The sequence below is a fragment of the Neolamprologus brichardi genome, chromosome 3 (genome assembly GCF_056152115.1).
Source record: "Neolamprologus brichardi isolate AB-2024 chromosome 3, ASM5615211v1, whole genome shotgun sequence".
Taxonomy (NCBI): Eukaryota; Metazoa; Chordata; class Actinopteri; order Cichliformes; family Cichlidae; genus Neolamprologus; species Neolamprologus brichardi.
In genome coordinates, this window is record NC_142106.1 from 20,656,259 (window position 1) to 20,792,038 (window position 135,780).

The following is a 135,780-nucleotide window of genomic DNA, read 5'->3' on the forward strand; positions in this document are numbered from 1 at the left end:
TCACCAACCCCAGTCATCATACTCAGACTGATCCTTTTCAAGCACTAATAGGCGCTGAGGGGGGCGACAGTTTATTATGGACAAACAGACATTTGGTCTGATACCTGATTGTAAACAGACGCTGAGGTCATTTCATTGTAAAGTTTGTGTGTGTAAGAAAGAGCAGTGAGGCTTGTAGGAAGTTAGACAGAGATGAGTAGGTGGAGAAAAGGTTTGTTGTAATATTTCAGATGGAGATGTTGTCATGGTGACTGATGGAGCTACAAACAGAAATCTAATGTTTTCATTGTTGAGCTGGTTTATTGTGGCAGCCTAGAAACAGAGATGGTGACTCTGTGACGTCTGTGCAGCTGAAATGGTGTAGAGAGCCCAGTGATGTGAACATAGTTTCTGCTGTATGCTGTGAATGTGAACACATCTCTAATGTGGAAACAACATTTTACGACTGCGACAGACATTTTTCCTCCACAGGGGGCTGAACTGTTTGAAGGGATTTTCTTCATGGATTACATGTTTTTATACATTTTATCTCTGGAATGATGGATGAGTTTGTTTTATTAATGCAGTGATGTGTGAAATGTTTGATTTCTTCTGATGGTGTTGAAAGAAGATTAACTAATACCAAATAAAAGCAAACTTTTATCTGGTATTAAAGTTTGAAGGTGTGAATTAAAGAAATGAAAAGTTAGAAGTCTCATAATTAAACTGCTGCAGTAGAGATTTGTCTGTGCAGCTATGATGATCTGCTCCTGTGTGGTCTGACGTCTGAGTCTCACATTAGCGAGAATCTTCTGATGAATCTGTTTTTGTTGGGAGCAGGAAGGCTTGATGCAGAAAGGGAAAGGACTAGTTTATAAATGGAAATGCATTACAGAGCTGTGTGAGAGGAGGAAGTGGACGAGACCAGTATTAACACTGCTGGGATGCTTTAACGATTAATTTGTGATGCCTGTTCAAACTCATCCAATTGATGAAATAGAGAGTATTTTTTTCAAATGATGTTGTTATTAAAATGTATCATTTTACAATAATTTTACTTTTCTCACACAAAAATGAAATGGTCTTTTATCCATGTTTTTTTCTTTTCTTCCTCTTTTTCCTTACCTCAGGTAAACCCAGGGCCACACTGACTCCAGGATCAACTATCATACCAGTAGGGGGCAGTGTGATGCTGAACTGCTCTGTGGGGAGCTCTGCTGGCTGGAAATATGAGTGGTTCAGACGTGACCCAAACACTGAAGATCAAATGAGAACAGATGATCAACAAAACAGAGTAATCAGAGTATCTGAAAGAGGAATCTACCACTGCAGAGGAAGAAGAGGAAACCCAGTTTACTACACTGATAAAAGTGATGATGTCACCATTAAGATAACCTGTGAGTTCAGTCGTTTTAGTTTTGTTTGTCATGTTTGTTGTTGAGCTCCATTTTACAAACGTAACAATGGTCAGCACAGGAACAATTCAATGGTCTACAAAGTATGTTACTTTTTTTTGCGAGACCCAGAGCTGCACCTGAGGTAGCCTTATAGTTTGTCAGACACTTTGCGTAATGAATAGTTCAAAGGTCATTGTTGAGCTCTAGTCACATCACCCCAGTAAGATGATGAAATACACAAACATCACATGTGTCTATAAAAGCACTTTGGAAACTTTTAAATGTATAAAACAAATACTGACAAAACTACATCATCCCTATTTAAAAGTCTCGTGGAAATTTACTTCCAGCTGATAACATAAATAAAACACACACATATTTGATCTCAGTCACCATGGTCGTGCAGCCCCTCAGCTTCCTGGTACATGCAAGTAAGCTTAAACATAAGTGATTTCCTTCTCAAGTTCACAAATTTTTTTTAGAAAATCTGACCTCTAACTTTGACCTCGAGGTCACTGAGATTTGAACTTATCTGAGATTATTAGTAGATGATGAGTTCCCGAGTTATCGTAATCATAAATACAAGTGTCCAAGCTGCCAACTATACCCCATAAAGTCTGTGAAGGTTCTCAGTCATCCAGGTCATCGTAGTCAAAGGAGCTTGCAAAGAAAAGCGTCTGGACTTCTTTAAGTTACTTGAAGACGTTTCACCTCTCATCCGAGAGGCTTCTTCAGTTCTAAGGTCAAATGGTGGAGAGTCCCAGATATAACCCTAGTGGGAGTGTCCCCCCACAAAGGGACAAAAGGACCCCCTGATGATCCTCTAATCGCCTGAGCCAAGGTGTGGAACTGGGTGTGGGTCCCAATCAGCCAGAGTTTCGGGTGAGTTCATTGTGAAACCTGGCCCCACCTTATCATGCGAATTCCTGAGTTCAGATGGCCCAGGATGTGAGTGGGCGTTAAGGCGTCTGGGAGGGGATCTCAAAACTGGATTATAGATGGCAGAGAGTTGGTGTCGTAAACCACCGCCTCTGTTCAAAGATGGTCGCTCACAGTGGACATAGATGGCTTCTTTCACTCCTCTTTCAAACCATCTGTCCTCTCTGTCCAAAATGTGAACATTGGCATCCTCGAAAGAGTGTCCTTTATCCTTACGATGTAGATGGACAGCTGAGTCTTGTCCTGTGGAGGTGGCTCTTCTGTGTTGTGCCATGCGCTTGTGAAGTGGCTGTTTGGTCTCTCCAATGTAGAGGTCTGGGCATTCCTCGCTGCACTGTACGGCATACACCACATTGTTAAGTCTGTGTTTTGGCGTTTTGTCTTTCGGGTGAACCAGTTTTTGTCTGAGTGTGTTGCTGGGTCTGAAGTACACTGGGATGTCATGCTTGGAGAAAACCCTCCTGAGTTTCTCTGATACACCGGCTACATAGGGGATGATAATGTTGTTGCGTCTGTCCTTCTTATCCTCCCTCGCTGGTGTCTGATCTTCTTTTCTGTGCCTCTTTGCTGACTTTAAAAACGCCCATTTAGGATAGCCGCACGTTTTGAGTGCTTCCTTTACATGTGTGTGTTCCTTCTTTTTCCCTTCAGGCTTAGAGGGAACATGTTCCCTCTAAGCCTGAAAGACAAAACCCGAAAGACAAAACGCCAAAACACAGACTTAACAATGTGGTGTATGCCGTACAGTGCAGCGAGGAATGCCCAGACCTCTACATTGGAGAGACCAAACAGCCACTTCACAAGCGCATGGCACAACACAGAAGAGCCACCTCCACAGGACAAGACTCAGCTGTCCATCTGCATTTTAAGGATAAAGGACACTCTTTCGAGGATGCCAATGTTCACATTTTGGACAGAGAAGACAGATGGTTTGAAAGAGGAGTGAAAGAAGCCATCTATGTCCACTGTGAGCGACCATCTTTGAACAGAGGCGGTGGTTTACGACACCAACTCTCTGCCATCTATAATCCAGTTTTGAGTTCCCTCCCAGACGCCTTAACGCCCACTCACACCCTGGGCCATCTGACCTCAGGAATTCGCATGATAAGGTAGGGCCAGGTTTCACAATGAACTCACCCGAAACTCTGGCTGATTGGGACCCACACCCAGTTCCACACCTTGGCTCAGGCGATTAGAGGATCATCAGGGGGTCCTTTTGTCCCTCGGTGGGGGGGACACTCCCACCAGGTTTATATCTGGGACTCACCACCATTTGACCTTAGAACTGAAGAAGCTTCTCGGATGAGAGGTGAAACGTCTTCAAGTAACTTAAAGAAGTCCAGACGCTTTTCTTTGCAAGCTCCTTTGACTATACCCCATAAAGTGATGATGATGAATAAGATTGTGTGCTTTACTGTGAATATTGAGGGCTGTTGCCAGTTTGACAGTATTCAGTATGATGTTTATGTAATATTCAGAATATCTGCTCCTTATCAGCTGCAACACTACCGCAGATTTCACAGTGGCTGCATCACCATCGTTCTTGTGAACACTGACACTTTTTAATTTTAGCGTGTTCAGTGCCGTCTTTACTGAAAGTGTAAAAACACTGAGACAAAACGCTGTTTCAGTTTAGAGAGGCTCTATAAAGAGGAAGCTCGCTCTTCTTTGGACCCATTTTTCCACAAATGTTTGTAAAGGCTACGTGCTTGATTTTATACATCTGTGACACCTCAGAGATTAAGAAGGCTACTAGACATTTTATTAGGTACACCTTGCTGGTACTGGGTGGACCCCCATTAGCTTTCAGCACTGCCTCTATATAGTCGAAGTAATTGTATATTACACTGCACCAGCTGACATCTGTCCTGGTGAACCTGTTGGTTCCAAGTTACACAGAGAAAAATTTCTTTCGCTCGTCAAACTCATGTAAAATAACATGAGAGTGGAGGAGATGTGATCAGGAGTTCTGGTATTGTAAAAAGTGCCAGCTCTTGTGTGTGTTTCATGTGAAGCCTGTTGTACATTTAAATCTGTTTACATGTAATTAAATCTTCTTATTTATTCAGCAGTGCCCAGGACTGGAAACTCTTCATTTCCTGCTCTGTTGATCGTTGGACTCATCTGTGGACTTTTACTGATTCTTCTTCTGCTGTTGTGTCGCTTCAAACAGTCAAAGGGTGAAACCATTTCTCTCTGATATTACACTGAGCATAATCTAATTGTTCAGAACTACAGACGTACCCTGAACGCTGCATGTAACGTTACAGCACCAGAACAGTTTGCAATAAAAACATCTGATTGTGTTTTTCTGTTTTGTTTTTCAGATTCATGCTTTGCCAGGTTTGTTTAAATCTTCTCTCTCATTTTTTATCAAACCAGAATTACATCCTGTGTTTCTTATTAAATCCACTGTTTTACTACATTTTATGTTCCAGCACAAATCAAACCATAAACCAAACGATCAACCAGGATGAAGCTCGAGACAGCCAACATGCTTCTCCTCACCAAGGTCAGTGTTAACAGTGACAAGTTCTGCTTTAGACATTTCTGTTTGTAAGGTGATCAGATCCATGTATATGAGTTTTAATTGTTTTAGGTGATGCTTGTCTCTATGAATCAGTCAAAGACCACGATGACACAAAAAATGGTAAAGTATAAACAGCGGTTTATAAGTATGCAGTCTCTTTGATTATTCTCATGTATGTGTAAATGTTTGAACTCTATTTTAGTTGAATCTGGGGATGTCACATATTCTTTGATTGAGTTTAAAAACATCACTCAGAAAGGTGAGTATTTAATCTGCTACCAATATAAAATACACTAGTGTACATGCTGTTATTGGACAGTAGTATCCAAATGAAGGAAAAACTAGATTTTCATTCATGTTATTGCTCCAAGAAGAAAAAGCAAGAAACCAGCTGATCGCTGTAATGTGCTCTGTTCAACAAATAAACAAATAAATAGAGAAGAAAGTGGAAAAAGGTGGAACACATTTAAAAAGTTAAAATTCAGGGACTTCAATCAGTGTAATTAGCAAGCATAAAACATTGTGAGTCCATTTCAGCTGCTTTGGTGCAAACTGATGATATTATGAGACGTTACCATCAGGCTGCACAGGCAGACCAGGATGGCCCATCCTCATGTGCATGCTTTTGATCAAACTGTTAGAAATAGACTCTGCGAACACAGCATGAGGCCTCATGTCCTTTACTAGGACTTGTACTCACAGCACAGCAATGTGCAGCTCGACTGAACAACAGCAACAGGAAAGTCAGTCAGGGGGATAAAGAGAGAGCAATGACCTGTGAACACCACCTCAAAAATATTCTCTTTTTGGGGTTGTTGTTTCCTCTTCAGTGCACCTCTTGTCATTCTGAGTTGCACCAAAGCAGGTGAAATGGAGTCAGGTATCCCTGAAGTTTGAATGAAAATGTTTCATACTGTGATAGTCGAATGTTCCCTTAATTTAATTTGAACAATGAATCTTTTACAATAAAACAATAAACCAAAGAACAATTAATAATCAGTCCAATTCCTTCAGTATTTAAAACCTTTGCTGAAATGTTTTTTCTTTTCAGAGATTCCATTTTCCTTTTTCCAGAGTGTAATTTAATGTAATTACTTTTTTCCATAAAGGTTTTCATGTTCTTATAGGTGCTGCAGGTTATAAACCTTAACCTATAATCACGGGATTCATTTTAATCCTGTTCTCGACAGAGACAATACATTCAGTTTAGACCAATCATGTCAAAGATCTGTATTTTAAATGAGATTAGCCAGCATCATTCTTCCCGTGTTTCATGTGATTCTAATATCAGGGGTCATCTATCACTGAGGAGACCCATCTGAATGCTCACTGGCTGTTTTTGATGTAGGCACAATGTGAAAGAAGCAGATTTTTAATAATGACAACAACGGGCTGTCAAAAAAATTCATTTTCAATAGATGAGAACCTCCCTCAGTCAGTTCATGTGAAGAGTTAGGTTTTCAATGACAAAATGATTTCAGTATAAAGAAAATCAAAGTTACTCCAAAGTTAGTTTATCGTCTGTCTGTCCTCCTTTAGATGAGAGCCTGTTGTATGCAGAGGTCTCCCACAAGAGAGCTAAAGCCAAGAGAAACAAGGGTGAGTAAAGTAGTAAGGTACACATTTCTCTTTGCTGTCTGTTTTACACTTTTTACCCCTCGGTCTAAAAGGCTGATTTGAGCTATTGTCATCCTGCTGGCTGTGTGGACTTAGAATTAAGATGTTACTGACAATCATCTTTGACTAATAATGTCTTTATTTGCAGAAAAATCAGCCTCTGCAGTCATTTATTCTGAAGTCAAGTCACAACCAGCTCTTGGTAATTGCACAGAAATAACAGACTCACTATAATGATAATCGCTATAATGATGAACTCAACCAAGATAATATCTAATGCTGAGAAATGTTAGTCAGTGTAGAGAACATCCTTCAGTCATTTCATGTAGTTTAGGTGTTGAATGACAGAATGATATAAATATAAAGGAAATTAAAGACAGTCAACCTTTTCTGATCATCGTCTGTCCTCTTTAGATAACAGCCTGTTGTATGCAGAGGTCTCCCACAACAGAGCCAAAGTCAAGATACATAAAGGTAAGTAAAGTAATCTAAAAAATGGCAAATGTTTCATTTTTCTGTCTGTTTTATACTTTTATACACACCAAGAAAAAGTGTATAAATAGGAGAGCCTTTGAATTAAGATGTTACTGGCAGTCATCTCATCAAAAATTCTCTTTATTTGCAGGAAAATCAGCCCCTGCAGCAGCTGATGAAGCAGTTTATTCTGAAGTCAAATCAAAACCAGCTCTTAGTAATACAGAAATAAAATAGCTTACATACTGTGATTTGTTGTTGTAATGATTAACTCGATAAACGGAGTCCCAAATCACCTTTAAACACTGAATAATTCTGCATCGATTCTTCTAGATCATGTGTCTGCAAAACCAACTAAATGTAGCAAAAGCAAAATTTTATTTATTTGAATTTAACAGCACTGGAAGAAAGAAGAACAACGACAAAAGTAGATTTAAACTTTTTTATGAAAAGTTTTCTTTCATTGAAAAATAGGCAGCAGCAGCAAGTGATAGTGTGGTGTTAGGATCAGGATCTTTCCACTTTCACACAAGCATTTATTGAACTGCATATTGTAAACATACACGGCAGACCCAGTGGAATTTTGATCACTTGTATTAATACTTTGACGGTTGCTGGACACACACACACTGCAGCTCAACACAACAACCACAACAACACCGTTAACCAAAACTCTGAACTTTTAAGCCGGCGAGGCGTGATTGCAGACGCCGCGCAGGTGTGTACATCGCACCTGCAGCAGCATCGTAAACCACGCCCCACCACACATGTATTGTTACATCTATATTTACAGATCTTTCCTTTGTTTGTGCAAATCAGCATTTTTGTTCCTCTTGTTTTTTTTTAAATGGGTTTGTAAACATAATAACATTTTATATTTATTTATTTCATATTTGGTAAGCTGCCATCAAATTTTTTATTCTGTTATCTAATTTTGTGTGTCATTTAAACAATGTAACCTTTATTATATAAATGTTATACAGTATATTCTTCAGTCTTGTGTTTTGTGTTTGTTGATAAATTACATACGTACATAAATGCTGAGAGGAGTCCTTCAAGTGTTTATATAACTTTGAACATGTATGACACCCTTTCTACCACACAAATGGACAAACTTTGTTGAGGGAGAGGAGGAGGGGCGATAGTTTTCAACACAGAATACAGTGTTGAAAATTTCTGTTAGTATTTTAAATCTAATATTTCATGTCAGATTTTTTGTGACTTTGCAGTTTCATCTTAAGTCTTAAGACTTGCCTAGTGAAGTCAAAAACAGACGGCAATGAAAACATGAAAGAGATCTCTCTCCTTTTAATTTAACTCACCTTGGATCCTGTTGGAAACTGTAGCAGCTCAAATTCACATGTGTTTCCATGTCCTGTTAATGGTGGCAGGACCTTGTCAAGCTGTGTAACCAGCAGCTTTTTTTGTTGGCTTTTGCATTGTACTGACGTGAGCCTGGATCAGGAGCGTTCAACAATGCGGTCAACTAATCATGGCAGCACAGGAACAAGCTCTGAGTACAAGATCCATAGAGGCTGGGGTCTATCACACCAGGCAAGACCCCAGGTGCAGGCTGTGTAAAGATGCCCCTGAGATAATCCAGCACATAACAGCAGGGTGCAAGATGCTAGCAGGCAGGGCATACATGGAACGCCATAACCAAGTGGCCGGCATAGTGTACAAGGAACATCTGTGCCGAGTATAACCTGGAAGTCCCGAGGTCAAAATGGGAAATGCCCCCAAGGGTGGTGGAGAATGACTGAGCTAAGATCCTGTGGGACTTCCAGATACAGACAGACAAAATGGTGGTGGCTAACCAACCGGACATAGTGGTGGTAGACAAACAGGAGAAGACGGCCGTAGTGATCGATGTAGCGGTTCCGAATGACAGCAATATCAGGAAGAAGGAACACGAGAAGCTGGAGAAATACCAAGGGCTCAGAGAAGAGCTTGAGAAGATGTGGAGGATGAAGGTGACGGTGGTCCCAGTGGTAATCGGAGCACTAGGTGCAGTGACTCCCAAGCTAGCTAGTGGCTCCAGCAGATCCCGGAAACATCATCGGAGATCTCTGTCCAGAAGAGCGCAGTCCTAGGAACAGCTAAGATACTGCACAGGACCCTCAAGCTCCCAGGCCTCTGGTAGAGGACCCGAGCTTGAAGGATTGACCGCCCACAGGGGCGAGCTGGGATTTTTTTTTTATATATAAAACTGCTGCTTATGTCTTATTGCTTTGGGCAATGAGACAGGAAATGTCTGTCGTTTCACACCTCTAAACCCACTTACTGCGGCGTGTAAGGCAACAGTGGCAAGTTCAGAAAAAGGACGACTTCCTCTCACGCTCACTTCTGTTACTGTCTGAGTTGTCCGTTTCCTGTAAATCAATTTATGATGAAACCAGAACATCACAAGGGAAAGACAAGTTAAAAGATTTTACAGCGGTTTAATGGAATAATCTATATTAGTAAAGCTCAGTTTTATCAATTAAGATGAAAAAGTAATTTTTTTAGTTACAGATTTCATTGTTGTGTGAGAGAGTGCATGGATTAACTGATGTGAACATCTGCTTATGGTGAGTATGACACCGCTATTTGTCAACTGATAGTTGAAGCTATGAGGCTAAACTAGATGAAAATGCATTTATTTAATATTTGAAGCAATTTAATGATTTTGTGCAACAGCATTTAATGCATAAGAAGCAATTCAAGACTGGATGATTATCTATGGCAGGAGGAAAATACTAAAGGTATGTTCTCTTGCTTGCTAATGCTTTTAATCACTTTTCTGCAGCAGTTTGAACCCATCAGAATGATGTGTTTCCATGATGGAGCATCTGTGAGAGTAACTATTATTGGTGGCAAAGCTCCTAGCAAACACAACAAGCAGAGGAGGAGCAGACAAAGGAAACAAAATGACATGTAACCTGCTCATTTTGTCTCTTTCACTACTCAGCTCACATCTGTATGATGCAACTTGATTATTATTGCTTAGTTTCATAAAAATCTCCCTAATTTGTTTCTGCAGCACCAGACATGTCAAAGCATCCTGTAGACAGAGTTTGTTAGGGTGTGATAAAAGGAAGGAAGTGGAGAGAAGAAGAAGTTTTAAAGTCTTTGTTTTCTTCACAGTTCTCAGCGTCTCGTGTGCTTCTTCTTCTTCTTCCTCTTCACACAAAGTCGTAGAAGTTTTCAGACGTGTCACAGCTGGATGTGAGGATGGGACCCACTTTCCTCTGTGAGCTGGGCCTATTCTGTGAGTGCATCACTTCTTCCTTTGATTCATTGACTGATGAACATGTTTTAGTAAAATGACAGAGTTTCAGTCAATTGCAGCATTTCAGTTCATGTTTAGTTCTCAACATGGTTGTTGACGGGATTAGATTTCAGTGCACTGACGCTGGTTTAGTTTATCTAACAAAGGTTTGTTTCTTCATCAGTGATAATTTGATGAATTTTACATTGAATATATAATTTAAACCAATCATAGCAGCCACTGGTAACACCAGGTGTGTTTGATTGATGCCATGTTTGAGTGAGTCTTCAGTTTGATGATGTGTGAAGTTTCTTCCTTTATTGCAGTTCTCTGTACACTCCTCTGCAGCGGACACGCTCAAGGTGACTGAACAGTTTTCACTGTTCATTTATTTAGAAAATATTCATCTTAATGCATCAATCTTAAACACTTTCCATTTCTGTTTTTATTTCTCAATATATTTATAAGTTTATGAACATGTCAGAACAGATTCTTTTTTGTAAAGTACATTAAAGTGTTTTAGATCAATGATGTTGTGTTTGTGTTGGATTCTAGATGCTTTGCTAACTGTTGAACCCAGCTCGACCATGTTCATTGGAGAGACTGTTAGCTTCAAATGTGACATGAAGGAAGGAAAACGCACTGACTGGGAATACAAACTCAACAAGGATGGTCGAGCCTTTATCCCGTACAACACATACAAAAATTACAGAAAACAAATTAAGTCTACATCTGATTCTGGTAAATACCAGTGCTCTGGTCATATGAAGAAATCACATTATACAAAGAACAGTAATACTGTCTCCCTAACTGTGCTGGGTAAGTCCTCAGTGACCATGACCAATAAATATAATATACTTAATATAATAATTCAAATATTCATCTAAATTATAAAATAGAGTGTACACTTAATTAATGTGTTCATGGAAGGAGCTTTGAAAAACATCTTTAGCCAGGACCTGTGTTCTTATTACTTCATAATAGATCATATATATACATATTTTATTTTCCCCTAACAGCAGGTAAACCCAGGGCCACACTGACTCCAGGATCAACTATCATACCAGTAGGGGGCAGTGTGACACTGAACTGCTCTGTGGGGAGCTCTGCTGGCTGGAAATATGAGTGGTTCAGACGTGACCAAAACACTGAAGATCAAATGAGAACAGATGATCAACAAAACAGAGTAATCAGAGTATCTCAAGGAGGAATCTACCACTGCAGAGGAAGAAGAGGAAACCCAGTTTACTACACTGATAAAAGTGGTGATGTCACCATTGAGATAACCTGTGAGTTGAAAAGTTTTATTTGAAATGGGCAGTGGTGTGAACAAATGTTTGACCCTCCAGATTTCCTATTTTTTGTATGTTTGTCACACTTAAATGTTTCAGATCATAAATCGAGTTTAGTGTAATATTAGAAACAGATAACACAAGTAAACAGAAAATAAAGATTCTAATTGAAAGGTTTTATAGTTAAAGGAGGAAAAATCCAGACCTACCTGGCCTTGTGTGGAAAAAGCCCCCACCTTGTTAAATAATATTATTAACTGTGATCAACCACATTTTTTTTATTACAACGCTGAGTTTAGTTTCACTCCCATATCAAGGCCTTATATACTGCCTTGATATTACTGCCAGACCTGCTGAAGGTCGGTCTGTCAGGCCTCAGTTGCCTCAGTTGAGGTCAGTGTTCATGCCTCCACCCTAAGAGAGAGACTAGTCAGAAATGGCCTGCATGGCAGATTTCTAAGACAACAACAACAACAAAAAGAGGAAAATTAAGGCTCGTCTCAGTTTTGCCAAATTTTTTTTTTTTAAAAATCTTAATGATCCCCAAGACTTTTAGGAAAATACTTTGAGAAAATAGTTGAACTAATTGGAAGGTGTGTGTCCTATTACATTTGGTTTAAAGGTAACACAGCATTTCAGAAATGGAACACCAACAGTAAACTACGGTGGTGTTAGTGTGATGGTCCAGGTCTGTTTTGCTGCCCCAGGACCTGAAAAACTTGCTGTGGTAAATGGAGCCATGAATTCTGCTGTTTATAAAAACACCATGAAGGAGAATGTCCAGCCATGCGTTCATGACCTCAAGTTGGAGCACACTTGGGTTCTGCAGCAGGACAACGATCCAAATCACACCAGTAATCTCTGCATGTTTTTCCTTCCTACTGTTGCTCATAAGGGTTATATAGTTGTTGGGGTTTTCTCTGTTTACTTTGTATTATTGTAGAGTCTTCACCTTACAATATAAAGCACCTTGAGGCAAATGTTATTGTGATTTGGTGCTGTAAAAATAAAATAAAATTGAAAAAGCAAAATGAAGAGTTTGGAATGACTGAATCTAAATCCGGGGTCGTTGCTGTCAAGGACGCCCTAACCAGGTATTAGGTTTAGGTGGCGATCGCTTTTTCACACAAGGTTTGGATTTTTTTTATACTTAAAGATAAAGAAGTATATTTAGAAACTGCATTTTGTGTTTACTTTTGTTATCTATGTTTAATATTTAAATTTGTTTGATGATCTGAAACATTTAAGTTGAAAATACAAGACATAAGAAATCAGGAAGGGGAGGATACTTTTTACACTACTGTACATTCACTCGTCACTATCAACCAACTCAATACTAAAATATTTCTGTTGATTTTCTGTTTGTTTGTATCTCAACTGTAAATATGTGTAAACAATTTCCAATCAGGTTGTTGTTAAAGGACGACCCAGCTGGCCTCAGATATTCAGCGGTGAGACGATCAGTCTGACATGTGAGGTGCAGGAAGGAGGTGAAACCACTGAGTGGGAGTATAGATGGAGAGGACCCAACCAGACCACACAGTGGACTCACAATAATTACTGGATATTCAATGTTTCTGAGTCCAGCAGTGGAGACTACACGTGTAAGAGTCGACGCAGAGGTGACTCATATTCTTCAACAGAGTGGAGTGAAGCCTTCAACTTGTCAGCATCAAGTAAGTCATGTTTGTTGTTGAGCTACATTTTACAAACATAACAACGGTCAGCACAGGATGAAGTAAATGGTCTAGAAAGCAAATCATATTGGTTTTGTGAGACACAGAGATAGATTTTGTTAGGCCTGAGGCCTGTGAGGCCAACACTGACCTCCTTTTCAGCTGGTAAAGGGAGGTCAGTGTTGATCTGTTGATCCATTATGTTATGAGGGTCCAGGCAAACCACGATTCAGGGGGTCTAGCTGTACGCAGACTGAAGAAAGAACATCAGCCCTGTGTCCTGAAGGTCTGTCATTCACAGGAGGAGCCACAGGAGTTAAATGCAGTGTGTGTCAAGTGGGGATCAAGGGTGGAGACCCTGGCAGTAAGATCCCCAGCTCCCAGCTATCATTGCTATGGTGTTAAGGAGTATCCACTCTCTCATAGTCAAAGGCAAAGGACTTGGGCGTCCAACTGCCAGTTGCTGAAACTAGCAATTACCTCCCTTGTGTGGAAGGAGGCAGAGCTACTGCATGAGTTTGACAGATTGACAGAGCTACAGTTGGGCTCACCTCAATCTGGAGTCTCCTGGAGAAACTCTTGGGTTCCCTTTGGCAAGAGTTGCCAGACAGGGGTGGATATCCTAGTACCCTCGGCTTGCTGCATGTGTTTGTGGTTTTTTTTTACCAGTGAAAGAGAGGATTGCTTCCCACTGGGTTTGTCACGATATGTGGAGGCAGATTGTGTGGATTCTCTTAGGGTGAGGACCCAAATGTAGACCACAAAAGACAAAATTGGCAAGTTACTGAAAGTGTACTATTTATTAACTAATCACCAGTCAGTGGTAATTTGCATCAGGTAACAGGGGAGGATGCTAGATTAGGGTAACCATATTTTGATTTCCAAAAAAGAGGACACTTGGCTCAGTCATGAAGAAGTTGCTTAAAGAAACATATTTAACATATTTAAACTATGCCTTCTCTGTGCTTGCGGTTGTGAAATAAAATATGTCACACAGGCTTTTACAAGTCAACAAGTGCAAAGAAATAACTTAAAAGCCCCTGGAATTAAATAATGGTACAGAAATAATGCCTCCTCTGAATAAGAAAAATTACCAGTACTGGTTCAGTACCAGGGAAATTTCTTTTGCAGTTCATCTGAAAAGATTTACTTGCACTTTGGGATCTTTTAAACATCATTAAGCATGTTGCTGTGCGCTGTCTGTCCAGTCTGTGAGCACAGAACAAAGCAGTAGTTCGGGGATGACGTCACACACATGGGTCCACTGTCATAATGTAGGAAAACTCTGATATTTTTATCAATCTCGAAAATCCCCCCCCCCGGACAGAACATGAAAAGAGGACATGTCCGCAGAAAAGAGGATGGTTGGTCACCCTATGCTAGATAGGCCTGGCTAAACCTAAACATATAGTGAGAGTAGTGCTCTTGATGTTGCAGAGCTGTCTTGGTTGCCTGTTTAGTTGATCTATTTTTCTTTAGAAGTCAACTTTCATTGTTATTCAAACATCAAATCCACTTGAGGTGATTGAAGTTAACAGGTCATGTTTCTAATTTACAACAGCTGTGCCCAGTCCTGAAAGCTCTTCATTTCTTATTTTGATGATCATTGGAATAATTTCTGGAGTCATATTTATATTCTTGCTGCTTTTGTTCTATTGCTACAGAAAATCCAGAGGTGAGCATTTTTGTTCCTCTAATATAAGATATTTTACTCTTTAAATGTTTAAGTACACAGATTCAGCATACAGGCATGGGAAACTGTTCACAACAATGTATAAAAATCAACCATGCAAAAGCAAATGTCTTATTTCAATCTTTTTTTGTTTTGTTTTAAAGGTTGTACTGATGACCAGAGGGTCAGTCAGGTAGAAGATCAACAGCAAGTATACTCCTCTCTTCTTCATGGTTAGCACTCTCTCTGGTTCAAATATAGACTATATTCTGAAGCAATTTGCAAGACTGTACTTTAACATCTGCTGCGGTTTTAACACTGTTGAATTAAACGAAGCTACAACAATATCAACATTTAATATAAATGCTACTTACATGAATACTTATGCTTAAATTAGGCTCACAGAAATGAAAAGACTAATTTTCTTTGACCTGCAGGTGACCGTTGTGTCTATGAGTCCATCAGATGGTCTAAAAACACTGAAAATGGTACAGTATAAACTTTACTTTACACACAGTTTGTGGAAGCTGTGTGGTTATAAAAGAACTGTAATTACAACTATAATATTGTAATTATAGGTCACCAGAAGGTGACGATGCCTGTGATTCAGCTCTTATGAACAAGAGATGTGAATACACAAAATAAGAGAAATGAAATATACAAACAAACAAAAATAAACATTATTTATACAGTAATAGCAGAGTTTATCCATCAATCATTTAATTTTCTTCTACTTATCCAGGTCTGGGTCACGGTAGCAGCAGCCAAAGCAGAGAAGCCCACACCTCCCTCTCCCCACCCACCTCCTCCAGTTTATCTGCAGGAACGCTGAGGTGCTCGCAGGCCAGCCGAGAGACTTAATCTCTCAAGTGTATACTGGGTTTTCCCTGGGTTTCATCTTGGTCAACCCCAAAGGAACCAAATCAAGGGACTAGTTAACCCAACCCGGGATAGGCTTCCCAGGAGCCCACCCTGGAATCAAGTCTGGGAACGGAGCTCAAGGAAGCATCTGGTGACTGGGCACAGCCTGAAGAAGAGACATGGGCCTGTGGGGCCACCACCCGCATGAGACATGGGAGTGGGGTGTAATGTGGGGCATAATGTGTGTTGGGCGGTGATCTGATCCGTGGCCTTTGGGGCATAACAGTGTGTTTGTTTTCAAGTGTTTTCATTTGATCACCTTGAGGCAACTGGTGACAAAATGTAGTCTTATCCAGGATATTGGTCACGAAGCCAAATATATAAATTACTATAACTACTCTATGCTGCACTGAAGCCACATTTCAACTTAGATAAGCACTTAGCAAAGCACAAACTTTCTTAGCCATCAAGCTCACACGTTACTCTTACCAATGGGGCTAAGGATGGCTAAAAGTAGGTGGCAAGGAGGGAGTCCACAATAGAGGTTTGCTTAAATAAAATATTATTAAATAGAAATTAGATTTAATTATAAATTAAGCGTTAATACATTAAACACAAATTAAACATAAAAACCACTAATAGGTTAATGCCAGCTGGAGTGGAAGAGAGAGTGAATATTTTGGTCTGGAAGACACAGATGAGCTGATGATGCCAGCCAATCATCAGTAAGACCAGACAAGGACTTAACAATGGGAGTTGAACTGCATTAACCTGATGAACCAAACATGATAATTACTGAGTTTCATTATGACTTTTGATTGTTTTATAATCATCATTTTAAAGCTTTTAAAGCAGTAAAATGAATACTTATGTTTTAACTGGTTTTTGAACACGGTTTTAAATTTTCCAGCTTTGAGTTAAAATGATAGATTTACAGTATAGTAGACACTAAAAACTGCTGGGTTAAAAATAACCCAATTTGTAACCCAGTGCTGGGTCAAATTTGGACCCAGTCAACCTTGGCTTGTTTCAACTCAACAGGTTTGGTTTAATGGTTTGGTCCAGCACACTGGGCTAACTAACTACCCAAAAATTGGGTTAATTGATTAGTGTTTAAAGTTAAGATTACAAAAAATTATGTTTGTATGTTGGGTTTAACTCAAAGGGTTATATTACCATTTGAGTTAAAACTAAAGATTTGTTTTCCCTAAATTCAGCATATAAAAAAATGGGTTAAAGACAAGTAAAGGTAATGATAAAGACAAATATAACTACTTTTAATGCCATAGTATACATAAATTATATAAACAGTGGAATTCGTACGAAATATGTTAAACAATGAAAGTTTAATAGAAGCAAAAAATAATAATTATAGTGCAAAAGTATAATATATTACTACAAACCAGTCTTGGGTTAGAACTACCTGGCTCTGTTTTAGAACAAATTACATGTAAAAACTTCAATCATTAAACCAGGGGTGATTTGGGATTTTTTAAGAACTTAATATACAAACTCAACTCAACACTTCAGAAAAATGGCAACAGGGAAACTCTGTCTCGGATCATTTCATGCACCTTTATGAGCAACATTTTACTCTTCCATCATAGCTAATTGAGCTATTTTTCATTTTATTATATTTGATTCATGTCCCGTGTTTTATAGATGACAGTGTGAAGAATTTCCCAAACCTGGACAAATGATTTTGGGTAACTTACATCCAAAACAAAATATACTTTGAAGCAGCCATCAACAGCTCCCAAAAGAGATGGGTGTTCCACAGTTAAAGTAATAGTATCTAGAATACTATCTTTTAATGAAAATTCAAAATGGGAGAATTTGATTACACATTATTACACATGGACAAAATTAAATAATGAAATTTTATACACTACACTGTTTGCCCTGAGCTGCGTCTCACAGGAAGCTCACCCTGCACTCTACCAATCTAATGGTTCTGCTTTGGTTTATTTGCTGGAAGTTTCTGGAAGTTCAATGTCATTAACAGTTTTATCAGGTTCTGTTCAGCAGCCGCTCATTCAGTCAAAGTGGGTGGAGTTTCCTAACCTGTTGTTTTTCTTGGTGGTTTTGCACTGATTTTAGTTTCTGTTAGCAGCAAGTTCATGCTGATCTCAGTGTTGGAGCAAGCATTAAAGTGAGCAGAGAGGCTGAAAGAAAACTCTTCATCATGGGTGTAGAAAACTGTCACACAGAGAAAATGAGCAGAAGGAGCCACCTAGTGGACAAAAAGCATGTACACGAACTCGTTGGCCTTTTTCCCACAAGTGAACACTCTTCATTTTCACTTCATCTGCCTCATTTTACTACTGCTGAGTTCAAACTTGCTTTTAATTATTACATTAAATTACATATTAGTTATTTTAATTGGTTTTACCTCTTCAGAAACCTTTACTAAAAACACAGACAGACCTATGGGATTTAGGCTATTTTAAAAAGCAGAAATCAAACTTAAGAACCTGCTGATAGAAAAATGTTCAGAAATCAGAAGCATTCTACAAATCACTGTTCTGTTCGTCCAGGTTGCAGGACTCGACAATTTTCAGCTGATCTTTGCAGCTGTCCTATTCAGACAGCTGAACAGGATTTTGGCTGTTTTACTGCAAGTTTGTTTGACTAATAAATACATGGAAAAAGTGGGGATAACAGTCGTAAACCCAACAGAACTGCATACATCAAAGTTAATTATTATTTGATTATTTATCACAATTATTAATTATTAACAGATTTTAGTTCATATATCTCAAGATAGTTAAAAACTCTCCTCCTCTCAGAATACACCAAATACTCTAGATAAACAGATTTTAAAAAATCACAAAATTTTTCACAATAAATTAGAAAAAATATATCAATGTAAATCAATAGAATAAAACAAAAAAATATTGAACGCTTATCTGTATAAATATTTCTTCAGATTCTTTTTAAAATAGTCAGTGGAGTCAGGATTTAAAAGCAAAACCTAAATTTTACTGGCAATGAAGAGAAGCAGCATTTTGCACAGTCTAAAGTTACAAGTCTGCTACAATAAAAAAAAAATACAATCAAATGCAAAATCAAATCAGAAGATGTGATCATTCTGTGGGTTCATGATAGAAATGAAGGTAAATTAATGTAAATATTCCTTTATTAAATGAGAAAATCATGACACGTCATAACTCTCTTTGGTCTGATGGAAAAGATCTCAGAGCTGTTATTAGGACAGTTTTTAATGGGTCTAACAGGACAGAGATACTATGAAACAACATACTTATAAAATATAATTTGATGCTGCAATTAACTTACCTCAGAATATATATGGCATATAAACATCTACAGCAGCAACAAACACAAATGTAGCAGTAATACTTATCAATTTATCCAACATAACTGAGAAAATGCTGACAGCAGTTACTTGGGCTGTCTGCTATTATTTGAAAAAAAATATTCCACCTCCACTGGACGTCTCATTCAGATCCCGACCATAATCAAGTGAGCCATTTGTGAGCTGCGGTAGGTCCTTGGAAGAGAAGTATGCTTTTGGAGGAGTGTTTATCACCTCGTTCATCAGAGTATGCAGACACATCTCATGAATCGCCATTGCTGTAAAAGAAAAACAAAAAACTGTTCACTGGACTAAACAGAGAGGACAACTTTTATTATTTAACGAATTGATAAGTGCCTCTGTGTCGCGTGACTGACCAACAGGACACAACAACAGAGCAGATCAGGAGGAGGAGGAGCGGTGTGTGCAGACATGGCTGAGAAGAGACACAAACTAAAGTATCGATCCCGTCAAGTTAGTATGTCGGTATGGCATTAATGCTTGTATCGATCCAACCATATGTTGTTTCCAAATGTACTAAGCAGTTTGCAAACATAATTTTAATTGGCTACACTCTCATGTTACATTAAAAGACAAGTTCATTGGTTGTGTGTAGAGCATTCATACCTGTCACCATACAGACACTTCCAGGTCACTTCTCTCAGTTATAAACGTTCCTGAACAAAACTATCTGACTATTTGAACATGGCCCTCGAGGTGGGTTCATTAAAGATGAGGTAGCTGCAAGCAGATGCAGAATGACACTGTGGTTCCAGTAAAGTAATGATGCAGCATAAACTTAAAGGTGAGTCCTCTTCAGTAGTTAACTTAAACTGTCTCCAAAGGGGGGCGACATTTTACCACAAAGACTGCAGAAAGAGCGAACAGCGGGGTGTTTGTGAGTATTAAACTGCAGTCTGATGGGGCCAAACCTGGATGACTTTGTAAAGCTGAGAAAAAGAAAATCTGGTGATTAAACTGTTCTTATTCTTTTTTTCCTCCTTATTTGAAGAATTTATTCTTGCTCTGTTTCATTCATTGTTTAGTTTTGCTTTCACTTGTTGTTTACTTTCAGTTTGCGAGCTGATTGTCATGATGTAGATTCTGTTCATCTGATCGCTAATATCCAAACTGTTGTGACTATTGATGAGAGGCCATGAGTTATACACAGCAGTGTAAGCTGGTGAGATTCTCATCTTAGGGATGGCTGTTCCCTTTTTTGACATTCACGAAACTGGCTCAGTGTGGTGCTGGTTTCAATCACTATGCAGCTGCAGTGTTTATAAGGCTGAAGAAGTCACTTCAAGGAGGGAAAGTTTCTCACACTGAAAATGCTGCATCCAGATGAACACAGTCAACTTTGTTGAAAAAAAGATGAAATAAAAATATAAAAAAACATGACAGAGTGTATCTGAAATAGTACAGACATGGTGGACATTTAGTTTGTGTATTTCTGATGATCTTTGTGTTTTGTTTATAATCTATAAAATTCATTGAGAAGCAGATGAGTCGATGCTTCTGGAGATAAAGTGCTCATTGATTGAAGTTTAATTTCTGCTTCATTTTCACAGTTCATTCACTTTAATCACGCCTGCTGGTTGAAACTGACTTCCACCTGCGAACTCCTGAAAGAGTAGTGGATTTTATCATTCTGATTCAGTCACATCACAGCAATGAATTCAAGTCATTATGCTTTAATTTAAATTAATATAAAAAGTCAAGAAAGTACAAATAATACAAGAATCCAAAATGTAGTTTGGTTTCATCATAAATAAAACAGATACATTAAGGTGTTTAAATTACACAGAGAGGCAGAGTTTACACACAGTGTGTCTTTGTCTGCTCAGCTGTTTGCAGGTTTACCTCCATGTCAGTGTGGAGCTAAACTAGACAATAAAGTGCTGTGCACTCTTTTCTGTCAGGATAAAGTATAAGACAGTCTGTACACTGAAGTCCAGCCTGAGCTCTGAGGAAAAGCAGCAACAAGACAAACAGCTTAAAGTGCACAAAAATCTGGAGACTGATTCATGTAGGCTTCATTAAAGAAGTGAAACTGGCTGATAGACAGAAAGATACTTTGAACTACTGGAAACATCTGTGATTGCAATTAAACTCAAACATATGTTCTAACATGAGTCCTGTGTGGGTTTCTTTTTTCAGAGAAACAATAAAACAGCTTTTGTGGTTTAATGTTTCTGAAACAGTTTTAAAACATTTAACACAGAAAAGATGTCGATTGAGTGTATTTAACTAAACAGACTCTTAAAACGATCCAACCAGTTCACACTGAATGCATCTGGTGAACATGTCATCACAGTGTTGTCTTCAGTGCAGTAGTACTGCTCCTGCAGATGCTTCCTGTCAGATTCCTGTCCTGTAGACTTATCAATCAGACAGGTATCAAGGTGAACAGTGGCTTTAAACCTGGAAGAGAGGAGCACCAGGGACAGAGCCAAGGTAACGACAGAGAACGGGACACTTTCTCTCTCTCCTGGGACGATGAACGGGATGACGATGCGGTTTCGTCCTGGTGGACCATATTTTGTTGAGAGAGACTTAAATTTTTTCCATGTACCATCATCTTCCTGCAGAGGGCTCACAATGATGTTTGGGATCTTCCGTCCTCCAGCTTTCTTCAGTGAGTTCCAGTAGTTTGGCAGGTTCAGGGGTTGATAATTGTCAAGTGGAATTACACCGTGGAAAAACAACGGTAGTGAACGGTAAAAAACTCTGTGCTCTGGCCTCATTTTCCCTGTTGCAATGCCATAGGTTACATCACCAGTGGTGCCACAGTTCCAGGGAGAGTACAGGACCAGGTCAGTGATGGTGGGCAGAGGCAGCAAACAGCTGGCTGGGATCATGGAGTCTCTGATTGATCCATGTGCCACAAAGATTATGTCAACAGTGTCATCGTGGTTCTTCTTTTCTTCCTCATCAATTTTACTTTTCAGGAAATCAAACATGTCTGAGAGTTTTCTGAAGGTGCCAGACTCTGAATTTTCTCTCAGCCACTGCAGGACAGTTTCATCTTTGCAGTTTTCTGTTGCAAGGTTTATTAATCTTTTCCTTTCAGCAGAGCTCCTGGGACTTTCAGGGCGACATGCAGCAGCCAGCCTTTTCCTTTTATAAAACAAACAAACAAAAAAAATATCTTTTTTTTTAGCAAGTACAGAAAGCTGTGACTGGATCACTGTGATACTAAAGAGAGTGAGGTCATATATCAGCACAGGTATGCAGATCTGCTGTGATATTTTTAATCATAAAAGTTTTCTACCACCCTGTGACAGACAGCATGTCCAGCCTGTCACTATAGAGTTTGACTTTAGCTGAGTTTCACTTCTAATCACTACATTAAACTTCTGCAGTGAACCACAGATAAAAGACCTGCAGATGCTGTGAGGTTCATCTTAACTCTACATATTATTAACAGAAGATTTGCCATAATTATAACAAACTCTATGAGGAAGGATTTCATGTAAAAAATAAAATGGAGGCAGGTATGACCTCAGGTTTATCACTCAGCTCTCTTTCTGCTTTCTCTTTTTTGTTTGTTTGTTTCTTAACTGGATTCATGTTCATTTGATTTCTGTCACAGCTTCAAATCTCCAACACCCCATAATGTTCAAAAAGCCCCATTCAAAAAGTGGATTTAGACACAATTAATTTAAATAGTTTTATTCATTGTACAGTGACTGAAATATGAAAATCTTTATTATCTTCTAAATAAATTTGTTCGTGAGAGACTCACAGAATTTCTGCTTGCATTTCCAACGCCTCTAAAAAAGCCATGGCTCTCAGAGCCATGATGAGTTCGAGCTTCTCTTTGTCTTTGTCCATAATCAGCTCAGGAAAAACAAAACAGCTCCTCCTCCTGCAACCTGGAGAAGAACCAAAAGTCAAGTGTAGCTGTAGCACAGTGATATTATTCTGTTTTAAAGATCTTCTAAGTGAACAAAGACACGTCCACTCTTATTTACACTGTTTCTATTATTTTGTCCACCTGATTTTTGAGTTTAGCTGAAAGACAGAAAACCTCTGTGAACAATTGAATGTCACCAGCTTGTTAAACTGAAGCCTTCATAACGTCTGCTGATCAATAATCCAACTATGATATAAAGTATGTACAGAGTGGATCACACAGATCACCAGAGTCTCCGATGAAAGCAGCAACAACAATCACCACACATGAAAAAGTTTAACTTTCAGTCTGAATCAGACTGTTTGCCTTACCTGCTTTGGAGAGCACAAGTGAGTGTGTGAAGCAATCTGATTATGTGAAGTGTTCATCGATATTTATGTAGCCTGAATCAAGATCACAGGCAAATAAAAACAGTGAAAGTGAAAGCACAGACACCAGGGTAATCCCCGTTATTTACACAAAGAAAACGAAAGAAAAAAATCTTAATGTAAAATTCACTGCGTCATGTGGATTATTTATATTATCAATAGTTTTTGTTTTTAACAGCCATTCTCACTCTATGAAAGTAAGCAAATTAAGTTTCCAGCAGCAGCTCTGTGAGGCTCATTCATACCAACCTGTGAAGGCAGAGACACAAACACAACAGAGGTTGTTCATTTTCTAGGTTTTTGTTAGTTTAGCTCTTTGGGGTCTTGAAATCATGGTCCATGTTTCCACTTCTTCATAAAAGATAAGACACAGAATTCAATCTCCTCCTCGTGTCAGCTCTGTAAGCAGGAGTCTACCTCACAGTCACAACTACATTCAGGGAGATGTGAACATACAGGGCGTCATTTTAAAATTATAATAATTTACATCAACCACTGACACCAGATTAATACATAAGTCTGAAATAAATCAATTTTCACACAGTTTGTCTTTGTGAGGATTTACTTCACCTTTGGAAACAAATCGGACAACAACACAGAGCACAGCAGCAGTCTGCCTGGGTTTAGACCAAGAAGAATAACAAGAGTCATTTATGGACACAAGTTAAGTTGAACAAGTAGAACAATTGGAGACAGAATCTGACAATATGGACCTTTTTAATTCATTAAGGTCATCTTGACACAGAGATTTAAGTATCTTAAAACTGTCCATCACACACCTGACAGGAGACTTTAAACCTCTTATCAGCTGATTTTACAGCAGTGACAGTGTGTTTACACAACAACCATGAGTTCCTGTAAACCAGCTGACTTACTCTCAGCGGTTCAGCTTACGTGTAGCGCTCTCAGAAACTGTCATGTCTGTGGGTGTTGGCGAACTTTCCCTCTCGGAGCAGCGCCCCGCCTCTGGAAGTTTCCCATGGATCTCCCCTCCAGTGCTCTCCCTTGTGAAATAAACAAGACAAACCCTGCTGTTCATATCACACAATACCCACAAAAAGCTGGCGCTACATTACTAACTGTACTCTCCTCCACTTCACACATCCTGTCTTTTGCCGTTCTATTCAATATTTTGATTTTGGTCTTTATAACTTTCACTCTTTTTGTCCTTTATGCAGCTGCAGTGTTTATAAGGCTGAGGAAGTCACTTCAAGGAGGAAAATGTTTCACACTGAAAATGCTGCATCCAGATGAAGAGAGTCAACTTTGTTGGATAAAGAGGAAAATTAAAATATATATTTAAAAACAACATGACTGAGTGTATCTGTGAAGTATATAGACAAAATGGACATTCAGTTTGTCTATTTCTTATTACCTTTGTGTTTTGTATATAATCTCTAAATGTCACTGAGAAACAGATGAGTCGATCCTCTGGAGATAAAGTGCTCTTTGATTTAACTTAATTTAAGTTTAATTTCTGCTTCATTTTTGCAGTTCATTCATTTTCATAGTGCCTGCTGGTTGAAACTCACTTCCACCTGTGAGCTCCTGAAAGAGCAGTGGATGTTATCACATGTGACTCTGATTCAGTCACATCCCAGCAATGAATTAAAGTCATTATGTTTTAAACTACATTGATATAAAAAGTTGAGAAAGTAGAAATAATACAATAATCCAAAATGTAGTTTGATTTCATCATAAAAAAATAGATAAATTCAGGTGATATCTTTAAATTACACAGAGAGATTTACCTCCATGTCAGTGTGGAGCTAAACTAGACAATAAAGTGCTGTGTACTCTTTTCTGTCAGGATAAAGTATAAGACAGTCAGTACACTGAAGTCCAGCCTGAGCTCTGAGGAAAAGCAGCAACAACACAAACAGCTTAAAGTGCACAAAAATCTGGAGACTGATTCATGTAGGCTTCATTAAAGAAGTGAAACTGTCTGATAGACAGAAAAGACCATACGATGTGGATGACTGCATCTAATTAAAAACACTCTTAATACGATCCAACCAGTTCACACTGAATGCATCTGGTGAACATGTCATCACAGTGTTTTCTTCAGTGCAGTAGTACTGCTCCTGCAGATACTTCCTGTCAGATTTCTGTCCTGTAGACTTATCACTCAGACAGGCATGAAGGTGAACAGTGGCTTTAAACCTGGAAGAGAGGAGCACCAGGGACAGAGCCAAGGCGACGACAGAGAACGGGACACTTTCTCTCTCTTCCGGGACGATGAACGGGATGATGATGCGGTTTCTTCCTGGTGGACCATATTTTGTTGAGAGAGACTTAAATTCTTCCCACACACCATCATATGGTCACAGAGGGCTTTCTTCAGTGAGTTCCAGTAGTATGGCAGGTTCAGGGGTTGATGTGTATCAGGAGTAATTTTACTGTCTTTTTCTTTTCTATGGTAAAAAAAACTCTGTGCTGTGGCCTCATTTTTCCTGTTGCAATGCCATAGGTTACATCAGGTGTGGTGCCACAGTTCCAGGGAGAGTACAGGACCAGGTCAGTGATGGTGGGCAGAGGCAGCAAACACTTGGCTGGGATCATGGACTCTGTGATTGATCCATGTTTGGGGTATTGAAATCCTGGTTCATGTTTCCAATCTTCATAAAAGATAAGACACAGAATTTGATCTCCTCCTCTGTAAGTGTTACCACTATAAGCAGGAGTCTATCACATGGTCATAACTGCAAGGAGATGCAAGGAGATGTGAACATGCAGGGAGTCATTTTAAAATATAATAATTTATTTCAGTTCTCTGTTTAACAACAATGTTCCTCAAAGTCCCAGTGGAGATGATCTGAGGACCACACGATCTCTCAACTACACAAGGTTAGAGGCCTGTTTCCAGGACAATCAGGCACCACTGTGTCGATTGCAGAATAGACATCAGCCAAAGGATCCCACTTTACTGACACCAGATGGTTACATAAATCTGAAATAAATCCATTTTCACACAAACAGGTTTTCTTTGTGAGGATTTACTTTACCTTTACAAACAGGTCAAACAACATTACCGAGCACAGCAGCAGTCTGCCTGGTTTTAGAACAAGAGGAATAACAAGAATAATTTTTAGACACAAGTTATTTACCCACCATGGTCACAGAACACAGAACATCAAACTTGTACAGCAACATGTGGTATATGTGAACGATTACATGGAGACAGAATATGACATTATGGAACTTTTGAATTCATTAAGATCATCCTGACACAGAGAAGTAGAAGAATCTTAAATCCTCCATCACACACCTGGCAGGAGACTTACAGCAGTGACAGAGTGTTTACACAACAGCTGAGAGTTCCTGTAAACCAGATGATTTACTGTCAGCTGTTCAGCTCACACGTAGAGCTCTGAGACACAGTGTGCTGGTTCTGCTTCTTCTAATTTTCTAACCACTGTCTTGTGACATTTTGCAGTGATCTGTGGCTAAAAGAGTTCCTGCTGCAGAAACCTCGAAACCTAATAAAACCCCAAAGTGTTGATGAAGCAACTTAAACTTCACACACAGTAATACAGAACTTTTAATACTCTACTTTTCCTCTCACACACACTCACACTCTGCTGGTTTGTCTACATCATCTGTGTTTTATTCTGTGTTTAACCTCTTAAGATTTTTTTAATATTATAGTGTAACCAAACCACGGCAGACCTGACGACATGTACATGCTTTGCAGCAGACTTTACACACACACGGTTGCTGTACAAACACAGTCAGCTGCTGCTGCTCCACAGCTCACAGCCTGACACAAACCATCCACAATCACAACAGTTGGCGACGTGTGATTGCGCATGCCTCTCAGGTGTGTCGGCCTCCCCTGCAGCGGCACCGCAGACCACACCCCGCCACATTTTGTCTTCTGTTGTTCACTCAGTTGCTTTGCTGCCACTTATCCATGTTTTGATGGATTAGTTTGCTGCACTGTAATGGTTTAAAGTAAAGAATGATGTGTGACTGGTGCACAGTGGCTGTGGCTTAATGCTCAGAGGTAGCTTACAGCAAGTGAAGCAGAGATTAATACGATTTTTAGCTGATGATTCTTAGATCCATTCGCTGATTTTCACCTTCATACCAACTTTATACCATCTAGCATAAAGACAGTGTACTCTCAGTGCAGAGAGTGGAAGTATGTCTGGACAACTCATGAAACATCTCTTTACATCTTGTTGAATTCAGTTGTGTAGAGCAACTGAATTCAACAGGAGGTCAGCAGGTCACAGCCTGTACATGATGCAAAATCTGTGCAACTTCATCAGCTTTGTTAATCAAATAGTCAGATGGTTGTTGGGATGATATTTCTCCTCTCCTTTCATAAATGATGAATAAATATATTCACTGCTAAAGGAGGTAATAAATGAAGGACTGAAGTTCTTTTCCTAAATACCTAGAGCAAGCCTATTCAAATGGCGGCCTGCGGGCCAAATGCGGCCCAAAAGCAACCTGCGAGTGGCCCTGCCTGTGGTCCTGGCAGAAACACAGAGAAAACGCAAAAAATTAATTCATTAATTAATTTTTAAAAAATTAAAAAATTCCTACAGCGTAGTGTAGACTGTGAATGCAACACTCCTAGTAGCCTAGCAATATTTAACCCACAATGCACCGTGATGTAAACATATTAAACAATCATCAAAATATATGATGCGACAACAGCATGTCTTTCTCACTCCAAAAGCGCAAAATTGACAATGAAAACTGTCGGTTTAACCCTGTCTGGACTGACAAATACTTATTCATTTTACCGAGTTTAATAATCTTACGACCGGAGTTGTACTACCATGGTGAGGGTCCTGTACAGCCCAAGAGAGAGCTGCAGCAGCTTCCCTTCGTGTTTGCTTCTTGGCGAAGAAGAAAAGGCCTTTCACAGATTCTGAAACAGTGAAATACTGCATGCTGGCCGTGGTGGATGTGGTGAAAAGTGATGAAAAAATTAAAGTAAGTGTGACATCTGCTATTAAAAATGTACCCCTGTAGGACAGTTCAAATATTCGTAGAGTAGAAGTTCTGGCGTCAGAGGAGTTTGAAATGCTGTTAAATGACCTGAAGAAAACTGATGTAATGTCTATAGCAGGAGATCACAGACAGAACTGATAATGCACAGTTGTGCATATATGTCCGTTTTTTGGATGGGAAATTGCTCGGCTTACTACCGTTAGAGGGACACACAGCTGGCGAAATAATGTTTGAGAAGATTTAAGCTCTTTTTGAGGAAAATGGTCTGGATATGAAGCGTGTCTGTATACTTGTGACGGATGGGGCTCCATCCATGGCAGGAAAAGTGAGTGGTCAGCAAAATATTTATTTTAATTTGAAAGGGAATTATCAAAATGGTTTTTTGTTATTATTATTATTATTTCAAATGTGCAAAAATAGTTTAGTTATCGCTCCCTTTTTTTTTTAAATGGACCTTTTGGTGTGCATTTGTGAGAGGTCACCAGATTTACAGGGGAATAGGAATAAAAAAATTACTTGTTTTTCAATACAGTTGTGTGGGTTTGAAATTGATCGTGATCTGCTGCTTACTGGCTTCAAAAAAAAATATCTGGCCCAGATAAATTCCTCGGTTTGAAAATCTGGCCCAACTAACTTGGTAGTTGAATAGCCATGACCTAGAGCATTCGTACATGTCACCATACAGACGCTTCCAGGTTTAAATGGCCCTGGATTGTAATCAGTTGGGTTCATTAAAGATGAACTCTCTTCAGTTATTAACTTAAACTGTCTCTACGCGGGGGAGACATTTACCACAACAACCGCACGAAGACTATGAGAGTGAACACTCAGGCGTTCATGAGTACTGAACTGCAGTCTGACTTTGTAAAGTTGTAGAGACACTATGGTGACATGATTATACTGTTTTTATTCCCCTTTTCTCTGGAGAATGTGTTCCTGTTATGTTTCATTCACTGTTTAGTTTTGTTTCACTTGTTGTTTACTTTCACTTTCCTAGCTGATTGTTTACGTTGAGGTAAAGATTGTCGTGAAACTATGATAAGTTAGGAGTCACACTGGTCACAGTCACCACTAAAAGTACATACAAGTACCTGCACTAAATTGTGTTTCTGTAAAATACCAGCAGCTTTGATCTAGCAGTAGTATTTGAACCATCTGACATGAGTTGAAGATCACTGGATATAAATTAAAACTTTGTGATGAAATAAAAATAACAGCAAAATCATCAATCTGTCTATATATCTATATACACATCTATACACAAACACAAGTTTGTAACTGAGTTTTACGTTATGGTCTAAAGTGCATCAGTAAGTCCTGCAGACTACAGTTTCCCATAAATCATCTGATTTACATCACTGTTTATCTTTTTCTGATTTATTGTTATTGTAAACATTCATATACACCTGTGTGTTACAACCAGTCAGGACACAGGAACACAAGCATTTTCTGTATCTTTAAAGGTCTGAAAATATCTGAAATAGTACAGACATAATGGACATTCAGTTTGTCTATTTCTTATTACCTTTGTGCTTTGTATATAATCTCTAAATGTCACTGAGAAGCAGATGAGTCGATGCTTCTGGAGATAAAGTGCTCACTGATTAAAGTTTAATTTCTGCTTCATTTTTACCGTTCATTCATTTTCATAATGCCTGCTGGTTGAAAGTCACTTCCACCTGTGAGCTCCATAAAGAGCAGTTGATTATATTAAATGTGACTCTGATTCAGTTACATCCCAGCAATGAATTAAAGTCATTATGTTTTAAACTACATTGATATAAAAAGTCAAGAAAGTACAAATAATACAAGAATCCAAAATGTAGTTTGGTTTCATCATAAATAAAACAGATACATTAAGGTGTTTAAATTACACAGAGAGGCAGAGTTTACACACAGTGTGTCTTTGTCTGCTCAGCTGTTTGCAGGTTTACCTCCATGTCAGTGTGGAGCTAAACTAGATAATAAAGTGCTGTGTACTCTTTTCTGTCAGGATAAAGTATAAGACAGTCTGTACACTGAAGTCCAGCCTGAGCTCTGAGGAAAAGCAGCAACAACACAAACAGCTTAAAGTGCACAAAAATCTGGAGACTGATTCATGTAGGCTTCATTAAAGAAGTGAAACTGGCTGATAGACAGAAAGATACTTTGAACTACTGGAAACATCTGTGATTGTAATTAAACTCAAACATATGTTCTAACATGAGTCCTGTGTGGGTTTCTTTTTTCAGAGAAACAATAAAACAGTTTTTGTGGTTTAATGTTTCTGAAACAGTTTTAAAACATTTAACACAGAAAAGACCATAAGATGTGGATGACTGCATCTAATTAAACAGACTCTTAAAACGATCCCACCAGTTCACATTGAATGCATCTGGTGAACATGTCATCCCAGTGTTGTCTTCAGTGCAGTAGTACTGCTCCTGCAGATACTTCCTGTCAGATTTCTGTCCTGTAGACTTATCACTCAGACAGGCATCAAGGTGAACAGTGGCTTTAAACCTGGAAGAGAGCAGCACCAGGGACAGAGCCAAGGCAACGACAGAGAACGGGACACTTTCACTCTCTCCTGGGAGGATGAACGGGATGACGATGTGGTTTCTTCCTGGTGGACCATATTTTGTTGAGAGAGACTTAAATCTTTCCCACACGCCATCATCTTCCTGCAGAGGTCTAACACTGATATTTGGGATCATGCGTCCTCCAACTTTCTTCAGTGAGTTCCAGTAGTCTGGCAGGTTCGGGGGTTGCTGTTTGCCAACAACAGTTACACTATGGGAAAAAAACGGTAGTGGAAGATTACGGTAAAAAACTCTGTGCTCTGGCCTCATTTTTCCTGTTGCAATGCCATAGGTCACTTCAGGTGTGGTGGCACAGTTCCAGGGAGAGTACAGGACCAGGTCAGTGATGGTGGGCAGAGGCAGCAAACAGCTGGCTGGGATCATGGAGTCTCTGATTGCTCCATGTGCCACAAAGATTATGTCAACAGTGTCATTGTGGTTCTTCTTTTCTTCCTCATCAATTTTACTCTTCAGGAAATCAAACATGTCTGAGAGTTTTCTGAAGGTGCCAGACTCTGAATTTTCTCTCAGCCACTGCAGGACAGTTTCATCTTTGCAGTTTTCTATTGCAAGGTTTATTAATCTTTTCCTTTCAGCAGAGCTCCTGGGACTTTCAGGGCGACATGCAGCAGCCAGCCTTTTCCTTTTATAAAACAAACAAACAAAAAAAATATCTTTTTTTTTAGCAAGTACAGAAAGCTGTGACTGGATCACTGTGATACTAAAGAGAGTGAGGTCATATATCAGCACAGGTATGCAGATCTGTTCTGATATTTTTAATCATAAAAGTTTTCTACCACCCTGTGACAGACAGCATGTCCAGCCTGTCACTATAGAGTTTGACTTTAGCTGAGTTTCACTTCTAATCACTACATTAAACTTCTGCAGTGAACCACAGATAAAAGACCTGCAGAAGTCGTGAGGTTCATCTTAACTCTACATATTATTAACAGAAGATTTGCTATAATTATAACAAACTCTGTGAGGAAGGATTTCATGTAAAAAATAAAATGGAGGCAGGTATGACCTCAGGTTTATCACTCAGCTCTCTTTCTGCTTTCTCTTTTAAAACTGGATTCATGTTCATTTGATTTCTGTCACAGCTTCAAATCTCCAACACCCCATAATGTTCAAAAAGCCCCATTCAAAAAGTGGATTTAGACACAATTAATTTAAATAGTGACTGAAATATGAAAATCTTTATTATCTTCTAAATACATTTGTTCGTAAGAGACTCACAGAATTTCTGCTTGCATTTCCAACGCCTCTAAAAAAGCCATGGCTCTCAGAGCCATGATGAGTTCGAGTTCGTCTTTGTCCATATTTAGTCGATAATCAGCTCAGGAACACAAAGCAGCTCCTCTTGCAAACTGGAGAACAACCAAAGTCAAGTGTAGCTGTAGCACAGTGATATTATTCTGTTTTAAAGATCTTCAAAGTGAACAAAGACACACCCACTCAGATTTACACTGTTTCTATTATTTTGTCAACCTGCTTTTTATAGTTTAGCTGAATGACAGAAAACCTCTGTGAACAATTTGATGTCACCAGCTTGTTAAACTGAAGCCTTCATGAAGTCTGCTGATCAATAATCCAACTATGATATAAAGTATGTACAGAGTGGATCACACAGATCACCAATGAAAGCAGCAACAACAATCACCACACATGAAAAAGTTAAACTTTCAGTCTGAATCAGACTGTTTGCCTTACCTGCTTTGGAGAGCACAAGTGAGTGTGTGAAGGAATCTGATTATGTGAGGTGTTCATCGATCTTTATGTAGCCTGAATCAAGATCACAGGCAAATAAAAACAGTGAAAGTGAAAGCACAGACACCAGGGTAATCCCCGTTATTTACACAAAGAAAACGAAAGAAAAAAATCTTAAAGTAAAATTCACTGCATCATGTGGATTATTTATATTATCAATAGTTTTTGTTTTTAACAGCCATTCTCACTCTATAAAAGTAAGCAAATTAAGTTTCCAGCAGCAGCTCTGTGAGGCTCATTCATACCAACCTGTGAAGACAGAGACACAAACACAACAGAGGTTGTTCATTTTCTAGGTTTTTGTTAGTTTAACTCTTTGGGGTCTTGAAATCATGGTCCATGTTTCCACTTCTTCATAAAAGATAAGACACAGAATTCAATCTCCTCCTCGTGTCACCTCTGTAAACAGGAGTCTACCTCACAGTCACAACTACATTCAGGGAGATGTGAACATACAGGGCGTCATTTTAAAATTATAATAATTTACATCAACCACTGACATCAGATTAATACATAAGTCTGAAATAAATCTATTTTCACACAAACAGTTTGTCTTTGTGAGGATTTACTTTAGCTTTGGAAACAGATCTGACAACAACACAGAGCACAGCAGCAGTCTGCCTGGGTTTAGACCAAGAAGAATAACAAGAATCACTTATGGACACAAGTTAAGTTGAACAAATTGAACAATTGGAGACAGAATATGACAATATGGACCTTTTTAATTCATTAAGGTCATCTTGACACAGAGATTTAAGTATCTTAAAACTGTCCATCACACACCTGACAGGAGACTTTGAACCTCTTATCAGCTGATTTTACAGCAGTGACAGTGTGTTTACACAACAACCACGAGTTCCTGTAAACCAGCTGATTTACTCTCAGCAGTTCAGCTTACGTGTAGCGCTCTCAGAAACTGTCATATCTGTGGGTATTGGCGAACTTTCTCTCTCGGAGCAGCGGCCCGCCTCTGGAAGTTTCCCATGGATCTCCCCTCCAGTGCTCTCCCTTGTGAAATAAACAAGACAAACCCTGCTGTTCATATCACACAATACCCACAACAAGCTGGCGCTACATTACTAACTCTACTCTCCTCCACTTCACACATCCTGTCTTTTGCCGTTCTATTCAATATTTTAATTTTACTCTTTATAACTTTCACTCTTTTTGTCCTTTATGCAGCTGCAGTGTTTATAAGGCTGAGGAAGTCACTTCAAGGAGGAAAATGTTTCACACTGAAAATGCTGCATCCAGATGAACAGAGTCAACTTTGTTGGATAAAGAGGAAAATGAATATATATATTTAAAAAAAACATGACAGTATATCTGTAAAGGTACACACATAATGGACATTCAGTTTGTCTATTTCTTATTACCTTTGTGTTTTGTATATAATCTCTAAATGTCACTGAGAAACAGATGAGTCGATCATCTGGAGATAAAGTGCTCTTTGATTTAATTTAATTTAACACTCTTAATACGATCCCACCAGTTCACACTGAATGCATCTGGTGAACATGTCATCACAGTGTTGTCTTCAGTGCAGTAGTACTGCTCCTGCAGATGCTTCCTGTCAAATTCCTGTCCTGTAGACGCATCACTCAGACAGGCATGAAGGTGCACGGTGGCTTTAAACCTGGAAGAGAGCAGCACCAGGGAAGGAGCCAAGGCGACGACAGAGAACGAGACACTTTCTCTCTCTTCCGGGAGGATGAACAGGATGATGATGCGGTTTCTTCCTGGTGGACCATATTTTGTTGAGAGAGACTTAAATTCTTCCCACACACCATCATATGGTCACAGAGGGCTAACGATGGTGTTTGGGATCTTCCATCCTCCAGCTTTCTTCAGTGAGTTCCAGTAGTCTGGCACGTTCAGGGGTTGATGTGTATCAGGAGTAATTTTACTGTCTTTTTCTTTTCTATGGTAAAAAATTCTGTGCTGTGGCCTCATTTTCCCTGTTGCAATGCCATAGGTTACAGCACCAGTGGTGCCACAGTACCAGGGAGAGTACAGGACCAGGTCAGTGATGGTGGGCAGAGGCAGCAAACACTTGGCTGGGATCATGGACTCTGTGATTGATCCATGTTTGGGGTCTTGAAATCCTGGTCCATGTTTCCACTTCTTCATAAAAGATAAGACACAGAATTTGATCTCCTCTGTAAGTGTTACCACTATAAGCAGGAGTCTACCACACAGTCATAACTGCAAGGAGATGCAAGGCGATGTGAACATGCAGGGAGTCATTTTAAAATATAATAATTTATTTCAGTTCTCTGTTTAACAACAATGTTCCTCAAAGTCCCAGTGGAGATGATCTGAGGACCACACAATCTCTCAACTACACAAGGTTAGAGGCCTGTTTCCAGGACGATCAGGCACCACTGTGTCGATTGCAGAATAGACATCAGCCAAAGGATCCCACTTTACTGACACCCGATGGTTACATAAATCTGAAATAAATCCATTTTCACACAAACAGTCTTTGTCTTTGTGAGGATTTTCTTTACCTTTACAAACAGGTCAAACAACATTACCGAGCACAGCAGCAGTCTGCCTGGTTTTAGAACAAGAAGAATAACAAGAATAATTTTTAGACACAAGTTATTTACCCACCATGGTCACAGAACACAGAACATCAAACTTGTACAGCAACATGTGGTATATGTGAACGATTACATGGAGACAGAATATGACATTATGGAACTTTTGAATTCATTAAGATCATCCTGACACAGAGAAGTAGAAGAATCTTAAATCCTCCATCACACACCTGGCAGGAGACTTACAGCAGTGACAGAGTGTTTACACAACAGCTGAGAGTTCCTGTAAACCAGATGATTTGCTGTCAGCTGTTCAGCTCACACGTAGAGCTCTGAGACACAGTGTGCTGGTTGTGCTTCTTCTAATTTTCTAACCACTCTCTTGTGACATTTTGCAGTGATCTGTGGCTAAAAGAGTTCCTGCTGCAGAAACCTTGAAACCTAATAAAAACCAAAGTGTTGATGAAAGCAACTTAAACTTCACACACAGTCATACAGAACTTTTAATACTATACTTTTCCTCTCACACACACTCACACTCTGCTGGTTTGTCTACATCATCTGTGTTTTATTCTGTGTTTAACCTCTTAACATTTTTTTAATATTATAGTGTAATCGAACCACGGCAGACCTGACGACATGTACATGCTTTGCAGCAGACTTTACACACACACGGTTGCTGTACAAACACAGTCGGCTGCTGCCGCTCCACAGCTCACAGCCTGACACAAACCATCCACAATCACAACTGTTGGCGACGTGTGATTGCGGATGCCTCTCAGGTGTGTCGGCCTCCCCTGCAGCGGCACCGCAGACCACACCCCGCCACATTTTGTCTTCTGTTGTTCACTCAGTTGCTTTGCTGCCACTTATCCATGTTTTGATGGGTTAGTTTGCTGCACTGTAATGGTTTAAAGTAAAGAATGATGTGTGACTGGTGCACAGTGGCTGTGGCTTAATGCTCAGAGGTAGCTTACAGCAAGTCAAGCAGAGATTAATACGATTTTTAGCTGATGATTCTTAGATCCATTCGCTGATTTTCACCTTCATACCAACTTTATAAAGACAGTGTACTCTCAGTGCAGAGACTGGAAGTATGTCTGGACAACTCATGAAACATCTCTTTACATCTTGTTGAATTCAGTTGTGTAGAGCAACTGAATTCAACAGCAGGTCAGCAGGTCACAGCCTGTACATGATGCAAAATCTGTGCAACTTCATTAGCTTTGTTAATCAAATAGTCAGATGGTTGTTGGGATGATATTTCTCCTCTCCTTTCATAAATGATAAATAAATATATTCACTGCTAAAGGAGGTAATAAATGAAGGACTGAAGTTCTTTTCCTAAATACCTAGAGCATTCGTACATGTCACCATACAGACGCTTCCAGGTTTAAATGGCCCTGGATTGTAATCAGTTGGGTTCATTAAAGATGAACTCTCTTCAGTTATTAACTTAAACTGTCTCTACGTGGGGGAGACATTTACCACAAAGACCGCACGAAGACTATGAGAGTGAACACTCAGGCGTTCATGAGTACTGAATTGCAGTCTGACTTTGTAAAGTTGTAGAGACACTATGGTGACATGATTATACAGTTTTTATTCCCCTTTTCTCTGGAGAATGTGTTCCTGCTCTGTTTCATTCACTGTTTAGTTTTGTTTCACTTGTTGTTTACTTTCACTTTGCTAGCTGATTGTTTACGTTCAGGTAAAGATTGTCGTGAAACTATGATAAGTTAGGAGTCACACTGGTCACAGTTACCACTAAAAGTACATACAAGTACCTGCACTAAAGTGTGTTTCTGTAAAATACCAGCAGCTTTGATCTAGCAGTAGTATTTGAACCATCTGACATGAGTTGAAGATCACTGGATAGAAATAAAAACTTTGTGATAAAATAAAAATAACAGCAAAATCATCAATCTGTCTATATATCTATATACACATCTATACACAAACACAAGTTTGTAACTGAGTTTTACGCTATGGTCTAAAGTGCATCAGTAAGTCCTGCAGACTACAGTTTCCCATAAATCCCCTGATTTACATCACTGTTTATCTTTTTCTGATTTATTGTTATTGTAAACATTCATATACACCTGTGTGTTACAACCAGTCAGGACACAGGAACACAAACCATTTTCTTCCTCTCTTTCATCTTTGCTTTATTACTTTCATTCTATTCAACATTTTCATTTTACTCTTTATAACTTTCATTGTTTTTGTCCTTTGAAACAACTAAAGAGATGCATGCTCAATAATCCAGGTAAGCAAATTCCATAAAGTTGATTCTGTTCATTTGATCGTTAATATCCAAACTGTTATGACTATTGATGAGAGACCATGAGTTATAAACAGCAGTGTATGCTGATGGGATTCTCATCTTAGGGATGTCCACTCCCATTTTTCACATTTATAAAACTGGCTCAGTGTGGTGCTGGTTTCAATCACTATGCAGCTGCAGTGTTTATAAGGCTGAGGAAGTCACTTCAAGGAGGAAAATGTTTCACACTGAAAATGCTGCATCCAGATGAACAGAGTCAACTTTGTTGGATAAAGAGGAAAATGAATATATATATTTAAAAAAAACATGACAGTATATCTGTAAAGGTACACACATAATGGACATTCAGTTTGTCTATTTCTTATTACCTTTGTGTTTTGTTTATAATCTCTAAATGTCACTGAGAAACAGATGAGTCGATCCTCTGCAGATAAAGTGCTCTTTGATTTAATTTAATTTAAGTTTCCTTTCTGCTTCATTTTCGCAGTTCATTCATTTTCATAATGCCTGCTGGTTGAAACTCACTTCCACCTGTGACCTCCATAAAGAGCAGTCCCAGCAATGATTTAAAGTCATTATGGTTTAAACTACATTGATATAAGAAGTCAAGAAAGTACAAATCATAAATAAAACAGATACATTAAGGTGTTTAAATTACACAGAGAGGCAGAGTTTACACACAGTGTGTCTTTGTCTGCTTAGCTGTGTGCAGGTTTTCCTCCATGTCAGTGTGGAGCTAAACTAGACAATAAAGTGCTGTGTACTCTATTCTGTCAGGATAAAGTATAAGACAGTCTGTACACTGAAGTCCAGCCTGAGCTCTGAGGAAAAGCAGCAACAACACAAACAGCTTAAAGTGCACAAAAATCTGGAGACTGATTCATGTAGGCTTCATTAAAGAAGTGAAACTGGCTGAGAGACAGAAGGCTACTTTGAACTACTGGAAACATCTGTGATTGTAATTAAACTCAAACATATGTTCTAATAGTCCTGTGTGGGTTTCTTTTTTCAAACAAACAATGAAACTGTTTTTGTGATTTAATGTTTCTGAAACAGTTTTAAAACATTTAACACAGAAAAGACGATAAGATGTGGATGACTGCATCTAACTAAACAGACTCTTAAAACGATCCAATCAGTTCACACTGAATGCATCTGGTGAACATGTCATCCCAGTGTTGTCTTCAGTGCAGTAGTACTGCTCCTGCAGATACTTCCTGTCAGATTTCTGTCCTGTAGACTGATCACTCAGACAGGCATTAAAGTGAACGGTGGCTTTAAACCTGGAAGAGAGCAGCACCAGGGACAGAGCCAAGGCAACGACAGAGAACCGGACACTTTCACTCTCTTCCGGGAGGATGAACGGGATGACGATGTGGTTTCTTCCTGGTGGACCATATTTTGTTGAGAGAGACTTAAATCTTTCCCACACGCCATCATCTTCCTGCAGAGGTCTAACACTGATGTTTGGGATCTTCTGTCCTCCGGCTTTCTTCAGTGAGTTCCAGTAGTTTGGCAGATTCGGGGGTTGATTAGTACACGTTATTGGAAGTTTACGATAAAAAACTCTGTGCTGTGGCCTCATTTTCCCTGTTGCAATGCCATAGGTTACAGCACCAGTGGTGGCACAGTTCCAGGGAGAGTACAGGACCAGGTCAGTGATGGTGGGCAGAGGCAGCAAACAGCTGGCTGGGATCTTGGAGTCTCTGATTGCTCCATGTGCCACAAAGATTATATCAACAGTGTCATCGTGGTTCTTCTTTTCTTCCTCATCAATTTTACTCTTCAGGAAATCAAACATGTCTGAGAGTTTTCTGAAGGTGCCAGACTCTGAATTTTCTCTCAGCCACTGCAGGACAGTTTCATCTTTGCAGTTTTCTATTGCAAGGTTTATTAATCTTTTCCTTTCAGCAGAGCTCCTGGGACTTTCAGGGCGACATGCAGCAGCCAGCCTTTTCCTTTTATAAAACAAACAAACAAAAAAAATATCTTTTTTTTTAGCAAGTACAGAAAGCTGTGACTGGATCACTGTGATACTAAAGAGAGTGAGGTCATATATGAGCACAGGTATGCAGATCTGTTGTGATATTTTTAATCATAAAAGTTTTCTACCACCCTGTGACAGACAGCATGTCCAGCCTGTCACTATAGAGTTTGACTTTAGCTGAGTTTCACTTCTAATCACTACATTAAACTTCTGCAGTGAACCACAGATAAAAGACCTGCAGATGCTGTGAGGTTCATCTTAACTCTACATACAATTAACAGAAGATTTGCTATAATTATAACAAACTCCGTGAGGAAGGATTTCATGTAAAAAATAAAATGGAGGCAGGTATGACCTCAGGTTTATCACTCAGCTCTCTTTCTGTTTTCTCTTTTTTGTTTGTTTGTTTTTTAACTGGATTCATGTTCATTTGATTTCTGTCACAGCTTCAAATCTCCACCACCCCATAATGTTCAAAAAGTGGATTTACACACAATTAATTTAAATAGTAACTGAAATATGAAAATCTTTATTATCTTCTAAATACATTTGTTCGTAAGAGACTCACCGAATTTCTGCTTGCATTTCCAACGCCTCTAAAAAAGCCATGGCTCTCAGAGCCAGGATGAGTTCGAGTTCGTCTTTGTCCATATTCAGTTGATAATCAGCTCAGGAACACAAAACAGCTCTTCCTCCTGCAAACTGGAGAAGAACCAAAGTCAAGTGTAGCTGTAGCACAGTGATATTATTCTGTTTTAAAGATCTTCAAAGTGAACAAAGACACACCCACTCTTATTTACACTGTTTCTATTGTTTTGTCCACCTCAGTTTTACAGTTTAGCTGAATGACAGAAAACCTCTGTGAACAATTTGATGTCACCAACTTGTTAAACTGAAGCCTTCATGAAGTCTGCTGATCAATAATCCAACTATGATATAAAGTATGTACAGAGTGGATCACATAGATCACCAATGAAAGCAGCAACAACAATCCACACATGAAGACGTTAAACTTTCAGTCTGAATCAGACTGTTCATGATTATCTGAAGAATTAAAGGTGAAGTGCACTAAAATATTCAGTGTAACTATTTCTGAAGTAACTGAATGAAGCAGACTAGAAATCTGTCACTGAAGTAAAAATCTACTTTACCTTACCTGCTTTGGAGAGCACAGGTGAATGTGTGAAGAAAATATAAGTATGTGCTGTGTTCATCTACGAGCTTAATGGAGTCTGAATCATCGGTCATGGTCACAGGCAAATAAAAACATGGTAAAAGTGAAACAACAGATACCAGGGTAATCCCCGGGATTTACACAAAGAAAACGAAAGAAAAAAAACTTAAAGTAAAATTCACTGCTTAATGAGAGTTCTCAAAAATATTAATAGCTTTTGTTTTTAGCAGGCATTCTCACTCTATGAAAGCAAGTAAATAAAGTTTCCGATAATTTAACAGATAATAAAACCCAAGTGTTGATGAAAATAGCTTAAAGTGCACACACATTTATGCAGAACTTTAATTACTATACTTTTCCTCTCACACACAATCACACTCTGCTGGTTTGTCTACAACATATGTTTTGCTTTCACTTTGCATTCTTTGTTTAACCTTTATCATATTTATCTAATATTATTGTTTTGTCTTCCTTTGTACAATGACTTGCTTTGCTGCCAGTAGACTTATCCATGTTTGTGACTGTTGTTTTCTGAGATTTCTAAAGTGAAGTTTATTTATATAGATAAAAAGGGTTAAAAAAGCTTAAAACTGTTGGTAAGCAGTAAATAAAAAAGGGTTAAACACACAGTATTGCTCTCGAACCGCTCCTCTTATTGGAGTGGGGAATAACAACTACCCTCCCTCTTCTTCCTGCCCTTAAACACAGATTTTTAGCACAGGCACCATACTGAGGACAGGTGGATGAGAAAACATGGAAATGAGCTTTTTTGTAGTGGATCAAAAAGTAAACACCTTGCAGCTCAGTTTAACTGCAGAAAACCAAAGGTGAAAGAATAGAGGCAGAAAATAGGTTTTAGTTCATTAATATCACAAGTTTTGAGCTGAAAGTTCACCAAGAACCTCTTGTTCCTGATGTTTATTGGTCCTATACTATATCTCCGGTACGTGTCCCTACTGTATACAAGGTTCTAGTGTCTTTTACCAACCAATGAAATCAGTTGAAAATTGAGGACCTTCAACGTGCAAGAAAGTCTGGGGTGCAGTGAGGCTGGACTGACTTGCTGACAAGAGGCATGATGATGGTGAGTGTGATTTTTCTTCTGAGTAGTTGACTGTGAAGAATCTGTGGAAACTAACCACAGATCTGCAATCAGGACAGCAGGACCAGATGAAGAAAAAACCTGGAGCGCTCCAACTGATCCAGCAAATGGTTGCATCTGCTGGATTCATTATCTGGTTGCATTGTTGTGTCATGTAGCGGTCATGTGTGTTGAAATGAGGACCCAAATGCTCTGATGTCAAGAGGCATTACTACACCAGAAATATTCTCACCATTCACTGACAGAACCACGTGGACAATGTATTACCTGGAGTTACTGTCACAAATGCCATTTAAAACTTTACAGTGCAAAACAGAAGCCTTGCCTTAATCATCTGGGATGTGTGTCACACAAACATGTATTGTGGTCACAAGAAGCAGTTTACTGGATTTATTTTGGAACAACTGGAAACCTTGAGATTTAATACAAAAACAAAAAGGAACATCCAGATTGTTATATCTGGATGTTATATCTGGATATGACTGCTCTTGGCAAAGGCAGATGTTTGTGAAGGATGAATGGGAGAAAATAACACCTGAAATGCTTCATCGCGCTGTATCCTCAGTTCCAAAGTGAGGATACAGAGACTTTACAAACTTTACAAAGTGATAGAGACTTCATCTGCCCAATGTTATGGGGTGTACTGAAGTGCATGAATGAATGCATATTAACAACTGATATTAAGTTAACCAGATGAAGCATGAAATGTCTTACTCTTGTTTTCTTACTGTCAGCAATGACATACATTTAAGAATCATGCTGAAGAATCACCACCTATTGTTCTTTGTGTTTTCCAAACCATCCCAACTTTTTCTGCTTTGGGGTTGTATATGTAATCATAGTAAATGACACATACTTGACTACAGACCAGTTTTGATTGAAACATCTGGCACAACTTGGCCCATGTTTTAAGATTCTCTGCATTTATTTGTGTGAACAGATGGCTGAAAAAAAATTCAAATATTGACGTACGACAGATGTATATTAACAAATGAAATGACATTTTGGTTATCTTTTATGCATAACAGAAAACCTTAAAATAATGTGGTTCAAACCTCAAAACATCAGGAATGTAAAATGTTCAACAGATATGGTTCCCTCGTACAAACTGTTTCTCTTATCGATTTTTTGGTCTTCATCTTTTCAAGACTTTATTTTCAGTGCTGTGCAGGCTATCCTTCTTGTTCCTGAGCGTAGCCAGTGGTTTGCATCTGGTTGTAAACTCTTGAGAGGAGATATGTCTGTGAAGGTTCTCAGTCATCAAGGCCTCGTAGTCTAGGGAGTTTGGGAAGAAAAGCGTCTGGACTTCTTTAAGTTGCTTGAAGACGTTTCACCTCTCATTTGAGAAGCTTCTTCAGTTCTAAGGTCAAATGGTGGAGAGTCCCAGGCTAAGTCCTCACTAATGCGTTTTTGTTTGAAAACTGATCGTTTTCTCTCGGTTTTGGCCTCCCGTCCACACTGAGAGGATGTTTTTGCTGACATAAAATGCAGCGTTCACACTAGCCCGGATAGATTTGAATATGGCGTTTTCATTTGAAAATGCTCAGCGTCCACACTATCGTTTTCAGTCATTTTCACAGAGTTGTGCGCCCACATTGAAACGGCCAAAAGCGCTTACATTACAGTACTGTGCATGCGTGAAACACAAGAAGATTCGGCCTGCCTCATTTCTGTCTGCCACTTATTTACCTTTCGGCTCTTTGAAACGTTGCGGCAAAATGTCGAGGGAAAGCAATAGTTTTTTAAATGGACTAACAATGAGAAGGAGTTGTTGCTGCAAGTAACACAAAAGTACAAAGTAAAAGCGAGTGAGAGTTAAAGAATTTGAAGAAAAGCTATCTGGAGCATGTACAGACAGATATTATTTTTAATAGGGCTGTCAAACTGAGAGCAAACAAAACAACTGCTGTATAATGCCCTCTGCTATCTTAGTTTAATTGGTCACATGACTGCATCACATGACTAACATGCATCATCGTTTTAGGAAGTCTCGGTTTCCGCTGTCCACACTGCGACGCAAACGCACCGTCTTCAAATGTATGCGTTTTCGAGAGCTTATTTATTTGTTTATTTGTTGTTCCTTGGATATTTAAAAGTAGAATGGGAGGCAGAGCCTTCACCACCTCTTCTGTGGAATCAGCTCCTAGTTTGGATTTGGGACATGCTCTCTATTTCTAAGATTAGGCTTAAAACGTTTTCTTTTTGGTAAAGTATATAGTTAGTGTCGGATCAACTGACCCTGAATCCTTCCTTAGTTATGATGAAATAGGCCTAGATATCTGGGGGATTCCCACAATGTGGTGCATTAACTCACCACATTTAATTATTAGTTATTATTCATCTGTGGCTCTCTTCCACAGCATGTTTTTGTCCTGTTTTCCTCCCGTCACCTCCAACTGATCACGGCAGATTGCCGCCCCTCCATGAACCTGATCTTCCTGTTAAAAGGGAGTTTTTCACTCTTAAGAGTTTGTCTAATTGTTGTGGTTTCCCTATATTATTGTAGGATCTCCACCTTACGATATTAAACATGTCGTTATGATTTGGTGAAATATAAATCTTACTGAATTTAATGGATAGACAGATCAATACTTTATTGTTCCCACAAAGGAAATTGCTGTATTACAGACCATGATGAAGAATAAAAATAGTATTACTTTATCATCTACAAGAAACAAAGTGAGAAACAGCTTTAAAATAAAACATTGTATTAATATTCACCCAGAAACACCACATATCTGATATAACTGAATAAAATATTTACAGGAGTTACTCTGCTTGACATTTACTTTCAAATATATTTGCTTGCCGACCCTTAGACACTGCCCTGTAAACGTTTTATTTGAAGGGCTTGAGTGTTTTTGTTTTACAGCTGAAAACAGCGATAATCCTACTTTAATAATGGCATTATTTCAACATGAATTAAAAAACAGATTAAGGATAGATAACTAGTTATTTTAAACTTTCTTATCAGTCACACACTTCTGAATTGTGTGTCGTCAGCCTCTTTCATATCGCCTCTCCCTCAAAGACACCACAGCTGAGCTGCAGCAGACTCTGGACACTTGCAGTCCAAAGACAAAGGAAATCAAATATGGCAGTCAACAAAAATAATATTGGATGTTAACACACATCTTATAAGCTTTCAGTAAGTTGCCGGAATAAAAGAATCATACCCTATAATCATGTGTATATGCTTTGTATTTTTAAATACAGAGATAAAGTAACTAAGTGTATAAAGACCTTAACAAAGTCCTTTAGGAGGGATGGTTTTTATAACAAAGGTGACAGGCTCTGGTGTTCAAAGCACACAAAGAGAAGGACAGTAGGGAGATTTGAGCATTAAGGAGCAACTCGCATCACTGATGTTACGTTACTGTTAAAACAACACTGAAATGTGTTGACGATTCATTTGAATTAAAATGGGAGCGTTTTTCTGTACTGTACCTGAAAATATCTAAACTATAAGGAATACTGAAATGTGTTTAATTTTGGACTACTAACATGTTTTAATGAATAGCTGAAGCAGTTTTCCTTCTTGGTGCCTGCGGTGGAGGTGTGCTCCCTGGCCTGCTGCAGAGGAGGGGGTATGAGTTAGATCACACTGCTATATTCTTGGCTTTTTCAGTGACAGCGGAGCAGAAAGACGAGTGGGTGGCAGCAGCCTTGGAGTGACTATTTCCAGCGTGCAAAGCACCAAAACAACAGAATCGGCTGCCATAGACAAACTGAGCAAACTGACAGCGGTGTGTGTGCGTGGGGTCCTTTCTACTGTGCCTTTGCACTGATTTAAAATTCTGTTAGCAGGAAGTTTATGTTGAGCTCAGTGTGTTTGGTTTGAGTTCATATGTGAAAAAAACAATTACACACAACTGAACAAACATTAAAATGACCAGAGACCAAAAGAAAACTCACACACAGAAAATGAGCTGAAGGAGACACCTGGTGGACAAACACAGACATGACAGGAAGAAAGACTAAAGTGCAGAGTGGAGACAAACAGCTGGAAATACTTGTTGGAAAGGATTGTCATGCTTCAGAAAAACACACAGCACACACTCTAACAGTCCTTTATTTGCACTGAAGGAGACACGTGAAGAAACCAAATCACACAATAATGATGTGAACACATTTATAGTCAGTGTTCAAGATGATGGATAGAAATGAAAATCATTTTTATGCATTTTTATGTCTGTGTCTTACAGCAGATACACCATTTACATAAACTCACTGGCCTTTTTCTACTGAACACTCTTTACTGATGGATGATTCGTTGTAAAAAGTGGATCTACCAACATTTTATTTCTTTGTTATTGTGATTAAAATGTCAAACAAAAATATTTTCCACTTTTTGTGTGACAGAGGCAGGAATTTCTCTGTCCTGCATGTGGAGAAATCAGAATATTAACAGGTTTCAGGTTGTATTCAAACACATATTACTGTGTATCATGTGTCAGCAGGCATGTGTTAACAGGGACTATGAAACACATTACAAGATGGTCTCAAGCTAAAAATACTTTGCTTCATTTAAAAAAAATGTAGGCAAATATTTTCACAGATATGCATTAAAACAACAACAACATATTGAATCCTGATAGTTTCTCAGCAGCTTCATCATAATGTGTTTTTGATATCATACAATATGGGCAAATTCAAAATATCCATAAAACCAAAAGAATCTGCTGTAGTTTTTGATGCTGTACCAACATGTGTCTTCATACTGTTGATGATTTAGCCTTCAGTTTAGAAGCATTGATAACAGCTGACTGTAGGAATATAATTATTTATGTTACTGCCTCTTTTCCTCTTCCTTATTTAATGACATACAGCAGGAGAATGCATGGAGGACCTGTGATAAATACTGTATCAATAACAAGCATGAACCTGTTTACGCTGTCTCTTTGGAATATGAATAAAGTTATGAACGAGGGAGAAAAACCGTCACGTGACTGCAGGCCAACAAATCACAGCAGAGCAACAAAGTAAAAGGAGGCGTGTCCATGCGAGAATAGTCACGTGCACAGATATGGCTGCTGTTTGACGAAGCGGACTGAACTCCGGGAAGAGAGAAACTTAACTATCGATCCCATCACGTCAGTGTAGATCAGTCTGTATCGATGCTTGTATCGATCCGTCCAGCCTGAGTTGAAGCAGCGATGAGTTCAGCTCAGTATCTGAGAGAGAGAGTTCATCAAGGAGAGACTAACTGCTGTTTGTGCAGAAATCTTCTCAGAGGTTCAAAAAACCATCGTCCAGTATGAGGAGGAGTTCAACCGTCAGCACAGACTGCTGGATATCAGCCGGAAACCCGACAGAAACTCACACATCATAGGTATGGACATGTTTTTAACTCTGTGCTGTTCAAGCTCAGATTCTTCAGTGTGACTGACTTTACTAGAAGAAGTTAAACTGGGTATTTATCAGTGCTGTGGTTCAGTGTCCAGTGACGGACTATGTTGGACTGGTGCAGGTCCATGGTCACTGCTAGATTAGCTCCTGGTAGCAGCAGAGTAAGTGTAAGCCAATGTAGACAGCAGCATCTCTGAGCAGACCAGGGACGGATCTAAAGACATTTTCTTCGGGTGGCAAAATCAAAGCCTTTTTTTTTTCAAACACATATGCAGGTGGTACAATGATTAAAATGCAGTAAGTATACACGTTTTTCATATAAATATAGTCTATAACTTAATTATTGTCTGTAGCCCACATACTTAAACACTTTAGTTACATAAAACATGTGAGTTTTGATTCTATGTACTGTATAGTCTGTATAATAAATAAATATGTAGCCCAATAAGTATAAAATCCAGAAAGCTACACAACATGGGGTGGTTCATTTACACACACAAGTCAAACTTAAGTTTCACACTGTTTTCGTTAGAAAAAATTCAAATTGTTACATGATTAAATTTACACAAAATGTCATAAATCTGCACTGTCATGAACAAAAATGTAAACCTAATTTTTCATGATTTGTTGGGTTAACCCTCTGAGGTCCAAAATATAACTGGACATTTTTGACACCTTTTGATTTTACATTTGTATTTCACCTTCAGACTGTTTCATTTTATTCTTGTTTGGTATCATTCTTTTCAGCTCAACCTCGCATGTCTGAATTTAGTTGTTTTTTCATTGACATCATTCATTGATCTGAAATCACACAAAAAACAAAATCCCACTAGTATTTTTTTACTGTTAAAAAAAACAACACAGACATGTTGAGTAAATTATTTTTATAACTTGAATTGCAAATATAAATTGTACATTTTGAACACTTATGCACACATTTTGTAAACATGTCTAAATCTAAACTAGTTTATCTTTCCACAAAACCAGATTATAATAAATACTTAAACAAAGTGCTCTAATGTTTATTCTGCACTAAAATTTGGAGAAGCTTAAAGAAAAAAATGTTTTTTTTTAAAGAATACGCATTTTGTTGCATTTATTTATTTTTTTAAACTTTATTTTCTCCAACAGGATTCCACAGTTCATCAGGTGTCAGTGTTTTAGGTCCTGTTGATATTGTTAGACAGACCATCTAATATGATAGACCTTATCACATGACCTGGTGATGAAGCTCTACAGTGAACATGAAAAATATAACACCAAAGTGCAACATTGTTTCTGCAAAAATGACAAGATGCTAAAAGAATGTTAACAGAAAACTATTAATTTTATACATTTACAAATGAATATATCTCACTGCTCAGTGGTGCCTTTATTTTTAATGACAGTTGCACATTTGAACTCTTACACTTTAAACTATTTCAAAACTGGAAAACATTCATGCGTTTTTTGCATCATCACCTGTGAATTCCACCTCATTGCCTGAGAGTGCCTCTGTGACGCGCCTCAGCTGATGAAAACATCCTGCATTCATACACTTAATTTAACATGATCAATACCACACTGTGGCACCGGTCAGGCTACAATCTGAGCTCACTGTCTCTCCAGTTGATCACGATTTATTCAGGCTTAGATTCATGCTTTTGTAAAATAGTGTTGTGTGTGTTCTTGTATCATCACATTAGTTACCTTGTTCTGTTTTTTTTTCTTTGTTCCTCAAGACCTCCCACAAAATCATGACTGCGAGGAAGAGGAGGGTCTGGATGAGCAGCAGGTCTGTAACCAGGAGAGGAACTCCAGTCTGGACCAGGAGGACCCAGAGTCTCCACAGATTAAAGAGGAACAGGAGAAACTCTGCAGCAGTCAGGACGGAGAGCAGCTTGGACTGAAGCAGGAGTCTGAAGGCATTATCGTCTGGACTGATGAAGAGCAGCTCAGACAGATGGAGAGCATCTGGAAACCTGTGATAAAGTTACACAAAATAGGTATGTAAGACTCTGATGTCCTAATAAAAATGAAGATCACCCATGTAGGTGATGAGTAAAAATAACATTGTAAAAAAAAAAAAAAAGGTAAATGGCCTGCATTTGTATAGCGCTTTACTCAGTCGCTAAGGACTCCAAAGTGCTTTACACTACATTCAGTCATTCACCCATTCACACACACATTCACACATTGGTGATGGCAAGCTACATTGTAGCCACAGCTGCCCTGGGGCGCACTGACAGAGGTGAGGCTGCCGGACACTGGCGCCACCGGGCCCTCTGACCACCACCAGTAACATTGTAATAACATTGTAAAAATAACAGTGTTACTAAAAATAACATTGAGCAGAGTGCGACCAACTGTTCGGGTAACAAAAAAAAAAAAATCTCTGTAACTCTCCGTGTGGTCAACAACAGACACACATTATGCCCGTGTCGTGGACTAAACCAATCAGAGATAGTCAGGGGCGGGACCTCTCTGATTGGCCGTGGTCCAGTTGAAAGTGCAGGTGGAAGTGGGAGGTGAGTAGCTTGAATAAAGCCATATCGATTCTCAGATTAAAGCTCACAAACTATTTCAACAACCACCAAACAGCAAATGAGAGCAGGTACACGGATTCCACACAAAGACGTAAACACAGAGCGGACGCATCAGAATCAACTTTGTCTTTCTCGGCTTTCTTACCCGACGGCCCGTAGACCGACATGCTGTCGGAGCTCTGTGTTCACGTCTTTTTTGCGCTGATTCTGAGCTGCAGGTTTTGTCTCTCTCCAACCAAAATTCACAGAGCCAGCAGCAAAAGAAGCAGAAAACTACGCTTCACATTTGGTCAATGTCATCATGAATTCCCTTTGAGTTTTGCTGTTTTGCTTCCACCACGATAAAAATCACACTTCATGCACATCTCTATCTCTCTCTGTACTTCAAGAACAGTTTCCCGTCTCAAATGTGTTTTCTGCATTATTCATTTGCTTATTACCCACCAGTCTACCGTTGTTTACAGCGCTGTCGGCCGCTGTCTTTTTCTTTTCTTTTTTTCTTTTTTTTCAATTAAATTACCTCGGACAAGAAAGCCTAATTTCTGCTGTTTAATACTGAAGAAAAACTTTTTAAAACTATGCAAAATTACAGAATATTTTTAAGGTTATCTGCTACAAAACGCCAGGCCAGAAAAATCTCATTCATGTTTTTCTGTGTTTTATTCTCAGTTACTTTGACACAAAAGCATCTGCTGTGATGTTCACAATTCTGATGAAGTCTCACATGTATCAGTACTGATAAATGATCAGAATTATAATATTTCTGACTGTCTGAGGCTAAATTGAATCGAATCAGGACTTTGAGAACCTGAATCGAATGGATTATAGAAATCAGTGATGATACGCAGCCCTAGTGAGCAGCCTTGGCCTAACAGAAGTGGATGTAGCTGTGGGTAATAAAAAAAGATGAAAAGAACTATTGATAACTTTTTTTGTTAAGTTAAGGCCTGATCCGTCTGAAGTTCATAGCCAGCTCTGACACGGTGCATTCAATCTTTGAATGCTGAAAAAGCACAGTGTATCCAGAAAGCACATTATATGCTGCAATAAATGCCCAAGTGTCCCCTCTCCCCACTGCCTTTCAGCAACAGACAGCAGCAAACAGGTCGTCAAAGGAGGCCAAGATGATGATTAACTTTAACATTTTCTACAATATTGACAAAGCACTTTAAGCATAAGATTGTTAGTTAATAATTTAGAAATGAATATTGTCTGAATGGACTGCAACTTCCCCCCAAAAAAAGTGCACATGTAAAACTGCGTTGTTAAGTGATGCGGTTGAAACATTTTAGTCCGCCTAACTTTTGTGCCGGTGCAACGATGGCAAAAAGTTAGTCTAGAGCCCTGTCAGTAAATGTATTTTTATCATTTTGTTCATTTGTGCTTTCAGACCTCCAACAGCAGGATCTCTCTGAAAAGGACGGTGTTCTCACAGACCAGCAGGTCTGTAACCAGGAGAGGAACTCCAGTCTGGACCAGGAGGACCCACAGCCTCCACAGATTAAAGAGGAACAGGAGGAAGTGGGCAGCAGTCAGGAGGGAGAGCAGCTTGGATTGAAGCAGGAGACTGATACTTTCATGGTGACTCGATCTTATGAGGAAAGTGACCACAGTGAGCAGCTTCTTTCTCACAGCTCTCCTGAAGGAGAGAGCCGAGATCATGAAGAAAATGGGCACGTGGAATCAGGATCTACTAGAAATACAGAGCTGAAGAAGAGACGTCACAGAAAGAGAGGTCATAGACAGAGACTAGACAACACTGCTGTGTCAGAGAGTCAAAGTAAACCTGTCTCAAGGAAAAAGTCTCTAGAATGTGACATCTGTGGAAAAACCTTTCGGCATAAATTTGTGCTGACTATACATCTGAGAGTTCACACAGGCGAGAAACCGTACACTTGTAACACCTGTGGAAAAAGATTTTCTCACTCATCAGCATTAAAAAGACACAAGAGAATTCACACTGGTGAGAAGCCATATTCCTGTAGCACCTGTGGAAAAAAATTTATTCAGAAATCAATTTTGGACTGTCATGAAAGAAGTCACACAGGTGAGAAACCATATCCTTGTAGCATGTGTGGAAAAAGATTTTCTGACTTATCAGCAATTAAAAAACACAGGAGAATGCACACAGGTGACAAACCATATTTATGTGGGATCTGTGGAAAAAGATGTAGTCAGAAAGCAGCATTGGAATCTCATGTAAGAACTCACACAGGCGAGAAGCCGTATTCTTGTAGCACCTGTGGGAAAAGATTCACTCGAAAATCACTTTTGAACTGTCATACAAGAACTCACAAAGATGAGAAGCTGCATTCTCATAGCAACTGTGAGTCATAGCAGTGTGTTGGTGGTAATGCTTACACTGTCAGGTCACTGCAACAACTGATTGGAGAGATGATTCATATTCAAGACAGTATTTTCTGCTGTTTTAGGTCCTTTACAATTTAAAGCGTCTTGAGAGAACTGTCATTGTGATTTTGTGCTTTATAAGTAAAACTGAATAAAATTGGATTGTCTAGAGGAGTGAAGAACTCTCATCATTCTTTGTTCAGTTTATTACCTTATTCTTATAATTGCATATCCTATTAGAGTGATTAGAACATGCTGTAGGTATTACAGGTACTGCGCTGCAGTGGTTTGTAACATATCTATCTAATAGACTCCAATTTCTTCACGTAAATGGAGAGTCCTCTTCACATGCTGAGCTTAATTATGGAGTTCCACAGGGTTCAGTGTTAGGACCAATTCTGTTAACATTAAATATGCTTCCCTTATACATTTTTACTGCTATGCTGATGACACCCAGCTCTATCTATCCATGAAGCCAGATTACTCATGCCACAAGGCGACCGTGGCTCAGGGGGTTGGGAAGCGTATCTGTTCGATCGGTTCGATCCCCAGGCTCTCTGTCCTGGTTGTTTTGTCCTTGGGCAAGACACTTTACCTACGCCTACTGGTGTTGGCCAGAGGGGCCGATGGCGCGATATGGCAGCCTCGCTTCTGTCAGTCTGCCCCAGGGCAGCTGTGGCTACAACCGTAGCTGCCTCCACCAGTGTGTGAATGTGAGAGTGACTGAATAGTGGCATTGTAAAGCGCTTTGGGTGCCTTGAAAAGCGCTATATAAATCCAATCCATTATTATTATTATTATAACACACACCAATTATTTAAACTGCAGGAATGTCTTAAAGACATAAAGACCTGGACCTCTAATTTTCAGAGTGATGCTAAAAAACTAGTTCATGCATTTATTACTTCTAGGCTGGACTACTTTAATTCATTATTATTAGGAAGTTCTAAAACCTCCCTGAAAAGCCTTCATTAATCCAAAATGCTGCAGCAAGACAGAGCCTTCAGTTTTCAGGCCCCTCTTCTGTGGAACCAGCTTCCAGTTTGGATTCAGGAGACAAACACTATCTCTACTTTCAAGATTTTGCTTAAAACTTTCCTTTTGTTCTAAAGCATATAGTTAGGGCTGGACCAGGTGACCCTGAATCCTCCCTCAGTTATGCTGAAATAGGTGTAGGCTGCGGGGGGATTCTCATGATGCACTGAGTGTGTCTTCTTCAATCACCTTTCTCACTCACTATGTGTTAATAGACCCCTCTGCACTAAATCATACCCGTTATTAATCTCTGTCTCTCTTCCACAGCATGTCTTCTATCCTGTTTTCTTTCTCTCACCCCAACCGGTCGCAGCAGATGGCCGCCCCTCCTTGAGCCTGGTTCTGCTGGAGGTTTCTTCCTGTTAAAAGGGAGTTTTTCCTTCCCACTGTGACCAAAATGCTTGCTCATAGGGGGTCATTGATCTGCATGTATTATTGTAGGAATACATGCAGTATAAAGCGCCTTGAGGCAACTGTTGTGATTTGGCACTGTTTAAATGATAGGTTTGTAGCTTAAACCTATTCGCTGGAATGTTGAAGACAATATAATTACACAGCAAAGCAAGACACGAAGTAGGCAAAGTTCTTCATGTTTCTCGTGCACGGGAGAGAACCGGACAAACGCCGTTCCTTCGCTTGACCCCAGTTGCTCTCGTCCGCTCCCCCGTAACACTGCTCTTTTATTGAGGTTACATGAATATGTATAGGTTCATTAACATACGACGTATACATACACACAAAGAGTACCTTGCCTTTGTGTGTGTTTGTGTGTGTGTGTGTAATACAACTTTTACATTCACCCTCCATTTGGGCCAATTTAATCTTTGTAGGTTTAAATTTTTTTTTATAGAAACAGCAAAAGTTTCTACAGAACAAACGTCTTGTTCTTGCCAGACAAGAAAGTTGAAGCAGGTAGGGCCCTAACCCTATGTGGAAATAGCCTGGAGAGAGTTAAGATTTTCCTCTTTGAAAAAACACTTTGACTCTGGATTAATGTGGCATGAGCACATCTGGAATATACAGGGTGGGCCATTTATATGGATACACCGTAATAACATGGAGATGGTTGGTGATATTAAAGTCCTGTTTGTGGCAAATTAGTATATGTGAGGGGGCAAACTCCTCAAGATGGGTGGTGACCATGGTGGCCATTTAGAAGTCGGACATCTTGGATACAACTTTTGTTTTTTCAATAGGAAGAGGGCCATGTGACACATCAAAGTTATTGGTAATGTCACAAGAAAAACAATGGTGTGCTTGGTTTCAACGTAACTTTATTTTTTCATGAGTTATTTACAAGTTTCTCTTTGTTCACAGCCATTGACATGTGGAAGAGGTTAACACGTGAGGAGCGGATCGAAATTGTGTTGATATCTGGTGAAAGCAGTAACCGGGTCATTGCAGCAGATTTCTATGTAAGACACCCTACGAGACCACCCATCTCCCATGCTAAAGGTAGCAAACTGCTTGCTAAGTTTCGTGAAACTGGTTCAGTGTTGGATTTGCCAAAATGTGGACGCAAGAAAACTGTCACTAATGAAGAAACATCAGTGGCTGTCCTAGCTTCATTCAGCAGGAGCCCACAGCGTAGCACTCGCCGCATGTCACTGGAGAGTGGCATTAGTCAAACATCACTTCGGCGGATATTAGCTACTCACAAATGGCACCCTTACAAACTTCAGCTACTGCAGCATCTCAACGAGGATGACCCAGATCGGCGCACAGAATTTGCAGAATTGGCAAAACAAAAATTGGAACAGGACCCTCAGTTCACGCAGAAGATTTTGTTCAGTGATGAGGCAAACTTTTATGTGAATGGTGAAACAAACAAAACCACCGCTATTGGTCTGGCACTAACCCACATTGGATGGATCCCTCCAAGACTGTTGGAACAACAAAAGTGATGGTTTGGTGTGGTATATGGGGTACAACGATAGTGGGTCCATTCTTCATCAATGGAAACCTCAAGGCCACTCGATATTTGAAATTGCTACATGATGATGTGTTTCCCTCTTTATGCACTGAAGCTAGCACGTTCCCTGAGTTTTTCCAGCAAGGTGGTGCACCACCACATTATGGGTGCCAGGTCCAAGCATTCCTAGATGAACAGTTTCCTGGAAAGTGGATTGGTCATAGTTGGCCAGCTGAATCACCCCCAAGGTCTCCCGATCTGACCTCCTTAGACTTTTATCTTATAGCTGTTATCTCTGCACAGTGGATGAACATAAAGGCCATGAAACAGTCCCAGCTGCAGCAGAAAGGACTGAGAAGCAGAAGGAGCTCGAGGTGAGACGACTAAACATCCAGCAGAGAATCCAGGAGCGAGAGAAAGATGTGAAGCTGCTTCAACAGGAGGTGGAGGCCATCAATGACTCTGCTGATAAAGCAGTGGAGGACAGTGAGACGATGTTCACTGAGCTGATCCGTCTCCTCCAGAAAAGAAGCTCTGATGTGAAGCAGCAGGTCAGATCCCAGCAGGAAACTGAAGTGAGTCGAGTCAAAGAGCTTCAGGAGAAGCTGGAGCAGGAGATCGCTGAGCTGAAGAGGAAAGACGGCGAGCTGGAGCAGCTCTCACACACAGAGGATCACAACCAGTTTCTACACAACTACCCCTCACTGTCAGCACTCAGTGAGTCTACACACTCATCCAGCATCAATATTCGTCCTCTGAGGTACTTTGAGGATGTGACAGCAGCTGTGTCAGAGACCAGAGATAAACTACAGGACATTCTGAGAGAGGAATGGACAAACATCTCACTGACAGTCACTGAAGTGGATGTTTTACTGTTACCACCAGAGCCAAAGACCAGAGCTGGATTCTTAAAATATTCACATGAAATCACACTGGATCCAAACACAGCAAACACACATGTGTTATTATCTGAGGGGAACAGAAAAGTAACATTTATGAAACAAAAAGAATCTTATTCTGATCATCCAGACATATTCACCTTTTATGATCAGGTAGAGTGGAGAGGAGCGGTAGAGGAATAGAAGTAGCAGTCTCATACAAGAATATCAAAAGAGCAGGGAGTATAAATGAATGTGTATTTGGATACAATGACAATGACTTTGTGAAAACAACAGTTATACATTCTATCACAACAAAGTCCAAACTGTCCTCTCAGGTCCTCGGTCCTCCAGAGTAGGAGTGTACCTGGATCACAGAGCAGGTATTCTGTCTTTCTACAGCGTCTCTGAAACCATGACTCTCCTCCACAGAGTCCAGACCACATTCACTCAGCCGCTCTATGCTGGACTTTGGCTTTATTACTCTGCTGGAGCTACTGCAGAGTTGATTAAAGTCAAATAGAGAAGACAGGTTCTTGTGGAAGATTGTTGGTTTTCTTGATCACATATGAACCTAAACGGAACATCTTAGAGGTCTGAACTTTTGAAAAGTATCAAGAATTTGAGTCATCATCATTTTTTATAATACAATTGATATCAAAAACAGGAAAAATACTGAGGAAGTGTGGTGAATAGGGAAAAGATAAAAACATGTTAAAACAATACTGTCATTATTGCACTTGGTAAAAAAGAAAAAATTCAAAATGTACTAATTCATCGTGAAAAGATAAAAAGTTCTGTATTCAAATAATCTCTACTATAAAAATCTAAAATACAATTCAAAAAGTAAATAAGGTTTTAATAAGCTAATAAAAAGTTTTCAAGTTTGGAACACTTTCAAACAAATCCACACACATTTCACAGATCTGAAGGGGAAATGATCAAGACACGTATTTTTAAATGTACCTGAACATGGTCATTTTTCAGTCTGAGATAAATCATTTTTGTATGTGTATCAAAAACCTCAAAAAGAGATAATCAACATTTCTGCATTCATCATGTTTTCCCACTGTCACAGAAGAGGACATCTGGTGGGGTTGAGGTGGAAACATCTGGTGACACAAATCTGAAGGCTAGATCAACCAATTTAACCACTTTTTGCCTCTGACGTTTATGATCTTCAAAGTAAACGCAATGTTTTTGAGGTCTAATCTTTAAAAATGTCACAAGAATTTGAATCCTTGAGCTGTTACAAATTTTTAAATGTCTACTGCAAATGAGTCATGACGGATGTGCTGCAATGAAGCTTAATAATAACATTCTTTTTGAAAACTGCAACCATGAATATATATATATATATATATTTGTTTGTTCTTTCATTAACAATAACAAACAATAACACCAAACCCAGAGTACCCTACTGCCGATGTCACTGTAGAGGTAGATTCTGTAGAATAGCTCAACCCCAAAAAAATGTTTTTGAAAAAAAAAAATTGCATATGACAAATGTATTCATTTTTACTTAACTTTCTGTTATTCACCTTACCTAAGCATAAGCAGGTTACTAAGGTCTACGATTAACCTACCTAAAAGTAGGTGACATTCAAATCCACAAAGTGTGTATGTGTGTGTGTGGCTGTCATTTAGGTTAAGACAGCATTGGAAAATAGTATTTGCTGAAACACACATTTCTTTACATTCACAGTTTCGTGTTTTTAACATCATCACATTTTATCGTGCTATGTTGAATGGAAACAATGTTTCACAAAGCCTCGCTTTACCCTTCACTACATTTATACTAGATAACTGAGTGACATGGAATCCCTTACTTAATAATTCACTTCCGTAATAGACATTTGCAGGATGCAGACACAACTCACGAGCCGCCGTTGTTGATAAATAAATAATACTAATGGACATGGTGCAAAGGTTTGAAGTCGGAAATCCCGAGTTCTCTGCCGGAAATGTGTTGTGGAGGGCCCCTTACATCGGATTTCACACTTGGAAAGTCAGAGTAGACCAACATAAACGATTTAACAATCCAAGAAGGCGGGACTGAATGTGAACAAAATTAGAACTGTAAACTTTTAATCTGCTCTGCAACTCGTTCAAATAGTCATACGCAGAGAAGTGATCAGGCGCTATCACTGAATGTGTTTTTAAGCACAACAAATAAGGTCTTACTGCTATCGACACTGGAATGGCTCTACCTTGCTAAACTGATTCTGTTTTATCTGAATGCTCTCACTCAGGAGTGACGTAACTCCCGAGATCCGAGGCATCTGGAACGCAGCATTACTATTCAACAAATCGGCGTGGCGCCCTAAGTCACGTGACGCACGAGCGCAAACTCACGGCAGACCTGGGTGGAGCGAGAAGTACGTCCGCAACATGGCCGCTGTTTGATAAAGCTGATTGAACTTAGAGGAAAAACACAAACTAAAGTACTGATTTTATGACGTTAATATCCATCTGATACCGGTGTCGATGCTTGTATCGATCCGCTCAGCCTCAGCGGAAGCAGCAATGAGTTCAGCTCAGTATCTGAGAGAGTTCATCAAGGAGAGACTAACTGCTGTTTGTGAAGAAATCTTCTCAGAGGTTCAAAAAACCATCGTCCAGTATGAGGAGGAGATCAACCGTCAGCACAGACTGCTGGATATCAGCCGGAAACCCGACAGAAACTCACACATCATAGGTATGGACATGTTTTTAACTCTGTGCTGTTCAAGCTCAGATTCTTCAGTGTTTGTTTGATTGCTGATAAATCTGAAAGTTTATCAGTTTCTCCAGGATTTCTCTAAGCTGATGTTAGTTGAGAGCAGGAAGCTGTTACTTTGGTGATGAATTCAGAGGAGCAAACGGTGATAGTTCAGGAGGACAGTGTGAAAACTGTCTGCTGACTAACATTGATGAAGATGAGCGTCCACATCTACTGTTTATTCCATTTATTTGTTATGACAGCCTCAAAGTGAACACACACAGTGACTCTCCAAAGTATCAGAACAAAATCTGTCCATGTTACAAATACTTCTATAAATAATGTCTTTACATCTGCAGCAAAAGCAAGAAAACAATCACTGAAGCAAAGTATGATGTCTAAATGTGTCTCCTAAGTGAAAACAAGTGCTCAGGGTCCGATTGAAGAAACGGTGACTTTACTAGAAGATGTTAAACTGGGTATTTATCAGTGCTGTGGTTCAGTGTCCAGTGATGGACTATGTTGGACTGGTGCAGGTTCATGGTCACCGTTGTGAATTAAAACCTCTTCTTGTTGAATCAAACTTGATATCATATTGACTAGAAACCACATGACTATATATTGTTTTAATATTTACACATTTTATTTAATCTGATCGACACATAACTGTGACACCAGTGATGGTGTGATCTGAGCTCACAGGGCTCTAGAGTGGGACCAAATTTTTCAGTGGTGCGATTAAAAAAATATTTGGTCGCACTGTCACAAAAAAAAAAATCTCTGCAACTCTCCGTGTGGTCAACAACAGACACACATTATGCCCTTATCGTGGACTAAACCAATCAGAGATAGTCAGGGGCGGGACCTCTCTGATTGGCCGTGGTCCAGTTGAAAGTGCAGGTGGATAGAGAGAGGCATTTTTCTGTGTTTTATTCTCAGTTACTTTCACACAAAAGCATCTGCTGTGATGCTCACAATTCTGATGAAGTCTCACATGTATCAGTACTGATAAATGATCAGAATTATAATATTTCTGACTGTCTGAGGCTAAATTGAATCAAATCAGGACTTTGAGAACCGGAATCGAATGGATTATAGAAATCAGTGATGATACGCAGCCCTAGTGAACAACCTTGGCCTGAGAGAAGTGGATGTAGCTGTGGGTAATAAGAAAAGATGAAAAGAACTATTGATAACTTTTTTTGTTAAGTTAAGGCCTGATCCGTCTGAAATTCATAGCCAGCTCTGACACGGTGCCATCAATCTTTGAATGCTGAAAAAGCACAGTGTATCCAGGAAACACATATGCAGCGATAAATGCACTGCCCAAGTGTCCCCTCTCCCCACTGCCTTTCAGCAGCATGCAACAGCAAACAGGTCGTCAGAGGAGGCCAAGATGATGATTAAATTTAACATTTTCTACAATATTGACAAAGCACTTTAAGCACAAGACTGTTAGTTAATAATTTGGAAATGAATATTGTCTGTATGGACTTCCCCCCCAAAAAAGTGCACATATAAAACTGCGGTGTTAAGTGATGCGGTTGAAAAATTTGAGTGCGCCTAACTTTTGTGCCGGTGCAACGATGGCAAAAAGTTAGTCTAGAGCCCTGGCTCACTGTCACTGTAAAAATGTGTGTTTAAATTATCACTGTTTATTCAGGCTTTGACACACATTTGTAAAATATTTGTGAAAACTCATCGCAGTTGTGACCTTGACTCTGTACTTCTTTGTTGCTTAAGACTTCCCACCACAACGTGACTGCAATGAAGAGGAGGAGAGGAACTCCAGTCTGGACCAGGAGGACCCAGAGCCTCCACAGATTAAAGAGGAACAGGAGGAGCTCTGCAGCAGTCAGGAGGGAGAGCAGCTTGGACTGAAGCAAGATGAAGGCATTATGGTCTGGTCCAGGGAAGAGCAGATTAGACTGCTGGGGACCATCTGCAAACCTGAGATAAAGTTACACAGAATAGGTATGTAAAACTGATGGTCGTAATAACAATGAATATGAGTCATGTAGGATCCTAATTGGAGTTTAAAGTTACATTTATTTATTTTTAGAGGCACAGGAAGAATTGAAGGTCCAACTGTAATAAGCAGCATGAATGCATCTCTTTCTGTTAAGGGAAATTTATTTGTTTAGCACATTTTAAACAGATCCCCCTGGTGTCTCTGCTGGAATTACCAACTGTGAACTCGATGGCTATGTTCACACTGCAGGCGAAAGCACATCAAATCCGACTTTTCTGACCCTCTGCGACCCATACCCGATCATATTTTCAAATCCGATCTGGGTCACTTTCATATGTGGTTGTGAATCCGATACGTATCTGATGTTTTAGAAAGCGACTGTTGTTTGAACGGTCATGTCGCATGAAATCCATCTTGTACGTCACTGACACAAGACAGATGCCAATTATCAGCGCCGGAGAAGACTTCACGAACGCTTCCTGTCCATCCAGTGTAGATGTCAGTGAAACTGTTGGGAAGACAATGTTTGAGAAATGTGAACATTTTATTTGTACTGTATAATCTGCAGATTCAGACAGAAATCTCTTCTGCATGAAGATTTTATACCTGGGCATCCTTTCTCCCTCAAGGTCCAACTTAACCCTTTAAAACCGGTCAGAGCGGGCACGCTCCGTTTTGCTTAACTATTTTTAAATCCCGGTAGCTCTGCAACCACGTGAGCTAGCGCAATAATTTTTTTTGCATATGAAACCGGAGGAGTTGTACTTACATCTTATGCCATCAGCTTGTCCTAAGTCACGGTTTCATTCCACATAAAGCTTTGCAAAAACTGCATAAAAAGCACTTGCAGCAACAAAAACATAATATTCCAGAAACACGCTTTGCCGATCCAATCAGCTATTCCTACATCCATCAGCACGAACTATCGCATGTCCGCCATGACCTGCCCGAAACCGGAAGTGACGTCATTTCGCGGAAATGTAGTTTTTTTACCATCAAGGCCTCAATGAGCCTATACTGGTGTTTTTAAGTTATGTTTGACTTTATGACTTTCTGTGTCGTTTCTGGGATGCTTAGGACTCATATTGCACTGCTGGAAATAGTTTATTTTGATGCATATGCTGCTTTTTTGCAAATTTGCACTATAATATTTATTTTCGTTTTTCCTGCAGTGTATAGAAATTGGTGTATTTCAAAAATAAAACTATGAAGACACTCAAAATAAATTTCCTGTGGTGGGAAACTATTTTGTGCAACTTTTTTGTATTTACAGTTTTGAGGGATAAGCCTCTTAAATTTCTCTAACTAGAAATATATGTTAAAAAACAAAGATTTTAATTTTTTTTGTAGTTTATTGCACTTTTTTGCAATTTATGTAATTACTATGCACTTAATGCATGCATATTATTAAAATTTAGGCTGTAATGGTTGTATTGATGTATAGCAACTTGAAATGCTCCCAAAAATGGCACTACAGCATGTAAAAATATAATATAAGCTCTGGCGGACTTGGTTCTATGGTAGGTCTTAAAGGGTTAATAAGCGGCATGAATGTATCGCTTTCTGTTATGGGAAATGTATTTGTATATTACCTCTCAAATACAAATAAGTTATTCAAGTTGGTTTACAAGATTAAATTAAAACCAAAAACAACAGAAAAAAGACAGAAATGATATCCATGATACAGCCTTGTGATACAGTCAGTGAAACTAAATTCCTCATCTATGATTTCACCAAAATTTTCCAACCAGGTTGAGGTCTTCAGTGCCCTCTAGATTCAAGTTGTGAATTAAGGTGTAATCATGGATCTTTGTTGCCAAACAGGAGAATCTCAGTTTTGTCTCTATTTAGTTGAAATAAATTTTTATTTCATCCACTTTTTTTAAGGCAAAAAACATAATGAGTTAACATTGTTTGGCAAGAGAGGGTTGTTACTTTTCTAAATCTATGTATCCTGTATTAATCCTGTAGGAAATTGTTTAGTCCTCTGCATTTAACCCGTTCACTCAGCGAATCAAGGATTGGTAGAGACGGTACCTTACTCAAGGGTACCTAAGGGGTAACTGAGTAGCTATCCCTGCCCCAACTGGGGTAACGTTGCCTTTACTCCTTGTTTTCAGGCATCTTCAGAAACAAAGTTGAGATGTACAGTGTTCCTAAAAATCAATAAAAAAACAAAGAGATGTGATGTTTTTGGAACATGCAGAAAACCTTGAACAAGAGCTAACTGCAGTCACCCTCACACAGGTTGTAGGACCCTTGCAAGTAAAAGCTGTGTTATTGCTTAGAGACACTCTCCAGACAGATTGCCAACATGTTGCCGTCAGTCTGAATGAGTCGTTGTCAATAAGCACCACTTGAGGGGACTCGGCTCAAAGTCCTGAGGGGGATGCTTCAGGAATATGGGATGAATGGCCCATGTTAGGAGCTGTACGGGACCTGCACAACTGTTAGCTGGTAATAAACAGGGGTGCAGATAACTTTTCAAGTGATCTACTCAGGTGAGGACCAAGAGATGGACCAAGTCATACACAGAAGAGGCTCCCATGCGTTTTCCTGCCTGCCTTAATCACATCCATTCTGTTACAGTACTGTCTATGTCAAGCTGCAAGGTGACCTCGTATTTCTTGAGAATCCTGCAAACTGTTGTGTTTCTGAAACTGTGGAGAATTTGCTTTCTTGAGGCCATGTTGAAGGATCAAATACTAAGAAATGATTGCATGACTTGAGGAAGTCGTATCTGATTTACCCCCGGGTAACTTTGCTTGTGTCTGTCAGCATGAGCATTAGAAACAGTGTGTGCCCTATAGTGGCCTATCACTATCAAGCAGAAGGATAAACTGTCCAATGGCCACCATGAGTTCATCCTTACATTCTCCAATGATCCGCTTTTCCCTCTGAAACCTAATGGTTGTGGTCTTTAAAATGCTGCCAATGTTAAGCATGTATGCTAAAAATCATTGTTGTCACTCGTGGCCAGTTGCATTTTATTGGCTAACAATTGATAATATTTTTAACAGTGTCATGCCTCCATGCAGGCCACCTGATATTATGAAACTCGCCCAGTTTCACAAAGGGGATCCCATTTTTGTCATGCAGCTTCTTCAGTGCAGTTTTGTTTTTTGCTCCTCCACCTTTTTGCATAAAAACTGCAGCAGCTTGACCACAGAGCAATTAAATGTCTCTCAGTAAGGAATGTTGTGTTCAGCTGATTTTAAGCAATTTTCCAGTATGTGTGCCGGGCACAGAAGGTGCGCACGGGAATCCCCAACTGCAGCAAGTTGCCAGAGTTTTAGCACAACGCTATTGTACATACCTATGTTGACAGCAGCCTCGTCTGTGCACACAACGACCAACTTTGTTGCCCAGTCATCCAAGCCTGTGTCCTGGAAAAGTCTCACAAATCATCTGTTATGGCCTGTGTCTTTTGGTCAGCACCCAGTGCAGTCAGTCCAAGAAAGTCTCCGTTGTTGGACACGGACACAATTTAAACAATTTCCTTCTCGTTTTTTGTGATGTCCTCAGATCCAAATTCAGACTCCAATTTGGCTCATAACTCCCCGCTGATAGTGTGAGTGATGCTCTGCATGATCTTTGTGCCCCCTTCACATGAATGACATGCACGTCCGACGTTTACACCTAGCTGCTTCAATAAAGAAATATCCTCAGGATATGAAGACATGGGATGTGTGTGTGTTAAACTTTGTGGAAGCGAGGAGAAAAATATTAAACAGGGCTTACCTCTGTTCGTCATTTCGCTTGTCTTGCCGTCTATTAAGGGGGCAACTGCACATATCTTCTTGGATGGCTTGTTTATTAGCAATGACTCGCACCACATTCATGTGCTCCTTGCCCTTTTCCCATTTGTCAAATAAAGGATGGTTACAATTCTTTGGGCCTTTAGAAATGCACCTGATTTGTCTCTTAGATGTAGATGAGAGAGGCAAATCGTTCACCACATTTTAGTGCACAGTGGCTAACTTTTCTGAAAAAGTATTTTCTTCAGCACTGGCTCTGGTTAGCATTTCTTAGCTGGTGGCGAAACACCAAAGAAGCTACTTATTGTCGTTTTTTGGACATTTAGGTGGTGACAAGCAAAATGTGTAAGGTTAAATGACATGGTCAAGTACGCCAAAGGCACTTGGTAACACAAGTGTCACTACGCTTTCTTAATTTTTGTCACACATGCGTACCAGTTATCTGCACCCCTGGTAATGAGTCAGACTCGTTTCTGGTAGATGTTGGACTAAACCAGGGCTGCCCTTTGTCACGAGTCTGTTCAGAATTATTATGGATACAATTTAAAAGCAGAGCCAGCTGGCTGAAGGCCTCCACTTTGGTCGCTTCAGAATCTCACTTTTTGCAGATAATGGGGTTCTGTTGGCTTCATCAGATGGTGGCCTCCAGCTGTCACTGGAGTGGGTCGCAACCAAATATGAAATTGTGAGAATGAAAATTAGTACCTCCAAATCTGAGGCCATGGTCCTCAGCCTGAGTGAGCACAAGTTATTGGCCCAAGTGGAAGAGTTCATACATATATCATGGTCTTGTTCATGAGGGAAGAGGGAAGCGAGAGATTGACAGATTTGGAGACTAAAGAAACGCAGAACGTACAGTAAAACAGTCATTCTATGTCCCTCCCTCACCTATGGTCACAAGCTCTGGGTACTGACAAAAAGGATGAGATTGCAAATACAAGCAAGCAGAAATAAGTTTTCTCCAAAGGGTGACTGGCCTCTCTCCTAGAGATAGGGTGAGGAGTTTTGCCATCCGGGAGGGGCTTAGTATAGAGTCGCTACTCCTCCACATCAAAAGGAGCTGGGCATGACCCACCAGAATGAGGTCCTGGGGCAGACCCAGGACACACTGGATGGATGGCATCTCACCGCTGGCCTGAGAATGCCTCAGTGTTCCCCTGGATAAGAAGAATTGCTTTCTGCATAGACAGTGATTTTCAATGATATATCACAGTTAATTGTCAACTTGATGCCATTCAATCACAGACTGATAGCAGACACTTTGTCTGGCAGCATTTATAACAGCTTTTAGTAACAGTGTTGGTAATCTTGGCAATCTCATTTTGCTGAAAGAAAATAATAATAATAATAATAATAATAATAATAATAGCTGTAGTGAGAGGAGTTTATTTGGAATAAAACGGATCCTGAAAAGGTTTGAGAACATACATCGCAGTTGAAAAACTGTGTTAAACTGCAATACATGTTATTGCAATGTCCAATATTCATGTTGCAAAATGTAAATAAAAATAGCATTGTGAGGCCTGTGGTGATTCTCACCTCTACTTAGCAGGATACAATTGTACCCACACATCCGCGTTCATTTAACAGAAAACACACCAGCATCTTTATATTTCATGTACAGCATCACAAACATCCACGAAGCTGATCTTTGAAGGGTGTAAAACTAAAAAATAATTTGAATCAGTGAATTCACTTTAAGTTTCACTGCTCTATATTAGCCACATGTTCAGTATGTAGAGTTCTCCTAATCGTTCAGCTTATAATATATCTTCTCAAATTTTTGTTTTTCTACTATTTTTTTCTTCATTTGTCCATTCAGACCTCCAACAGCAGCATGTCTGTGATGAGGAGAAGGTTGTCAGAGGTCAGCAGGTCTGTAACCAGGAGAGAAACTCTAGTCTGGACCAAGACGACCCAGAGCCTCCACAGATTAAAGATGAACAGGAGGAACTCTGCAGCAGTCAGGAGGGAGAGCAGCTTGGACTGAAGCAGGAGGCTGATGCCTTCATGGACACCCTTGTTTATCAGGAAAGTTACCACAGTGAACTGGAATCAAACAGTGAGCAGCTCCTTTCTCACAGCTCTCCTGAAGTAGAAAGCAAGCATGTGGTCTCAGGATCAGCTAGAAATATAGCGCTAAAGAGGAGGAGACGTCTCAGACTTGCTGACACAAGGGAAAAGTCTCTAAAATGTGACACATGCGGAAAAGCATTTCACTTCCAATCCCACCTGAGTGCACATCTTAGAGTTCACACAGGTGAGAAACCATATTCTTGTAGCACCTGTGGGAAAAGATTCAGCCACAAATCAGCATTGGATAATCATTTAAGAAGTTACACAGGCGAGAAGCCATATCTTTGTATCACTTGCGGGAAAAGATTTGTTCAGAAGTCTCATTTGGAGCGTCATGTGAGAATTCATACAGGTGAAAAGCCGTATCCTTGTATCACCTGTGGGAAAAGATTTAATCAGAATTCAGAGCTGCAACGTCATGTAAGAATTCACACAGGTGAGAAGCCATATTTTTGTAAAACTTGTGGGAAAAGATTTGCTGACTCATCAGGACTCATAAAACACATGAGATTTCACACAGGTGAGAAACCATTTTCTTGTGGGATCTGTGGAAAAAGTTTCAGTCAGAAATCAGCATTGGAAACTCATGTAAGAACTCACACAGGCGAGAAGCCGTATTCTTGTAGCACTTGTGGGAAAAAATTCAATCAGAAATCAGGAATGAAGTCTCATGCAAGAACTCACACAGGTGAGAAACCACATTGCTGTAGCAGGTGTGGGAAAACCTTTAGCCAGAGGACACACTTAAAGAAGCACATGAGAATTCATACTGATTAAAAGTTTAAAGCTTAGAACATGTGGGACAGCTGTTAGTCATAATAGAGTGTTGGTTGTAGAGCTCACACTGAGCAGAAGTGAAAAGATGAATCATATTCAGGTCAGTATTATTTGGGTTCTATTCCAGGAAGCAGGTTTAACTAACAACTGCAGGTTTGCTAATCCTGACACGAGGGAGAGAAAGAGAGTTAACTTTAACTCTGTGTCACTCACCAGGTTAAGAAACTCTTTGAACCTAACAGATTTCAGCAGATTTTCTTAAACAAATTATGAATTTGTGTAGTCAAAGGAGCTTGCAAAGAAAAGCGTCTGGACTTCTTTAAGTTACTTGAAGACAATGGCAACCTCAACATTGAAGTTTACCGGAAGCCCACACACACGGACCAGTACCTCCTGTTTGACTCCCATCACCCTCTGGAACACAAACTTGGAGTAATTAGGACCCTACACCACCGGGCAGAACATGTTCCCTCTAAGCCGGAAGGGAAAAAGAAGGAACACACACATGTAAAGGAAGCACTCAAAACGTGCGGCTATCCTAACTGGGCATTCTTAAAGTCAGCAAAGAGGCACAGAAAAGAAGATCAGACACCAGCGAGGGAGGATAAGAAGGACAGACGCAACAACATTGTCATCCCCTATGTAGCCGGTGTATCAGAAAAACTCAGGAGGGTTTTCTCCAAGCATGACATCCCGGTGCATTTCAGACCCAGCAACACACTCAGACAAAAACTGGTTCACCCGAAAGACAAAACGCCAAAACACAGACTTAACAATGTGGTGTATGCCGTACAGTGCAGCGAGGAATGCCCAGACTTCTACATTGGAGAGACCAAACAGCCGCTTCACAAGCGCATGGCACAACACAGAAGAGCGACCTCCACAGGACAAGACTCAGCTGTCCATCTGCATCTTAAGGATAAAGGACACTCTTTCGAGGATGCCAATGTTCACATTTTGGACAGAGAGGACAGATGGTTTGAAAGAGGAGTGAAAGAAGCCATCTATGTCCACTGTGAGCGACCATCTTTGAACAGAGGCGGTGGTTTACGACACCAACTCTCTGCCATCTATAATCCAGTTTTGAGATCCCTTCCCAGACGCCTTAACGCCCACTCACATCCTGGGCCATCTGACCTCAGGAATTCGCATGATAAGGTGGGGCCAGGTTTCACAATGAACTCACCCGAAACTCTGGCTGTTTGGGACCCACACCCAGTTTCATACCTTGGCTCAGGCAATTAGAGGATCATCAGGGGGTCCTTTTGTCCCTCTGTGGGGGGACACTCCCACTAGGTTTATATCTGGGACTCCCCACCATTTGACCTTAGAACTGAAGAAGCTTCTCGGATGAGAGGTGAAACGTCTTCAAGTAACTTAAAGAAGTCCAGACGCTTTTCTTTGCAAGCTCCTTTGACTACGATGACCTGGATGACTGAGAACCTTCACAGACATATGAATTTGTGTAAGAAACTCATAGTCACTCCTCCCATTTGCTGCACCTGAACCAGCCAACTGACACTCCAATTAATTTCCTCTTTCATAATGTTGTTAACAAAGCACATTAATCTGCTGGAAGTTTGTTTTTACAAATTCTCAGTTAGATGTTGCTTTGTAACTTTGTTTTTTGTGATTGATTTTATAATCGTGCAGTGAAAAATGTCATGATTGGGACAGCGATTATTGCAGATTTATTATGAGCTCAGAATAAGAGCATATAGTAGCATATACTTATTTAGTTTCCATATTTCCAACTCTGACTTAGCAGAGCCAACTTTGAGTACATTATTGTATTTTTGTAGTACATCATTGTCCTCTTTAAAGTTTTAGACCCATAGAGCACAGGATTAGCTATACTTTAAAGTCAGGTTTGAAATGCACACAGTAGACTGTGTTTTGAACATTTCATTCTGAAATTTCACAGACTCACAAGACTCAGTCATATAATAATCTCAAACAATGTTTTGAAAGGTAATCTGTGACTTTAAATGAAACACATTTTTCATTGAAACTAACCCAAATCCATCTCACTGGGGTATCATATAACCCCTTTTTCACTTGTACCCACTCTGCTCGACTCTACTTGGTTTCAGTGTTTTTTCCATTACACTGGAGTACCACCTACTCTGGGTGGGGTCGTTATAGCAATGTGGCCTAAATTCCCGTGACGGCGTTTGTAAATGACAACAAAAGGAGGAGGTTAAGATGATGGTATACCTGCTACCTGGTCACCACAAAAATTACACCAAAAACGAGTGTATAACATTTGCCTCTACCGTTTTCTTTTATGGAAATCGCAATAGAAAAAAAGAGGTTGCTACAGCATATCAATGCATGAAATACTGGCTTGAAATGTTTGATTTCATTAAAAAATGAAATTGTCAAACTGTGGCAAAAACATTTTTCGTAATTTAATAAAATGACTTGACTCTGTGTGCTGCTATCTGATGCTACGTCCATCAGTAAACTGTGTCAGATCTGTTTATCTCGATTTTTATCTTCAGTTTCTGTCATTTTGCTGCTATCGGTTTACCCCTGAATAGATTTCAAAATCAACTTCAGATCATTTTAATGTAATACATGTTAATTCATGGGTAAATAATGACCATGGGAAGTATAAAAAGTTGTAGCTATACATTACATGAAGTTTTATAATATCCGATGATGATGACAGAATAGACCAAGAAAATGATTTTCTCCTCTCCTGTTATTTTAAAATAACTATCATGATCAGTGCTGACACGTGTTGGAATTTTTCAAACTACTCCATTAAAATGGAGGTTCAGCTCTTAATTTACTCATGGTGATTTATGGTATCTGAGCTCCATACCTTTCTTTCTCTTCTCACACACACTCTTAACTCAGAGTTGATTGAACTTTGATCAACTGTTTGGGAACAGGAAACTCAGGCTTACAGATCTCAGAGTTAATCATCTCAGAGTTTGTTTTTTAAACTCAGAGTTTATTGGACATGCTTCCTGGAACAGGGCATTGACCAGGGAAGAACTCTCAGCATTAATTCTTACAACTGTATCAGAGAAACCCTGATCTTACATTTCATGATGGTTGAAGTTCATTTTCTGTCTTAATTCAAACGTTTTTCCTTGTTTCTTTAATGTTGTTTTATATAAATCTAGAAACTTGTGCTTTGACTTTGTACCCTAGTCCAGTGGTTCCCGAACTTTTTTTGCTAGGCCCCTCTTTGTTTTACAGAAAAATGCCGCCCCCCGCGCGCACACACACACGCACGCACACACAAACACATCCTCCAACCACACACACCCATATTCTGCTCCATTGCGGTTTATTTCACACCTCAAACATTTAGTAAACAATTGAGCAAATACAAGTAATCTGCAAAAAATTACAGGTAGTAAGAAAACAAACTACTAACTCTTTTACGCTACGTTCGCACCTACTTTTGAAAACGCAGCTGTTTCATCCACACGTAAACGGCGTTTCGAATCACCGAAAACTGAGATTTTTTAAAACTCCTCTTTTGTGTTTAAGTGTGGACGAGGAATACAGAGTTCGTCACGCAACATCAAGGGTATGTGCCTTTTTTCACGTCACGCTGTGCGCACGTTATTGTTTACATGAGAGGAATTGCAGAATGGCAGATAGTCAGATTAACAGTATTCTGTCTCTATCCGCAGGTTTTACAGGCTTACATATACACATGCAGTTACTGTCCCTCTATTTACAAAGGCAGAGGTGTCATGGTGTAATTATTTTACGTGTAGTTGTTTTTTCCTGTGTAACATTGCTATCAATACATTTTTCAAAAATGCCTCTCTGTGAAAAATGGGTTTAAAAACATAAACAGCTGTGGGATACTATTTGTCCGTGATTTAGATAGGGGGAACAAATCATGGCAGGATCAGCCTGATATTATTTATATCCCACTGTAACTTTACTGTATAAAGAGCTAAAATGTCAGGAGTAGTTAGTCATTACAACAAGTGTTTGTGAACTAAAAAACAAGAATGTGGGATACTGTTTGTGATTTGAAGAGCCCAGCCCGTGCTCCCGACGAAGGGAAAAGCAGTTATGCAGGGGAGACCTACCTTGGCACTTGTGCAGGTGAAACCAAAGGGTTTCACCTGCACAATATTTTCACCTTCACCATATTTTCTACTCTTTGGCTTAGAATGAAGTTGGTTTGGAAACATATTCAGCGATGCTTCATCTCCTCCTTTGCGTTTGTGTAGGCGCCCTGTGCTAGCAGTGGCCAAGCGTTTTGTTTTTTTTCCTTTTCATATCGTGCCCCCCCCTGCAATGGCTCTGCGCCCTCCCTAGGGGGCGGGCCCCACACTTTGGGAAGGTCTACCCTAGTCTATATTATGGTTCCCTTTTACTTTCCTCTTATTCTTTTTTTTTTTGTGTGGAAATAAAAATATATTGCCTTGTGTAACATGATTCTGTGATTCATTGACCGGAATATGATCTTCTAGTAGAAAGACTTGACCCTCTATTTAGGAACCTGCTGAAAGTGTACAGGTGCACTCTCAAAATACATTCACAATTGTGCAATAATAAATAACAGAGCAGAATTTATTTATTTTTTAGTATGTGTCACCACACATAATTCAATTTCAATTCAATTTTATTTATATAGCGCCAAATCACAACAAATGTCGCCTCAAGGCGCTTCATAGATACAGAGAAAAGCCCAACAATCATATGACCCCCTATGAGCAAGCACTTTGGCGACAATGGGAAGGAAAAACTCCCTTTTAACAGGAAGAAACCTCCGGCAGAACCAGGCTCAGGGAGGGGCGGCCATCTGCTGCGACCGGTTGGGGTGAGAGAAGGAAGACAGGATAAAGACATGCTGTGGAAGAGAGCCAGAGATTAATAACAGATACGATTCAATACAGAGAGGTCTGTTAATACATAGTGAGTGAGAAAGGTGACTGGAAAGGAAAAACTCAATGCATCATGGGAATCCCCCGGCAGCCTACATCTATTGCAGCATAACTAAGGGAGGATTCAGGGTCACCTGGTCCAGCCCTAACTATATGCTTTAGCAAAAAGGAAAGTTTTAAGCCTAATCTTAAAAGTAGAGATAGTGTCTGTCTCCCGAATCCAAACTGGAAGCTGGTTCCACAGAAGAGGGGCCTGAAAACTGAAGGCTCTCCCTCCCATTCTACTTTTAAATACTCTAGGAACAACAAGTAGGCCTGCAGAGCGAGAGCGAAGTGCTCTAATAGGGTGATATGGTACTACAAGGTCATTAAGATAAGATGGGGCCTGATTATTTAAGACCTTGTATGTGAGGAGCAGGATTTTGAATTCAATTCTGGATTTAACAGGAAGCCAATGAAGGGAAGCCAAAACAGGAGAAATATGCTCTCTCTTTCTAGTCCCTGTCAGTACTCTTGCTGCAGCATTTTGGATTAACTGAAGGCTTTTCAGTGAGTTTTTTGGACATCCTGATAATAATGAATTGCAGTAGTCCAGCCTGGAAGTAATAAATGCATGAACTAGTTTTTCAGCGTCACTCTGAGACAGGATATTTCTAATTTTAGAGATGTTGCGCAAATGGAAGAACGCAGTCTTACATATTTGTTTAATATGTGCGTTGAAGGACATATCCTGGTCAAAAATGACTCCAAGGTTCCTCACAGTGTTACTGGAGGCCAAGGTAATGCCATCCAGAGTAAGAATCTGGTTAGATACCAAATTTCTAAGCTTTTCAGCGCCGAGTACAATGACCTCAGTTTTATCTGAGTTGAGAAGCAGAAAGTTAGTGGCCATCCAAGTCTTTATGTCTTTAAGACATTCCTGCAGTTTAACTAATTGGTGTGTGTTATCTGGCTTCATGGACAGATAGAGCTGGGTGTCATCTGCATAGCAGTGAAAATGTATGCTATGTCTTCTAATGATGCTGCCTAGGGGAAGCATGTATAATGTAAACAGAATTGGTCCTAGCACTGAACCCTGTGGAACTCCATAATTAACCTCAGTGTGTGAAGAGGACTCTCCATTTACATGCACAAATTGGAGTCTATTAGATAGATATGATACAAACCATTGCAGTGCAATACCTGTAATACCTACAGCATGTTCTAATCGCTCTAATAGAATATTATGGTCAACAGTATCGAATGCTGCACTAAGGTCAAGAAGGACAAGCACAGAGATGAGTCCACTGTCAGAGGCCATAAGAAGATCATTTGTAACCTTCACTAAAGCTGTTTCTGAGCTGTGATGAGCTCTGAAACCCGACTGAAACTCTTCAAATAAACCATTCCTCTGCAGATGATCTGTTAGCTGTTTGACAACTACTCTTTCAAGGATTTTTGATATGAAAGGAAGGTTGGAGATTGGCCTATAATTAGCTAAGACTGCTGGGTCTAGAGATGGCTTTTTGAGTAAAGGTTTAACTGCAGCCACCTTGAAGGCCTGTGGTACATAGCCGATTATTAGAGATAGGTTGATCATATATAAGATCGAAGAATTAATCAATGGCAGAACTTCTTTGAGCAGTTTTGTAGGAATGGGGTCTAAAAGACACGTTGATGGTTTGGAGGAAGTAATTATTGACGTTAACTCAGAAAGATCGATTGGAAAAAAAGAGTCTAACTTAACATCAATGGAACTACAAGTAGCTGTAGATAATATTACATCTGTGGGATGATTATTGGTAATTTTTTCTCTAATGATAAAAATTTTATTTGTGAAGAAGTTCATGAAGTCATCACTAGTTAACGTTAAAGGGATGGTTGGCTCAAAAGAGCTCTGGCTTTTTGTCAGCCTGGCTACAGTGCTGAAGAGAAACCTGGGGTTGTTCTTATTTTCTTCAATCAGTGACGAATAGTAAGCTGTTCTGGCTTTGCGGAGGGCTTTCTTATAAAGCAACAAACTATTTCTCCAGGCTAAATGATGATCCTCTAAATTTGTGACACGCCATTTCCTCTCCAGATTACGAGTCGTCTGCTTGAGGGTACGTGTTTGAGAATTATACCACGGGGTCATGTACTTCTGATTAGAGACCTTAGTTTTCACTGGAGCTACAGTATCCAGAGTCGTACGTAGTGAGGAGGTGAAATTATTAACAAGATAATCGACCTCTGTTGGGGTAGCGTTCAGATAGCTGCTCTGCTCTGTGTTGGTACAGGGCATTGACGATGATAACAGTGGCTGGATTATATTCTTAAACTTAGTTACAGCGCTTTCAGAAAGACATCTACTTTGATAAAGTCCACTCTCCACTGCTGCGTAATCAATTATTGTAAATGTAAATTTTATCAAGAAATGATCAGACAGGAGAGGGTTTTCAGGAAACACTGTTAAATGTTCAGTTTCTATGCCATATGTTAAAACCAGATCTAGAGTGTGATTAAAGTGGTGGGTGGGTTCTTTTACATTTTGAGAGAAACCAATTGAGTCTAACAACAGATTAAATGCCATGTTGAGGCTGTCATTTTTAGCATCTACATGGATGTTAAAATCACCCACAATAATTATTTTATCTGAGCTCAGAACTAAATCAGATATAAAGTCTGAGAAATCAGACAGAAACTCTGTGTAAGGCCCAGGTGGACGATAGATGATAACAAGTAAGACTGGTTTCTGAGTTTCACAGCTGGGGTGGACAATGTTAAGCATCAGGCTTTCAAATGAATTAAAAGTCTGTCTTGGTCTTTCATTAATTAATAGACTGGTGTGAAAAATTGCTGCCACACCGCCCCCTCGACCTGTGCTTCGAGATTTCTGGTAGTTAGAATGACTCGGGGGTGTTGATTCATTTAAGCTAACATAATCATCCTGCTGCAACCAGGTTTCTGTAAGGCAGAGTAAATCAATTTGTTGATCATTTATTAAGTCATGTACTAACAGAGACTTGGAAGAGAGAGACCTAATATTTAATAATCCACATTTCACTGTTTTACTCTTTGGTTCAGATGTGGATACTGTATTGTTCTTTCTTTGTAAATGTTTAAGTTGTTTGTTGCTGGTTTTTAGTTTGTTTTTTGTCTTTTTGGAAGCAGACACAGTCTCTATGGAGATGGGTTTTTGGGGGGGTAGCAGGAGGAGAGAAGCTGCAGAGAGGCGTGTAAGACTGCAACTCTGCTTCCTGGTCCCAACTCTGGATAGTCATGTTTTGAGGGGTTTAATAAATTTGTCCATATTTCTAGAAATGAGAGCTGCTCCATCCAAAGTGGGATGGATGCCATCTCTCCTAACAAGACCAGGTTTCCTCCAGAAGGTTTGCCAATTATCTATGAAGCCCACATCGTTTCTGGGACACCACTCAGACAGCCAGCAATTTAAGGAGAACATGCGGCTAAACATGTCACTCCTGGTCAGATAAGTGTAGTTATATTACAATAATGTTTGTATTATGAGTGAGGTGAACAATTATCTCCACAATCTCATCTTTGCAGTTTGTTGAAGCATTGAAGCTCCTTTCCTCAGTGTTTAGAGAACTCCAACTCGAGCTCTTATTACGGCTGCTGTGTAGATACCTCAGGGTCAGCTCTTCATCAGCAAAACACAAAACTAACTATTAGAACATAACCTCAGGGTTGTTCAGTTTAGTTTTATTTATATAGTGTCAAATCACAACCACAGTCACCGCAAGGTGCTTGTTGAAGAAAACAGGTGAACAGTTTGACTTCACAGAGTCTGTTACCATGGTAACTGATACTTTCTGAAACAGAAAACTGTTTTCATCATCTCAACGTTAATTACTAAGAGTTTTCACTAAACCTGTTTGGAATGGTGCCCCGGCCGCCTGTAAAACAAAGGATTTTTAAAAAAATATTTATTAAAGCCCTGCATGGATCAGCTCCACAGTATATCACAGTTGTATTAACTCAATATTTCTGTCTCTGAGGTCATCCCCCAACAACTTCTCTCAGACCTCCTTTACCTGGAAACAAAAGGTAAGCAGACTTTCTTTGGTGTTGCTGCAGGGTACTCACTAACGCATGTAATGTGCTTGGCTTGACCATACATACAACTATCTAGTCCTGTCTTAAGTAACCAGCCTGATTAGCCAATGAGCCATAGGTAAATATGATCTAATGGGTGAGGAACCTGGAGGAATGCGGAGAAAGCACCTGAAGGAAATTAAACAAAATACCCCTCCAAGCATACACATACAAATACTGACAGAAAAACAAGAAAGACAGAAAAGCAATGGAGAGGGAGAGAGAAAAGGCAGGCCAGCCTGAGAGGCCTCAGGAACCATGACAGTTATGTTATTTTCATATTTTGAATGTCAAATAGTAATGTTCCCCTCAAAATAAATTTGGTTCAACTCGAGTTTCTAAATTTGTTAAATCAGCCAAATCATCTGGTGCATTAATGTCCTGTGGGATTTCAGAATTGCAACACATAACTTCAAATAATATAATGTTAAAATGTGCCTTTTAGGCTAAATTACATTCTAAATTCAAGATTTTACCATAAAATTACTTAATTACTTAATTCAGTAATTAATTATTTAAAGCTTACAAGTTGAGGTGAGCAGTAAATAAAAAGTGGTTAAACACACAATAACAATTACAAACCACTTCCTGGAGTGAAATACAATCCTCCCTGTTCTTCATCTTCTTGTTCTTAAACAAGGGAAGTCCCCTTTGTTCAGATTTTTCCTCATTCCCTTCACTTCTGATCTGACCTTTGAACATTTGTGTAACCACGTGTCAGAGCTGACAGGCTCCATTCACTGCGAAAAAACACATGTTGTTGAGGTCAGAGCTCATACTAATTTCAGTTATAAGGAAGAGAAACTCACACAGTCACTGACACACAGGAGAAATGGCGCAGAAAGGAGTTCAACTGGACAGAGAAACGAGGAAGACTTTCATACCGAGGCCTGTTCTGGTGAAAAACATCATGCAGCTGAAGAAGACTGGACTCCAAGCTGCTCCAGCTGATCACTGCTATGCTGGACCTGAAGATGTGATCTGTGATGTCTGCACTGGGAGGAAGCTGAAAGCCACCAAGTCCTGTGTATCTTGTCCAGCCTCTTACTGTGAGAAACACCTCCAACCTCACAATGATGCAGCTCCATTAAAGAAACACAAGCTGGTGGCCCCCTCCAAGAAGCTCCAGGAGAACATCTGCTCTCGTCATGATGAGGTGATGAAGATTTTCTGTCGTACTGATCAGCAGAGTATCTGTTATCTCTGCACAATGGATGAACATAAAGGCCATGAAACAGTCCCAGATGCAGCAGAAAGGACTGAGAAGCAGAAGGAGCTCGAGGTGAGACGACTAAACATCCAGCAGAGAATCCAGGAGCGAGAGAAAGATGTGAAGCTGCTTCAACAGGAGGTGGAGGCCATCAATGGCTCTGCTGATAAAGCAGTGGAGGACAGTGAGAAGATTTTCACTGAGCTGATCCGTCTCCTCCAGAAAAGAAGCTCTGATGTGAAGCAGCAGGTCAGATCCCAGCAGGAAACTGAAGTGAGTCGAGTCAAAGAGCTTCAGGAGAAGCTGGAGCAGGAGATCGCTGAGCTGAAGAGGAAAGACGGCGAGCTGGAGCAGCTCTCACACACAGAGGATCACAACCAGTTTCTACACAACTACCCCTCACTGTCAGCACTCAGTGAGTCTACACACTCATCCAGCATCAATATTCGTCCTCTGAGCTACTTTGAGGATGTGACAGCAGCTGTGTCAGAGACCAGAGATAAACTACAGGACATTCTGAGAGAGGAATGGACAAACATCTCACTGACAGTCACTGAAGAGGATGTTTTACTGTCACCACCAGAGCCAAAGACCAGAGCTGGATTCTTAAAATATTCACGTGAAATCACACTGGATCCAAACACAGCACACAAAGAGCTGTTATTATCTAAAGGGGACAGAAAAGCAACACAGTTGAAACAACAACAGTCTTATTCTGATCATCCAGACAGATTCACCTTTTATGATCAAGTCCTGAGTAGAGAGAGTTTGACTGGACGTTGTTACTGGGAGGTGGAGTGGAGAGGGAGAGGAATAGAAGTAGCAGTCTCATACAAGAATATCAGAAGAGTAGGAAAGTCAGCTGATCGTATATTTGGATACAATAACAAATCTTGGGCATTACTTTGTGAAAACAACAGTTATTCATTTTTTCACAAGAAAGTACGAACTGTCCTCTCAGGTCCTCGGTCCTCCAGAGTAGGAGTGTACCTGGATCACAGAGCAGGTATTCTGTCTTTCTACAGCGTCTCTGAAACCATGACTCTCCTCCACAGAGTCCAGACCACATTCACTCAGCCGCTCTATGCTGGACTTTGGCTTTATTTTTCAGCTGGAGCCACTGCAGAGTTGATTAAAGTCAAATAGAGAAGACAGGTTCATGTTGATCCCTGACCATTATATGTACTTGTGTAGTTTCTAAATGAGGCTTTACATTTTAGAAGCTGAGAAGTTCAGTGGTCCATTGATGTGTGAAAATAATATTGCACTGATTCAAACTGTACTTACATTTATATACCTTACATCAATATAAATCTGAATTTGTTCTTATGGCTGATAATCATGTGAGTTTAAATGATACTACTCTTCATATTCAGCATGTTTGAAATCTGTCATCAGTCTGGTTAGTGGTTTTATTCTGTAGTTGCTGTAGTGGGTTGTCAAATGCAACAATATATTGGAGCTGCAGTGATTCATCAGTTAGTCAATGATTAGAGAATTGATTGTTTTATCATCATTTTGTACTGTAGAGTTTACACATAAAAACCAGTTTAGATGGAGATCCTTAACTACTTTCACAGAACACATTTTTCATAAAACTTTTTCAATAAAAGCTGGGATATTGCATACATTAACAAAAGAAATGAAATGTATATATAAAGACTGTCATGCAGATTTTCTGGAAGGTTAAAGTTAAGCATGCTGTTGTTTTATTGGATCTTTGAGTAGTTCTGCTGTTTATTAATGTTGATTGTGTGTTCTTAAAGGTTAAATAAAGGTTTCATTTCAAATACAGTATATGAAAGTACCTTTTTTCTCATGTTTTTCTGTCTTCTGAGATTTTGTATAAATTTAGCTAATGCAGTCAGTGAGACTAGTCTCGTTTCACTTTGACAATATAAGTGGACCTTAAAATGTTATTGATATATTAAAAAAATATTCTACTAAAAATAATCAGTGGTGAAATTTAACTCGACTCAAATGGTAAACTTCAGTGAAAATTTAACATACATTTATTTCCATTTCATATCACATCATGCCTTCTTCTCAGCTCAACTTCATCTCAGAAAAATGTTTTTCTTTTAAAGTGAATATATGAATACTTTATATAAGAAGAAGACACATAGACTTATTTTAATATATAGCAGCACTATATTTGTTTGAAAGCTTTAGTTACTCTTAGTAATGAGTAGTAGTAGTAGCAACTCGTAAGTTAAACCCAATTTTAACTTATAATCACAGTGCAAACTTTGTACTTTTTATTCAAAGAGAAAACAGCTAAAGGGAAACAGGACAGAGACAAAATCCAGCAGAAAGTATTTAAAACAACAGCGACAGACTCCAGTGTTATAGCAACACTGCATAAACAGCACTGAAAGAGAATAAAAGGTTTCATATTTACCTCCTGTCTTCCTATTCGGCGGTTTGTGTTCAGGATGGCAGCTAAATAAATGTAAACTGCAGCATAACGTGATTAAACTGGGATATTCCAACTTAACTGTTATCAGAATGCTCTGGTCAAATGTTTGACTCTTGTAAATAAACCTCCTTTCTTTGAGTGCAACAAGTGAACTGTCTGCTTGTTTCTCCATAAAACTTCAGAGAGAAACAAGTCGAAAGAGTCCAAACGGCGACAGCAGCTATCAATCATTTTACTTCTCAAGCTTTTTATTGATTCTTTTGTTGATTCATTTGATAAGAAATACTTGTGCATTGTGTATGAGCAATAATAAATATTTAAAAAAGAAAATCACAGACTCATAAAATGCACTGCTCATTGAATTAAATGTCAAAAATTGCAGTGTTTAATAGTTTAATGAGATGGTTTGTCTTTCTGTGCCATAATAAAATTATATGTTTTAAAGAAAACATTTTTGAAAAAGAAATAAGACGGCATACAGAGAACCTAAACTAAGGCATAAAATAAAATAGCCTTCACTCTTTGGAAGCTTTTGTTACATTAGTAGGAGGGGCAAAAAGAGTTATGATGGTGAACCTGTTAATAATTCATTTTAATGGATATTGCTGTCATATAGGGCGGCTTTTGGACACAACAACAAAAAAACCTTTTCTTTCCATCTGAGGTCGCAGTCACTGTAACAGCAGCTTTTTGTGTTTCTCTGCGTTTGTGGACAGACTCTGGCTCCACGCTGAACTATGACAGCATCATATTCACTGCTGCTGTTGTGTTGTTGGAAATCTGGGGCTGCTTGAGCCGAATGTTGCAATGCAACAGAGCCGAGGATTAAACGAAGAATCGTTTTTAATCATTGTTTAAGGATCGTTATTACTGTCTATAAAATCCCCACAGTCTCTGTAATATTCTTAGCCTTTGAACCGTCAAAGGCTTTAAAAGAAAGAGGGACCCGAGGGAATGTTAGATAAGTGAATACAACGAAACACATACTTTAAAAAGTGTATTTTTTGGCCGCTTCCCTTGGACTGTCCACCATTATTTGATAAACATCCCACGCCACGAGGGGGCGCTTGGCATCAGGTAGAACAGGAGGCCTACCAGCCTTAACGGTCTCGCCGTGAACTTCATTTATGATCCACTGGAGATAAAGCAACATACCATTAAAAAAATCTCCAGCTGTTTTTGCATCACGTGATGGCACAATAGCAAACCCGGAACATTATGGATCCCCTCTGGGCGCTCTCTCTGCTGTTTGCTGATGATAAGTTGGAGGTGATTGAGTGCTGAGCTAGCGTTAGCATGTGGGAGGGCATGTAAACAATGGTAAATTGCAAGGTAGATAGTAATGCCTGCACTGAATGGACATGGCCTCTAAGTCTGGTGATCAGTGACTGTCTATAGTTCTAATGTTATAGCACCAGTCCTGAAGTACATAGGGACAGAGCTCACAACCCCTTTCCTTACCAGAGTCTTTGTTAGGGTTTTGTTACGGTTTCCCTCAGTGCTATCGGGGATGTCAAAATCAGAATCAGAATATTTTAAGAATCCCTAAAAGCCAGGATTCAGTTACAATCAGTAGACAAAACTCCCCAACAAAGCGGTTGAATTAAATCTCTGATTGTAGCTCCTCTATTTTGTTTGCGAGGGATTTGCCATTTGTGAAAAAGATGGATGGAAACAGGGGTTTGTTTTGTTGTTTTTGCAGCTCAACGCGATAGCAAGCTCTGCAGCGCCGCTTTTGTTTCCTCTGCCTGAGCAGCCTGAGTTGCTTGCTGTTACCAACAATAACCCACAGCCTTACAATCTCAGGTGGGATGCTGTCAGTCCAATCTGACATGAAGTCCGGGTTCATGCTGAGGCTGATGTCTATTAGTTCCTGATGACTGAAAGTGATAAGGGCGTTGCAGGAAGATGCAACCCAAAAGCATATTAGGAAAGGGTCAGGGTCATGTTTCAAACCAAAATTAACAACTACAACAATACTTGTAGAGTTTTTAAATTCAAGGAATAATATGATTATAACGTATGTAAAACAATGTTTCATATGCGGATGAAAAAAGAGGGGTTTTGAGCTGTGCCAAGGAGTCCAGCTGATGAAGGTGAAGGGGTTATAAGTTCTAAAGACAAGGTGTAGCACGACTAATGGCTCTGGCACTAATGATTCTAAGTCTAAAATGAGGAAGCGGTGAGCAGAGTAATTGAAGCAGCTGAGCTGTTGAAGCAGTTGAGCACAGAAAGGACTGTAAGTATGAAGAAGGACTGAAAGATATGGGGGTGCCAAGTCATTGAGTGCTTTCACAAAGAAGAGCAGAATCTTATATTGGATATTGTCAGGGTTATATTGTTGATTGTCATTTATGCTTAGAAATATTTAACCATATATGCTTAGAGGTGTATAATCGATTGTGTAGTGATAGGATGTGTGATCCTTAGTTGTCTGCAAAGACTTTGTGTGCATTCCAGAGTGTTCTGGCATGCACACTCACATCTTAGGGTCATGGGAAGAGATCGTATCTTTTCTTGCTGATATATGGTATAGCAAACACATCTATATCTGTTTTAGTTTAAGTGCCTTTTGTTTAGATGAACTGCTGGACTTCCAGACCAGCAGGTTTAGGGAAGTCGTTTATGGGGTCACATTCTGACCCCATAAACGATATATATATATATATATATAGATACAGATTTGTATCACAGACTAGTGAACGTCACACAAGACAGCCGTGAGTCTCCCCAAAACTTCCTCATTGATAAGATGAATGAAGCAGCTAGTGTTGAATCAGAAAGGCAATTGAAGCAAAATAAAACTACAGGCAGCAAATCTGTAAAAGTAAATAAACTCCAGACGGAAAGGCAAACCAGTCAATTGGGTCTGGGTGTTGCCGAAACTAGGTTGGGGACTCAAGAGCTGAAGTAGTGAAACCCAAGAGCCGCAGAACACCTGTTGTAGCTGCTTCCCGAGTCAGAGCTGCATGAAACAGTCAGGCTGCTGAGAGAGGAGATGGCTGAATTAAGGAGGAGCATCACCACCCCTCAAGGCCCTACTCGCCCACGAAGAACCAGTGGGAGGAGGGGATGTAAGGCATGCCAGGAGCAGGGAACAGATGATCGGTGTGAACACTGCTTCAAGTGTGGCCAGCCAGAACACCTCTCCAGGGGCTGGAGAGGATGAAGTGGGGCAGCAGAAAGATCAGAGGGCACTCAAGCGGCAATCCAAACCATTGCCCCTCCCAAATCATTAATTCCCATCCACAAAGAAGCAGATGACAAGTTGCATGAACTGCTTTGGAATCAAATAAGACAGCTGGAGGCAGAATTAGAGCAAAGTGGCAAGGCTAAAGAAACTGTGGGTGCCACGTATGCCAGTCATCTCTCACTACACTGTCAGGCTAAGCTGAGAGCCCTGGTCGGGAAGAAGTGTATGGTGGATTGTTTCTTTGAAGGGGTAGAAACACAAGCATTGTGGGATACAGGGTCACAGGTGACTATCATTAATGAGAACTGGAGGAAGTCCTGCTTTCCACATATCCAACTGAGAAGCACAAGTGAATTCCTAGTTGAGGATGAGGCTCTAGTGAGTCAAGCAGCGAACCAGCGAACACCCATACCCTTTGCAGTTTGGGTTGAGCTCAAATTTAGGCTGGGGTCAACTAGAAAGCCACAAAAATGATGAAGAGGGTGTGGTGAAAGTTGGGAGACAAAAAAGCAGGGAGGTTAAGTGTAGTGTGAGGACAGGTCCCCTCCCCCTGAAACAGGAGGTTCTTTTTCAACCAGAGGACATTTCAAAACTACCAGAGGGGGTTAACCTGAATGAAACTGTCATTGGCCTGCAGAGGGGAACCCTGTCCAGGGTGGTTATTCTGGTCACGAATGGCAGCAGCCATGACATCCCCCTCCTCCCTCATGTAGTGTTGGGACGACTACAGCAAGTGAAGTCATTTACCCAGTAGACGTAAGACCAGTAAGTGCTGAAAACAAGGGCAAGTTGACGTGTGCTAGTGAAAACACAGGGAGCACCCCAGCGCCCCAGAACAGCACAAAGGGGAGTATAAGGAGGTGGGCAGTTGCAGCCAAGATTTATGGGACCCACCTGTGTCAGTTGATTACCTAACCCCAGATCAGCAAGAGCAGGTAAAAAAGGTCCTATGTGAAGAGTGTGTTGCATTTTCAAAAGATAATAGCGATGTGGGATGCATCCCCTCCCTGAAGTTAAAGATCCGATTGTACTCTGAACTTACTACACATTTTGGTGTGTAAATGCAAAAACAGACAAGACTCATTATCCCACTTTAAGGCACAGGGAAGAAAACTTCTTGTCCACCAGTAAAACCCCAATGTACAGGCAGCAAGCTGAGGAGATACTAGGATATCCACTGCCTCTAACCAAGGGCAACTCTAGGATGAAACAGAGTCCATTGCCTCTCCAGCAGACTGGTTCTAGTTCTAGTCCAGTCCAATTACATGGAGAGGTTTTCTCAACCTCACATTCTACCTCAGGTTACTTCCCTATCAGAGGGGTGACATTACATTTCCAAATAGGTGTTGCTTCCTAAATTCAGAAACTTACAATCAGGATTTGTTTTCCTGTTTTCTGTAACTGAACTGTTTCAAAGCAGTACTGAACATGCAAACACAATTCAATTTGTCCATAACTCTGTCAATAAAGATATGAATGCTGCCAAACAACCGAATGTATGACTAAGACTGATAACCACTCCCTTCTCTCAACACACATTCACCATTGGCACTTTCAGTTCAGGCAATAGTCTAATCACTACAGTTCAAAGTACAAACATTGCAGCTGTTACAGAAAGGAGAAATGGCGCACGGAGGAAATGAGCTGAATTCAGAGACATTCTCTTGTTCCATCTGTTTGGATCTACTGAAGGATCCGGTGGCTATTCCCTGTGGACACAGCTACTGCATGAACTGTATTAAAAGTTTCTGGGATGAGGAGGACAGTAAGGGAATCCACAGCTGCCCTCAGTGCAGGAAGACTTTCATACCGAGGCCTGTCCTGGAGAAAAAGCACCATGTTAGCAGCTTTAGTGGAGCAGCTGAAGAAGACTGGACTCCAAGCTGCTCCAGCTGATCACTGCTATGCTGGACCTGAAGATGTGGCCTGTGATGTCTGCACTGGGAGGAAGCTGAAAGCCATCAAGTCCTGTTTATCTTGTCCAGCCTCTTACTGTAAGAAACACCTCCAACCTCACTATGATGCAGCTCCATTAAAGAAACACAAGCTGGTGGCCCCCTCCAAGAAGCTCCAGGAGAACATCTGCTCTCGTCATGATGAGGTGATGAAGATTTTCTGTCGTACTGATCACCAAAGTATCTGTTATCTCTGCACAGTGGATGAACATAAAGGCCATGAAACAGACCCAGCTGCAGCAGAAAGGACTGAGAAGCAGAAGGAGCTCGAGGTGAGACGACTAAACATCCAGCAGAGAATCCAGGAGCGAGAGAAAGATGTGAAGCTGCTTCAACAGGAGGTGGAGGCCATCAATGGCTCTGCTGATCAGCTGATGCATGTTGAGCTGGAGCAGCTCTTAAGCAAAGAGGACCACAACCAGTTTCTACACAACTACCCCTCACCAAGAGAGGAATGGACAAACATCTCACTGACAGTCACTGAAGAGGATGTTTTACTGTCACCACCAGAACCAAAGACCAGAGCTGAATTCTTAAAATATTCACGTGAAATCACACTGGATCCAAACACAGCAAACAGATATCTGTTATTATCTGAGGAGAACAGAAAAGTAACAGTAATGAAAGTGCAACAGCCTTATTCTGGTCATCCAGACAGATTTACTTTTTATCGGCAGGTCCTGAGTAGAGAGAGTCTGACTGGACGTTGTTACTGGGAGGTGGAGTGGAGAGGGAGAGGAATTCGTGTAGCCGCTGCATATAAGAAGATCAAAAGAGCAGGGAGGTTTTATGAATGTGGTTTTGGGTGGAATGACAAATCTTGGGCATTACGTTGTGACACAAACAGTTATAAATTTTGGCACAACAAAGTCCAAACTGACCTCTCAGGTCCTCGGTCTTCCAGAGTAGGAGTGTACCTGGATCACAGAGCAGGTATTCTGTCTTTCTACAGCGTCTCTGAAACCATGACTCTCCTCCACAGAGTCCAGACCACATTCACTCAGCCGCTCTATGCTGGAATTCGCCTTTATTCCTTTGATGGAGACACTGCAGAGTTGATTAAAGTCAAATAGAGAAGACAGGTTCATGTTGATCCCTGACCATTATATGTACTTGTGTAGAGAGTCTTGGAAATAATATTGCACTGATTCAAACTGTACTTACATTTATATACCTTACATCAATATAAATCTGAATTTGTTCTTATGGCTGATAATCATGTGAGTTTAAATGATACTACTCTTCATATTCAGCATGTTTGAAATCTGTCATCAGTCTGGTTAGTGGTTTTATTCTGTAGTTGCTGTAGTGGGTTGTCAAATGCAACAATATATTGGAGCTGCAGTGATTCATCAGTTAGTTGTCATGGTCTGCGTGCAGGCGGGCAGGAAAGAGACCCAATATGCAGGCTCATGGAGGCGGAAACTTAAATTCAAAGAACCTCAGCTTTATTGCTGGCACTGAACTGAACCCATACTAACACTAGAAATCACAAACCACACAGAAATCCTAAAATAACAATAACAATACACAAAACACTGGGTCATCGACCCAGGACTGTGACATTAGTCAATAATTGGAGAACTGATTCTTTTATAATTACTTCACTCTGAAACGTTTTGTTGTGTTTTTTTCTTTTCTTTCATTTTATACTTTACATTTTTTAACATTAAGAGTTTTATACCCCACAGGATTATTTAAAGCTGTGAAGTGACAAACACACAAAAATGTATATACTAAAAACAATTATGTTGATTTTCAAAACAGTTTAAGTTTAGTATGCTCCTGTTTTGTCATGTCACTTTAAATAAAGAGGGATACATATTTTGATAAATAGGAGAGATCATGTCTGGGGGCTTGTAAAGAGGTGTGAGCCAGTTATTTGTGCTATCAGTTGTGTAAGCGGTAAAGGTTGTTGAACTGATATGGCTTCACAGTAACAAGTACACGTTGCCTTGATCAGGTCAAGGTTTAACTGTGGGTTTGTTTTTATCTAGGACCAGTTAAGACCATCTCAGTTTATGCTCTTCAAGTGGAGGTAGGAGAAATGACACCTTGAATTCAGAGGAGGCAGCTCTCAGCAAATTATTGGATTAGATTAAAGTGGCATGATGAAAGCCACTGACATAGAAAGTCTTGGAGGCTTGAAGAACTCAGCACAGCAAAACAAAAAAAAAAAGGAAATGGATTGTTGCCCCTGTGTGCAAATCGAGTTTGGAAGTTTCAAAATGCATGTGTTCATATGGAGCTTCTGAAGTGCAGATGTTTCCAAACACTGCTCCAAAGCGTGGTTCAAAATGCCCAGGTCATGTGACCATGACTAAACGAGGTTTAGGTGCAATTCACCACACTTTCAGCAGCTGGCATACCTGGTACTGGGCAGTGTGAGACTCAGAGTTACACTTTCTTTTAAACAGAGTGATTTGACCTTGGACTTGTAACTAGTGAACTGATGTTTTTAAAACTACCGCTTCTATGTATTACTCATGCAAGTGTAAAAGAAAGCAATATCCTCTCTCTCATTATTATTGTTGCTGTGGATTGTGAAGACCGATATAGATGATCCAATCACATAAACACCAGAATCCAAAATGTAATCAAATAAATATTATATAGATATATAAACAATATATAGACGTCTTATTAGAGTGATTATGGCCACACAGGTATGAGAAAGTGAGATAAACAGAGACTGGTGGGTGAACCCCATTCACTCCTATTAGCAGAGAGAGAGAGAGAAATACTGTGCTATTAACTCATTAAAGTATCTCAATAAAAACTGTCTGTGCTTTCAGGGAGAAAAGAACAGGTCAGCATCTGACTCTGTCTGGGCTCTAGATTTTTTCTACCTTCTAATCTGTTAGTCACATACTCTGCCACTATAAAGATTAGTTATTCTATAGAAAAATGGTGTTATAAACACTTTAGAAAAACACATCCATTAAATGCAGGTGACCTATTTCATAAAATGTTTCATGGCAAAATCCACAGCAGTATACAGTTTCGGAAGGTTTTTTCATGCTTCAGACGTTGCTCAGCAGAGAATGATTTAAATGGCATATATATATCCTTGTAGCACCTGTGAGGAGAGCGTCAGTGAGATGTCACAATTGAAAATTAATGTAAGAATTCCCACAGGTGTAATCTCTTAAATATGGAAGCAGCATATCAGAGTGCTTTCAAATGCATTTTTTCCACACAAGTTTTTCTTTTTCTTTCATTTCTGATGTTTTATAGAAGTGTAAAAATTGATGTCTTGACTGTTTGGATAAACTTGCCTCAGTCTGTATTATATTTTATTTTTACATCACTATCATGAGAAGTTGGTTGTTTGAAAGAAGTTGGACTTATTTTTTTAATGACTGATGAAAATTTGGTGGTGGGAGAGGTTTTGAAATGGAGCACACCAATAAAAAATGTTTGATAACAAATGGTCTAAATTAGGGGTCTTAAACTTAAATGTGCTGTAGGTCACTGCTGGCGTTGTCATCTCATTGGAGAGCCACTTTAGTTTAAGTAGTACAAAAAACAAACAAACAAACAGCAGGAAAACACCCACAAATATTTCCAAAAATGTAGTGTTTTGTTTGTTTTTTTAAACATTTCAAATGTTGTATAACAAGACAAAACTGCAAAAGTGAACGCAATTTTTTCTCTCACTCTTAACTGAAACTTTTCATTGGACTACCAAATAAACACATTGGTACTCTCTTTCTGGACAGACACATGGCAGCACTTGTGCTATAATTTTGTTCATTTTTAACAAAATAAAAATACATACATAAGTGCACACATTAGTTTTTGACTGCGAGTGAAAATTATTTTCTTTACAAATAACTGTCTCACTGAAATAACACAGTCAAATCCGTCTCTCTGCTCATATTGCCTTAATATTAAATAATTTTTGGATCTATAAGATCTATAAAAACTTATTTTGACATTGTACTCAACAACAAACAAATACTCCCTAACAAAAAAGTAACTTCAAGGGCCAAATTGCAATATATTTCCTCACATCAATATACAGGCCGCAAGTAGGGGTGACATGGGCCACGAGTGGCCCCCGGGCCGCGAATTTGAGACCCCTGGTCTAAATGCACAGTTGTGATAAAAAGCTTACATCCACTCATCATCATGGGCATGAATGACATTGTAGTTTACTGGATATCTGTACAGGTTTTTAAAATCTAAGAATATTCTAACTGCATCCTTTTTCTGATCTATTGCGTTTCTAAATCCTTCGATCGATTTAATTAATGCCAATCATGCTGAACTGTTTGATCTGAAACTACTGACTCTAAGAGAGTAATTTATGTCTGTGTCATCAATTATTGAACAATTTTTTGAGATTTCTGGAGAACTCTGAAAATTGAGAAACAGGCCTATAATTTGTGAAGTGGTGGCTATCCTCAGTTTTATGCAGCAGCAGAACTTTAACTCTTTTCATTTAGTTTGGAACTACCGTCCTGAATAATCCCGAAATGTATGTTAGTGGTTCTGAAATCCCTTCACTGATCTTCTTGACAGTTTTCATAACAGTAGATGATTTGTATCTACACTTATTTACAATATCAATGCTTTCGTTTTCCTTCACTCTTGTAAAGAACATTGAGTTAGGATTTCTTCTATCACTCGGGTGCACTAACCTACTAATTTACATCTACTAATCAAAATGTTGGTAGTTTGATCCCTCGCTTCTCCAGTCTGCATACAAAAGATTCTTGATACTAGCCCCAAGTTATGAATGTTTGATAGAAATCAATAAAGCAGAGGGAAAAAAGCTTGTGTGAATGAGGCATGTGTCATGGTCCGGATGAGTTTTTCCACTCTGCTGGGCTCCACCTTCAGGCAGAGACTCCAATCAGCTTTCACACCTGATTCCAATCAAGTCACCAGTATAGAGCTTTGGAGTTAACGTGACGCCGCAATGCATTGTGGGAGCGCGGCATTTTCGGGGTCTACGAATCAAAACAAACACACTGTGTTGGAACGACTCAAAAGAGAATGGACTGTATAGAGATCTAGAGTTCTATTGTTGATCAACAAAGCACAAGAATCAGAATACAATACAAAATACAAAATCAAACCAAAACAAGAGAACTCAAATTACTGAGTCAAACTGACCCAGAACCGTGACAATCACACCCCATTCACACAAGCACTTTTTAAAAACTGTTTAGTGCTTACTGTCTAACATTCATATGCATTCACACTCTGAATGCTTCGGAGAGCAACATGGGGTTAGCATCTAAACAGGAAACCGGATATATGATCCAGCAGAAATGTTGGGCTTTACAAAGGTGACAGGCTAAAGTTTTATGATATAAGCATGCAAAAACAGTACAGAAACAGGAGGAGGACGTCTCTATTTACTGTCTGGTCTAATTATTAGTGGTTTATACAGGATGAGAACTTGTTTAACCATAAACCTCAGCATGGTTTAGTCTGTTAGTGATGGTAAATTCGATTCTTTTTACTGAATCGAGTTTGAATGAGTCACTCACCAAAGTGAATCGGGTTTGAGTCATTTCAGTCACTGAGCCAGTTGTCCAGTAAGTGCAAAAAATGTACATTTTCAGTCAAACTTAATTTTTTTCTCTTTTCATGTATATCCTACTGCTAAGATGAGTGATTAAAAAAAACCCAACTATTTTTATAGAGCAAAAAAGATTAAGACTTCTAAAGGGAACATTTATTTGATTTATTTTCATTTTATTTTATTAGTACTTTCCTCAAATGTGTCGAATATGTATTTTCTCATCTAAATGTCTACTGAGCCAGGGGGCGGTAATGTGCCTTAACATTGGTTGCCAACCAAGAAGAAGAAGAAGCTGTGAGCCAGGAAGGAGGGGGTGAGTGAGTGCTGAGCATGAGAAGGTGGGGGGGCTGAGCATTGGCTGTATCCCAATTCAGGGTCTGCAGCCTTAAAGGCCGCATTTTAAGGCCAATTACGTCACAGCGACGCGACGAAGGCTGTCCCAATTCGAAGGCTGCTCGAAATGCGGCCCTCAAATGCGTCCTTCATTTCCCTGAATTTCAAGGACGTGGCGGTGTAGACTTCATGGCCCAACATATCCCAGAATGCATAGCGCAACGGTGGGTGTGGATAATTTTGCCGAAAAAAAACGGCGGATGAGGGGCGCCCGAACAGTAAACTTTAAGTAAGTACTGAATATTATGTCACTTATTTATGTGCAAATGTTTAATAACGAAGAACATTAAAACATTACTGTTGGCCACATGTCGGCAAAGTTATGTGACATTAGTGATGTTTGTACTAACTTGGTGTGGCAGGAACAAGGCACGGCGGGTCCAGGGATCAATGTTTTCAGACATATATTCACAGCACCACACACCACACCCCACCAACCCCTGAGTCCCTGTGTTTTAACACGGCGGGGGTGATTGTGGATGCCGTGCAGGTGCGTCCGCACGGCACCGCAGACCACGCCCCACCACACACCCCCATCGCCCGATTGAGGCCGGGGAGTCATCCGGCCGAACCTACTCCCCCCCCACCCCACCGGTTGGGGGGAGCAAAGTCCGTTGCGGAGGCCGCCCACCCCTCCAATGGCGGAGAGCCTTGTCCGGGGGTCGGCCACGCCTCCAGCAGCAGCGGCGAAACCGGTCCGGAGGCCGGCTACCCGGCAAGCCGGCACGACCCCGCCGGCCCCGGGAGGGGCTCACTACCCGGCGCATCTGACGCTCTGGGGCAGCTCGGTCCTCGACCTCGGGCACAGGTTGAGCAGGCTCCCCTGGCACGGGGACCGCCATCTCCCCTCCCGGTTTCTCCACCTCTTCCGGCGGGAGCGGCTCGTCCGCCGCTGGCTGGGGCGCTGGCGGGAGCGGCTCGTCCGCCGCTGGCTGGGGCGCTGGCGGGAGCGGCTTGTCCGCCGCTGGCTGGGGCGCTGGCGGGAGCGGCTCCGGCAGCCCCTCCCGTGACTCCTCTTCCTCCAGCCGGTGCAGACCCTCGCGCGCCTCGTCTGCCGCCTCCGGTCGGAGCGGCTCGTCCACCGCTCCCGGCAGGAGCAGCCCTTCACCCGGCTGTTCCCCCTCCTCCGGCAGGCGCAGATCCCCGCGCGCCTCGTCTGCCACCTCCGGCTGCTCAGGTGCCCCACGCGGCTCCTCCACCGCTTCGCCGTCCCCGGTACACACCTGTGGGGGTGGCGCCCAGGCCCAGAGCAGCGCCGCCAGCTCCCCAATCCGTTGCAGGTGGCGCTCGGACTGGTCCTGCAGCTCTGCCTGCTGGCGACGCACCTCCGCCGCCTGCTCCCGCTGGGCGGCCGCCATTTCGGCCACCCTCTGGGCCAGCACCTCCGCTCCCTGGCTCCGATAAGAACCCGCTGTGCCGCCTCCCGGGTTTCGGCACCACTGTGGCAGGAACAAGGCACGGCGGGTCCAGGGATCAATGTTTTCAGACATTTATTCACAGCACCACACACCACACCCCACCAACCCCTGAGTCCCTGTGTTTTAACACGGCGGGGGTGATTGCGGATGCCGTGCAGGTGCGTCCGCACGGCACCGCAGACCACGCCCCACCACACTTGGTTTTACAGCCGTTACTTTAAAATATACACCCTTCAATAGCTGACCTTAATCAGAGAATGATCAAAGCTCATGTAGAAACAAACAAACAAATTAACAAAGGATTTTCTCCTTCATTTCTGTCAAACAAAGCTGTATGAAACGTTTCCAGCTGTCAGTATCATGGTTGCTAGGCAACCTGGGCAGCGCAACGGAGGCTAGACCATCCCATTTCACAAGTCTCGCACTTCCGGCCTTAGCGGTCTTTGAGTACGCGGCCCTTGAGGATCGTTGAGGCTGCGTACTTTAAGGCTGCAGACCCTGGTCATGTCCAAATTCATGGGCTGCATTCTCCTGAGGACCCGGCCTTCGCGGTCTACGTGGGCCGGGTCCTCAGAAGGTCGGGTAGGCCGGAAGTAAACGGCTGGGGAAATTGGACGGTCTAGCCTTCTGATTAGCATCACCGCTGTTTCGGTGGAGTTTAATAAACTCGGCCATCTGCTCCTTGCTATCTAAAATATAACAGGACACTGGCGTAAATTCTCGACTGTCTCATACTTCTGTTTAATCAGTTTTCTGTTTGACGTTTATTCAGCTGTATTCTGCCCCTCGGTTGTTACTTTGTTGGGTTTCTTTGACTGGCGCATTTCTCAGGTTTCCCAATAGTGGGCAGTATTACCCCTTCAGTTTGTGGCTTCTTCTTTGGTTATTTGGTGTGCACTACACTGCCCCCTTTGGTGATGGGTTGTAAGCAGCAGGCAAAGTTCACGCAGGCAGTGGGAGAGAATGCATGGAGCAGAGAACAAGCTGCGAAACTTTAAGCCCAGTGTACATTGTTGGGGAGTTTGTTGAGCCATAATCTGTAAGTAAGCAATGTCTAACTTCATTTTCTGTAAGATTTGTTACTTTCATGTTACTTAAAAGGTTATTTGAACGTATAAGGAAAGATGTTTATGGTGAATGTAAAGCGTAAGGAAAGCTATGTTGCTAACTTCTGTTTTGTTTACAAAATATGTTGATACTGATGCTTACGTATTATTTTACTGTATGTTCACAGTCTTACAAATTAAAAGGGGAAAAAATGGTCTTCAGTTAAAGACACAAAGACAAAGCGATGTGTCCTGTCGTTCCTGGAACCATCTCCTCTTATGTTAAGCTCGCTGCATAGGGTGAATAGCCATACATTCACCTGAGGGCAGCAGAAGCTGTGTGAAAATCCCAGAGGAACCCACCCGGGGGATTAATAAAGTTTTATTTTATCTAATCTAATCTAATAACTTTAATCTCAGCCAAACCGATTTACTCACAAACAAATAAAACACTGAAAAAAGCCCAACAATAACATTTTTAGGTTGTCTAAGTGACTTATATATTACGTTTAACCTGAGTAGCGAAAGTCCGCGGTGATCTGAAAATGATGTGCTGGGAATTGTGCCGTTCTCGGCGGCTTCAGTGACCCTCGAGCTCCCGGCTTGCTAGTGAGCTGGTGGGTAGCAGATGCTCCGAAAACGTCGAAGCACTTTTGCAAATATGCAATATCTTGATAAACCGAGCAGATATTTGATGTTTACACAGCTACTTTCTCGCCTGAAAATATGTTAAAAGTTTATTTTGTGACCCAGAAAGATTAGTAAGAGTAATTTTAAAACTTAGTAGCGGCCGCCATTATTGGAAACTGGAGTTTGGCTGGAAGGACACACCTGACCCATCCTTCAAATTCGGGGAAAAGGAGGACGCATTTGTCGGCTGCATTCGGAGGAGTCTACAAATTTGGACAGCCTTCGGCGCGTCGCTGTGACGTAATCGGTCTACAAATGCGGCCTCAGGAGGATGCAGCCCATGAATTTGGACACGACCCCTGAATTGGGATACAGCCAAAAGGCTGTAGAAAACATGGACGACGCGACAGCTCCCCAAAAATGAAGCCAAAACGTCTCTATCGCCGTCATAAACCCCGCCTCCTCCATGTTAGCGGATGAGACTGGGGTCAGACTAAAATAAATTTATTCTCCTTTGTTATCAATGGTTCTCATCACGCTGATTTATGTCCAAGGGGTCTCCTTTCCCATAAGTTTGATTCTAATTCCTACCGCGGTGATGTTAAATTGGGGTGAGACGTCGTCATAGCAGCTTTGACTGACAGCTGCAGTCACGGAGAAACTTGCGTATCTCTGTTCGCGAATAGCAGACAGAGCGTAGGCTCTGAGAGGAGGGCCAGCGTTTACGCTACGAAAACACGACCGAGTGTTTTAACCTGACAGCCTGAGGTGTTCTTCAGTAAACTGGACTACCCGACAGAAGGACCCGAGGCCCCGCCGCACTATTTCGGTAAGTTAAACGTGTTTGTAAGCTAATCCGTAACTACCGTCCTTAGCTAGCTCCTGAGACCTAGCTAGCTAAAATGAGCAGTCGGCTGTCAGGGTTCGTTTAGCTGTGCAGGTGAATGAATTTACTAAAGAAATCAAGAGAAACGCCCCGGGCTGCTCAGTCACTAATTACTGTTACTGTACTTTTATTACAAGTGTTATACTGTAAAAGCAACAGGCTGCACGCTGCTGCAGCTCCTGTGCAGAGCTGAATATTAAATATGTGCAAACAACAGCATGTTTTCAGTCTCTTGCCACATCTGTAAAGACAGTAACAATTTTTTTAAAAGCAATTTTGTACTTCAGTAATGTCAGGGTTTCTGGGTCGTTGACCCAGTATTTTCAGTTCACGTTCACAGTTTATCTACTGCCTGTTCCACTTCCTGTTTTATTGTGTTAGCCTTAGTCTGTGTGCATTATGTTCAGTCCTCTTCCCATTTATCATTAGTTCATTATGTTCAGCTGTTCACTCACCTGTCTCCAATCGTTGTCATTGTTAGTCATGTATTTAAGCCCTCTCTTCCCTTCAGCCCTTGTCGTGTCATTGATGTTATGTTGTCGTTTCCGCCTGCGTTCAGTCAGCCAGCCATTCATTCATTCAGTCAGTCAGTCAGTCAGTCAGTCGTCCAGCCTGCCATTTCCTACCTCTGTTCTGTTTGTTCACTCCATCGCAATAAACACCAACCTTCACCTAACTACCTGTGAGTCCAGCGTTTGGGTCCTCCTTCTCATCCACTCAGCAACCCCTGACAAGTAACTCCTCATTAATCAGGAACTATGGATTAAAGTACTGTAGTGTACTGTAATACAGAAAAAAATGTAAGAGAAGAACGTCAGATCCTGAGTGTGTGAGGACAGAAGAATCAGCTTTATTTCAATTTTGAGGGATAAAATTTATATTTGAGTTTGATGGTTCTGTTGTCTTTGTGATTACAGAAGCTGCCCTCAGATTCAGACCTCAGCACCACCCAGTGACAGCAGACAGATCATCCAACATGTTAACTGCAAAATGAACTGATGAAAACAGTACAAAGGTTAAAGTACCACATGTGCTTTCAGTGAAAGCTGCAGCTGTTTTATTGATAAAGTTAAAGACAAAAAAACAAAAGGATTAATCACTCATGTAACTGTGTCACTATATATCAGCATTAACAGGAACTCAGTTTGGTGTTTCACAAAGCTGCTGATCTCAGACCTGCACAGCTTCCGTTTTAAACACTTGATGTACTCAGCTGCATGAAGAGCACATGAGATTTTCTCTAACACAATTAAATAAAACCTGATGAAGGTCAAAGGTCGTCACTTGTATGTTGAACTAGGGCTGCTCGATTATGGCAAAAATGATAATCACGATTATTTTCACTGAAATTGAGATCTCGATTATTTGACAATATTTATTTAACAATAACAATGTATTGAATAATGACTTTAAAGATTGTCAAAAGATAATATAAAATAGTGTGCAAATACTGATAACAGTGCAAATGTTTGCAATATAAAAAACTAATGAAAAATGTAAACATCTATGTTTAGTGAACTTTGCAGTGTTGCTTTGTGGTGCAGCTACGACACCGTAGCAAAGTTTACACACTATTTCTACTTGATCCACGTCTGACTCTGCGAGCCCATAATGTTTCCACACCACTGAAGTTTTTTTACCTCTCTTTTCAACCAACGGCAGTCACTCTCCTCTCCAAATAACTTCTGCTTAGCTTTCTGAGCTTCCCTCGGGTCCTCTTTGTTGTGACGCGTGTTCGAAATGCAGAGAGGTGCGCTCGATTTGCCACACGGAGCAGCGCGAGAGTAAAGCACGAGGGAGGGGCTAAATATCGGCTCAGTCATTTTTAATGACCGTTGGAAGCCCAGATCGTAATCGAGATTAAAATTCGATTAATTGAGCAGCCCTATGTTGAACTACAAATTTTTCATCTGGAATTCTTTCACAGTTTTTTGCAGATAGTGTGTTATTTAGTTATTCATACCAGAGTAACCAGAGAGGATCATATATTTTTAAATATATAACTTTCTACAGGACTGAATATATTATGTTTATGTAAAAGTCCGGAGCCTCTGGGGAGTATCAGAGTATTAATAACATTACACAAACCAAAGGTCTCATCACAGTGTTCATGAAATGCTGGGTTTATCCATCTCCTGGGGCGGGCCTACGGAGGAGTGCTGAAGATTTCCCTGTGAGGGAGCTGCTGGTGAAAATCATGAGTCCTGCTTGATCAATGCGATGGGCTTCAGTGTTCCTGGTGTTTTCTTAAATGATGCCTTTTCCTAGTTTGTTGGCAGCGGCTCCTGAAAAGCAAGTCTACCACACATCTGTTTGACCATCACCAGTTAATCTGTAACACCAGTTAGTCTGTAACACCGGCAATATTTATTCCCTTGCTTTGTTGCTGTGTGTGATTGCCAGAAGGTGAGTTCTGATCACATTATGTTATGTAGCTTAAATGCTCTTGGGTGTGTATTTATTCACTTGAGTGTATGCAAATGCTGTTTTTGCAAAGGCACTATTCAAGCTACTAAGCTGTTGTGTTGCGACAACGCCGGTCTCTGCGATTCTTTTGGTCCTGGTAGAGATCACACTGAGATGTTTCCATGTTTCACACAATCCTTTTATTACCCATTATTCTTACAGATGCATCTGGAGATCAGCACACTGCATCCTATGCTAAAGGCTGATCTAAAGAACTCCACAAAACAGTTACAGTTAAAACCTCTGGTCTCCTCCCCCCTACAGTAAACACCCCCACAATGGAAATACACAAGTACAGTGGCCAAGGGTGCTGACACCCTGACCCCCATCTCCTTTTAAGGTAGTGTCCCTTTTGCCCTTTGTCTGCCCCTCACCCTCAGTAACTCTTGCTTTCTGCCCTGGGGGTGGGTGTTGATTGTCCTCCTGGCCTGCACCTGAGTTCTTTGTTCCCATCCCAGGCCCATTTTCTATTTTGTATTCCTATTAACCTCCATATTGTAATATTACAACCAATCCCCAAATATATTCTCTTTAACTCTGATCTATATTAAGGAATCTATTCTCAACAGTTGTAAACTAGTCCAAACATCTGTCTGTGGAGTGCCGGGCTGGCGGTGCGATCGTTGCTTCCTCTCCACGGATGGCTCCGATGGGCCGGGCAAACTTGTGATTTTTTTCCCCACCACTGAGCGATTAAAACTAATTTTTTGGTTTCTCCACCTGCTGAATCTCACTTTAACCTCTGACTGTGCTCATTTTCCTGTTAAGAGGCAAAGGCACTTTGTACAATAATGGCATTAAAAAAATTGCGATTTAAAAAAAATTTTCCTTCTTTTTCTTCTGACTCAAGTTGAGTACGATTAGAATTAATAATTACAGTAATTATTATGTACAGTAATTACATTACTATAGCACAAGGTTCAGTTAGGTTTATAAAAAAATAGGTGAGAGAAACATCCTGCAAAGAACTGCTTTTTACTTTTTTGACTTTGAGTACATTTCAAAGCCTATACTTAATTACTTTTACTTGAGTAAAAAAGTTAGAAAAAAAAAAAAAGTACTTCAACTTTTACTGTAGTAAAGGTTTTTTTAACACTAGTGTCTGTACTTCTGCTTAAGTACAGAATGTCTAGACCACTTTTGACTGGTTCTCACATACCTGTATTTAGCCACGTTCCTGTTAAAAATGATTGTAGAACTTGTGATCAACTCGACCGTAATAACAGAAAAAAAACTTTTAAAGAAGGATCAGAGTTTCTTTTTATTATTTCTGTCAAACATTTATCATATTTTTGTGGAGCTGAATGTGTTTGAAAACACTTTAATTTGTTTACTGACTCATATACCAACTACTACACCTGCTGCACCCTCTCACCTCTGATGGTGTTTGAGGGAGAGAAACAATTGAAATGAAATAAACAAGCATCATGTCAGTATGTTTAGGATCATTATCCTCCTGCATTGACTAAAACTGAAGCACAGTTTGTTGACTTCGGTGAGAACTCTGACATTTCTAAAGGGAAGTTTATTTATATAGAAGAAAGTGTTAACAAGCTTAAAAGTTGGAGTGAGCAGAAACTAAAGGGTTAAACAAACAGTATCAGTATCGCTCTCAAACTGCTCCTCTTCCTGGAGTGAAGCACAGCCTGATAACCCTCCCTCTTCTTCCTGCTCTTAAACACAGCACCTCCTCTCTGTCCACGTGTTTCCTCGTTCCCTCCCCTTCAGATCTGCACTTTGAAGATGGGTGTAACCAACATGTGGTGACGTATAAAAGCTCACACAGGCTCCATTCACTGCAGAAACATGTGTTGTTGAGATCAGAGCTCAGACTAGTTTCAGTTATAAGGAAGCGAAACTCACACAGTCACTGACACTGAGAGGAGAAATGGCGCAGAAAGGAGTTCAGCTGGACCGAGAAACCTTCTCTTGTTCCATCTGTTTGGATCTACTGAAGGATCCGGTGACTATTCCCTGTGGACACAGCTACTGCATGAACTGTATTAAAGCCCACTTTGATGAAGAGGACAGGAAGGGAATCCACAGCTGCCCTCAGTGCAGGAAGACTTTCACACCAAGGCCTGTCCTGGAGAAAAGCATCATGTTAGCAGAGTTGGTGGGGGAGCTGAAGAAGACTGGACTCCAAGCTGCTCCAGCTGATCTCTGCTATGCTGGACCTGAAGATGTGGCCTGTGATGTCTGCACTGGGAGGAAGCTGAAAGCCATCAAGTCCTGTTTAGTCTGTTTGATTTCTTACTGTGAGAAACACCTCCAACCTCACTATGATGCAGCTCCATTAAAGAAACACAAGCTGGTGGCCCCCTCCAAGAAGCTCCAGGAGAACATCTGCTCTCGTCATGATGAGGTGATGAAGATTTTCTGTCGTACTGATCAGCAGAGTATCTGTTATCTCTGCACAATTGATGAACATAAAGGCCATGAAACAGTCCCAGCTGCAGCAGAAAGGACTGAGAAGCAGAAGGAGCTCGAGGTGAGACGACTAAACATCCAGCAGAGAATCCAGGAGCGAGAGAAAGATGTGAAGCTGCTTCAACAGGAGGTGGAGGCCATCAATGGCTCTGCTGATAAAGCAGTGGAGGACAGTGAGAAGATGTTCACTGAGCTGATCCGTCTCCTCCAGAAAAGAAGCTCTGATGTGAAGCAGCAGGTCAGATCCCAGCAGGAAACTGAAGTGAGTCGAGTCAAAGAGCTTCAGGAGAAGCTGGAGCAGGAGATCGCTGAGCTGAAGAGGAAAGACGGCGAGCTGGAGCAGCTCTCACACACAGAGGATCACAACCAGTTTCTACACAACTACCCCTCACTGTCAGCACTCAGTGAGTCTACACACTCATCCAGCATCAATATTCGTCCTCTGAGCTACTTTGAGGATGTGACAGCAGCTGTGTCAGAGACCAGAGATAAACTACAGGACATTCTGAGAGAGGAATGGACAAACATCTCACTGACAGTCACTGAAGTGGATGTTTTACTGTCACCACCAGAGCCAAAGACCAGAGCTGGATTCTTAAAATATTCACGTGAAATCACACTGGATCCAAACACAGCATACACACATCTGTTATTATCTGAGGGGAACAGAAAAGCAACATTTATGAACCAACAACAATTTTATTTTGATCATCCAGACAGATTCACTGGATGTTATCAGGTTTTGAGTAGAGAGAGTCTGACTGAATGTTGTTACTGGGAGGTGGAGTGGAGAGGCAGAGGAGTTTGTGTAGCAGTCACATTGAAGAATATCAGCAGAAAAACAGGCCTAAATGAATGTTTTCTTGGATACAATGACAAATCTTGGGCATTACGTTGTGACACAAACAGCTATAAATTTTGGCACAACAAAGTCCAAACTGTCCTCTCAGGTCCTCGGTCCTCCAGAGTAGGAGTGTACCTGGATCACAGAGCAGGTATTCTGTCTTTCTACAGCGTCTCTGAAACCATGACTCTCCTCCACAGAGTCCAGACCACATTCACTCAGCCGCTCTATGCCGGACTTCGGTTTTGTCACTCTGATGGAGACACTGCAGAGTTGATTAAAGTCAAATAGAGAAGACAGGTTCATGTTGATCCCTGACCATTATACGTACTTGTGTAGTTTCTAAATGAGGCTTTACATTTTAGAAGCTGAGAAGTTCAGTGGTCCATTGATGTGTGAAAATAATATTGCACTGATTCAAACTGTACTTACATTTATATCCCTTACATCAATATAAATCTGAATTTGTTCTTATGGCTGATAACCACGGCACAACCTCAATTCCAATGAACTTGAGACATTGTGCCACATCTGTTTCATCTCAATTCAGAACCAAGAAATTCAAGGTCATCCATGTCTTTGAGGCATTCCTGCAGTTAATTAATTGTTTTTGCCATCTAGTGCTGTGGATAGATAAAGATGGGTTACATCTACATAGCAATGAAAATATACGACATGCCTCCGAATCATACTGCGTAAGGGAAACTATATAATGTAAACAAAGTATATTTAAACTTTTTAACTATAAAAACAAATAATATGGACCTCTATATTGTGGAGAATAGAAATGTTTATTTTCCCTAAGCTGAGTCCTTTAAATTGTTTAATCTGACTGAATGTGCAGCTGCTGTACAGAGACAGAGTGGGTTAAGTTTGACCAGTTTCTGTTTTAAAAGTTGGAATGTTTGGCTGTACATGGAAATGCAATAATAACAGTGTGCAATACACATACACTTATTCTTCTTTTTTTATTACTAAGTTAATATACTGTGTTGTGTTGTTTGTGTTGCGTTGTGATGTGTCATATCGTGTCGTGTTGTGTTATATGTAGTGCCGACGTAGGACACTTTTCCAATTTCATTGTACTACTGTACTATGTATGACTGTGCAATGACAATAAAGAGTTATGTTATCTTAAATATTTATTGTGCACTCACACAATTTTGACTCTTTCTGCATGGACATAGTAGCTTTTGACTTCGTGGTGTTTGAAATGAGGGAAGATACAAAAGTAAAATGTGTAGCAAACATGTGATAGAATTATACAATGGAATGACCATAAAAATCCCAAAACAGGACCTTGACCATAAAATTGACAAATGGACTTTAATAATGCATTTCTGTGCTCAGCAAGTCACGATGAACCTGAAATCTGATTAATAACACTAGAGATGTGCCTTCACCCTGCTAAAAGGGATGGAGTGGAAGTTAAGGTAGCTCAGCTCAGCCTGTCCACATGTTTTGCATTCTGCTATGTTTTAAAGGCTGATTTAAGCTTAAATAATAAAGTGCATTGTGTCATTAATCATGGCAATCTGCATCAGAATTTCAGAAATGTGTATGTCCTGCACCTGGTGAAATCTGTCATCAAATCAGAACATTAACAGTGTTTTAAACACATATTACTGTGTATCATGTCATCAGGAATGTTTTTGACAAGAATTATAAGACACTAGTGATTTTAATGTATTTTAATATATTTAATGTTTTTAATGCATTTAATGTATTTTAATGTATGCAATGTATGTCTGTAACACATTTCATTTTTTCCACAAGAATAAACATGTGATTTATGGGGTTAACCCTAAAGACTCATTTATTTAGACTGGCTTTTAACTAGAGTTGTGCTGTATGAGCAGTTGTATTGTTTTATATAAATCTGTTTTATATTATTGTGAAGCATGTTGTGGTTCTTGTGAAGAGTTTGAAATAAATAAAGTTTTAATTATTGTTGTTATTATTATTATTATTATTATTGTTATTATTATTATTATTATTATTATTATTATTATAACCTTACCTTTTTTAACCTCTTGCAGTTCATCACTTACATTTGTACCTTTTCAATCTTTTCATTGGACTTTAACATTTGACATGAAACTTTAATTGCAATAACTAGAATAATTGGTGTGTTCTAAAACTTTTGAATGGTAGTGAGTACAATTCATTATGTTATTGTCTCTCCTGCTCATTCCTTATTTAATGATATAGTGCAGAAGAATTCATGGATGACCTGTGATCATAAATAAACCACAGAAGAGCAAAGGAGCAGGGGGAGGGTCGGCGAGAGTTTGGCGTGAAGTTTAGCCCACTGGACTGTGACTGGACAGGAGACAGCAGAGGGAAGTGACTTATCAGGAAGTGAAATAAGAGCAGAAGTTGATGGCAGGAGAGAGGATGAAGGCTATGATAGAGCTGAATGAAAATCAAACATTAGGCGACGACGGAAAAATAAATAATAAATAAATGAGCCGTCGTGAAATTAAGTCTGTAATGTGGAGAAAAAGGACAGTGAGCGCAGTGTAACCATGAAAACGAGACACGAGGACGGATTTAAAGCGATCATAAAATCATCTTAAAACGGACCGTGGTTCACTGAGTGGAACCAGATTCAGCTACAACAGCGATACATAAGCCTACAGAGAGATTAAGAGTGCTAAAATACAGAGAAACGGATCTCTGATGAGTGTTTGTAGGGATGTGGTTCAGCAAGTTAAAGACACACGACTCCATAACATGCTGCCTGATCCATAAGAGAGTCACATGTATGGCTTTTTGTCAAACGTGGTTAATTGTTTGGTTTATTTGTTTGTTGGAAAGCCATTTCCCCCGTGCCGCTCAGCAGGCATACGCTTTTACCCGTTTAGATTTTCCCATAATTTTCATTGATAGTTGCTCATAGGTAGAACAGAGCCATGGAGAGATTATTATACAAAATCATAAAAAGAACTAGGCACAGGTGGAAGGTCTAAATAGCTTTTTAGTGTTGCGCTCAGTTTCCTTTTGAAACGCAATTCACTGCCAAACGTTTCTTTGAGTTGCTGCAATGAAACTTTGTCAAATCAAATCGTATCAAATCTGATTTGTTCATTTCCTTTTTTTTAAACTGTCTATTTTATGGCTGTCCAAAGTTCTTTATTGATCTGTTACCCATTTTAGGTATTTTGTTTTTTATAGAAATACTCCGATATCACCATGAAGCACTTGGGTGTGACACTGAGACCAGTGGAGAAACATACATGGGAACAAGACTGACTGGGAGAAAGAAAGAGAACACCGAATGCAGAGACAAGACTAAATGGAAGGGCTAAGGCTGACTCAACATGGGGCATGGAAACTCCCCTGTTCCGTGCTCCATGATAACAGAAACCTACAGACTAGAAAACAAAACTAAGAAGACATAAGAAAACAAATATAAACAGAGGGATCACAACTGTAAACCAAAACGAGGAACAGAACCTTAAACAACCCAGAATCAAAAGTCCAAACACATTTACACTGGGCCAAAGACCCAGGAGCGTGACATTTTGGTGGCCAGCAGTCAATAAATGAAATTAAACATCCATGAAATTCAAGCTGGGTGGAGAGAACTGCGTGAGGTTGGTAAAGACAGGAGTAGTGAAGCATGGAATCAAAACATACTCTGTATTTTTAGTGCATTTCTTCCTGGTATTGAAATGTAAATATAAGAAAGTGTATATAAGTGCTCATCTCTACACTGGAGAGGTTAAACTACAGGCTGACACTTGAAAGAGGAGAAGACATTCTACTGACACGTATGTTACAAATACGCTGAGGATCTTCTATCCTTTCTATATCAAACTGCTAATCACTTTTGTTAATGTGTTTCTTACAGAGACACTAAATATCATCATGAAGCTGCTGATTGCATCTGCACTTCTCTGTGCAATGATGGCTCTGACCGCTGCTCAGGGTAAGTATAAAAGTATGTTACTAGTATCATACTGAATGTTGTGCATGTCAATGGGCTATATACAGCTGTCCAAATAATAAGATCTATTTTTAAATACATGTTTTCAAAAATAGAAATCTAAAGGAAGAAAATGACACATTTTCCAGTTGAAATTTGTTGAAAAGTAAAACTATTACCAATAAAACACAAGTTAATGACCATAATTATAATTATTCCAGTAAAGGGGGAATTGAGTCAGCATTTTGTCACACAATATGTTTGCTTTGTCTTCAGATGAGTGCTATGTTCTCAAGAGGCCTTCATCATGTCCCGCTGGTTAGACTGAGAACAACAACAAATGTTACTTCTATGTTTCTACAACCTTATCCTGGGGTGATGCTCAGGTAATAACATCAGGACTCACCAGTTACTGTGACTGTGTTTCTTTGATTCTTTAATATTTGGATAAGACCTTATCAGGGGCGATTCTAGAATCAGAGCTTTGGGGGTGCTGAGCACCCGGAGAGCTGCCCAGCCAGGCAAGATAAACCTGTCTCTGTCAGTCCCTGCATCCTTAAATGTTGTCCCGAGTTCTCTCTGACTGTCACTTTGGTGCATTTAAACCCCTGTTCCTCCCTGTCCTCATCGTCTGTTGTCTTCATCTCCGTTATCAGTCATCATAATTTTACCATCTCTGTGTAAGTCTGCAAATTTCTTTATTAAATCATAAGATTCTTAAATTCATCAAGTCTCTCTGTGCCTGGGTCCTCGTCACAAAACATGACATCACTGTTTTCTACATTTTAACACAATTTAATCCCCACATTTGTGAAAGAAAAGCAAAACACTTTTTTGAAAAGTCTGTAACAAAACCATCAAATCTGATCAAGGTTATTAAAATGCTGCTAAAGAAGAATGGATTGGAATAAAAAAAATACATATCCTAACCTTAATTACTGGGTGAGAATAATGAATGATGCTCATAGTGAGTAAGAAGTAAACTGAGTGCATTTTTTGGACAGAGATTCACATTTAATGTGTATGTATAATATAGTACAGATACATAAAAACACTCCCAAAACAGAATAAATTGTTACAAATAAATTATTACATAATATTAATAAAAACTATAAAAATGGAGGCAACTTTGCCTGTGGTAGAATGTATACAATGTGTACAATGTATGCAGATACTAATTTTACTAATTTAATAATACTAATTTTCTGTTGTAAGATTTATGAGTTTCATGCTTTCATAGTGGTACTTAGGAGAGCTTGACATTTTATCAGGTGGTACACACTGTAAAAAGTTTGAGAAACACTGAGAAGTGTATGTGTGCTTTTGGAAAACATTTAAAGCTGCTGTACAGAATCTTTGAAACAAGCTTAAAACATTTTTAGAATATAAACAGAGCACTCTGCTTCTCTTTACAGCTCCTCACTCCACCAGGGCTGTTTGGCACTTTCTGATAGTGTGCAAATGTGATGTACGTACTGCGGCAGTCATACAGACAACTGGACGGTCCAAAAGCTGGCCTACCTATTACTGGCTGAGGTTTTAGTAGAGTTGTGGCTGAACCACATAAAAATATATCATTAATTTTAATCTCCCCAATCAATTATAATGTTATGTTGGAATGTTGTTAACGACGGTCAAAATGTTTCAAACCAGTTTGTTTTGCAGATTCTGTATAGCAGCTTTAATATAGGGAGAACATAACTTCCAGATTGTGTGAGTAAAATCAGGTTTCTGTTGTGCCTGTCACTGTTCCCTGTCTGTTTTCTTACCTGGTTCTTCCTGACCTTGTACTTTCTCCTCACATTCCCCTCTTTCCTCTCTCCCTCTTTGGACTGACAATCATACACAAAGAGATTGTATTAAATTAGATGAAAATTAAATTAATATGAAAAAATACTATTAAGATCACTAATAAAAAAGTCCTCTCTCAGTATACTTTCAACCAAAAGGCAAATAACCAAACCACATGCACATCTAATAAAAGATATAAATATTGAAACACTGATCCAACATTATTCTTGATTGATGGATCATTTGATTTTACACTTTTACCTGAATGTGGCTCCTTTTTTTTGAAAAAACTTCCTCATATCCATTATGAACCTGGCTGTCTCTCTGTACGCACACACGCACACACACACAACAGGAGTTATAAGGTTAATGGGCATTCAGTCAGTTAGCTAGTTAGTATCCATTTAAAACAGGACAGTGGTAACAACTTTAGGCTACGGAAAATTTAAAGTTTTAGATTTTTAAATAGGCTGTATACATTTCAATGGGAGGAACAGGACGGTGAAATGTCGCTGAATTTACTACAGAGCAGGACGGATTGTAGGGTAGCAAACATTGTCGGAAAACACGTTTTCAACACTGCAGGTTACCTGGTGTAATGTTTTTCAGCTAAAAAGAAACATGGTCTGACTCCTACCTAACTATATAAAGAGTAACTGAAGGTTAAATGCAGCTAATATGTCCTGTTTTAAGCCAGGCACTCACACCTCCGCTCCGCTGTGTCTCAGCCACCATCGCTCTGGCAGCAAGAGCGCTAGAGCCAGAGCAGGAGAGAGCTGGAACAAACCATTTTGGGAGGGGGGGAGGGGGGGTTATCTATACTTTTGTTGTTAAAATGTTACGTCTCAAACAAGTACAGTACTGTATGCTTTTTATATTTTTAGTAATATGTCACACAAACAGCAAATATTGTCAAAAAAAGTAAGAAATCTTTGGGGGTGCTTTGATTCATTTTGGGGGTGCTGAAGCACCCCCAAAAATGGGCTAAAATCGCCCCTGGACCTTATAATAATATTTTTTTAATATTATATTAAACATTTTTATATTGACAATTAGTAAAATTTTATCAAAGCCAATGTACTGTTAAAATTTGTCTAAAATTATAATAGTATGTATTGATCATTGTTAATGTTATCATTTATTGAATTTTAATAATGCTATCATTTGTTCTAATATGTATGTATGTCATATATGGCTTTACTTTTTAACAAGTAAACAGTAACAATATATTAGTGAACAAGAAATACAAACAAAGAAGCAAACAAACTAAAGTCTCCAGTTCCTCCTTCCTTCTCCGTTACTACAATTTATGCCATGGATAAATCACCTGTCAATTTTTGCTTCGATTAAAACCAGTTCTTATATGTACTTTGAAATATGCATCCAAGCTTATAATAGCAAATATTATTTTTTTAATTTATAAAAATAATGCTTTTGCCACCAACAATAACTGCATGAAATAATTCTGAATGATAAATGATTGTAAATGTATTAATCATTAGTCCTTTCAATATAATAATTATTAAAAAACTTTTTTATTACTTGTTGAATGGTAAGCTATTAATAAAAGGTCAGATAATTAAAATCAATAATTTTGTCAGTCAATATAAATATTTCTTAGTATGTTTTATTATTATTTGTATGTTTGTGGTGGTGTAATCATGAAGCTTGTTTTATAAATCTTCTGTAACTCTTCTGTCTTTTTGTTTACTGTAGAGAAACTGTCAGTCCATGAGTGCAAACCTTGCATCTGTACAGTGCCCTGGGGAATATGAGCTGATTCAGAGGGTGATATTTAATGGGAGTAGAGCATATGGACGAACATGGATTGGTGGTTCTGATTTTCAACAGGTATGCCAGTCTTCCAGTTAAAACATAAATCTATCCATTGGATATTTTACTTATTTTTCACTCTTATCTTTTTTTGTTTGATTGCCATATGATATATCATGTTTCATATATTTGATATCTTCAGTTTGTTTCTACAATGTCGGTAGTAGTGAAAGTAAAGACAAACCAATAAATGAGAAGGTGTGTCCAAACTTGGTAGTCGATGTATAATGTTAAAGTGTAGTTTCGTTAAAAAACAATTTCTTATTTTAAACTTTTTTCTGTTCTGTAGGAGGGTTATTAGTTTTGGATCGATGGAACACGTTTCCAAAACGCAAACTGGTGTCGGGGGGAGCCTAACAACTGGAGGGACAACGAGCATTGCATGGAAATGAATTTTTCAGGTATAATATTGTACATAATATATACAAGTGCTATTGTCATTATACATAAAACCAAAAAAACCAAAACGTTTTTCTCATATATTCTATATTTTTGTGTCCATGCAACAAAAATTTCGGTTAAAGTTGATTTTTGGTGCTTACAGGACACCTGTGTATGAATGATCAGTCTTGCCGGGACCGATTCCCTTCTGTCTGCATTAAGAGCAAGTGATGATTCCTGGGCTGACATGAAGGCACGTCATCTGAAAAAGAAAGAAATCTTCACATATATCACTCAAATTATCTGTTTTCACATCTTTACCTTTCTCTTTTGCTGTAACGATGCATAAGGAATGAAGCGACAAGTGACATAAAATAGTGTGATTGTGTCTTGTAAAAGGAGCAATTGAAATGTGTAATGGAAAGAATGCTTTTAGCAAAAATTTAAAAACAAAACTTTTTTTCTCTTCTGCATCATTAAACTATTAAGCATTGAATCAAACTGGTCTGTGAGCATCTGTGTTTTTGTGTAAGATTATGTAAGCTTTCAGTTCAGTTTTTAAACACTCACTGATTAGATTAACTCACTGATAGATTAACCCACGTATAAATCTGCTTGAAACTACACTTTTTTTCTCTTGAAATTACTTTAATATTTTTAATCTGATGCTGTTTGCTTCTGTGTCCTCCATCTAATTCCTGCTTTTGATGGCATGAGTACACACGAGCATACAATTAGAGACACACACACACACACACACAAAAAAAAACCCACACACACATGATGAGGTCTCTCTTTGAATAAGTCTCCCCTCCTTTGCTTCCCTCTTCTCAAAATTTTAATTTCACCTAATAGTGCTAAATTTCAGAAATAACCAAATATTTTGCTAAAGCTTTTGTACATTGTCATAATTGCTAAGATACAACCTTGCACCCTTTTCACAAACCTCTAAACACAAACTGAACTTTTTTTCACAAAACCTCTGCAAATACATAATAAAACCATGCTGGGTTACTTTTATAACAACTTCTGGGTAAAAGCCGTAGGTTTGTTAGTTTAAATGTTGGTTTAAAAGTCGTGACTCAAGAGTTGGGTTGGCGATGTGCTGGGTTCTTTAATTAACTCCCTGGCTTGAATAATTCTATTGGGTCATAGGTTCGCTAGCTTTGATCAAATATTGGGCCAAAATTTTACCCAATTGTTTGTGTAGGAGATACGCTTCAGAAGAAGCCACATTATTCTTCTGAAACTGCCATTTTCAACTAGACTATGACCTGATCAGATATCACTGATTTCTCCTCTACAATGAAATAAAACATGGTAAGCAAAAAGTGAATTCCAACACTCTAAAAATCACTGAGTTATTTTTGATAATTACACTTTACTGGTATATTCTAGAAATTTACCTACTGATTAAAGGCCTTTTTTTACAGACAACACGAGCTAGCTTGTAATGAAGAAAGATAAAGTTATTTCTACTTAAAAATGCTTGATAATGTCTTTTAAACTTATTATTTGAAATGAGGCTGAGGTTGCTCTGTTTGACAAATTATTTAGAGATTACTACATCTAGAACATGTTTTGGTTTTGCATCTTTTGTTGAATAGATGAATCTCAGGACATGAATCAAATATGACCAAATTAACGAGGGCTCATTTAGCTATGATGGAAGCATAAAATGTTGCTCATTAAGGTGTATGAAATTATCTGAGAGGGAGAGTCCCTCTTGCCACTTGTAATGTTGGGTTGTGTTCAGTGGTTGAGAATAGTCGGTAGAAACCTTAGCAGGATAGTAGGAAGGATACACGATCATACTGGTACTGGCAATTCCACAGCGTATCCTTTAATGCACATTCTCTTCATCAACCACACAAGGCCTTGCAGGAGGTCTCCTCTCTTCAGGAACTCACTCTGCAGGAGGGGGAGATACAGGAGAGGTGGAGGAAGATCTCAGCCTGGGCGTCTATTGTCTTGTGTAGTCTGGAAGATGAGTGGATGACGGGGTGGGTGCAGTTTTCTCTGTGGTGGGGTCGGGTGGGCTGTCCTGGGCTCTGCGGGGCCAGGCGGCGCTGCCGAACTAGGGCCCCCCTTTCCCTGGCGGGTTGCAGAGTATGGGGGTGCCTACTGGGGTCAGCAGGGGAGCTGGCCACAGGGAGGGGTCACTTGCCCCTCCCTTCCATCCCTCCCCATCTCCAGCTGCCTCCCTTTTCCCGCTCCACCACAATCACCCACACATCCCCCCCTCTGTCCCCTTCTGGCTGCTTGTGCCTCAATTTTATCCCACAACTTGGACATTCACATTACTCACACTCTCACTACACATACATATAGGATCTTGGGGGTGGGCACGCTACACTGTACCCAAAAGACCATCAGGGTGTACGACCTCACCCCTGGTGTCGTTGCCCACCTCTCAATTTTAAATACATGTAGACATCGAGGGCTATCAGGAGGGGCTATGCACTTACCTGCTGCTCTCTGGCAGGTAGCTCCATGCCCTCCTGGATTTTAAATGCACCTTAGAACACACATGCATCAACACTACATATGAGCGAGCCGAGGGAGGTTTGGAGTCTTCACACACCCCCGTTCTATCGTGGGTGGGGTGCCCTCGGCCTCTCGGCCTGGGGCTCGGTCACTCTGGCACAGCTGGCTGTCGGCGGAGCTCATGGGCACGTCACTGCAACCCCCCCTGGCTTCTGCTCCGCGGCTGCTGAGTGACCCCTGATCTGGGACTCTCCTCAGCTCTTTCTGGGACAGTGGCACGGCTGCCCCTCTGTTGGTCTTCCTTGGTCTCTTGTGTTCTGGGGGCCTCTGGATGTCTGGAGTCTTGATCTCCTCCATACCTGCTTCATGCCCTGGAGGACGGGGCTGTGGCTCCCCACACCCTCTAGCAGATCATTACATGAAGGAACCTTTTAAAAACAAGCGCGTCCGTGCTCATACGTGTACACACGGGTGCTCACACACACAAACTACACCCTTTTTGGCTCCTACCTCAAAGCACACTGTGTGCTGTCGATATTACGTGCTGCACAATAATGTTTAATATTTAGTATTTACTGTCATATTCCCATATATCATCGTGATGTTGTTTATTGTATTGCTCTCATTTTCTTCTGCTTGTTTTCCTTTTTCTTTCTCAACAGGTGATCCAGGTGATTGATATATGTATTTTTTTGTCTGCTTATTTAGTTGGTTTTTGTTTTTTTGCCCTTTATCCCCGTCCCTTTTCCAAAATGTCAGGAGTAGTTTGTCATTATGACAAGTGTTTGTGAACTAAAAATCAAGAATGTGGGATACTGTTTGTCTGTGATTTGAAGAGCCCAGCGCGTGCTATCGATGCAGGGAAAGGAAGGGAAAACCAATTTTGCAGGGGAGACCTACCTCGACACTTGTGCAGGTGAAACCAAAGGGAAGATTTGCTTCACCATATTTTCTAGTCTTTGGCTTGGAATGAAGTTGGTTTTGAAACATATGCTTCATCTTGCGTTTCTGTAGGCGCCCTGTGCTAGCAGTGTCCAAGCCTTTTTGTTCCACCTCCCCCCCCCCCCCCCCCCCCCCTTTCATCATGCGCCCCCCCTGTCATGGCTCTGCGTCCCCCTAAGGGGCAGGTATCACACTTTGGGAAGGTCTGCACTAGGCAATGAGGCAATTTAAATAAACAAAAAAATAAACAACTAATATATTCAAATAACACAAGAACACTAATAGAACACTAATCATCTCACAGGCAGCAACTCAAAAACAGAGATTCAAAAGGCACCGGCACAAAGGCAGAGGCAGGAGGGACAAACTACACAGTCTGTTCAAACCAAAGATTCCTCCACGACTGAAGAATCCTCAGCTTTTTGTACTCCCAGTGTAACAGCAGTCTTGCAAGGAAGGAGCAGGGGGGGTGGGGGGGGTGGGGGGGGGGGGATATTTAGCATTTTATTTAATTGTTTTAAGTACATTTATTTGCAGCTGATATAGTCAAATATAACAATTTGTGCACTGTTTACCCTGGTGTGGTCCTTCCTTATTGATGTTTATACCTTGGCTTCCTGCCAATCCTAGATCATCTTATACTGGCCTATTGGGACTTTTCTTGCTAATAAACCTCCAGTAGGGTCACACATCAGTACAGCTTAAATGGGCTCGCTTCTGATTTAATTATTTCCAGTTTTTCCACAAGGTGACGCTTTAGTACATGTTTAACACATGTTTTGCTGGTTGCTACAAGGCCACATAATGTAAAATTTGTGGGGGAGGGTTTGTTTGTTTGTTTTTTGTTTCTAGTTTGAACATTAATATAAGTAAATCAGACTCTCAGGTTTACTGTTACGGATGATTTCTTTTTCTTTTCTTTTTTTTTTTGAAGGCTTAAACAGTTAGAGCCTTGCTTTCTAGCCAGAGCCTTATTTTTGCATTATTGATATGATATTTTAAGACATCAACCTCAAACATGATGCAAACCTTTTCTTTTTAACTTTTGTTTAAGAACATTAAAGAAAACAAGAATGCCAAAAAACATAAACATCTTAAATTATTTTAATAATGTAGTAAGATTAAGGCAACCTGATCTCCTTAACAGAATCAATTGTTGATTGCTATACTGAGAGAAGACACCAAGAGTGTAGTAAGATTGAAGGAATTTAAACCACTCGAAGTTAGAGAAAGAACCTTTGTGTGGTTATATCGCAATTTCTACTTTGATACGGTAAGTCACTGAAGAGCAGGCGGTTGTCACTCTGATATTTTGCTTCCCTCTAGTGACATCATTACTCACAGATGCTCAACACTGTTCCTACTACAGCCACAAACTACCAGACCACGTTTGCCTGGAAGCTTGTAATTCAAAATGAAGGATTTTAGTGGCCATTAAAATATGTTCATAATTTCCAAATAGAAATAAAAATCATGACGCAGTGCTCTCCTGTACAAGCTGCCTTTCTTTTTTTTGGTTAAGAGTATCAGTATTGGTACTGGCATCAACAATACTGCCTCTGTATTTTCTTGGTATCAGATCAATACTAAAATCTGTAGTATCACACAGCACTGTTTTTGTGTCTCTTGGCTGACTAAAACACATATGTTTTATAGCAGCCACTATAACTAGGACTTTACACTTTTAATCTGGAGGGCTAAGAAATCTGACCTGTTATCTGCACTTTACTGACATCTAGCTAACATTTAACACTGACATTTACTGACATAAATACAATAAAAATACAATATATAAACACATACTGATATGTACTAAAAAGTACATACTTTTAGAAGCATATATAACCCTATGTTCATACATATCCATTAAGATTTGAAGACTGGGTATAAGAATATTGCATGTTTGAACTGAAAATTAGTTATTTCCAGGCTCTACACACACAACTGGGGTCTTTAATCATTCTGCACTTACTGTGTGTGTGTGGTAGAGAGTGAAAATGTGAGATGCTGTGTTTGCTCCAGTAATACGTGGCAGTGACAGAGTTCCTTTGCTTGTGTTTCCAAGAACAGAAAAAGAAACCTGGTGCTGGCGCGACTGGGAACAGGATGTTCTAAAATAAATAAATATTCGTGTATACACATCTGTTGTAAATAGTAACATCCTCAAGGTCATTTATTTTACAAGTTTTACTCTCTGGTTCAGTTTATTTAAATGATTTCCAAATGTGTCATAGGTTACACATATTCTGCTGAACCTAATCAGTGTTCACAACCTAAATGCAAAGACATGTTTATTTTTGATAATGCAAGGTAAGGAGTTGCTTTTCACAGTAGATAACTCTACTCTAAGAGATTATATTTTAATGGGAGTAATCGTCAGATGTTATTTCTAAAAATCAACTTTAACCAACACGTTTGTTTATTAAGCGCTTTTCACAGACAGGCAGTCACAAAGCGCTGTACACAAATATTCAATTCAATTTAATTCAATTCAATTTTATTTATATAGCGCCAAATCACAACAAAAGTCGCCTCAAGGCGCTTCATAGATACAGAGAAAAACCCAACAATCATATGACCCCCTATGAGCAAGCACTTTGGCGACAGTGGGAAGGAAAAACTCCCTTTTAACAGGAAGAAACCTCCGGCAGAACCAGGCTCAGGGAGGGGCGGGGCCATCTGCTGTGACCGGTTGGGGTGAGAGAAGGAAAACAGGATAAAAGACATGCTGTGGAAGAGAGACAGAGGTTAATAACAGATATGATTCAATACAGAGAGGTCTATTAATACATAGTGAGTGAGAAAGGTGACTGGAAAGGAAAAACTCAATGCATCATGGGAATCCCCCGGCAGCCTACGTCTATTGCAGCATAACTAAGGGAGGATTCAGGGTCACCTGGTCCAGCCCTAACTATATGCTTTAGCAAAAAGGAAAGTTTTAAGCCTAATCTTAAAAGTAGAGGTACTGGTTTCCTAAAATACTTTTGTTCTGGTTTCAATCATGATCACTTTTTCATTACTGTTAATCCAGACTGTCTCTCACTGTCACGGTCCTGGGTCGGTGACCCAGTGTTTTGAGTTTCTTGTGTCTGAGTTTTTGTATTATGATCTTAGTTCTCTTTGTTGCCCCAGTTTATGCTTTAGTCTAGTGCAGGGGTCGGCAACCGATAATCTCAGTAGAGATTAAAAATATTAAAATAAACAACACAATCAATAGACATTATACACAATGTAAAAGATCAAATGTAAAAAATTTAAAGAATATAAAATACGTAGATCAACAAAAGGCTTGTTTGAACAGAAAAGTTTTTAACTGCTTTTCAAAAGAATCCACAGAGCAACTAAGGTGTGTTGCTTATGAAATCCATAAAGTGCTACAGAGAAAATTACATTTTATTTATGTAATTAACACATTTTGAACTCTTAAACTCTTACAGTCCTGCGTAAAGACTGCAGTTGCAGTCTTACACGCCTCTCTGCAGCTTCTCTCCTCCTGCTACCCCCCCAAAAACCCATCTCCATAGAGACTGTGTCTGCTTCCAAAAAGACAAAAAACAAACTAAAAACCAGCAACAAACAACTTAAACATTTACAAAGAAAGAACAATACAGTATCCACATCTGAACCAAAGAGTAAAACAGTGAAATGTGGATTATTAAATATTAGGTCTCTCTCCTCCAAGTCTCTGTTAGTATATGACTTAATAATTGATCAACAAATTGATTTACTCTGCCTTACAGAAACCTGGTTGCAGCAGGATGATTATGTTAGTTTAAATGAATCAACACCCCCGAGTCATTCTAACTACCAGAAATCTCGAAGCACAGGTCGAGGGGGCTGTGTGGCAGCAATTTTTCACACCAGTCTATTAATTAATGAAAGACCAAGACAGACTTTTAATTCATTTGAAAGCCTGATGCTTAACATTGTCCACCCCAGCTGTGAAACTCAGAAACCAGTCTTACTTGTTATCATCTATCGTCCACCTGGGCCTTACACAGAGTTTCTGTCTGATTTCTCAGACTTTATATCTAATTTAGTTCTGAGCTCAGATAAAATAATTATTGTGGGTGATTTTAACATCCATGTTGATGCTAAAAATGACAGCCTCAACATGGCATTTAATCTGTTGTTAGACTCAATTGGTTTCTCTCAAAATGTAAAAGAACCTACCCACCACTTTAATCACACTCTAGATCTTGTTTTAACATATGGCATAGAAACTGAACATTTAACAGTGTTTCCTGAAAACCCTCTCCTGTCTGATCATTTCTTGATAACATTTACATTTACAATAATTGATTACGCAGCAGTGGAGAGTAGACTTTATCAAAGTAGATGTCTTTCTGAAAGCGCTGTAACTAAGTTTAAGAATATAATCCAGCCACTGTTATCATCGTCAATGCCCTGTACCAACACAGAGCAGAGCAGCTATCTGAACGCTACCCCAACAGAGGTCGATTATCTTGTTAATAATTTCACCTCCTCACTACGTACGACTCTGGATACTGTAGCTCCAGTGAAAACTAAGGTCTCTAATCAGAAGTACCTGACCCCGTGGTATAATTCTCAAACACGTACCCTAAAGCAGATGACTCGTAATCTGGAGAGGAAATGGCGTGTCACAAATTTAGAGGATCATCATTTAGCCTGGAGAAATAGTTTGTTGCTTTTTGAAAGCCCTCCGCAAAGCCAGAACAGCTTACTACTCATCACTGATTGAAGCAAATAAGAACAACCCCACAACCCCAGGTTTCTCTTCAGCACTGTAGCCAGGCTGACAAAAAGTCAGAGCTCTTTTGAGCCAACCATCCCTTTAACGTTAACCAGTGATGACTTCATGAACTTCTTCACAAATAAAATTTTTATCATTAGAGAAAAAATTACCAATAATCATCCCACAGATGTAATATTATCTACAGCTACTCTTAGTTCCATTGATGTTAAGTTAGACTCTTTTTCTCCAATCGATCTTTCTGAGTTAACTTCAATAATTACTTCCTCCAAACCATCAACGTGTCTTTTAGACCCCATTCCTACAAAACTGCTCAAAGAAGTCCTGCCATTGATTAATTCTTCGATCTTATATATGATCAGCCTATCTCTAATAATCGGCTATGTACCACAGGCCTTCAAGGTGGCTGCAGTTAAACCTTTACTCAAAAAGCCATCTCTAGACCCAGCAGTCTTAGCTAATTATAGGCCAATCTCCAACCTTCCTTTCATATCAAAAATCCTTGAAAGAGTAGTTGTCAAACAGCTAACAGATCATCTGCAGAGGAATGGTTTATTTGAAGAGTTTCAGTCAGGTTTCAGAGTTCATCACAGCACAGAAACAGCTTTAGTGAAGGTTACAAATGATCTTCTTATGGCCTCTGACAGTGGACTCATCTCTGTGCTTGTCCTTCTTGACCTTAGTGCAGCATTCGATACTGTTGACCATAATATCCTGTTAGAGCGATTAGAACATGCTGTAGGTATTACAGGTATTGCACTGCAGTGGTTTGTATCATATCTATCTAATAGACTCCAATTTGTGCATGTAAATGGAGAGTCCTCTTCACACGCTGAGGTTAATTATGGAGTTCCACAGGGTTCAGTGCTAGGACCAATTCTGTTTACATTATACATGCTTCCCCTAGGCAGCATCATTAGAAGACATAGCATACATTTTCACTGCTATGCAGATGACACCCAGCTCTATCTGTCCATAAAGCCAGATAACACACACCAATTAGTTAAACTGCAGGAATGTCTTAAAGACATAAAGACATGGATGGCCGCTAACTTTCTGCTTCTTAACTCAGATAAAACTGAGGTCATTGTACTCGGCGCTGAAAAGCTTAGAAATATGGTATCTAACCAGATTCTTACTCTGGATGGCATTACCTTGGCCTCCAGTAACACTGTGAGGAACCTTGGAGTCATTTTTGACCAGGATATGTCCTTCAATGCACATATTAAACAAATATGTAAGACTGCGTTCTTCCATTTGCGCAACATCTCTAAAATTAGAAATATCCTGTCTCAGAGTGACGCTGAAAAACTAGTTCATGCATTTATTACTTCCAGGCTGGACTACTGCAATTCATTATTATCAGGATGTCCAAAAAACTCACTGAAAAGCCTTCAGTTAATCCAAAATGCTGCAGCAAGAGTACTGACAGGGACTAGAAAGAGAGAGCATATTTCTCCTGTTTTGGCTTCCCTTCATTGGCTTCCTGTTAAATCCAGAATTGAATTCAAAATCCTGCTCCTCACATACAAGGTCTTAAATAATCAGGCCCCATCTTATCTTAATGACCTTGTAGTACCATATTACCCGATTAGAGCACTTCGCTCCCACTCTGCAGGCCTACTTGTTGTTCCTAGAGTATTTAAAAGTAGAATGGGAGGGAGAGCCTTCAGTTTTCTGGCCCCTCTTCTGTGGAACCAGCTTCCAGTTTGGATTCGGGAGACAGACACTATCTCTACTTTTAAGATTAGGCTTAAAACTTTCCTTTTTGCTAAAGCATATAGTTAGGGCTGGACCAGGTGACCCTGAATCCTCCCTTAGTTATGCTGCAATAGATGTAGGCTGCCGGGGGATTCCCATGATGCATTGAGTTTTTCCTTTCCAGTCACCTTTCTCACTCACTATGTGTTAATAGACCTCTCTGTATTGAATCATATCTGTTATTAATCTCTGTCTCTCTTCCACAGCATGTCTTTTATCCTGTCTTCCTTCTCTCACCCCAACCGGTCACAGCAGATGGCCCCGCCCCTCCCTGAGCCTGGTTCTGCCGGAGGTTTCTTCCTGTTAAAAGGGAGTTTTTCCTTCCCACTGTCGCCAAAGTGCTTGCTCATAGGGGGTCATATGATTGTTGGGCTTTTCTCTGTATCTATGAAGCGCCTTGAGGCAACATTTGTTGTGATTTGGCGCTATATAAATAAAATTGAATTGAATTGAATTAAAGAAATATAACAAAAGGAATGACACCCAGCTAAACTAAAATGATCCAGCAAACAAAAACTGTTGTGAGCCACCCTTATATCGCCTTTGGGCTTTTGGAGCCTTGACCTGACTTTTAAAAAATAACTGGGAAAAAAGCACTATGCTGCTAAAAAAGGAAAATCAGATATTTGCAAAATTCTGCCTAAATATATATTTTACCTGGTTAATGTGTGTGGCGGGGCGTGGTCTGCAGCGCCGCTGCAGGGGAGGCGGACGCACCTGAGCTGCAACCGCAATCACGCCTCGCCGCCTTAAAGTCTCTGACTCTCTCTGCTGTTGTGTTGTTGGGCTGTGAGCTGAAAAACTACAGCCGGCTGTATGCGTACAGCAACCGTGTGTGAAAAGTGGTCAGCAAAGAGATGCTGAAAAGCGTGTTCATGCAAACATCGTCGGGTCTGCCGTGATATGTTTACAATAAGACTTATGGTCCCGAACCTCTGCGCACAGCGTCTGCAAATCGGGGCTTTCATCTTTACGCAGGACTGTAAGCTGTCATCTGTGAGGCGTGAGCGGCGTTTGTTTTAACATAGTTCATGGTGGAGCTGCTGACATAATGTGGATCCGAAGATCCATAATTGGCCTACCTGGGGTCGAAAGTCTCGATAAATGCACGGCGTTTCGGCAGGTATACCAGCTTCCGCGAGTGTGACGCTTATTTTGAGTGATGAAAAAAATAATATAATATAATTTTATTTTTATATTTCAAAATCACAATAATCTTCCAATTTAGAACTACAAGTTAAAAAAAAGAACTAAACACAAATAAAATACACTTCAGCTAAATACTTCTAATTTATTTTCTCAAACCACCCGGAGCCGCAGTATAAGGACAAAAGAGCCGCATGCGGCTCTGGAGCCGCAGGTTGCCGACCCCTGCACTAGACTAAAGAATAAACTGGGGCAACAAAGAGAACTAAGATCATAATACAAAAACTCAGACACAAGAAACTCAAAACACTGGGTCACCGACCCAGGACCGTGACAGTGAGAGACAGTCTGGATTAACAGTAATGAAAAAGTGATCATGATTGAAACCAGAACAAAAGTATTTTAGGAAACCAGTATCTCTAAAGATTTGAAGAGAAAAGGAAGTTAATGATATTCTGAACAGTGATTTATGTGCTTTTCATACTGACCACAGAGATGCAGGAGTTAAACACAACTACAGTACAGACTAATGATTCATTATCATTTTCAGTTCAGTTCAGTTTTATTTATATCACATCACTTCACAAGATGCTTGACGTGCATGAGACACATGTTTACTCTGTTCTGTAATATGATAATGTTCTTCCAACTCCCATTAAAGAAACATGTTTTTGTCACCATCAGTCTCACATGATACTGAATAAGGATGTTTTTTTAGAAAAGGGTTGGGTGCTCAGTCAACACACTGAATGAATACCAGAGAAATTAAACAATGGTTTGAAGCTTGTTATTATAGTTATTCACTTCATCAGTATTTTCAAGTCATTCTTTGATAATGATGGATCTTTGATTGAGTAATATGATTGGACATGGAAACTGCAGCTACAGGTGAAATAATGTCTGACATTATTGTGCTGCAAGCTGTAAATTCTGTAACCTCAAAAAAGTGTGTCTGTTGTAAAGATCTTTGGGACGGCATGAGGCTGAGGGTTGAAGTGTACACTGTCAGGTTTCGAAGGTTGTTCACAGAGTAAACTGTGATGAATTTTAAAATCTACATCCTTCCTTCCCTTTAGACATTAAAACTATTGTGGGAGAATTGCAGTTAGTATATTTGCTGTAATACGAGAATGTTTTCAGATCCACTGTATCAGCTAAAGTATCACATGTGTTACCAACTCTTGTTAAAGAAACAAACTGTGTTTGCATCATCAGCCACACATGGAACTGAATCAGGATGTTGCTCTAAGGTTATGTGCTCAACCAACAGCCTGAATAAATAAAACTAAAAAACTGATATTAAAGAATAGTTTAAAGTCTGAAGTGTTGTCTTCGTCATTTATTTCATGTGACAGTGATGCCTAGATCCCTGATTTCTGTGTTTATGAAGACAAAGATCAGTTTTAATACTTCTTTTGTAATTGTCTGCAGTGTTAAATAATAATTATGATCCCATAAGCAATGGATGCCATTAGCAGGTCACACTGAGTGTAGCTGACATCACTTTGTGATTTCTTTCTGTGTCTCAAATCAGGTCTAAACTTTCTGAAATGTTTGTTGTTCCCTATGGAAATATCTGTTTTTGGTATTATTGCTGTGACCAAACAGCAGCTACATGTGAAACAGTGACAAACTGTGTACAGGAAGTTCTTTCTTATTTTGTGGGACTGATGTTTTTGTTTTTTGCTGGATTCAATATTTCAGAAGCGACTGCAAGATTGTTTATCCTGTGTAGGCTCTTTGGTCAAATATTTCTCGAGGCAGAAGACTTGCTTGTACTTTATTAAAACGGTGGTATGACCTTGGTCATAATTTGCATTGTGGGAATATCATTTGTGTTCTTAAATTGGATAAAGACTGATTATGTCTCCACTGATTTAGGACTCGACTCTGTGTTTTGGCTCCACCTTCTTTCCACCTGTCAAACAGACCGTGTGTGTACTGCCATGTTTTGATGCCCAGAAGAACTTAGTACATTTTGTAAATACCTTTACAATCCACGCCTGATAGCTTACAGGTGGGAGTCCTTTTTTCTCTTTATTTTAGTGAGGTTGGTGCCATCTGACCTCTGTATACATCACATCATTCTCCACTCTCTCATCAGACCACCGGGTGGAGTCCGTCGGGCTGCTGAAGGGACTCATTACTCTTTATGTAATCAATAATGTCTTTATCTTCTGGAAAGGATGTTAGTGAACCCAGAACCTCTCTTTCTTTGTCTTTGTCACACACACACATCACACACAAACATTCGCACAAACCGTGTGTGTGTGTGTGGGGGGGGGGGGGGGGGGGGGAGAGAGAGAGAGAGAGAGAGAGAGAGAGAGAATCAACAGTAAAAAAATTATCTTAAAACTACAAACACTGTGTCTTTTATTTATTTTTTCCTGAAACAATGTCTCCCATTTTTGAACACAACTGTTACTGTCCAATGTGATTTAATTGAATCAGTAACTATTTTGAGAAAACTTTAAACTTTTTAAATAGATTTTAATTTAAGGATCTTATTAAATTATTTTGCAAAAAACCTAAACACTAATTTATTTGTGATACATAGTGGTAACCACAAGGAGGCAGGAGTTAGACACAATTACAGCACATACCTCCGTTGTTAAACACCACAAGTCTAAAGTGCTCAGTCTTGTGGCTCATTATGTAATGTAACTGATATTTGCTCAAGCCAGTGAGGCAGAGTTGAAAGGGAAGGCTTACAAGATGGTAGTGAGTCCTGCTGCGATGTATGGTTAGGATAGGGTGGCGCTGACAAAAAGACAGGAGGCTGAGCTGGAAGTAGCAGAGTTAAAGATGCCAAGATATTCAATCAGAGTGACAAAAGGCACAGGATTAGCAATGAATATATTGGACAGGTCAGGTCTAGTAGTTTGGAGACATGTATAATTCATACTAGGGTGAGAAATGCAGTCTATGGAAGAAATATGGACAACACTCCTTAGCAAGAAAGTCAGAATAAGTTTTTTTTCTCGGGGCGATCGTGGCTCAAGAGTTGAGAGTTCACCTTGTAATCGGAAGGTTGCCGGTTCGAGCCCCGGCTTGGACAGTCTTGGTCGTTGTGTCCTTGGGCAAGACACTTCACCCTTTGCCTACTAGTGGTGGTCAGAGGGCCCGGTGGCGCCAGTGTCCGGTTTGCTGGGTCCGTGTAATGGTCGCGATCTACTGTCATGTTTGGGCTGTGTGGTAGTGATGGGTCCAGCAACACTGACGCACCGACGCTTGTATCAAGCTCACCCAGCGATGCCTGTATCGGTGCGTGCGTCGCTTTAAGAAAAAGTCACGTGATCGATACAGCTGCTGTCTCGCTCATTGCCAATGCGCCAAACTGTGTTTAAAAGGTACCGCATCCGCATCTAACAACGGAATGAGTCGCCACCCCCCCCCCACAAAATTACTCTCGCAAAGATAAAAAACAAAACATCTCTCTATAACAAAATTGAGCCAGAAAGAAAAAGAAATGTTTCTGCTGTGCGGGATCATTTTGATCTTTTAACTGCAAATAATATAATATAATAGTTTGTCTTTGTTTCAGTGTAATCTATCAGGACAGGAAAAACAGCAATGTGACTTGAAGTGTAAATTATTTATTTCATTTTATGCAGGTTAAATGTCGCGGAGCTTTCTTACACAAACAAAAGCACATCCCCAAAAGACCATGTTTTTTACAGTCAATGGTTTAGACATTACAGAGCCAAACATGAAAATAAGACAAACACACCGAGAATGAACACAGGTCGGCCTTTATAGACACTGAACAGCTTTATCGTCATTTTTTTTTATTAATATGTGTTTTATTATTTTGAAATCAAGTATCTAGGAAGAATGTTCTGGGCCAGGCAGTCCTGAATTTTATTATAAAGAACTGCCAACCCCTTAGTATTGTGGAGAGTGCCGGAGAGAAACATGCCACGATCAGAGGATCCTTTAACATACTGGAGGAATAGGAAGACATCTTATCAGAACCTTTTCCACCTGGCTTTACAGTTTTTGTGTACCCCAGCTTCATCTGTTCCTGTGAGTTTTCCAAAGCTGTGGAAATGGTGTAAAAAACGCAATAGACTGAATGCTAAAACATTGGATACACTTATTTTTCTGAATAGAAATCTATAATAAACTCTGAGTCAATTACATTTAAATGGGTAATATTACATTCACAATACTTTCATTTTAATTTTCACTTAATGTCATTCACAATATATTTTAAAGATGTCTACAATATTTGCAATATAAAAGATATAAAATGATTCTATGGACAGTACAATACCTTACAGTGTACAAGTATGACTAGGTCATTGAATCAGTGTCTGTTGTGAGTCTCAAGTAAGTTGCCTGCAATAATATTTAAGGTCCAGCAGGTGTCAGTATGGAGCAAAACAGCAACACTGTGTCGACACAGTGTCGATACAGTTTGGGGAATGTGCTGAAACGCTTCATGAGGCCTCATCTACCCATCACTACTGTGTGGAGGCAGGAGTAGGACCCAAACGCTAGTGATGTGACGTTCTGTATCGAGGCTTCAAAGCTTGTGTCGAGTAATTGAGGGGGCGTTTCCGCGATGCGCGTGTCGAGGCTTGCTTCATTTATGGGAGGAGCTGAAAATGATGACGTCCGAAGCCTCGCTGCCCGGCTGTACCACGTGACTGTTTCAGGAAGTGGTTCGAACTTTGCCGCGAGATATGACAGCGATATAAACCCCTCAGACTTCATTCAAAAATGTGGGTGTTTGATGGAGAGTTGCGGTTAGTGAGAGTTAGGAGACAGTTTGGAGGTTTATGAGAGTGAGGAGAGAAAGTCAGGAGAGAATGGAGCCAGCTAAGAAGAGAAGGATGTCCTCCCCTGTGTGGGAACATTTTGATTTTATTCCTCCCAACAAGGTATGTCAATTTCTACAGAAGATGTATTTTCATAATACTGATGGTGCAATACAATTTATGTTAAGCTGTCTTTACTTTGTACAAGGTGAAGTGTTTACTATGTGCCAGGGAGCTGGGATATAACAACAACACCTCATCCATGCTTAGGCACTACAGAGCTTTGCATGAGAATAAGGGGAACACCGATTGTGGAGCAAGACCAGGTGAGCCATCAAATGCCATGATAATATAGCATGCAGTAATGTTACTAAATGATATAACAATATTATAAGTGCAATAAGTGACGTGTGTGATATTTATATTTGTGCTTTGTCTTTATTGTCTTTCCTCAGGAGAACAATCTCAAATAGATGAAGACCTGGTTAGCATGGTGATTGAGGACTCCCAGCCATTTAGCATTGTGGAGGACAAAGGATGTAAAAGATTTGTTAAATCATTCAATCCTTGCTATGTTCTCCCCATTAAAAAGGTCATAAAAGCAGTGAAAATGTAGTTTTTACAGAATAAAATGTGAACAGGCAGGACTGAGGCCTCAGTCTGTAGCTGTCCATACCTCAACGTTACAAAAGCACAACCACTGTCCACACCCCAACCACACCTCACCTCACAGTAAATGATCATTTCCATTTTAAGCATTTCCAAATAATCATTTTCCACACTGCCAGTATAAATATACACAGTATACTGCCATCACTACAATATAGATGTTTTACACACTCCTTTTGTTGTTGACATTTACAGGCTGTGTGCAAACGGCCACACTCTTCAAATTCATGCCAACTAATATTTTTACGTCCAGTAGGTGTCCTACTAGAGCAAATGAAGCTTCAAGAAGCTTTGCGCTGGGGTGAACCAATTGGATGAAAAGCTTCAGTGCTTCATGAAGCTTCATCTGCCCATCACTACCAAACGCAAAACTCACCACGCAGGAATTAAACTCAAAAAGCTGCTTTATTGCAGAATGGCACAAAAAATATAACGAAACTAAACTGGGACATGGATAAACTGACACACAGGGAAACACAGCCATGACGGAGATCACAACACTGACACACAGACACACAGGGCTTAAATACACTGGGAAATAACGAGGGGAATGAGACACAGAAGGGGAGCACAGCTGGGAGAGACCGGACATAACGCGACCAAAGGGAAGCGAAACTCAATACATTCACGTAGGACACAGACCTTCAAAGTAAAACAGGAAATGTAACATAGACGCAGACTTGACTAGAGGAGACAGAGCAACTAAGAAACACAGAGGGCGGCTAACTAAATACTCAGAAAACTAAAGAGAATACAAGAAAGCCGAACTAAGACACTAGACTAAAGAATAAACTGGGGCAACAAAGAGAACTAAGATCATAATACAAAAACTCAGACACAAGAAACTCAAAACACTGGGTCACCGACCCAGGACCGTGACAGTGAGAGACAGTCTGGATTAACAGTAATGAAAAAGTGATCATGATTGAAACCAGAACAAAAGTATTTTAGGAAACCAGTATCTCTAAAGATTTGAAGAGAAAAGGAAGTTAATGATATTCTGAACAGTGGTTTATGTGCTTTTCATACTGACCACAGAGATGCAGGAGTTAAACACAACTACAGTACAGACTAATGATTCATTATAATTTTCAGTTCAGTTCAGTTTTATTTATGTCACATCACTTCACAAGATGCTTGACGTGCATGAGACACATGTTTACTCTGTTCTGTAATATGAGAATGTTCTTCCAACTCCCATTAAAGAAACATGTTTTTGGCACCATCAGTCTTACATGATACTGAATAAGGATGTTTTTTTAGAAAAGGGTTGGGTGCTCAGTCAACACAGTGAATAAATACCAGAGAAATTAAACAATGGTTTGAAGCTTGTTATTATAGTTATTCACTTCATCAGTATTTTCAAGTCATTCTTTGATAATGATGGATCTTTGATTGAGTAATATGATTGAACATGGAAACTGCAGCTACAGGTGAAATAATGTCTGACATTATTGTGCTGCAAGCTGTAAATTCTCAAAAAAGTGTTTCTGTTGTAAAGATCTTTGGGACGGCATGAGGCTGAGGGTTGAAGTGTACACTGTCAGGTTTCGAAGGTTGTTCACAGAGTAAACTGTGATGAATTTTAAAATCTACATCCTTCCTTCCCTTTAGACATTAAAACTATTGTGGGAGAATTGCAGTTAGTATATTTGCTGTAATATGAGAATGTTTTCAGATCCACTGTATCAGCTAAAGTATCACATGTGTTACCAACTCTTGTTAAAGAAACAAACTGTGTTTGCATCATCAGCCAAACAGGGAACTGAACCAGGATGTTGCTCTAAGGTTATGTGCTCAACCAACAGCCTGAATAAATAAAACTAAAAAACTGATATTAAAGAATAGTTTAAAGTCTGAAGTGTTGTCTTCGTCATTTCTTTCATGTGACAGTGATGCCTAGATCCCTGATTTCTGTGTTTATGAAGACAAAGATCAGTTTTAATACTTCTCTTGTAATTGTCTGCAGTGTTAAATAATAATTATGATCCCATAAGCAATGGATGCCATTAGCAGGTCACACTGAGTGTAGCTGACATCACTTTGTGATTTCTTTCTGTGTCTCAAATCAGGTCTAAACTTTCTGAAATGTTTGTTGTTCCCTATGGAAATATCTGTTTTTGGTATTATTGCTGTGACCAAACAGCAGCTACATGTGAAACAGTGACAAACTGTGTACAGGAAGTTCTTTCTTATTTTGTGGGACTGATGTTTGTTTTTTTGTTTTTTTTTGCTGGATTCAATATATCAGAAGCGACTGCCAGATTGTTTATCCTGTGTAGGCTCTTTGGTCAAATATTTCTCGAGGCAGAAGACTTGCTTGTACTTTATTAACTCCAAAGTGCTCAGTCTTGTGGCTCATTATGTAATGTAACTGATATTTGCACAAGCCAGTGAGGCAGAGTTGAAAGGGAAGGTTTACAAGATGGTAGTGAGTCCTGCTGCCATGCATGGTTAGGATAGGGTGGCACTGGCAGCAGAGACAGCACTGGGGATACTACACTGTTATCCCCCCAAATCAATAAGAAATGGAAACAAAAAACAATCCATTCTGTTTTTTCGTGGTGGGGTTCCTAAAGGGTCAAACACAACTACAGTACACATCTTAAATCAGTTCAGTCTTGTTGCTTTGAAATTATCATGCACTCATGAAGGTTTCTCCTATTGAAATTATTTTAATGGGTTTTTTTTTTATGTATAAAAAAAAAAATGAAACAGACCACCTTCATGAGTCAGTTATAGTCTGAGGCATACACTCACAGCCCCTACATAACACACGGGCAGGCAGCCTGTGTGTTATCTTGTTAGTGAAAATATCTAATCAGCTCACTGCAGAAACGTAATGGATTTAGATAGGTAGACATTTTATAGAGGACCTGGTAAAGTTTAAATATCAATGGGGAAAAATGGGGATGAAAATGAGGAAGGACTATGATCCTTCTATTCATAAGGGCTCATCAAAGTTGGACAAAAGGTTTTATTTGTGATGCAATTATGGTCCAAATGTGGCAAGATGAACAACACGAATGCATGTCACAAATTCTGCTTTGTATCAGTGGTTCATACTCCTGTTGCTGGTATGGGAGATATTTTCTTTGCACGCTTTGGGCTCCTTTGTACCATCTGACTATTGATCAAACACCACACCCTGCCTGAGGATTGTTCCTGATCATATTTTTGTTTGAATTTGTTTCCAAAATCCCTCATTTAGATGGAAGCTAGCGAGCTAACTTCCTGCTACTTTCTAACTCTGTTAAATGTCATAAATTCCGTTTCATTTTCATGGTTGCCTGGATGATAAACTCAATTGTTACACATGGTAGAGCAGAACGCTGATCATTTTATTACAGATGAAAGACTTTAGATAGTTTTTCAACTCTCAGTGATTTATGGACCTGCAGCAGCGTTTGAGCCCAGACATGGCTAGTGATGCAGACTTAAAGACCGGATAAAGAGTGATATGAACATATCTATAACTTACCGGAATGAAAATGTCTGGAGCACCAACAGATATTTGGAGTTGGAAGAGAACTGGATATCAGCTCGTCTCACAGCTGCTATCCAGACTACACACCTTCTTTTGGTAACATCCGATACATGAGCTGCCTCATGTTGCTTCCAGGTGGAGAAAGAATGAAAAGATAAACCATTTTCAACCTTATTCTCTTGCCGGTCGTGCGATCTAACTTTACAACCGACCGCACAGCAAGTACGAACCATAACTGGTGTTATCCGTGTACTTTCGCTCCTCTTTTGCTAGCGCTTTGTTTGGCCCAGAAACATGGCGCCTCAACCAAAAATCATGACCACGCCCCCTCTCGTGACATCACGCTCCAAAAGCCCTATTAGGCTAATCGTTGTGTCACTTCCGGTATTTCAGACAATCCCTTTCCGTCAAGGATTTTTAATTTGTTGTGGGTTTTTGTAATTTGTTGCGGGTTTTTGTAATTTGTTGTGGGTTTTTGTAATTTGTTGTGAGGTTTTTTAATTTGTTGTGGGTTTTTGTAATTTGTTGCGGGTTTTTGTAATTTGCTGTGGGTTTTTTTAATTTGTTGCGGGTTTTTAATTTGTTGTGGTTTTTTAATTTGTTGCGATTTGCACTTCCCAGCCACCGTACAGATTGGCCCAGCCAATTCCAGTTTCCAACAATGGCTACTACCACTGCAGCTACTTAGTTTTAATATTACTCTTATTACTCTTTCTGGGTCGCAAAATAATCTTTAAACATATTTTCAGGCGAGAATGTAGCTGTGTAAACTTCAAAGATCTGAGCCGGTGTTGTGCCAAAAAGTGATTTCCAATGTTTCCGTGTGTTTTTTATGTGTAATATCATTACATATGATGCTAAATAGACTTCTGTGAACAGGTATTACAAAGGGGTTATATATAAAATTTAAAAATTACCCGTTTCTCAAGTATCTTTGTAACTGTGTTATTACCTGCATTATAATCGATCAGCTTCCTTTTGTCCACTTAAAATATGTTTACAGAACTATTTTTTGCATGTGTTGTAATTTCAGCTGTCCTCTTGGCCAGATTACTCTTAAAAGAGACATTTTTAAAATCAACACGAATTTTTTTTAACTGCATAAATAAAGGATACATAAAGGTCACTGCCAAAAACTGATTGCGGATTCTACCTTGTTACAGGAATGTTGTTTGTTGCTCAAGATGACTTGATATCATTCACGAGGGATACATTTGACATATGTTTCACATATTATAGACCAACAAGTTATTTATAGCAGTTTAAATACAAGCAATCAGTTTTTGGCAGACAATCACTTTTAGTCACAACACCTGGTCCTCAGGGAGACGCAGCCTCTGAATTTGGACACCCCCGCTGTTTCTGGCCCCGGCCAATAATAACAGTGACATTTAACTTATTTTATCAGATACATTGTGAAATTCAAGGGTTTTTAGTATATCTCCCCCAAACAGCCCTTTTGAATGTCTCCCTAATTCTGAGGTCTCAAGGATGGCAAGTATGTGCTAGGCTTTGGCCCACATCAGTCTAAAATTGTATGTAACCATGAATAACGTGTTGCCATGTCCACCAGGACAGACTGGACAGTGTATGATGTAAAACCAATATGCCACCAGTTTATCTCAGTTAACAAGAGGAGAAGGCATGTGTTTGGATCCTTAACGTACTGGATATTAAGTTGTTGTGTGGGACACCGGTAGTCCATGTCTGTTGATGCAACAGTAGTTCATGTTTAGAATAAAAAATCCCAGCTCACTGATTTGATCGGGACAATAGTGTGGCTAAAATGTTGTTGTAGATAGTTCAGGAGGTTAACTCGACCAAGCAGTCTTTTGTTTAGAATACCAGAATTGGGAGGATGGTTTAGGTTTAAGTTTATTAGATTGATACATATAAACCAACGAGACAGTGTACATCACTGTGACAACAGCGTTTGTTTTCATTCAAATGCTTTATGGCTTTTCCTTTAATACCTAATGGGTTAGGGTTAGGGGCCGATTTTTTTGCCCCAGTCCAGCCCTGACCTGAGGGACATATTTTTCTCAAAATTATGACAATAATACCTGTAATACCAATATTATAGCATTTATACTACAGAATCAGAATACTACTAATTCCTTATTAATTTCTGTTTTTTAATAGTATTTGTTGCACTAAAAATACAACGGCAAATTCTACCATTTTAATTTTACATTGTTTTCTTTAAGAATACTAGCAACTAGTTATTTCTGAGGTATGTTTTTTTATAAGTTTGTTATATGACGGGTCATAGTCATTTCTTCTCTAAGTAATGGGATACACATTTCAATGATCTTCTCATGGCAAAGCCTGCCTAGTGGGTAGACAGAAGAAGCGCCATTTAAGAGCACAAGCAGGGGTTTTCTCCCAGCGCTCAACAGGGAAGGTTTTTTTTCTCCGTCTCTCTGACAATTCCTGCATCTGTTGCACTTGAAAAGGCATAATCTGTAAGTGTGGCGAAATGATTGATTGATCTCACTTATTAGTTCATTGAGATGTTGAGATCTTGTACTGGTTGTTTACACATGGCAACAATATTGAATATAACATTTGTGTATTTGCATGGAGACTAAACACACCTTACTCTGTTTCTGTAATTACAGTTTTACTAAAGAATGAAAGTATTTACAAATGCCAATCAGTAAGGCTCTGAAGAATACGACACAGTCTCCTGAGTGTTTACTCAAGTCATTTAATATTAAGCTCTCTGCATAAGCGGGATAGAGACATTCAGCTGAGGGCAGAAGAATTTATTCAAAAATGTACCTGAAAACTTCATCCCCATGCATTGCTCATTGTCCCTATAGTTGTTGGGCTCCTTCTGAAACCAGCTCGATCCAAAACCAGTAACCCTCCTTAAAAACAGAATAATACAATAAATAGATTTTTACTCTCAGATCATAAATAGATGTATATCCAAACGATGTTCTCAAAGTAAATATTCATGGGAAGATTATTTTTAACTGTCAGACTTTGTACAGTAAAAACTCAAATATCTGCCAATCCATGTTCGCTCACTTGCTTTAGTGGCATCAAATATCACCGTCTGTGCCATAATTGCACAGAGCAGGGAAGACGCAGTCAGCAGCTTCATGATGATATTTAGTATCTCTGTAAGAAACAGATGAAATAGGTAACTGGCAGTTACTGGCTGAAAGAATAGAAGATCTTCAGCATATTTGTAACACACCTGTCGTAGAATATTGTCTCATCTTTTAAGCATCAACTTGTAGCTTCTGACTTCCAGAGTGGAGACCAGTGATTATATACACTTTCCTGTATTTACATCTTATTACAGACACACTGAAAATACACTGAAGCATGTTTTGATTCCATGCTTCACTGCCCCAGTGTTTACCAACCTTGCATAATTTTCTCCACCCAGCTTGAATTTCATGGCTATTTAAATTAAAAAACATTTGTGCTCTGGGGAAAAAAAAATATTGTGCCATTAAATACAATTCATCACAATTAATAAATTACAAAGCCTCCAATTAATAAGATTGTTTTTTTTTAATCGAGCCCCACCCCTAACTTACAGTGGGGCAAAAAAGTATTTAGTCAGCCACCGATTGTGCAAGTTCCCCCACTTAAAATGATGACAGAGGTCAGTAATTTGCACTAGAGGTACACTTCAACTGTGAGAGACAGAATGTGAAAAAAAAAATCCATGAATTCACATGGTAGGATTTGTAAAGAATTTATTCGTAAATCAGGGTGGAAAATAAGTATTTGGTCACCTCAAACAAGGAAAATCCCTGGCTCTCACAGACCTGTAACGTCTTCTGTAAGAAGCTTTTCTGTCCCCCACTCGTTACCTGTATGAATGGCACCTGTTTGACCTCATCATCTGTATAAAATACACCTGTCCACAGCCTCAACCAGTCAGACTCCAAACTCCGCCATGGCCAAGACCAAAGAGCTTTCGAAGGACACCAGGAAAAGAATTGTAGACCTGCACCAGACTGGGAAGAGTGAATCTACAATAGGTAAGCAGCTTGGTGTGAAAAAATCAACTGTGGGAGCAATCATCAGAAAATGGAAGACATACAAGACCACTGATAATCTCCCTCGATCTGGGGCTCCACGCAAGATCTCATCCCGTGGGGTCAAAATGATCATGAGAACGGTGAGCAAAGATCCCAGAACCACACGGGGGGACCTGGTGAATGATCTGCAGAGAGCTGGGACCAAAGTAACAAAGGTCACCATCAGTAACACACTACAACGGCAGGGAATCAAATCCCGCAGTGCCAGACGTGTTCCGCTGCTGAAGCCAGTGCATGTCCAGGCCCGTCTGAAGTTTGCCAGAGAGCACATGGATGATACAGCAGAGGATTGGGAGAATGTCATGTGGTCAGATGAAACCAAAGTAGAACTTTTTGGTATAAACTCAACTCGTCGTGCTTGGAGGAAGAAGAATACTGAGTTGCATCCCAAGAACACCATACCTACTGTGAAGCATGGGGGTGGAAACATCATGCTATGGGGCTGTTTTTCTGCCAAGGGGACAGGACGACTGATCCGTGTTAAGGACAGAATGAATGGGGCCAAGTATCGTGAGATTTTGAGCCAAAACCTCCTTCCATCAGTGAGAACTTTGAAGATGAAACGAGGCTGGGTCTTCCAACATGACAATGATCCAAAACACACTGCCCGGGCAACAAAGGAGTGGCTCCGTAAGAAGCATTTGAAAGTCCTGGAGTGGCCTAGCCAGTCTCCAGACCTCAACCCCATAGAAAATCTGTGGCGGGAGTTGAAAGTCCGAGTTGCTCGGCGACAGCCCCAAAACATCACTGCTCTTGAGAAGATCTGCATGGAGGAATGGGCCAAAATACCAACTACTGTGTGTGCAAACCTGGTAAAGACCTATAGTAAACGTTTGACCTCTGTTATTGCCAACAAAGGTTATGTTACAAAGTATTGAGTTGTATTTTTGTTATTGACAAATACTTATTTTCCACCCTGATTTACGAATAAATTCTTTACAAATCCTACCATGTGAATTCATGGATTTTTTTTTTTTCACATTCTGTCTCTCACAGTTGAAGTGTACCTCTGGTGCAAATTACTGACCTCTGTCATCATTTTAAGTGGGGGAACTTGCACAATCGGTGGCTGACTAAATACTTTTTTGCCCCACTGTATATATTTGTGTTCTCTTTCTGAAATGCTCCTTGAGGAAAGAAGCAGCATGTGAATGAAACCAGAGCTGGATTTTCCTCTGCTTTCAATTAGGCTCATTTGCTCATCTTTATTTTGTAGGTAGGTTAAAGTGTAGCTACCTTTTGAAGTAAAATAAAAAGTCTGAAAAATGAACTGAAAGAAACTGAGCATCCATGAGTCTTGAATTCCATTAAAGTTAAAACAACATGAGTAATATCAGGCCAGTATGTTGGATGAAGACCCTGACAATAGGACCTCCAATGATTCCTGTTGATCAGCACATTGTGATAGTGGGGAGAAAAAAATAACCAAGCAGAACAGACTCATGGTCCTATGTACATCTACCAGGTGGTATCACAAGAGTGGACCCATACGGTAAAAAAAATACATTTTTCCTGGCCAAAAAATATTTCAAATATATGGTAAATATATTTTGTATTTGTGATGCTCAAAAAAAATTAAATTAAATTAAAATAAAATATATTTCTTTCAAACCAAAATACATTTCAAATGATATTTACATTGAAGAAAATACATTTCCAACCTTACAGTTGAATGTATATCAAAGTATCCCTTATTGTATTTAGTGCAATAATAATAATAAAAGTAACAACATCTGCATCGCATCGCATCTGCAAAAACAGCTGGATTCAAACAAAACAGTGTCAAAGGTCTAGCAAGAATTAGGTTATTTATTCATTTGCTTACAGTATTTCACATTACACAATATTAGCATTCACTTGACTTTGAAATTATCTGTCTGTGATACAGTACACAAAATACAACAACTGCTATATACACTTTAGTTTTTGACAATATATACAATATAGTACTTAAAGAAACAGTCCACTTTTTTGGAAATAGGCTCATTCTCCATTTCCCTCAGAGTTAAAAAGTTGAGTTTGACCATTAAGTCTTTGGTCATTTTTCAACGCGATGCTCACGGTCCCTTCGGATTCAATGATGTATGCTAAGCTATGTTAAAAGTGTTATCACCATACAAATCGGCTGTATGGATTCCAAAATGGTCAGACTCAACGTATTAACTCTGAGGGAGTGTTCCTTTAATGATGCAATATAATATTGCACTTAATGACTTAATGTAATGTATATCTGATGTTTTGCCATTTAATGTTTAATTATGTATGTTTTTTTAATGAACTGGTTTAAAATCACTTCAGAAAAATACCACATGGCACTGAAGAAAATCATGTTTTCTCGTATTTCACCTCATTTAAGGAATTAGCACTGATTAATGCTTCTAAAAATGTAATTAACTTTTAATTTTTCAGTGTGAATGATCAGTCATTTGCATTTGATCTCTGCAGCAAGAATACCTGTAAGATGTCCAAGACGTTTTGATACTGGTTCAAAATAACTTGGATTTGAGGCACAGAGACTATGCTTTGTTCGTTCATAGAATCTTCCGATGGCATAACACGTCTCTCCACTTTCATTTTGACATATTACAAATCGTTTAAAGTTAAAGAAATTTTGATCATCATCATTTAACATAACAGTGAATGAATGACGTTTGAGTACACGACTGTAATCTTCTAAGTGAAACACCTCACCATCTGTAATGATTCGTTGAAAGTACTTTACTCTGCTCCTTTGTACCCCATAACGACTCAGTGCCATATAGTCATCCCTCCTAATTAATCGCACTTTAGGATGATTAAGTGCAGTGATACCATGTGTGCGAGTTACATGTTTTAACTGTTTAGGTCTTGTTAGAGATTCAAATATCTCCTTGCATTCATTTGAGGCATCTTTCAGTAAAGTCTGGCCATAAAATGGTAAGGCCTTCTGTAGCCAGAACATTTTTACAATCTGTAATGCAACCCCTTGAGTGCTTTTGATCATGTCTAGTAGTTTAGCATTGTAAGACTCAAACACAAAGGCGGAATGAGCCCACAAAGGCCCCCAGTTAACTACAGTTCTTGGTAAATGGAGGCAAAGATGGACATTATAAGACAGATTAGCTTCCCCATAGAATACCTCCATGTCTTTCACAAAATCTGTTAGAAGTGCCTCAGACTCAGTAATCTGCTCTCTAGTTATATTTTCGCCCAACAGAAGGGATACTCCCTTGACTAGTTTAGACCAGTGATTCAGTAGTGGTTCTGGCAAGACACCTTTTAGTACAGGTAAGCTATAATAAAAGAGCCACATCTACCAATTGTGGGCTTTCCACAAGGCACACGAGGTACATTACATGGCGGTTTAATCTTTAAAAGCATTTCATCTAACAGTTTTTTGGAGACCCTACCTATATACCAGTA

General features: G+C 39.8%; 7 protein-coding genes, 1 long non-coding RNA gene and 5 pseudogenes across 11 annotated transcripts in view; 7 read left to right on the plus strand and 6 right to left on the minus strand.

The window, feature by feature from the left end:
* LOC102782977 (uncharacterized) overlaps positions 1 to 7,778 on the plus strand; it is a 9,391-nt gene extending 1,613 nt beyond the window's left edge. The window contains exons 4-13 of one of the 3 annotated variants that reach the window (XM_087834219.1): positions 1,110 to 1,376; positions 4,385 to 4,495; positions 4,643 to 4,658; positions 4,754 to 4,827; positions 4,915 to 4,965; positions 5,048 to 5,104; positions 6,385 to 6,444; positions 6,611 to 6,664; positions 6,877 to 6,936; positions 7,088 to 7,778. In XM_087834219.1, the coding sequence (XP_087690345.1) occupies positions 1,110 to 1,376; positions 4,385 to 4,495; positions 4,643 to 4,658; positions 4,754 to 4,827; positions 4,915 to 4,965; positions 5,048 to 5,104; positions 6,385 to 6,444; positions 6,611 to 6,664; positions 6,877 to 6,936; positions 7,088 to 7,173 (836 nt within the window). In that variant the 3' untranslated portion in view covers positions 7,174 to 7,778. The remainder of the gene's footprint in view (positions 1 to 1,109; positions 1,377 to 4,384; positions 4,496 to 4,642; positions 4,659 to 4,753; positions 4,828 to 4,914; positions 4,966 to 5,047; positions 5,105 to 6,384; positions 6,445 to 6,610; positions 6,665 to 6,876; positions 6,937 to 7,087) is intronic. The other 2 variants (XM_087834224.1, XM_087834229.1) reach the window with 2 other exon arrangements.
* A 13,471-nt stretch (positions 7,779 to 21,249) lies between these two features.
* Positions 21,250 to 22,825, minus strand: LOC118455438 (uncharacterized). The gene is made up of 2 exons (XM_087834811.1): positions 22,752 to 22,825; positions 21,250 to 22,123 (listed from the first exon to the last, which is right to left on the minus strand). Exons 1-2 carry the CDS (start codon positions 22,805 to 22,807, stop codon positions 21,250 to 21,252), a joined length of 930 nt encoding a protein of 309 aa, XP_087690937.1. The 5' UTR covers positions 22,808 to 22,825.
* Positions 22,826 to 24,167: 1,342 nt separating this feature from the next.
* LOC118453662 (uncharacterized) lies at positions 24,168 to 28,197 on the minus strand (annotated as a pseudogene).
* A 2,385-nt stretch (positions 28,198 to 30,582) lies between these two features.
* On the minus strand, positions 30,583 to 32,141 carry LOC148103827 (uncharacterized). The gene is made up of 2 exons (XM_087834491.1): positions 32,059 to 32,141; positions 30,583 to 31,462 (listed from the first exon to the last, which is right to left on the minus strand). The coding sequence occupies exons 1-2, from the start codon at positions 32,139 to 32,141 to the stop codon at positions 30,583 to 30,585; spliced, it is 963 nt and encodes a 320-aa protein (XP_087690617.1).
* A 1,903-nt stretch (positions 32,142 to 34,044) lies between these two features.
* On the minus strand, positions 34,045 to 34,719 carry LOC148103828 (uncharacterized; annotated as a pseudogene).
* Positions 34,720 to 38,524: 3,805 nt separating this feature from the next.
* Positions 38,525 to 40,057, minus strand: LOC118455447 (uncharacterized; annotated as a pseudogene).
* A 1,598-nt stretch (positions 40,058 to 41,655) lies between these two features.
* Positions 41,656 to 56,253, plus strand: LOC102783650 (uncharacterized; annotated as a pseudogene). The gene is made up of 6 exons (XR_015718536.1): positions 41,656 to 41,664; positions 46,864 to 47,014; positions 48,753 to 49,016; positions 50,947 to 51,603; positions 54,258 to 54,825; positions 55,139 to 56,253. The product of XR_015718536.1 is annotated as an uncharacterized LOC102783650 (transcript).
* A 1,854-nt stretch (positions 56,254 to 58,107) lies between these two features.
* Positions 58,108 to 67,290, plus strand: LOC102783935 (uncharacterized). The gene is made up of 3 exons (XM_087834304.1): positions 58,108 to 58,428; positions 60,175 to 60,405; positions 65,984 to 67,290. Exons 1-3 carry the CDS (start codon positions 58,218 to 58,220, stop codon positions 67,012 to 67,014), a joined length of 1,473 nt encoding a protein of 490 aa, XP_087690430.1. The 5' UTR covers positions 58,108 to 58,217; the 3' UTR covers positions 67,015 to 67,290.
* A 9,498-nt stretch (positions 67,291 to 76,788) lies between these two features.
* On the plus strand, positions 76,789 to 78,640 carry LOC148103829 (tripartite motif-containing protein 16-like). Its single transcript, XM_087834283.1, has 2 exons — positions 76,789 to 77,104; positions 77,177 to 78,640. The coding sequence occupies exons 1-2, from the start codon at positions 76,789 to 76,791 to the stop codon at positions 78,310 to 78,312; spliced, it is 1,452 nt and encodes a 483-aa protein (XP_087690409.1). The 3' UTR covers positions 78,313 to 78,640.
* Positions 78,641 to 84,401: 5,761 nt separating this feature from the next.
* Positions 84,402 to 85,806, plus strand: LOC148103830 (tripartite motif-containing protein 16-like; annotated as a pseudogene).
* Positions 85,807 to 91,237: 5,431 nt separating this feature from the next.
* On the minus strand, positions 91,238 to 92,155 carry LOC148103831 (uncharacterized). The gene has a single exon (XM_087838220.1). The coding sequence runs from the start codon at positions 92,153 to 92,155 to the stop codon at positions 91,238 to 91,240; it is 918 nt and encodes a 305-aa protein (XP_087694346.1).
* A 6,823-nt stretch (positions 92,156 to 98,978) lies between these two features.
* Positions 98,979 to 100,697, plus strand: LOC148103832 (tripartite motif-containing protein 16-like). The gene has a single exon (XM_087834433.1). It carries the CDS (start codon positions 99,000 to 99,002, stop codon positions 100,674 to 100,676), a length of 1,677 nt encoding a protein of 558 aa, XP_087690559.1. The 5' UTR covers positions 98,979 to 98,999; the 3' UTR covers positions 100,677 to 100,697.
* Positions 100,698 to 107,839: 7,142 nt separating this feature from the next.
* On the plus strand, positions 107,840 to 108,518 carry LOC148103833 (uncharacterized). The gene is made up of 3 exons (XR_015717084.1): positions 107,840 to 107,958; positions 108,230 to 108,341; positions 108,485 to 108,518. It is a non-coding gene; the product is annotated as an uncharacterized LOC148103833 (long non-coding RNA).
* The last annotated feature ends 27,262 nt before the right edge of the window (positions 108,519 to 135,780 follow it).

Excerpts from the sequence above, each read along its gene's own strand:
- LOC148103829 (XM_087834283.1), top strand. The coding sequence starts at position 76,789 with ATGGCGCAGAAAGGAGTTCAACTGGACAGAGAAACGAGGAAGACTTTC. Across the intron at positions 77,105-77,176 it reads GGAGAACATCTGCTCTCGTC|ATAAAGGCCATGAAACAGTC; the intron begins ATGATGAGGTGA and ends CAATGGATGAAC.
- LOC148103827 (XM_087834491.1), bottom strand. The coding sequence starts at position 32,141 with ATGGACAAAGACGAACTCGAACTCATCATGGCTCTGAGAGCCATGGCT. Across the intron at positions 31,463-32,058 it reads GAAATGCAAGCAGAAATTCT|GAAAAGGCTGGCTGCTGCAT; the intron begins GTGAGTCTCTTA and ends GTTTTATAAAAG.
- LOC102783935 (XM_087834304.1), top strand. The coding sequence starts at position 58,218 with ATGCTTGTATCGATCCGCTCAGCCTCAGCGGAAGCAGCAATGAGTTCA. Across the intron at positions 58,429-60,174 it reads CAGAAACTCACACATCATAG|ACTTCCCACCACAACGTGAC; the intron begins GTATGGACATGT and ends TTGTTGCTTAAG. Across the intron at positions 60,406-65,983 it reads GATAAAGTTACACAGAATAG|ACCTCCAACAGCAGCATGTC; the intron begins GTATGTAAAACT and ends TTGTCCATTCAG.
- LOC148103831 (XM_087838220.1), bottom strand. The coding sequence starts at position 92,155 with ATGTCTGAAAACATTGATCCCTGGACCCGCCGTGCCTTGTTCCTGCCA.
- LOC118455438 (XM_087834811.1), bottom strand. The coding sequence starts at position 22,807 with ATGGCTCTGAGAGCCATGGCTTTTTTAGAGGCGTTGGAAATGCAAGCA. Across the intron at positions 22,124-22,751 it reads GAAATGCAAGCAGAAATTCT|GAAAAGGCTGGCTGCTGCAT; the intron begins GTGAGTCTCTCA and ends GTTTTATAAAAG.
- LOC148103832 (XM_087834433.1), top strand. The coding sequence starts at position 99,000 with ATGGCGCAGAAAGGAGTTCAGCTGGACCGAGAAACCTTCTCTTGTTCC.